We start from the raw sequence: 121,896 nt of genomic DNA, 5'->3' as shown, positions 1-121,896 counted from the left end.
ATGCCTCTGAAATAAATACTAAGTTTGAGTCTTTGAGTGTACTTGATAATAAAATACATTGCTTGTTTTCTCTATTTAGTTTATAAGCCAGCTCTTTAGGGCAGAGGCTAGCCTCTTAGTCATACTTTTTAGCATAGGATGGCTTGATATTCCCCCAGACCTCAAAATAATAAATAAAACTTTGTGCAAAGTAAATAAAAACATCAGTTGGGACAAGAATGAAATTAATTATGTTGCATTATCACAAGAAGCTCACAAATCAAAACTAAGGTCTTTGACATGCTAGGTGTTACACAAGAACAAGCAGACTCTGCCCATAAAAATGTTTTATCTATTATTGAATTGGACAAGCAAAACCACAGACAAATATGTATGTATATATACATAAACACACACACACAAATATTTGTGTGTGTATTTTATATGTCCATAATAATATGGACACTTGTGATCTTTAGTATTACTGTTCTATTTCTTAAACTAAGTCTAAATGCAGAAAGAAGTTGACACTTTAATAATATTAATGTATGAAATTTCTGTGAAAAGAATCTTTTTAAATTTTTCAGTGTGACATATTCTCCTGGAATTAAAAGTAATTATGTATGTGTTATAGATATGCAAGACCATGTATGGATGCATACATGAACACCCCAAGTTTTGTTTTAATCTTCCAGTCTTAGATAATGTTACTGTTCAAAGTCATTTCTTACAGTGTTATGTCTGTCACTTAATTTGATTACACAGTATTCGAGGATGAGAAATAGCCATGGAAAATCAACGAAGAGAAAAACCGAGATGCTGCTGATTGGCTGAAAAGGTACTGAAAGCCGGACTAATAATTTCACCGTTGCCACTGGATATATGTTGGACATTGATTGCTTAAACTTGCATTTGTCAGACTCTTGCTTCAAGAACATAGAGCGGCTATAGCAAGGGCAGTATTTTTCTTTCAGCTTTTAATTAACTCTTCTTTTGGATACTAATTTTGCAAATGGTGTTTATTGGTTTTTGCTTTGAGATTAGGCTATGACAATGAGATGCATCTTATAGCTAGTAAGAAATTTCAGATGGTCCAAAATATGCCATCCCATTTGTATCACAGAGCATTTATTTCTTAAGGAGATGAAACCTGTCCTCATGGATGTATTTGAGTGGGGTAGTCATCTGATTTCCCAATTAACTTCAGAAATCTTTAAAATATAATATAAATTTTTATACAACTTGGAATATATCCAAAGAAATTTCTCCTTATGCCCTACAATGCCACAACCACAGTGTGCAGTTGGTCTGCTCTTCTATGTGGTATTAGATCATTGGGAACTCATTATAAGCAGGACATAGAATTCTCTCCTAATTCAGTAGAATCACAGCTGTGTCACTAGCAGCAGCTGCTAAGAAAACCTAGCAATTAGCTTCCCAAACTTGCCTTCACTAATGCTTCCATGATGTCACACTGATGGATATGTACTAGAAATAGAAATGAGAAGACATCATGAAGAAAAATTATAACTGAAAGCATTACCAAAGTCTCTAAAAGCCTCTAAAAAAGATCAAATTTCTATAGTTTCTGCATTGCATAGTACTTCTTTATTGTTGCAGCATTTAGAATCGTCAAACATTATCTTATTATAGCAAGAGGCTTTGTAAACACAGAACAAAAATCCCAAGGACTGTGTATCTGAAAATTCTAGCAACAACAGCAAGGCACAAGAATGGTGGTTCTCAAGCAGTACCCCTTTGGTCATTTATTCATAAGCATTTATTAAATAAGCTATTGCTGTTGAACTAACAGAGCTTCTTCTGATGGAGCTACTATTAAGATATCATCTGGATATATTAGCAGTCTTACTCTTAAGTCAGTTAGAATTGACACTACTGATCTTAATAACACAGTAAGTAATCTTGGCAGTACTGGAAGACTCAGAAATATCAGTCTTCATTGCAGCAAGATTCTCATTTTTATACAGTATATATTCCATTAATAGAGTTACCTGGGTACATAACACTCTGCAGGTTTTATCTGATAGATTTTAAACCAATGCATAAATATGGTAGTTTAATACAGTGACTAATCAACCAAATAAAGATCAAAAATCAAGGTGACATGAACAAACTGATGTGCACATGGATAAGAGGTGAATTGCAGAAGACTATGTTAATAATCAATAATTATTACTGCAATTTTGAAATTCCATGAGAGGACAAAGAATACTACAAAGTGAAGAACAAGTAAAAAATGATTCAGAAAGGTCTTCATTTCTTTCAAAGGTCAGTTTGTCTTCAGTATTAGAAGAAGAATATGATTACATCTGTGACCAGATACAATTTTTCTGCAAGGCAAGTGTACAAGTAAGATGCAGAGTGAAAAGAACTTAGGCCAGCACGAGTGCTAAGTGTACGGCTAAGTGTAAGGAAAGTCTTACTAGTGACATCTGTATAAAGAGAAACTAATTACAAAATAACAAAAAAAACAGAAGCAGTTTTCAGTTTAAAGCCTCAGATTTTTTTTTGAATGAAAGACCGGGTGTAGTTAAAAAACCTGCAGGCTGTTCCTGAACATTTTAGTTGTTTTAATATCTCTCATTTTTTCATTAAAAAAAATCAAATTAGAATATTTGGTAAGTTTAAGTGACAAGCACATAAGTTAAATTCATAGAGGGAAAAGGAAAGACAATTCCTCTACTACTTTTTGTAATACGTAGGTCAGACTGTTACTAAGAACGGAAGGACTGGTGCTAGGCATATCATCAGGAAGCAACTATTATATTCACAAAAACACAGGAAATGCCTTACTGGGCCCAGCTGCCCATTTGGCAAATATTTGCCTATGGCAGTAGCAATAGGAGATCCTATTTAGACACATAATCCTCGTTGCTTTTTGTGGTCCATTCCCCTTGTATTCCCCTAACATCTGTACTTGTTATACTAGGAAAACTAGAAAGGTCATCCCGGACTAGTCCTTTCAATGTCCATTTATTGAGCTGTTGCATATGATTTTTTCTGTATTCCTTTTGGAATCTATTGATACCATCTGCCACCACAGTGATGATAAAATAAAATGTATATTTTATTTTAGTAGGAAAATGCATAACAGAAAAGCTTGTTTTAAATACATCCCAGTACAGAAATCTCAATCCTAGAAATACACAATATTTGCAACTCATTCTGTAATTGTATGGGTTAAATGTTACCTACAGCTCTCTGGCAGATGATAGGATCAGTTATGCCTTCTCCATGTTTTTACATCCTTAGAATTTGAACAATTACTCTCTATAATGCAGTAGGTTTAAGGCAGTAAAACCTTGCAAAATGTTTGGAACAATAAGAAGGAATAAGCCATAGAAGCAAAAAGCATTTCCCATGATCTCCTTTTTTGATCAACACTGCCGCTTTGCTTTGGGAAAGGCTAGTGGAGAATATTCAAGTTCATTTACACACTAAGAGTTTTATTTATCAAGGCAGGAAAGAAAAGTTGAAAAATGAAGCTAGGTCCACCAGTTTTGATTTGTTAAGATTTGTTCCACAGAAGCAGAACAGAGATTGAGATGAAAATTGGAGCACAGCAGCAGAGTGATTATTAAAGCTTTTGGTTGTTAGATGCTGGAGAAAGGAGAAGGAAATAGGGTCCTGATAACAGGGGCATATTCAGCAAATTTATGAGCTTTTTATTAGCAAAATACAACGCCCCTTCACAAAGGGCATCAGTTTAGTGTCCCCACTATTTTCAGTGTATATTGACTGAACTATGGAGGTTTAGGATGTACACCCAAAGGACAAATTCCCTTCATTCACAACACACATTAGAGGAAACATTCACAACACACATTAGAGGAAAGAAGTGGGCCAAATCATTAAGTCCTTACTTGGGCAAAGTTCCCCTTTGCCTCAGTGGTATTGCTGCTCAAATAACAGTTCCATGCAGAGATATTCATCTGATTAGCAAGGTATGGAAATACACACTAGAACAAGGGAGACACACTGTCATCCAGTTTCTGATTTCAGCACTGAAAATTAGATTAGGCAGGGTTTTTATCACTCTCCTGGATTCCTGGTTTTACACTTTGATACAGTTACAGGTTTAAATGGCAAGAGCTTTGGAAGAATTTAAGCATAAAAAGTTTTCCTCCTATGACAATATTTGAGCAATGTCTCAGTAACCAATTAAGACTGAATGTCTCCACTGCAGCCAGGCAGTAAGTGAATTAACCTGAACCTGTGGTCGGGTTCACATATCCTTGCCTAGACAGCAGCCAGTTTCTGTATTCCATGAATACTCATGCCTGTCACAAGCTGTCTGCATCCAGTTTCCAAAGGAAATTGGTGTGCAGACTGGCTCACTCCATATTTAACGCTAGCTTCAGCAGTAATTAAAAATTAGGAGAGATCTTCAGGAAAATCAATTAATTATGCATGCAAAATGCATCAACTAAATTTGGACGCACAATTAGATGACTAATCAGAGTTTGAAAAGGTTGAGAATTGCAGTTGCACATTTATAAGGATGCTGGTGACCTATCCAACCCTAGATGCTTGTACTTTCCTGTTTAGAAGCTTCCTAGTTTGTTTGTTAATGAGAGCTACTAGTTAATCATCCGACACACCCATAAAATGAGACACCCATAAATGCCTGACAAAATGTTTGCGTTCACAACACAAATGCAAGTGTCAAGGTCAGGAGTCCAGAAACTTTAATATCAGAATTTCTTTGCTCAGTAGTGGGAATAACCTCTTCTCAATTTGGGGGAGTTTCCTTGCAAGTCTCTCCAGAAACTTGCATTGACAGCAAATCAGAGCTACAAAAAGCAAGCCTCCACTTGGGCTGACATGCAGGGCAGTATTTACCTACGCAGATGTGCATATGAAACTGGGAGGGGATTTGTAAATGATGTCAGCCCTGAAATTCCTATCATACTTCAAAACTGATGTCATTTAAAGGGAAATACCAAAAAAATTATGGATAAAACTGTTCCTTCCAATCCTGCATGTCCAGCTGTATTTCTCAGAAAAATGTTGATTTCTAGTCATTTGACAACTTGAATAAGCTACCATCTAGCCATCTCACTAGTTTGCTCCAGATTGATTGCAAATCTATCGTTTAAGTGATCACTTTATCTTCCGATGGCAATTCCCAGTAAAGTTTAATTTGGTTTGCAGGTAGACTTCAATTTTACAGTATGGTCGGTTCTTGCTGGTGGACTCAAAGATTTTTTTAAACTTTATTTTTATAAATATGTTTATATCCAAAACGTACAACCAAGACGGAAGTATTGTACTTTGCACCGTGTAAGTGCACGTGTGAAAAAGGCCAGATATGACAGCTGCTAAAGGGTTTTCAGTCAGAGGATTAGAATCACAGAACAGGGGTTCTTCAGGTCACGGAGCAACTGAGTGATAACATGGCAAGACTAGCACTTGGTTTTCCCAGTGCGTGCTTAAGTCTCCACTGCTTCTCTATGGAAGCAGTAGCTCTCTAGGACTAAAAACTCTGACTAAAAATATATATAGTGCATGATAATAAAAAAAGAGGAACAAACTAGCTTTTCGCTTTTTTCTAGCACTTTTTTATTTCACTGCTCCTGGAAACACCTTACATAACATTTCACATAAGTGACATATAGCCCTGAAGGCAGACTATGTAGCATTTAAGAGTGTAGTAAGTAATATTATACAACAGAGTATGACAAGTAGCATCATATCCCGCTCAAATTCTGAAGAGTTTGGGTAGGAAGAATGAATTTGGGGGGGATTCAGCATTTAGACATTATTATCTGTAGAAAATATTTTCCATGGGAAAGAGGCTGATGTGGTAAGATTTTCCATTTTGATATTTTCCCCCTCCCTATCAAAAGGGAGAAATATTAAGATCACAGACCAAATTCCCATACTATAATCTCTACTGAGTAATATTTTACTCTGAAAGTATTTCTAAGTAATCATATTCCCTTGAATGAAACCATCTGGAAATAAAATACCACTCAAGACAAGTCAGTCAGAACTTTTTCTCTCTTTAGATGGAATAATATTTCTGCAAGATCAGAGTTAACAAGATCAGAAAATTCCTTGGAGTTACCCAAGTAATGTCCTCTCAGAAATTTGACAAGTTGGACTATTTTCTCCACCAAAAGAATTTCATGACCCTTCCATATGTGTAGGATGGTAGGCAATAGAAGTAAACTGAATATGAATACAAAGCTGGTATGTAAAGGAATTACAGAGCAGAAGAGTGTGAATCCAAATCCACAGTATATGTTACAATACACTTACTCAGACTAGATTGTCCCCTTGGTAAGTATTCCTATTTCTGTCATCCTGATAACCATAATGAAATAATGGCAAATCTTGTCCAACTCATCTTTCATCTAGAAACTGAGCAAAGTAACTATAGGCACAATGTTGTGTTAATGAAAGCCATTTTATACGTATCTGAGCCACGCCTGTACTGTGATGACTTGCAAATGTAACTGATGACCCATATCCATCACATGTACATGGTGTGGTGTCTTAATCTCTAAGTAATTCCATGCAAAACAGTTCTATCAAATAAGGCAGATGTACATACACTATTCATGGTATCAATACCTTTTTTTTTAAGGACTCAATCACTAAAAAGTAGGCTACAAACCTCAATATTTCATTCTCCTTCATTATATGTGACCAGAGCATTCCAGGCTACACAGTCTTGGCAATGCTACTTAAGCACTGGTTTAAGCTGCAAAACAAGAGTTTCTCCAGTGAGTGATGTGTAAACTCATCTAGCACTCTTCTGAGATGTACCTATTTTTTACTGTATTTATACAGCTCAGATGTACTACAAATGAAAGCCAGCTTACACTTCTGACAAGGTTACAGAACAAAATAGTGTCAGACCATAAGAGGTAGACATGCAGTGAAAACTACTTCTGATAGGGATTAGAGTGCTTTAAGTGTTTTGTTACGGTTGAGGTCTGAACTCTCATTCCTCAGAAAAGCATATTTTCCAACACTGTCTGGAAAACTTAACATCTGCCTTGTAAAATCATCCTTAAAGACCACTATCAGAAATATATTTATTATTTTATTGAGGAAAAACATTCAGGACATGAATGATGACAGGAATAGGATATCATGTAACACCTAAAAATACTGCAGTTGTATAATATACTTAAAACACAAATATTAGCATAATGTGCTAACAAAACCTTGGATTTTCTTAGGTGATTCTAAGCAAGAATATCTCCAACCCTTTTTCCTGAAATACTTTTATTCAAAAACATATATTGTATCTTAATCTTGTAAATAAACTCTTTGTGTACATGTTATTAGGGAACAGCACTACCATCACTGACTTTCCCTGATAGGTTATTCTTTGTAAATTAAGCTGTTGTTACAATAATAAACAAACATGAACACTCGACAGCCCCAGCTTAGCCTGCAAACCATTGTCTTAATACTGCACAAAATTCTACTTCCCAACAGAGGTATTTTTCATGTAGCTAGCTTCTTTGTATCTGTTAGTTTATGCATACTCAGTCCAATCTTTAAAACTATTCAAAGTTTGGCAACTAGAAGGTATGCAATACCTACAAGTTTGGCAAAAATAAAATAAAAACAGACAAAACTAAAAAAGCAGGGTACCAGGTGGCAACCTTGTTGTTACATTTATCTTGTAAGCAGCATGTCAATTTTTTCCATAATAAGCACATCCCATATTGTGTGTGTCCACTCAGTCATTGACGGAATTTCTGTGCTTTTCCAATTTCTCACAATGACACTTTTCGATGCCATGATCACAGCTGAGAGCAGAGGTCACAGCACTGCCTCATGATCAGCAATTTCAGCCATAGCAAAATAAAAGATGTGTCAATTTGTGTTTGTGTGCTTTGGGCAGTGTGTGTGTGGGGGGGTCCTTATTTATTTGTTTTAATCTAAGTGGCAGACTTTCTGGATGAAGCCGTTCTTAACCCATTCTTCCATCTTTCAACACAGACAGTAATTTGCATTGGTAAGATTTAGTCTTCTGACATTACATTCATATGCTCACCAGTTCCTTTTGCGTGCTTCATGTTGAGAGAACGATGACGTATCTAATGCACAATTTTAATTACTATTTGCAGTGTTAAGAAAGATACTCTTTTTTCTTTTGTCTTACCCAGGATTATGAAATGAATCTTCGAAATATAAAAAAAGGCATGAAGGTTTCCTTATGTTCAATGTCCCCTCTCCTATCAGTGTCAGTTAAGAGACAATTCACACTGCAAACATCAGTTATGTCAGTGGAGCTATTTTTCAAACACAAATAACAGAAAAGCTTCCTCTGATACATGTTCTGTTTTCCTTCCATATTCCTTCTAAGCTTATAGCAGACCGTCTTTGCTACATGCCCCGGAGTTAGCAAAATGAACTAATTTTCTCCCAACCAAGACCATGAACTTCCTCCTCATCTAAAAGTACAAAGTGGGGCTTTACAAAACCTCTTCCTCTACTAATTTCATAGTCCTGAAATGATGATAAACGTCTGGAAAATCGCTAAAGTACTACATCACTAAAAAATGTTGTTTAACTCCAGATGTTTGATAAAACCCAATGCTTGACTCTTTAAAGTTAGCAGTGTGTGAATCTCAGAGCATCCACCATCACTGTAAAGTATTTGTTTTACTTTACAGTGATATTACTTATTCACAGACAGCTACTAGAGAGCAAACCCTGAAACAAATAAATGTTACCCAGGAGGGATTTTCCAAACAGTTTCTAAAGCTGGTCCATACCATAGGGCAAAGTCAGAAAACTTTAACTGACAAATCAAACTCATTAAAGTCCTCCAACCATTTTAATATCTTAATCTCTTTAAAACTCATTATGTGGAGTTGTAAAATCTAATTTGCATTAAAACACATTTTGTTTTAAAAATATGCTAAACACTGACTACAAAAATTGCATTATTGAATTTCTTCACAAAGAACATAAAAGTACAAGGAGCCTGGCTATTTAAACAGACACACTGGATATCAACATAATACCTAGTACAGTTTTTACCACATGCTACTCCTTCCTCAGTTTCAAGTAAAGGTTGTCCCTAAATATGTGTGAAATGAATAACATAATTATTATTTACAACCAAAACATTTTATTTTCCTTTCTACTCTTGCTTAGGCTGAGAAAATTAAGTTTAAAATATGCCCATACAAGACAGCATTTTATACGTACTTGTCCTGTCTCTTTTCAAGACAAAATGTCTGTCTAAACTTTAGCAGCCACAAAACCTTTTTTTTTTTCCTAGTGGGAAGAGGGAGGATAGAATATTTTCTCCTGAGAGTTGTGTTCTGCCAGCTTATCAACAGATACACAAGTTATCATTAAACTACCTTGATAGTAACTCCTTTCATTTCTCTTATATGAGAGCTCAACAAATGCATCTAAATAACCATTCTGAGATAACTGCACTTCAAGACCTCTCATTTCAGCTTGGGCTGCTATGAAACAAAGCCTCCAGAATGGCCATTAATGCTTTGTAGATCTATTGTTCCTCATTTACTGACTGCTCAGGAGAGGTGTGAAACAGACTGCTGTTCAAGGCCAAACCTTTTTCTTTCCACAACAAATGCTTCCTCCTTTTGCTTCCCTCCCAACTCTAGGATACAAATACAAAATGGCATGAATTTAGAGATCCTGAATTTAGAGGAAGTTCTTCACATTCATGGCGGGGGGAGGGGGGAGGAAATCACATACCTGCTGCAAACTGGAAAAGACAAATTGGAAACAGCCGCAGACTTTTGTTGAAAGCAGCAAAAAACACAAGGCGAGTTCCTGACCTGTCACCAGCTGTGATAATGTGGGGACAGCAGCTTTTAGGCTATTAAAGTAGCAGCAGAGAACCATACCAATGCAATTCATTCAGCTCTCTTATGAGAATTCTCTTACAGGAATATGATAACAGATGCTGCCAGGTTACAGGGATCCCATGTTTTTGCTAAATCTCCTCAACTTGTAAAAGCTCTTAGAGCATTAGGTTCCATCCTTTGCCTGGTTCTTTTCTATTGCTACTGAATTTGCTCTTAAACATATAGGCAAAAGATTGCAAAGAACATTAGATGGCATATACCATATTAGAGCAGGGAATAATGCTTAGAAACACTGAAAAACATAGACAAATGTCTATGTTGAAGAACTATTGTAAGATTTTTTCTTTAATAATAGACCACAATTTTTCTGCTCCTGCTCAAAAACACAATAATGATTTATAATTTTAAAAAATATTAAGATATGTCTGTCCTAAACGCTATCCATTGATCTTGTCAACTGTAATATTTCTGGCCAGACACAGCAATATTGTAAGCAAAGAGCGATTACTAGTGTCTGTTCAATGAATCCAGAATATTTTCCATGCTTATACAGATCTCTTAGCTATGCTCAGTTTTAATTTTGTAAAATAAACAAACAAGCATAAAAGTAATTGTATGTCAAAGAAAAAGGGCTTTCTTGGAGAAAAAACTATTCCTTCTCATCTAAAATGCTCAGGTTTCTTGACAAAGTTATTTCTTTACAAAGTGAGAAATGTAATTTCTTCAGAAAGTGAGAAAGAATGGATTTCTAAGGACCCATCACAGAAAAGTCACAGAATATTTTTCTCCACATGACTGGGGTGTTAAAACTGTAATGACTGGCCTTGTTGTATGAAACACTGTACTCATTTAATCTTTTATCTAGATGTAGCAAATCGGGGGGAGGGGGGCACCAAAGCAACCACTTTTGCTTCCTCTCAGGGGCATGATACTATGAACTTTGGTTACATTTTCATTTCACTACATAGCAGCTCCTCTACTGTCACCTGGTGCTATCAATTTCAGTACTCCAGACGAAGTCTGCCCAAAAGCTGTTTTTGTTCATTTTTTTGATTTTTTTTCCCATAGTATTTGGAGTCAGATTGAGCAACCAAATGAAATACACAGTCAGGTAAATAGAATTGAGTGTACGTTCACAGTAGCCAACTTCACTGCCTTGCTGTGGCATGATTCATGCCATTTCACTACTTTTTTATTCTTCCAGGCTTAAAATTATATTATTTTAAATATCAGTTAGGCAAGGGACACCACAGATCCACATAAGCATTACAGTGTGTTATTAGTAGGTATGTTTTCAAAGCACTGAGCACGGTTTTAGCGTCAAAAATTACTCTCACCCCCCCCCCCCCAAACAAAAATAACTCTTCTGTTCCCTCCCCGCTTCAGCATCATGCTTTCTGAGCAACATCTGTGGACAGTCTCTTTGTGTCCTTTAAATCGTAACTTAAGCCTTTACATCCTCATGGCAGAAGAGTGAATGTAAAAGTACTCTGTATGCATGCACTTCCTTGGAGCTTATTAATGACAGCATTTTTTCTTCTTAATATTCTGTCCATGTTCCTGTTCACAGGAAGGCTGAATGATGTAGACTGTTTCTTGAAATCTTTGCCCTGATGATTTTTGCTTCCTTTACCCATGTCAGCATAAGGTACAATCAAGAAATAAAAGCCTATTTTTGAGATATTGATATGAACAGCAGAGTGCTTGCCTCCTCACTCCTCCCCTTCATTTCCCCCCACACCTTTTTTTGAGCAAATGATGCTTTTTGTCTGTAGGGCTTTCTTTGGGAATCGATTGATTTCATCTTCTTGTTCAGTGTGTGTCTGTGATGCCTACTGAAGGGAAGCATGCATACTACGAGTCACTTTCTTGTAAAAGTTCATCCCCACTTTGCTCTATAGCTTCCCCCTAATTAGGGGGTGCTTCTTTGCACCCCCTAATTTGCTCTATAGCTTTATTTTCTTTCCCCATAAATTCTGTACCTTTGTATCACTCTATAATTTAGAGCTAACAAAACATTTGCTAATAATGCCTCATACATTAAGTATCATACTATTATTCCTAATGTCTTGGGGTGGCCCAAAATTTATTTTTTCTTTTTTTCCTTGAAACATGACATAAGCAGAGAGCTGTTAAAACTAAATTCTATCTCTGTTATTATTTTGGCATTAGATTTATAGCTTCTTACAAAGCATTTGGTAAGCTACCAAACAGTCCTTAAATAATTTGCCACTTTTGTGATATGACATGTTAGTTTTCTTTTATCCTAAAGGCTATATTAAATTATATAGAATCTTTGAAGAAAGAGTAAATAAAACACTAGATTTCCTTTAGCAAAAATCGTCTGCTGGATCTGACCTGACTATATCTCAGATGAAAACTATGCTGAAAGACTGTCAAAATATTTTTTCCCCTAATTTTTGCTGGAGATAACCAGCTTCACAAGCCCAGAAATAGTATCCCTACACAAGTTCATTATTAATACTATACGGTATACAATAGGTCAGCCACACATAAAGGCGCTTTACTTTAAATGAATGCCTTATAAAGTGCCAACAGTCCTAGTTTTTAAGGCTCCCCTGAGGAGAACATGGAGACAACATTCAATCTGTGCCCTCAGGCATACCCAGGAGACTTTAAATCTGCCTGTTTTACAATACATATTCTAAAACAAAGTTATAAATACTTTCCTTTCTTTCCTATACAGTGCATGAAATAGAATAAGCCAATATCTGAGAAGATCAAACTGTTACCCATATCAAAGGTTGAAAATGCAGGAAGAACCTTTGATTCCTTATTCACATGGATACAGGAGAAGCTAACGGCCTGCAGTGTATACAGGAATTCTGGATCAGGGTCACGCATAACAGTTTAGATCAACTATAGCTTGATAATGATAATTCTTTCCACAGAGGTGCTTACTACTGCTTAAAATGACTCAGTTCCACTAGAAGCTACATATATAGAGGGATAAGGAATCAGTCTCTTATAAAAGATTACAATCTAAATGTATAAAATCTGTTATTATTATTATCACTGCTAGCACTGCAAAGTGGGAAGCAAAAAGCATCCGTTATCAGTAGTCTTTTCAGCTTACCCTCTGCATATGATCGTTCCTTTGTCCGTAACGGCTAGGCACACTTGGCATATTGCAGGATTGTTCTTAAAGGGGAAACTGATAAAATACTTTTTTTTTTTTTTAATCAAAAGCCAGCACTTCTCTCATTCCTACTTTTGAATCTGTTTCTCCAAAATACTCTGTACCCAGTCAGTTCTGCTGCAGATCTGCTCCCTGTTTGCCAACCAGCTCTGAACTTTTTTTGCAACAAGCAGACTTCACAGCCCTCAACATTTATCTTCTGATCAGGCCTTGCTGGGCAGTGCAAAGCTGTGTGTGTTAACTGCCATTATTTCTATTTATGATTATCTCCAGTTGTTTCAATACATAAAAGGAACTAAAATTACTGTTTCAATGTAGACAGAAAACAACTCATCCATTCACAATTGTCTTTGCAGCAAAGATAACTTTGAACATACAGTATAAATACGATTCTGTAAGAGAGCTTTAAAGGGTTCAGAGACATGCTTGAGGTTGCAGCACTTTCAAGAAAATAGTGTCTTTTCCAAATAGACCAATGAGTTCATTTTAGTATGCCTTGTCCTCTGGATACCTTGTGAAAATTAACTCAAAGTACTTACCCTCTTTTCTTAAGCAAAATATTCAGAATGAGCACATTGTTATATTTTTTATCTTAAAACATGCAGAGCTCGTTATGTACTTAAACAATAACTTAAATTAAAACATTATGCAAACACAAATTTGGTGTCAAGCAACTAGGGAATATTCTCTTTTAGGATGTTAAACCAATAAAGCAATTAAACCATGGCAGAAAACCAAGATAAGCAATTATAAACAACAGTGTCATAAAATGAACATATAGTCCTATATCTATAATAATAAACAAATAATCTTAAATATATAATAATAAAATATATCTTTTTTATTTAGATTTTATACCCCCCCAAAAAAAAATTACTACATGATTTAGAGGGAGGGAACTAAACCTCCACTCACCACCTACTTTTCATCTTCTTGAGAAATCCTGAGCTAGAAAAGCAAAATGTGAGTGACACTACCACAAAGCATATGTGAACAGAATTCTGTCATCATACCCAGAACTTCCAAAAACTCTTCTCAGAGGTTCCAAGTTAGGAACTTAAATTTCAGGGGAAAAAAAAAATTTAAGTGTTTCCAAATGGCACTGGTATGAACTGCAAGAACAGTGCTACAATTTGAAAAAATGGAAGAATCACTAGGAATAATACCAGAACTTTTTAGTCGTTTTCTTTTGTATTTTGGGTAGTATAGTGATGGCTTGTATAAAAAAGCAAACAAAAAACACACCTAAGCCCTTTTAAGATCTAGAACATGATTTATTGTAGTATATGAAGGGTTGCTTTTTTTTTTCTTCTCTTGGAGAATTTTGAGAGCACTTTTCTGCTCTTTTGACTGAATGGGGACACTTTATAGTGAAGATGCCAGTTTAGTAGAATTTCCTCTTTCACTGTGGACAGTTTAATTACTCTGTGAAAACAGAAATGGAGATCTGTGCTTGTCCAACATCAGACAAGCTGAGTACAAGCTGAAACAAACATTAATATCATGGAAAACTTTTAGTGGACAGAAGAGGGATAAACTAACTGCAGTGAAGAACAGATGGATTTCACGGATGTCTACAGCGAGGACATTAAATCTCAACTAGAAATCCAGGAGGGACATTTCTAAGGCAGGATTCATTTCATATCAAAATAGTTGCCCCAAATAGAAAATGAATTTGTCATCAAGAAAGAAAATGGGAAATTATGATCAATCAGAGCAGTCACAGTGGGGAATAAGCTTGGATTATGCTAGACCTGCCTATACTAGCTAGTTAATGGCTAGTAAAAAGCCAAAATAAAGGGATAACTGTACAGCACATTTCCTTCTCCACAGTCTTGATTCCATCATCCACTCTGGAAATTAAGAGAAATTAACTTCCTGCTGTGAGGAATTTGCAAGAAATCTGCATTATAGTAATTGTTCACTGTAATTTTCTGCAACAACTGATCCCACAGAAAAACTGCTTCTTTTTTTTCAGTTGCCACGATATAATTAATATCACACCCTAAGATACAGGACTCTGAGTTACCCGTATTTAATAAAACATTACAAAACTCAAATTGTGTAACTTCTTTATCATTTCATCAAATATTCCCTTCTGGTGGTTGCCAATGGAACTCGGAGTCAAGGAAGACTTCTGCTACATTTCTCCATCTTTAGTCCTTGATTAGTGTTTGATGCATGCCCAGAGTGCACACTTTATAAATTATTATACATTTATAATAACTTAAGATATTCCCTTTATTTTTTTTTCCTTTAGGTATCATCATTTCTTCTAAATTTTTAACATTCCCGAGAAAAATTCATGAGCTGAAGGCAGTGCCACACCACAAGAAACTTAATCTTGTTCTGTGTTTTCCCACTCAGCTTCCCCACACGCACACTTTACATTTCATGGTCTGTTCACATTAAGCATGTATATTAACTTCCATCCATGGCTTCCATGTAAGCAACAGAAAGTAAAATCCTGCATATATTCATGTAAGAACAACTACAGTATAAATTTAGACAATTCAGCTTTAAATTTCATTTTATGAAAAATATTTTCATGACATCTTCTTTTGTTACAGATATATTGAGAAACAAATTAATGATTGATGTGTACAGTATCAATATAAATTTATAAATGAAAATAAATTAATATAAGTTAATATAATAATCGCATCTCTTTTGGAGAAGAAAAATACAATGTATCATAGTTTTACGCTTTTGCAGCAGTTTCTTTTTTAACTTCGAAGATTATAATAAAGATTGATGAACTAAAATTTCAACATCCTACTAACAACAGCTATGATTTCCTAACAAAACTGATGCCATTCTTTCCAGGTTAGAATGCAGCTGTGTTCAAACACAAAAGCTATGTTAGAATTAAGTCTTGGAGATGAAATATATTGCAATAAGATGATTTAAAAAATAATAAAAATCAGAACAAAATTACTTACATTGCAGTCTGGCCAGGACACCACTATTACCAACCTCTGCAGAGAGGGGAAAAAAATAAAAAGACATGCGATCGTGCATTAAAAGAACCTGCCATATTTATAATGCAAAGTTATAACCAGGCTCAGGATTTAACTTACTTGTACCAGTATAAGACCCATGCCTCTTCCATCTACTTTGCTTGCTCCTAGCCCAGCTGTCATTCAAGAAGAAAGCATCTGTACATGGGGAAGAAGCAGGTTTAGGAAATTTGCCGGTGGGAAGCTCAATGATAGTATAGTTGAAGTTATCTGTGCTCAGTCTGTCCAGAATGTGAAACATGGTACAAACATATTCCAGTTTTTGACTGCCAGATCACTTACACTAGAGCTCAAATTGCACAAAAAAATATATAGATAGTAGGTACCTCTGGCCTCGACAACAAACGCACACCCGCCTGGCAGTGAAAACATGCTCAAAGCATATGAGATGCAGGAAAGAGTGCTGCTACTTGAATCAACATGGAGGCTCCAAGAAGGATCTAAGTAGGAAATCCCCAGTGCAGACTAGCTACTGAAGTATCAAATCTGGATTATTTTTTAAAGATTTCATTAAAATCACAGTACAAGGTGAGAAGTCTGCTAAACATACAGACTACATAAATCTGTGATAGTTACCAAAAGTCAAGAGAGACAAGAACAAAGAGCCATTAAAACAAACCAAAACAAACCACTTCAAAGAATACTATACCTGTAATTTCCCACTTAGGAGAATTCCCTTTTCTTCTTTTCTTCTAATCCAAAATCCGATCTAGGATTAATCAGACTATGCTCGTACATGAAAAAGAACGCATAAATATGCATATGCATAATATGTATCACACCATATGTTGCATTTATTACTATAGTAAAACTACAAGCACTGATATTAAACTCTTTGGTGAACAGAGGATTTGTAAGAACATCTGCTGATGTAGCCTTCTGAGGGAAGACAAGTCTTTTCCTCTCCTAAAAATAGTCTCTCATTGTGAAATGTCCGTGTCCTCTAAAATGAACTATATGAAGGAGTGATAGTAAAATACAATGCTTGTGCCTTCACTGTAACTGGACTCTGTTTTAGAAGGTTTCTTACCTTTTCCCCAGCAAAGAAGTCACAAGTTAACCTAAGTATTTTTGATTATCTCTCTTGTCTTTAAAGAATACATTGTGAATATGGTTCTCTCTACAGCTAACTAAAACCAATCCATGTGTGTGATTCATTTCATTTAGCTTTAATTATTCACGAGATCAATGTAAAATCTAATGGAGCTGTTTGGGCTCCTATGGAGACAAACAGCTCCAGAGGATGAAGCATTGTGTTCTATAAATGTGCTCTGAATTTCTCTCTAGAAGTGTGTGTTGTTTTCCATTGACCCCCAGAAGCCGCCTAAAGTCCCAGTTGAGCTATACACTTAACTTTTAAGTGGCGAGAATAAAAGATGAATTAGACTTTACATATATAAAACCCCAAAAGATTAATTTCCATGTCATAAGATACTATCAAGTACAAGATTAGACAATGTAGGGACAGAGCCAATAAAGATTATGAACTGAGCTCTGAGTCTTCCTGTATTCATGGGGGGAGTTTGACGCGTCAGAATAAGATCAGAAAAAGAGCACAGCAGGTGAAGAACTTCCAAGTGCTAAGGGTAGGAGTGCAACACAGTTATGTAATTGTGAGGAATATAATTTAATCACTATTTAACATGAAATGCATACACAGTCCAATAAGTACAGTCCAAAACTTAGGAATCTCTAGTTTGTGTTCTAACCACTGGCTTGCAGTGGCGCTTTGGGATCTTTTTTTCTGTTTCATGAATCATTATTGACTGTTTTTCTGTGAAAGATATGTGGCAGTGTAGTGACATTACAATGAAAAGCTTAAGAACTTGTGTTTAGCTTTCTCTCTGGGCCGCAGGTATGGAATTGAGTCACTGCAGCATAGCAGAACTACAATTCCAGTAGTCTGAGACTTTAATATGAAAAGGTGAGACATCTCTTGAGTTTACATGCCAGGGTTATGCAGATAAACAGAGCATTTTAGATCATACCCATCTCTTTTATTGGATGTAGTGTGTAAGATTGGTTTGGAGGTTAATTCTTTTTCATCCCTTTTGTATTGAGTAACTTGAGCATACAGCAACCTCGGAAAGTTTCAGGAGGAAGCACCTTTCCTATGCTAACACTCTCAAGAATTTGTTTGTGCCGGTAGGTAACTGTACTGGAACACTGGACAAATGTTTGAGTATGATTGTGATGCAATGCAAGGGTTATTGTCCTTGTATCCTAAGCACAAAGTCTCTTCACTGCTGTTTCAGGCTTAACACCAGGCATATCTTAAAACAAACATGGCTACCTAAAGGATAATATATAGCTCTTAAGCAACTATTTCATATTGAAGAATTCAGAAAAGTTAAGGAAAATAACTTCCTAGAGTTTGTACTCATTTGCAGAAAGATGATTTTGTGTCTGTATATAAATTAAGTATCCAAAAAATAACTGCCACTGTTACTGGTTAGAAAACTTTGCATTTGATTCAGCACTGCAGTACTGCAGTTTTACGCTAAGGTAACTTAACTGAAGTTACTAGGAAGTAACTATGAACTAAATATCCTAACATATCCTACAAACAGAATTTCTACCGATAAAAGCTATAAATCCAATTTACCTGGCTATGTTGAAGTTCCAAGACATCATCTTAAAGCTGGAAAATTATGGAGATTTTAGCCTAAATTGGTCAGCAAGGGATTTACACTGCTTTAAGTTTAGATTAGTCCAAACAAAAGTGTGGACTAATGCAGTGGTAAAAAGCTGTAGATCTTGTGCAAGCTTCATTAGCGGTTCCACGGACAGGCACTCAACCAAACTAAGGCTCCTAAGGTGACTCTTTGCTACAAATATACCTGTTTTCAGGAGAACAAGACAAAAAAAAAGACAGCTGAAGTTTTCCAGTATCTGAGGTTTGAAGCAGAATCTTTCCGGGATGGCAGAGTTCAGCCTGGTTACTGAGAAATTCTGACGGATGAGGACTATGAATTTGTCTCCTCTTAACCTGGGGAGGCCTAGAAACACATTTCCTGCTTTCTGCATTGCTGATCTCACTACTAGCTGGAAGAGTGATGCTCGTGACACTTAAGGAAAGGATGTAATTTTAACCTGTAATTTTTTTGTGAAAAGGCTTTTAGATGCAGCTTGATTAGAGGTGACTAGCTTATGAAGGAGAGCAAATATTAGAAGCTCTGAGTTTTCCAGTGCTCTGTCATGTAACTGTTGTCATCTCTATCAAAGGATAAGGGAAACATTACATAACCCAGAAAGCCACTCTTTCTTTCAGTGGCTTCAAGCAGATTAGCTCCAACAATTTTATGTAACTTGACCTAACTTTCTCCAGTCTGTCATAAAGTGATTTTGATAATTTATCAGTGATATTCCTGTAACTAATAAGTATTAATAATAAGTGGTTATCACAGCTTTATACCTCTATCTACAGATACCTCTTCTAATGGATCATTATTTTTTATAGACTGAACTTTCAGTGAACCCACGACAAAGATGTAGGTGTGACTTAGTTGTGCTAATAAAAAATTAGTTATGCTATCAGGAAACGACAGGGACTTCCAAAATACAAGCACAGAGCCTTGAAAGTGCAGGCATAGATGATAACAGAGGCCTCTGGGCCATAAACACAAATCAGAAACGGTCAGTGCATTTAGTGCATCTTTAGTGCATTTTTCACTGAAGAAATGCAACCTTCGAAGCTGGGTATATCATATCAGGTTTAAGGGATAAGGAAGGACAAAGAAAAGAATCCAGCTAATGTAAAAGACACCCTACTTATTAGAAATCCAATACAATTCAAGGACCACTGAAGTGAGTAAACAGACTATGTCAGTAAATGTATAAAAATAACCACAATCAGAGTTGGGTCTCCAACCCAACTTGGGTATCCAAGGAAGGGGAAAAAAAAACCCACTGTTTCTCCCAGTGAAGAATTCTGATGGCTAATGTCTTGACATAAACCTTATCCTCCTTTTTCTTCAGAAAGGCTAGCATATTTGTACTTAGAACCCAGAAGGATATAGGAAGGCTGAACAAAGCACCAGAGAAACAGATAGATACAAGACAGTTTGTATATATCATTTTTAATTGTATTATTGCTATATGAAACTAATAATAACCAAATACTTTGATCTGTAAGTGGACTAGTATAGTAGTCCACTCTAAGTGGACTATTAGTATCACTGTAACTTGATTAATAATATTTAAACACAAATGAAGATTAGAAGATACCTGAAAAGTGAGAAATAAAAGACTCAGAATAAAAGTACTACAGGATCCCAGATAAAATCCTAGGAGACTGTCTGAAAACTGAACTAATTCATGCAAATAAATGATTTAAATAAAATTAACCATAAGATTTGGACATTTAATACTATAGTACTCCAGGGTTTTTCCTAATAATATTCGTTATACTCCCACTAAAACACCATTACTTGCCTTAAAAAAAAACACACACAGAAAACAGTGCAGAGCTGATGCAGAGACTTTTTATCTTACCATACTACATCACATTACAGACATAAATGATTACTCAGGATAGCAGCCAAAAAGGAATCATATGTTTCTGCTCTGGAGAGCTTTCCAGAAAGAAAACAAGAAACAATATGACCATGAACACTCCTTTAAGCAAATGTGTAAAAAATGGAAAAGATTTGAGATCTTAATGTAATAAAATAATGAATAAAGTGAGTGCTTAATGTGCCTAAGTAATGTGTTTAATGCCATTTTAACCACAAGTTATATGTTTAAGAAAGGATATGACATGTCCATCCCCATCCTTATTTGGATAACTGCAGTTAATGTTGCCTTGGTTTTTTGTTCATTTGTTTTGTTTTTAAAGTCTTCACCAGAATCAAACACTGCATATGCAACTGGTATTGAAGTGAAAACATTTCTATTCATTTTCATGGCAGAGATGCCACATTAATTTTGCCAGGTTCTAATACTTTTCACTGAGTTGAATAGCAGAGGAAAGCCCTTTCTCTACCCTCAGAGAATAATTTTTTATAAGGTTTTTGTTCTGGTTTGGTTTGGTTTTATACACTTAGACACACCTAATTCCCAAATGAACAACCAGCGAACCTTCCTGAAACATTGCTCTTGAAATTGATGTCTGAGACAAGCACTTCTGGACAATGGTTCTAATGTTTACGATTCCAGAAAGTATTTAAATGTGTCGAACTCTAAGCATATGAGAAACCTCCACAAAACTGAGGTGATTTTTTTTCCCCCATGGTAAAGCTAGAGCTGTGCTTATGTACTTTCTGACCTGCAGTTTGTATTCACATTAATTTTTACTGTAAATGCAAGCTATCAAGAGAACAATACCAAGTTATTTTGACAGTGAAAAGTGGTGCAAAAACTGGGCAAAACTTATTGTGGAAGCTTATAACAGCAGTATGCTGCAGCCTGTATCACAACTAGCAGGGATTGAATCATAGGGCCAAAATACAAGTATCCTCTGGCATCTGCCAGAAGGTACAAGCAATTTTAATAATTGACCTAATAATCATATGACATGTGATGCCTGCAATTTAATAATACATGCTGGATCCATAAACGGGCACATAATCAGAAGGAACTACAAGGCCTTGTATTCTCTGAAATGACACATCAGGAGGTAAGGTGGAGAGCAGATGAACTGTTTTAACAGGCTGCATCTAGCCACAGGATGTGGTGTAGTCACTACCGCTGCTGTGAAAGCAGCCACCATTACTAACGCTGCCACAGACACCCCAGTTCAGTTCTCTTAATTGTACAGTCTTGCCTAGCATCAGCTACGAAGTGTCAGAGAAAACTAAAGATAGTGCGAAGCTCTCCTGAATTTCAGCATAACCCATAAGAACAAAGGAAAGGAGGGACCTCCTGATTCATCGGCATCATAGAAAGGAAAGATACTCCCTTTCAGCCTTCATTTTCTTAGGCTACAGGAGGCAAATTCATTTACTCTCACAAGACAGACTTTCTCTTCCCTCACAGTTACCTAGGTTTCATTACCTTCTGATCCTCTCCAAATTTTGTGCCATCAACAAATACTCCTAGTTACCGTGTTAGGTCAAAAATTAAACAAGATTAACTCCAAAAGGATCTTTGAGGAAACCATTTCCAGTACAAGATTAATCACAAGCCTTTATCACCTTAAACTCCCTCTTTATCACAACCTGTTTGAATATCCTCTTTGCTGAATCAATACATGCATTAAAGATTTCCTACTAATTAATTACTCTTTCGGAACTGGACTAATAAATTCTATGTAACTTCATATCAAATATCCTGAAGTCTAGATAGATTAATGCCTCTGCGTTAACTTCATCTAGATCAGCTATCTTACAGAAAGATGCCATATTACTGCAGCATAATCTGCCACTGGTCGAAGATTTCGGTGAGTGAAATATTCACATTTCTCCATTTACATCTGTATATCTTTCTGAAAAAAAATGTCCTAAAGCCATTCATGTTATCAAGGTCAAAATAACCTGAGTTTTCAAGTACCAGCTCTTCAAAACTGACAGGATATTGTCCATTTGATCTAATTCGAGTATATGGCATTCTTTTCATTTTACTTCACATATAATTATCTTTTTTTCCCCCTGCATTTGTTCACATTATCCACAGTGCTTGTATCCTCACAGGTGATAACACTGTTCAGTTTTGTTTTGGGATTATACTCGGATTATCTTTCTCATTTCACAATGCCATGCTCACTTCTCCTTTTACTTACATGACTGAAGAATTTATTACTATTTATTTTTATTTCTTTTGAAAGTCATTAGACTTTAAGCTCTCTTTCTGTCTCCTCTCTGCATTACATTCTTATGCATTAAATGAATTTCAGTATCTGTACAACAATAACTTCATGAAATATGTAGCAGAAAGACTTCAACAGGGAAAACTAAAGCATCAGAGGAAACAAATACCTACATATTTTAGCAGCTTACTGTTTCAAAATTCATATCTTCTATATACTGTAGAGGAATGACTGGTAGCAGGAGTAAACTATTATTTTCCATTGCAGCATAACTGGTGTAGTCAGTGGCTTTTAGAAATATGTGCTGAATGTCTTGTTTGAAGAGACAGAGTACCTGGTCCCTGAGAAAGCATGATCTAATCTTCACAAAAAAGAAAAATATGTAACTTAGCTTCCTTCAGAAGGACATGTTATTGTAACTTTTTAAAGAACATCATATTAGAAATCTGGAGGGAGAGGGGGGTTAATCAAATGCACTTTTGTAATCTCTCAGTTCTTCTGTTTGTAAAATGGATGAATGACACCTGCTGTTTTCCCAAATGAGACTTCTTAAATGGCTGCAAAAAGTACAGAAGGAACATCAAACATTGGAAAAATTTGCAATCTATTGTCTTTTAACCAAGATCAACTTCTGCTATATTAAAGTGTTGATCCTGCCTTCTACCCTGCACTCATCTGGAAGTTTGTCTTTCCTGATCATGCAGATAATTTTGTGAGCAAGTACAAATATTTAAACAATTTTTCTCTGCTAGATATTCACAGGCAACACCCCCCTTAAGTTTCTAAAGGGAAAAAAATCCATTGCCAAAATCCAGACCCCTGCTCCATGATTCAAGGCCCATTCAAAGAAGATAATTAACACCAGCAACAACTCATTTTTTCTACACCTCACAAACTAACTTTTAGCAGAACATTTCAAAAGAAAATTTCAGTCTGAGGCACAGGTTTGCCATGGAAATTATCCATCAAAATGGTTAAAATTCAGGAAATCAAGAAGGGGAAGAATATACGGATGAAGAGTGTTGTGGAACATCATTTCATGATCTATCATTTTCTAACACAAATAGATAAATACGTGAATCTTCTAATAGACTGTAACTAAATATACTAATATTCTACCCTTACAGTTTGTATAAAGTAAGTGAATCACTACAGCATTGGTGATTCACTGCCCACAGTGATCATGTGAGAGTTGAGATGAGCTAACTGTTGGAAGCCAAGAAAAGGTCATTCATACAAAGTCATTTTTCAACAAAATATTAGCAAATAACAGCTGTAACATATACCCAGCTTGGACAAAAACATCCACCCAGGAAATGTGTGATTTATAAGTATATTGCATGGTCTCACTATTATATCAAGATTGTCCCCACAAACCCAGAAGAACATATACAAAATAAAAACAAACAAAATAACTCTGGCTGGCTTTTCTTGTAAAAGGCTGCTATAATCACTGAATCAAACCAAGAATTATAAACAGATGATTACATTAATTTAAAATGGCTTGATGTTTATGCAGCATTTAAGCCTGTACTTATTTTATTATGAATGATTTGTTAAACAGTTGTAACTGGTCAACCATCAACAAAAGCAAATCCATTTTAAGGATTATTGCCTAATAAATAATTTACTGAGCCTTATATAAGCCATATTTAATAAAACTCCTAAACCTTAAAACAGAGCAAATTCATTTGCAGCAATTACTGGGGGTTTATAACTGTCATGTGCTCTGTGTGTTTTACCATATACTTTACTGAGGGTAATAGATACCTGCAGATAGGTGACCATTAAAATTAAGCATTTATATCGTGTTGTTAGGTTATTTCCAAAATGATGCATATACTAGCCTTAGCAAATTAAGGCTGTGAATAATGTGTTCATATTACTTCAAGGATGCCTTGGCAAGACATGCTACTTTACAGGTAGAGAAGAAATAGAGAAAATTCAACAACAGCTAAAAATATTCAGCAGCAAGAGGAGAGAGAGAGGTGGTTCCACCTGTGACCCCTAAAGCCAAAACCATCCTTAGGGTCACTGCAGTAGTCTTTTCTCTTAAAAGAATAGGTAACAAAGAGACATATTAAAAAATTTCCTCTAAGGAAATGTTGACAAAGCATTCATAAAAGATAGTAATAAGGTAATAAGTAATAAGGGAACAATATTCTTCCTTCTTAAGAGCAAAAATAGAAGACTAGATTTGCAGTTATGGAACTAAACTTGGATGCCAGGTTCTGGTATCTGATTTGATTCCTGGATATACTAGAGAATCTTTAAGTAATTTTGGGACAGGCCATTTGATCTTTCTGTGCCTCTGTTTTTTAAGCTGCAAAATAGGGTTATTATTAAAGAGAATTTTCTATTTCAGGGAAATGGATAAGTGTTCTTTTTTTTTTTTTTTTTTTTTTTTTTTTTTGAAGAGCCTGGCCATATCTTTAGCTAAAGATACCTGGACACATTCCTAGTAAATAAGCATTTTGAGATGATGGAATTTTACCTTGTTAGTTTCTTTACATACTAAGCATATGATATTTTTAATTGGGGGAAAGGATATTGGCTGAACTGCTTCAGCCATAGATAAACTTTTGGGACATGTGGAACAAACCTCTTTTTAAATTTGTGTCAGCTGAATGAAGGTCTTTTAAAGGTTTGGCAGAGATTTTCTTGTTCTTTCCCCTTCCCCTCCCCCTTCCCCTTCCCCTCCCCCTCCCCCTTCCCCTCCCCCTTCCCCTTCCCCTTCCCCTTCCCCTTCCCCTCCCCTCCCCCTTCCCCTTCCCCTTCCCCTCCCCCTCCCCCTCCCCCTCCCCCTCCCCCTCCCCCTCCCCCTCCCCCTTCCCCTTCCCCTTCCCCTCCCCCTCCCCCTCCCCCTCCCCCTTCCCCTTCCCCTCCCCCTCCCCCTCCCCCTCCCCCTTCCCCCTCCCCCTCCCCCTCCCCCTTCCCCCTCCCCCTTCCCCCTCCCCCTTCCCCCTCCCCCTTCCCCCTCCCCCTCCCCCTTCCCCCCAAAGAAAAGGGAAGCCTATGGTGTTTAAAACTGAGTTGGTATGGTTAGTAAAACAGGTTCCAGCAATAACAAGGTGAAAATTCTGTCAGCTGATACCTATTCTGCAGTCAAATCAGAGTCCTTGTTAAGGAATTATGATGAATTCTAGACGTATCTGCTTTTGCAGAATCACAGAATGGTTGAGGTTGGAAGGGACCTCTGGGGATCATCTAGTCCAACCCCCCTGCTCAAGTAGGGTCACCTAGAACAGGATCACATTGCCCAGGACCCTGTCCCGATGGCTTTTGAATATCCCCAAAGAAAGCTACTCCACAACCTCTCTGGGCAACCTGTTCCAGTGCTCTGTCACCCTCACAGTAAACAAGTTTCTCCTGTTCAGATGGAACTTCCTGTGTTTCAGTTTGTGCCCATTGCCTCTTGTCCTGTCACTGGGCACCACTGAGAAGAGTCTGGCCTCATCTTCTTTACACCCTCTCTTCAGATCCCCCCCTCCACAGTCTTCTCTTCTCCACACTGAACAAGCCCAGCTCTGCAGCCTTTCCTCATAAGAGAGATGCTCCAGTCCTTTCATCTTAGTAGCCCTTCACTGGACTCACTTCAGCAACTCCATGTCTCTCTTGTATTGGGGAGCCCAGAACTGGACACAGTACTCCAGGTGTGACCTCATCTGGGTTGAGTAGAGGGGGAGGATCACATCCCTTAACCTGCTGGCAATGCTCTGCCTAATGCAGCCCAGGATATCATAGGCCTTTTTGGCCACAAGGGCATACTGCTGGTCATAGTCAATTTGTCATCCAGGTCTTCCTCTGCAGCCCTGCTTTCCAGCAAGTCAGCCCCCAGCCTGTACTGGTGCATGGGGTTATTTCTGCTCAGGTGCAGGACCCTGCTCTTCCCTTCATTGAACTTCCTGAGGTTCCTCTCTGCCCATCTCTCCAGCCTGTTGAGGTCCCTCTGAATGGCAGCACAGCCCTTTCTTTGAAAGAAAGAATACAACTGAATTGTAACTACAGTTGAAGAAAGACGCTGAAGTGGTTCTGTGTGCATTCTTAGACTGTATTGAATATTTTATCATGATATAAATCTCAATATAGTAAAATGCAAATACAATACAAAGTTGTGAATTTTAAGGCTGTAGGTAACCAGTGATACTCTCAAATTTGTCGTTAGAGACATAAGGCTAAAATATATTTCAAAGAGAATGCTGGGATCTTGTGAGGTGTTTCTAAACTTAACATTTCAGTTCTTAGTTTGTTAGTGCTTCTGTAAAATTACCCATTGAAAGGGAAGAAAGAACTAAATCTATTTCACTAAGGTTATATATTAACCTATTACATATACTAGGCCATGTTTGGTTTCCAGAATCTAGCCATAGAAGTCTGTCAGTACACATGCTCCTTCCTCTGCTAGGTCATACCAGTAATCAGCCTCCAAGGAAGCACTTTCCAGTAGTCCTGCAGATTGGAGCAGGTTCTTCCTGGAGCTTTTTACTAAAGGAGTGTTGATAGGCCTGCAACACCACTACACTCCTACCAAGGATGGATTGAAGATGGTTTTATCACATGGTTGTTAGCCTGGAAGTTATGAAGAAGTATGCTTTTCCCGAAAGAAAGCTTCAGCGCCTCGTTATGAATAGAAGTGGCTTAATGTAACCTGATGCCATGATATCTTACCTTCCTGCAACAATTGAGTATATGAATGAGAAAAGAGACTGTGAGATTGCAAGAAAATTGGCTACAGTAACAGAAATTGGGACAATATACAGGTGATTAACTCCATATACCTTATTTTCTTCCATTCCCCATATCCCATAGTGGCTCCAAACTTTCCAGACATTTCTACTCATTTACTTTAAATCCTATGTCTATAATAATAAATATAAATTAATTGCAGTTCTCCTACCTGAAGACTGGTATTTATTAATAAGATTTTAGCACCATTAATAAAATACTATGAACTGTTTTCTTAAGAGAAATGCATATCAGTTAAAATCTGAAGTCTTTGCAACTGCTAACGTGCAAATGTTATTAATGGCTTATTTCCTACAGAGAAAATGGAAGTAATACTATTTGTTTTCTGAAAGACTAATAGTATCTTCTGCCTTAAAACCAAACCAGAGAAGTTTTCTCTGGTCATTGTTGAGAACTTAAAGGTATTAAGGCAACTTGAAATTTGATAAGCCCTTTTAGCCCTATAGTTTTATTTCAAATATCCAAAAACTTAGTGGGTAGGATTGAGTTGTGTTTTCTCCCCATAATAGTGTAACTTAACTAGAAGTGTTTGGTTTGCAGATTGATAGAAGAAAATTGTATTTTTTTTATCACCTCTGGATAGAAAAATGTATTGCAAAGGAAAACTTCAAAAGTGTACTAAAAATACCTGCAGGGAAGAGCAAGTAGTACTTTGACAATGGTATAAAATGTGCAAGAGGATCAGGACAGACTGAGTAAACAGTTGTCAAAGTAAAATAACATTGTGGCTATCAATTGGTTTACAATGTTTTGGTAACTGCCAATGCTGGCATTTGCCTATAAAATCAGAAATGTTGACACAAAACACTGCAAAATTTATGTTTATTTTCACAAATTAGAAATCATTTTTGTTATTTACTAAACAGATTGCAAAACAGATTTCTCAAACAGAGCTCATGAAGCTTTAAAAAAACTAACAGAAATCACAGCTGTAAAAAAAAAGCATCTTCTGTACAAAAAATTCAGGGTAGAAATCTGATGTTTGTTGAATTTTATCAAGGAAATGTCTCACCACACACAAGCTACATGTTTACGTCTTTCCTTTGACCATTTTAAAGAGATTAAAGAAATTCTCCTTTTTAACCTTTGCAGTGTCATCACCACATTACATCTACCATATTGGCACTCCATCTGTTGAATTATGTGGGATGTTTTATTGAATAAAAAAAGCATAAAAGAGGACAGTCTTATGGCTGTTCCTAGTCCACAAGTGGAGTCTATATTTTCTTGTCTGAATGGACTTACAGAAAAGCCTGGGAGAAGCAACAGTAAGAAGTTTAAGCACTCCAATGAAATTACTGTTTCGTGTGATTAAGCGATGTTGAACAGCTTTCAGTGGTTCAGCTCTGGAAACAAAGCTGTAGAGGCAGATCACATTTCCATAAATCTCTACATAATTTTTAAAATACACAAAAAGGGAGTACAAATCTAAGAAATAATAATTTCAAGATTAGAGGCACTTTTTTAATAATAAAGCAATCTTTAGGGATGAAAGATATTTTATATACATCTGCTGTAGACAGGACCTTTTTTTCCTTCAGTAAAGTGCATAACAGATATGTTCCCACAAAAATTGAACAGTAGAAGCTGATTACATTAATTTCTAGATGAAGAGGCTAGGAATTTTCCAAAAATCTTTTTAAAGAGGAAGTATTGATCAATCTAAATCAAAACTTTTCTCACAGAAATTTAATCAGCAGTGTTTTCTTCATCTGATGGTTTAGCTGATCACTGGAAGAAGAAGGGGGGGCGGGCAGGAGAATAAAGGCAGACAGCATTCTTGACCAGATCAGTCTGGGAGGTAGGAGGCTCAGTTCAGTTCAGTTTGGCTCAGATGCATTCCACCTTCTAGCTTAATGTAAATAATTCACTTTCTTGCTACTGGAAGTATTCTATAGATGTACATGTCTAATTTAATATATACTGGAATATGTCTAATTCAATATATATTATAATAGTTGGCTTCACCTTTAGGTAATGGAGAAACATAAAACACGGAATACTAGGGCTGACATTGGAAGGTCATCTACTTTGGTCCTCTGCTTCCTAACATGACTAACATATCTATGTGATACTTGACAGAAGTTCATGCAGGCTCTTTTTAAACGATGATAATCTTTCCACAACTTCTTCAGGCAATCCACTCTAATTCACTATTCTTATTAGAAAGATTTTCTCAAATTAAATAAATCTCCTTTGCTGTGAATTAAACCTTTCAGTCTTTGTCCTAATTACCTTTGATTATTCCCTTCCTTATTACTGCAGCCTTCTACATGTGTGCATACTGGTCCCATCTCTTCTCTCATTCTGTGTCCATCTGTAAACTAAACAGATGTAAGTCATTTAGTCTTTCTTTGCAGGCCATGATTTGTAGAACTATGATCATTCTCACTGCTGTACTCTGGGCCACCACTCAGCCCCACCCCATCTTTCTTGAAGTTTGATGTCCAGAACTGGACACTCTCTATATTGACTGTGTAAGGAACCTAGAATCAGCTGTACATTTAGTCAAACAAATTCCACTTTTATCATTTCCACTCTATTCAAAAGACTTGTTAGAGGTCCTCATAAATCCATGTCAGCTCTTAATCACTGTATTGCTATGCTTACAAATTGACTGGTTATCATTCCAGTATTCTTGCTGGAACTAAAGAAAGACTCAAGAAATTTTCTTGACTCCCCTTTCTGCCTATTCTTTTCACTGTGACATAAACCAGGCCACACATTGTCTACTATGGATATTAATGGATACTGTGTACGTATATTGAAACAGATTTCTGATTTTACTTACATCTCTGGCCATTACTACATTATATATGAGTAAATTAAAATCAATATTCTTCGCTAGCTAAATGACTAGAGTTGTCCATACTCACAGTACACTTTAATAACAAACTATCATTACTTTATTTATTTCCTTCCCTACAAAGACTTTTCTAACTCCAGAAGTGTACAAAGAAGAACAAATTCCCTCCTCATATCACATGGTCTTGGAAGGAGATTTAACATGGTCAGACAGATACTCCAGTCAGTGGAAACAGCCAGCTAAACTCCATACATTTAATGAACTTTGTGAATTCTGATTTTAGTTTCAACCCAGAGCTTCAACCTTTCTAGTATCACTTTTCTAACAATGTTTTTGTTTCAGTGGTGTAATTACTTGGCGTGTTCCTCTACCCTAGAATGTCCTTTCCTCTTTCTTTTCTATATGGCCACTCCTCTCCCAAACTAATTCCGTAGACCTCATAAATAATGAAACAAAAACTAAACAACCTAACCACAACTTTACTGCCAGAGACTACAGCCCCTACTTGGGGCTGTATGCTTCTCCCGTATTTTGGTATATTCCACCTCTTCAGTGTGTAATGTCTTTGAAACTACTGTTGTATTTATGCAGTTCCTAGCACAATTTGTACTTTCTTGATTGGTATTTAGGATCTACTGTGATAAATATAATTAGAAATTGACCATGTTTCATGTTTCCAAATTACTGTCAACTTTGCCAGTTTTTTAGGCAGTGTTTCCCAGTAGTATTTTTCAATGCTTTTTCAGAAACCATGGGTGCCTTTCTTACTTGAATTTCTCTACATTCATATTAGTGAGCAAAAGAATATATATCAGAAGGAAATACACAAGGAAAAAACAGTAGGAAAAATGATCACTGAACGCATGGAGTACTGCATGCCATTTGGCATAGCTGTTTTCTCAAGAATCAGACTCTGTTCTAGTTTACAAATAATAAGGCCAGCAACAACGTAGACCCTTACCAGGATTTACTATTTGGAATGAGTAGAAGTTAAACTTTTTAAGTTAAACTTTTACTGATGAATTCAGAAAAGTGTGTAAAGAGACAAAGCCACAGTGCAAGATAGAAAAACTTAAGAACAAACAAGTCCTGAAACAGTTGAAGACCTCTTTTGATAATGTTCCAGGTTTTGCTCTAATGCTAGATCTAATTCTACACCCAGGAAAAAACTCTTTCAATGCTGTTATTCAGACAGAATACTGAAGATAAGGACTACTGATTTGATCTGGAAATATTTAGTGATTGAAGCTATGACAGTGCAACTTGTTTTTTTTTAATAAGAGACAATATATTTTTCATACATTCATATCAATACTATTGAGATATAATGACTATAAATGATAATAGTCCTATGCAGATTTACCAAAGTAGAAAGAGCTTTAAGTAGGGCATGTCTTTGTACTGATTTTCTGTATATGTGGGAGTTTTGCTACAAGCATTTAGAAAATGTGAATTCCTAACATGTCACTCAAGTTCTTGTATAATCTTCTAAAAAAAACCCTATACATCCTTTGTTATTGGCATCAGAAATCATATAAGAAGTATAACATCCTTGTATTCCTGAATCAAGGTAAAATGAAGACTGGATTAAGACAGCCAGTTACTTCCTATCATATTAACTTCATTATTTAATTAGGATAGGAAGATATACCAGTATAAAACCAGATTTTTTAAATCTTTTTGGTTTATTTTAGTGTGTTAGACCTCTGAATAGCAAAACTGATAATCTTGAGCATGTCTTTGCAGCTTTTATAGCACTGCCTTCAAACATGCTTGATTCAGGTAGCGAAAACTTGGCTGGTGTTTTCAGAGATAATGAGTTCTCATTATTGATGTAAAAGACATTAAAAGATATGGAAAATGTTCTCAGCAACTGGCCAGATAAAGACAAAAATGGGCACCACAGAAACTTGCATTTTTTCTGTTGTTTTTTTTTGTTTGCATACCAAAAACGTGCACTTTTGAATTTCTGAATAACATATTTTCTCTAGGATTTATAAAAGCCTCTTATTAAATCCCACACAATAATATGATTTAGAAACAATTATTTTAAATATCATCTCTAGCTAAAACATAGCTTCTTAAGTCAGTAAAATGCATTTTTGACTACACATTTTTAAATCATGCCAATAAATCTTAAAACGTTTTGACTTACAAATCTTTCCTTGTGCCTGGGATAGCAATGACAGATTTATAAATCAGGACTTGAAAGCTGTTCAGTTAGGATCAGCTTTTATAAACCCTTATTCAATCTGAGTGTGACATTCCAAAAAAGTATCTCTTCAATACTATGTATGAGGAGTTACACAGCAAGACACTTTAAAACAAACTCTTAAAAAGCACCTCCAGTTGAGGTGAGCACTCCAAAAACACTCTGTATACATAAAATAAGGTAAAAAACACTTATAACACCGAATTATTTCTTTGCAAACTTGCAGTCTCTTAGAAAGATGGCAGCATGGAAAACTCTGTAATATACGATCAATTTTAAACAGCACAAACCACTCTCCTAACTCTTAATGGATAAGCAGGGGAAAAAAAGTTTCAGTGAGCACAGGGCACAATCGGGAACCTGTGACATTAGCTCAAGTGCAAGTAGCTTAAGTTGTTCAAGTACAAGAATTGCCTACTGAACAATCCAATCACTATGTACCCTACCTTGAATTATATGATATGGTATAGCACTTCCTCCATATCCTTGGCATTAAATCTAAGGTAGTAGATCAAGAATGCCAAGACTGTCACTTCAGATTCATCTGCATTGTGGGGGAAAGGCTGTGTAAGGTGCTATTCTTGTCATATCATAAACATGGAAAAGGATATAAACAGAAACTTCTGTAACTTAGCCACACAATTTGTTTCCCATCATCCTTTCTGGGTCGCTTAAAGTAATTGCACACCTGACTTTAGTTTCAGATACTAGCACTATCCAGTGACCACAGTGGGGAGAGGAAGGTAAAGGTAAGAACTGTCTTTTTCATGTAGGTCTTCATGAATGTGTGGATTTGCTATACTTGTGTCTGTGAACCTTGCAGAATCTTGCCTATGTAACATATTATGTATTTAAAATACAGTGAAATGCCTATCAGAGACAGAATTTTGTTATGACTTTAACATGAATGCTGGGGGCTCTGTAAGTAGTATTTTAAGAATAATGGGCTTTTTCTTAATCTGCTGGAAGAATTTTCTGTCAGAGGAAGTGTTAAAATGGACTGTTGAAGATTGTCATTATAGTCAGAAAAGTGGCTGTCAGTATGGAGCTTGTTATTTAAGATATAGGCTATTCTATTTGTTAGTCAACTGCTGTCCTGAGAAAAGTAAGCTTTTACCATAGCTAACAGTACAGTACTAATTCAGCTATAGAAGAGTAGGTTGCATTTTACTCCATTTCATGCAGCTGACATTTTTGTTGATATGATATTTGACTCTGATTCAGGAATCCTTATTACAGATGATGAGAGTCCAGGAAAATGAGACAGAATGGACCAATTTTCTAATCTCAGGTTGAATGCATAGGTCTGACAGGAAGGGGGAAAAAAAGAGCACTTTGAAATTGAGCAAACTTCAACAGAAAAAGCTGAGAAAGAATCCTGTATTCTCACACACACAGTTAAACCATTCACTATCTAGAACTTAGTCTTGTTCCAAGGTCAAACTAAGACTGACTTAGTTCTTACATGCTACATCTGTGTTACTAGAGGAAGTGAGCCAGGGTCACTCAATTTAATGAAATGCACTACATTCTCCTTTCTTCCATGCCTCCCCTACCAAAAACAAGAGGGTGGCCTCATCTGTACTACCTAGTGAGAACCATTGTGGCCCATAATAATCTCCAAACTATGCTCAGGCAATGTCTGGGAAGTGGCTAGTTGGCATGAGCCAAACCTGCGCCAGAAGTTACATGGGGATGAGTGGGGGGATCCCTACCTACAGCTTTAACATGTTACTATCATCATTAAATTAAACTGAACTACTTTTGTCTGCAGATTAAGTCTTAGTGACAGCAAAGAAAGAAAATTTTTTGAAGACTTTATTTAAAATTGGAGCAAAAACTCTTAATCAATAAAATAGTTTACCATATACCCCCCCAAAAATTAGGGATCAATGTTCAACAGCAAAATGAATTAGTTAGGAAGCAAGGAAAAAGACTTTCAGATGTAAGACTAAATATTTTTTCATCAAAATTTACTGTGAATGACTAAAGAAAAAGATGCTAGCTAACAAGATTAGAAATAGTAAGAAAAATTTTTAAAAAACTAACTGAAGCAAAGCTTTTCTCTATGGATAAACTTTTAAATCCAATTATGATACTAGGAATAACACTTTAATAGTCCACAAGTACAGGATCTTGTGTTTACAGTATAGAGCAAGAACTGACATTTTATGTCCAATGATTGTGTATGCAGTTAAGAGTCTGGGTGGTGAGTAAAGATGATTCAGCTTGAGGCAGTTCAGAAGGTTATCTATCTCCCCTGCCAGCTTTCTGCTCCATCCTCTGGTTCATGAACAGCTGACTTGGTTCTAGATCAGCTTCTAACAACTACAGTCCACTGCATGGAGTTTTAAGGCAAATCAAAATCAAACCAACCTTTGAAAGGTTGCAAGAGAAATTTAAACAGCTTAGCATTAGGCTCAAAGGAAGCTCAGCATGAGCATAGGGCATAAACCCGGGGTGCAGTGTTGTCAGAAGCCCCAAGATACGGTATTTCAATTAGTCGACCAGATGCACTACTAAGGAAAGCTGCTGTAACTTTCTATTTAGGTTTTTCAGTTATAACTAACAGCTGAAATAGTACTGTGAAAACCAACTTGGCCATATTAATAAAAATTGTCTTCTTTTTAATTGTAGTAAAATTTATACCACTAGTGAAGTAATTTCTCCAACTAAAAAGTTAAAAGGGATTTAAAGTGAAAGTTACTTTATGTTGCCAAAATGGTATCAAAGAACATTTATGTAAAAGGTAATTGAGTCCTGACAGTAGTCACTGTGGCAAAACACACAGAAAAGTTTAATATCCTAATAATATCTGGTATTTGTTCTCAAAAGACATTGGTTTTCTAAGCAATAAATACGAGTAGTTAATCAATGCTTAATTATGTTTGCTGCGTTTGAATACATTCAGTAAGTAATAGTAAACTGGTATCTGAAATTCCTGTGATAAAACATTGTTACAAATCATTTACAACGTGTCTTAAAAGTGCCTGGTGTGATGAACTGGTATTATACATCTATTGTTTTTCCTCTGAAATCAGTCAAGGTTCAAGCACTGTCAATAAAACAGCATTCACAGCCACTTACCCATCCTTCATGTAATAGCAGGCATCATCAATCATTTCCACTTCAGGAAAAGTTCAGATCTGCCTACATGAGTTCTATTCAAGCAAGCACCACTATCACATTTGAGTGCCTTATAAAAAAGAACTTAAATTTAAGATATGGCTGAGTAAGCAAACTATATATACACCTCCTTTCTACAATGTTCTTGAGATGCATTCCTCTCCTTGTTTTTGTGAAGTGTGTTCTGTTTTGAGCCGCCGCCACTGCTGCTGCTGCTGTATTTGGGGATTAATAAAGAAGTATACATTTGATTCTGTTCTGAAGATCATGTCATCTGGTGCTTGACCTGTTTTCGTTAAAATGTTACTATTAATTTCACCACTGTTGTAAAATGCAACCCTTGAAGGAAATCAGGGCCAGTCATCAATAGACTCTTAGGTAACTTCGTACTCATACATACAGTACAAAGAGTTGCAGTAGCTCAGCAAGGAAATTGTTAAGAAGCAGACACTCACTCATTAACAACAGAAAGTTACACGGCCTTTCCAGGAGATACCCATGAAAGAAAGTAATTTTGATATCCCAAACGGTTGAAAAGCAGAGAACTTCAGAAGCTCTCTTTGATTACCAGTTTTCCCTCAGAAAGTACTGCAGGTCAGTCATTAACGACTGACTTCAAGGTTTGTCGTACCACTAGAATCAATCCCTGCTATTCTCTTCTTTGGATTAAAACTTTCTTGCTGCTCGTCTTCCATTTGGTTTAGATTGCTAGCTGATAGTGTTCTCCAGGCAACAAAGCAACTTATTGCCCTGTTGTTTGCTTGCAGAAAGAATGGTAGAGTAGAAACTGAAGAGTCTTCACTGCAAGCAGAGAAAGTGATATTGGAGGGGAAGCAGTTCATCCCTCCAGTGATTGCAAAAGGAGTAATCAGATGAGTTATCACTCAATGCATTAATTAACCAGTAGCCCTTACCACTTCTATGAGGTCATAAATTTGTTCACAATAGTACATACTGCTTCAGAAAAACCTATATTCTCTTTCTATAGGTCATCTAAAAGAGATCATTATCCAATGTCACCCACATTCCTTACTTTTATATGAACAAAAGCTTGTTCAGGAGTTACACAGCCCGTGAGGGAAGGAAGAAAAACAAACAGCTTGAAGACAACTTTCTACCATTTCTCCTGCTGAAAAATGGTTTGATATTCACTGGTTTTAGAAGGTCAGGATAGTTTGTTAAGTATTTTCAGACCACTGATTTACTACATACTATTCTCAAAAGTGCCTTTATAGTTTCTGTTGGGAAAAGTAAGGTACATCACAGATTTCTTCTAACAGCCATTTTAGAATTGCACATATTTTTGTCCAGTTTCAGTTGCTGTTATCACTTTAATGATCTTTTATCTAGAAAAAGTTAAGGCTTATTGATCACAGAATGATATTTGGTTTATGTTTTCCAATGAGATCAACCAGGACTTGTGCAACTTCCTCCAAGATACAGGCAGATAGTTTTAACTATCAGAGAACTGATTTTAGATCGGTTCACTAATATTTGGAGCTGATGGTGTGATTTATCTATGTCAATAGCACACTTGAGTTGTAGACCAGAGTTGTACTGCTCACAGTTCAATGCCTATATTGTTTGAGGATAACCCTTTCCATGAAACAGGCTTAATTTTGGACTAGGCTGAGATGTAATTCTAGTCAGCTGTGTCTGATGGGTCTTGAATTTTCACCATCATCTCAAATTTCCTTTTCTCCTTGACCTATTACAAGCCATCAAAGACTCCTAGCAGTCTAGTGGCATTAAGGATTTGTATAAATAGCACTTTGTCTGCTTCCTATTTCCTTATTTTATTTCACTTACATCCCCAACTCTCCTACCTGTGGAATTTGGTGGGATCTGAGGTATTTTGCTTGTGAAGAACTGCCTATAAAATGTCTCTGAAAAGTTTGTCTCCTTACTGCCCATCTGCTGTTATATTGAGACAAAGATGATACAGATTCTAGTCACACGGTGGTAGAGCTAACTGCTTGATTTATTTTGTATCCTAATTAGTTCAGTATATTTTTTACAGACAGGGATCAAGTTACTATGTAAGCCAAGAAAAGAGAAATACAAAAATAGGGAAAAAAGCTAAATGATTTCCATGATGAGTGGAAAGAGTGGGAGGTAGAAACCTTCTCAGACAACAGAAAAGGAAAAAGTGTGATTATTCTGTGACAACAGATCTCAGACTATGCCTCCAAGAAAAATTTCGTTAGCAGAGTTTTTTAAGTCTGAGTTCCACGACTTTATTTACCAGGACTATCAGTACATAACAAGGTCTGGTACAAGGCTAACTGTAATATACTGAAAATTTCCCAACAACTACAACAAGCTTTAGAACAAATTCAGGGCTTATTACATATGCTCACAATGCACAGAATCCTTTCAGTAATAACATCTCATTAGACAGTTCTTGTAGCTAATTGTATGGGCCCAAAATTCACAAGCAGTATTCATGAGACTTTTGAGCCCTACATATAAAAGAAATCTCACAAAAGCTAGCTGTTTGGTGACATTTCCAAGCTACAACCAGAACCAATTCCTTCCCATAGTTTAGAATTCGATACAATCAATCACAGTGCAATAGGTCCTTACATCATTCACTACTGAGAGGTTGGATGATTAGGTCCATTAGTGCACATCTGTCTAACATGAAATGTTATCATTAGTATCAGAAATAATAAAAAAAAGGATGCATCAAAGACTTAATTGGAAAAATAGGTTGGAGGAAATTTTTCTAAGGCACAAATGGGAGCTGGCTACCTAACTGCCACAAGTGTCTTGTAAAAAACCTTCCCTATGATTTCTTAATGTACTCTTAAATTATGGCTTGGCAGCAGAACATCTGCCAATGAACTGTGACAAGTAATAGAATTTTACATAATCCTCTTTGTCAGAAGTCATTTATAAAATTAACTGTTTAAGGAGTTCTGAAAAAGGGTAAATCCCCTTGGTTACATTTAAAACAGGCAAACAAATACCTAAGTAACACAGCTCTTTGAGACAGAATTTTTTTTTTTAAGTTCAAAGAATATACCACTCTTCTGTACTGATAATTTCTTATAAGAATAACTAGCAGTTGTAAGTTTTGTTATATAAATTACGGTTATATTTTTTTAATGACAACTTGCACCTTATGACATTCCTGCAATAAAATTTATGTATGTCTGTCACAGGCAAACCAGTCTCAACTCGGGATTTGAAATAATTGAATTTATTGCCAGTTAACAAACTTTTAATTATTGATTCGGGTATGAAGAAACAAAGAAGGCAAACAGACGCTTAAGGAAACACCTTTCCTCCCCCTTGTCCAGGCTCAACTTTGCTCCATTAACTCTCCTCCCCCCTTCCTAGTCTTCCCTGTCACCTTGATTTCATCTCACGTTAGGCTGCCTCCCGTCGGTGTGAGGCTGGAGTCAGCACTCAAGGGCCTCTCTCTGCCGCTGTCTGCCTCACGTACTCATCCTCCGCTGCTCTATCCTGGGTCCCCCACTGTCACAGCCTCCTCAGAGGTGCCTCCTGTGCCCCTTTTCCTGTCTCCGCCTGTGCCTTCTCTTACACAGGTCCCCCTGCTTCCCTTGCATCCCTTTTTGTGTACCCTCACACTCACCCCCATGTGTCTCCCCTCCACAGGGCTGTTACGGTGGGTTCTTAAATACATTTGAGAGCGGCGCCAGGTGCTCTGCAACCAGTGGGCACTTTGGGGCAACCGTTGTGCAGCCGGCTGGAACCAGCTGGAACCAGCACGGGGCAGTGCGTGGCCCTTCCGGCACAGGGCAGCCCCCACAGCCCAAACCCTACGTTTGTGCCCAGCACGCACCACCCCCTGGCTCTGAACTACCCTTGGGACGCACTCCCAATATACGCCATACTGTTAACGTCCTCACAAACTTAATATAGCGGCACTGTAATATAGCAGCACTGTAATATAGCGGCACTTCCTCCCAGGCAATAGGAGCTAACAGCGTACCAGGCTGTACGCACACTCAGCCAAACTCCACGCCTCTCCCTGGGGAACCAGATTATCCAGGTTTATTTTATTACAAGCTGAGCTCCTCACAAACTCCACCCCTGGTCCCTCTGGACCAAGCTATAATGTTTAACATTGCAACGAACTCAAGACATGTTATTACAAACCGCCTCTCGTTCTTCTAAAACACAAAACCAAGAAGGTTACAACATTTTGACCCTATGGCCCTTACAAACTCCACTTCGTCCCTGTACAGGGTCATCTCCTTTGCAGGAAGAGCAGGATTGGGCCAGTGCCACACATATCCCTCTGCTGGCCAACCCCACAGCGCTCCTGCCTCGCGCAGGGCAGTGTTTACAAGTGCCGCTGTCATGCGAGTCCTCACTGTCCCCAGTGTGGCAAGGGCTCTCTCAGCTCCCCTCAGACTTTCCCTTTCTCCCCTGTTCTTTTTTTTTCTATTTATTTAATTTCTTTTTTATTTTCAAATTTTTTTTGTATTCCAGTTTTTTATTCCAAGCAGCTGTGGCTGGCACAGGGCAGGTTCATGACCTGCCTCACAGGGCACCCCTGCAGCCACCTGCAGCAAAAACCCAACATTTATGCCCACTGCAAGGTCTTGTAAAGGAATCAGCCTACTATCTTTCTGAAGACAGGGAGTAGCCAATTGGAACATAATATCTGATTACTTTGGAGCACTCTGGATACTGTATGCTTAATAGTGTAATGATGTATTGCTGTAGTCATTTTGAGAAGATTTGCACTTCGACAGAGCTGCAGTGACCACCTTTTTATCATTGGCTTTGGTTTATTTAATGCCACCTTCCACTATCACCAAATAAAATAAACTGATGCTTTTATAAAAGGTTGGAGGTAGGGAATTTTATTTTCACCAAAGAATAAGGGGTTTTGTTGTTTTTTCATTTTGGATTCACAGATCTTTTGACTCACCTAATTCAGCAAAATAATTAATTATCAAAGCCACTTTTTAAAATAATTTATATCTGTTTACTTTATATATTGGAAATAGTCTTTCACTGATTCTAGCAATGGAATATGCACTGTATTTTGAGGTATGGATTTTCTTATATGTTGACATATAGTTTACCTGTGCTTATTGTGATCATCTGATCTCTATACAGCACAGGCCAGAAGGCTTCCTTGAATTAAATCTCCATTCAGTGAGATTATGTCAGAAAAATATTTAATGATGATATTAAACTTACCATCGATAGAGGAAGCACCACAGAATTTGATAATGCATCGTTCGTAATGTGTAATTGCCTTGGTAATAACTGTCTTTTTTAAAAATCTTCATCATATTTCCAGTCTGAATCTGTCCTGTTTCAAAGCTATCAAGGATAGATAACACATTGATCTTCACTAAATTTCTCTGCCAGGATACAGTTGTTGAAGGTTGAATTTCTATTGATTTGTCCTCTCCTATACATTATATAAAAACATAGAATTTGCTACTAGGAGTCTGTAAAGAAGATGACTGCACTGTATAATGCTCTGTGCAAGAAAAAAAATAGCACACTAATAGCTTTAGGTGTCTTTAAATTGTATGAAGAGTTAGAGATCAGCAACCCTCCTAAATCTTGTTTTTTCCTTCTTCTTTGTTGGGTGGAATGGGCTTTGTCACACAAGATATGTTCAGATATGAATCAGAGTTGTGTACTAACGCTTATTTGCTGAGCATATTTATCTTTCAGTATACCATCCTTAAACACTGCTACATTTTCAAGCCAAGGCACCTTCACTAACGTGGTAATGGGAAGCTGCAGTTGGAAAGTGAAACTTACTATCGCATGGATTGGGGAAATCTCTGGGCAACATCTTAGGCCATTCCTGTTTAGCACAGGATGAATTCTTTGGCATAGGTCTTGGTATTTTACCAAATAAAACTGTCTCCTGAATTCAGGTTTTCCCATGGCAGTGATTTCCCAGCCTGAGATCAGTGTGTATCAGCCAACTTCAGTCTAGCCTGCCCAGGGCGAGCTGATTAGCTGGAAGAATGAAAACACATTCATACTATTTAAAACCATTTCCTAAATTTTTGGCTGTTCTTTTTTGATTTTAAACAAATACTCTTTATAGGACTATACAGCAGGCAAAAGAAATTAGTCTCAGGAAACTGTAATTTCAGGAGTTTCTACTAGAAGGCTTTTTTTGTCCCAATTATTATGTCTGTGAGATGGGTAGCCATTTTCTCTAGATCATCAACCTAGTCGTATGGGTATACTGATGGTGAGCTATACTATGTACAGCACTTTGTAGGCTTAAAGCCAAATGTAAGTTTATTAATAATCCTTGCAGATTCAAGGTATTGCTGACCTTAAGAGAGGCAAAAAAATTAGTCTGTATCCTGGGGGTGTGCTGGAGAGACAGTCATGACACCTCTTTCCTCAAGAAAAATAATGCAATACTTGTCATTTGAAGGCTTCCTCTCTGTCATCAGAGCAACTGAAGCATAAATCATGTGTGTGGTAAACTACAAAAAGGAGAAGCAAAATGACATCTTCCTAAGCAAGTGATTTCAAAGCCCAGTTATATAATAAATCTTTGAGTAATAACCAAGGACAAGGAAAAAATGTACAGTAAGCACAAATAGACTCAAAGGCAATTTAAACATAAAGTTTTAGATTAACATATTTCAGGCTCATTTCCCAGGCCAATAAATAATTTTTTAAACCTTGAGACAAATGAGGATGCTATCAGTGTTAGAAACATGAGGAACTACCAATTTTCAAAACAGACCATGAAATCCAGTACAGGTATAGTTCTGAGGAAAACAAACAAAACAAGAACGCTCTTACACTGTGTATATATAGAGAAACAGCTGTGTAGCTCTCCAGAGAGTTCAGCACTTTGCTATAGAGCCATCACTTCTCAAATGAACAAAAGGCAAAGGATAGATGGGTAACATATCAGATGATGTTTTAAAGAGACAAAGAAAAGGAAAGCATAACTACAGAAAAGCTCTTGGGGAAAGTACAGAGAGGCTGAACTGGAAGTGCATGTGATCCTGAAAGCTAAGATAGCTGAAAGCAAAGAGTGGAAGCAGTGGATAATGAATATTCTCCAAGGTTAGCCCTTTAGAAACTAATAATTAATTATTGGACATGCTTAATTAATCAAAACATACTCTGGCAAATAAAAATGCCTTTCAATTCCATAATTGAAAGTCCATTCACTCTCTATAAGCAGCTAAATCTTTTGCTTTTTTGCACTGAAGTGTAACCAAAAACACCATAATTTTGCTAAAAATAAACAGAGCAAGATGAGCAAATCAGAATACTTATCCTCTCATGTATTTTGGCATTCTTCATTTATTAAATTAACGGGTAAGTCTTTTGTTGTAAAAATGTGTTAATAGTGTGGAAAAATGTTTTTCAGACTCAGAACTACTGCTAAATGTAATAAGGATAGTCAGTATATGAAAATTTAATAACAAAGATGTAATTTCCTAGAACAAAGACATCCAGTATTAGAGAATAAGCACTGATGACTTTGTAAATAGTCAAAACTGTTTTCACTAAGATGTTAACATTTCCTTGTAACTGCAGATTAGAAAACGAGTCGATTTGGAGCAGCAGAGCAGATTGACATCTGGTACCAATGAACTAAATTTGTTTTCATTTTCTGTTGGCCGGATTCCAGTGAGTCCTCAAGTCATCTTGAGAGTCTAGAATGTAAAAAAAGGGTAAGCAGACCAAAATATGGATTTCCATAGGGAATATGGCACTCTTATTGATCTTCTTCCAACTGGTTCAATATATCAGTTGGTTAAGAATATTCAGTCTCCTTCTGTCAGATTAATCAAAAAGAGTTAAGGATGCCTGATTCAGCAAACAGGACACTGAAAAAAATGACAGTTATTAGCAGGCATGGATTTTTTTTTCTCCCATATAGATGTATGAGATATTTATGTATATATACAAGTTGGACTTTAATGAGACAAATAAACAGAAATGTAAGAAAAGCAGACAATTGTCAATAATTCGTCATACACTCCCTCCCCCTCTGATTATGATAATTTTTTTTTTATTATTATCTGTCTGATCAAGAAGAGGAGGTGGGTGAAGCTGTGTTCAGACAACTGGAAGAAGTGTCATGATCACAGACCATGCTACTCACCCAGAAGGTGTGCGCTCAAGGGTGTTGAGGGATCTGGGCAATGTCATTGTGAGGCTGCTGTGTATCACTTTCAAAAGGTCATGCCAATCAAGGGAGGTCCCTGGTGGCTGGTTCCTTTCTACCTATATGATTCCATGATTTAGAGTTCAGCCCTTCTTGGATTTTCAGTCTTCAGTCACTGAAAAGTAAGATAAAATGTGAAGGGTTTAGGGGCTTTTCCTCATGTGAAAAGTAAAAATTTTCCATTAGACGCGGGCTGAAAATCTAACCTTCGCTATTGTACAGAAAGAGGTACTAAATAAGGTATGAATAAAGATGGCAGGTTCTGGCAGATCACCGTAAAAAGGCTGAAAGGAAAAAGTAGAAAAGCAAATAGTAGGTAAGTCAATCCTTTTTAATGTCTTTAAGGAGAATTTGTTTTGGGAGTGGTGAGATCCCTTATAGAGCTGAAGGAGTAAGAAACACAGAGATGCTGAACCCATCATAGAAATACAGAAATTCGTAACATGCCAACAGCTTTAAAATGCCTAGCTAAAGTATCAGTTTTATTGCACCTCCTAAACTTACAGAAAAAAAAAACGTCTTGTACAGGACTCCCTTACAAATTTGAGTGGTTGCCTATGAGAAATGTATTTAATCACAAACCTATGGGAGGTTTCTGATAAAGATCATAGGTGGAAAAGTTTTTCCTTTTTATTTTTTTTTGCCACTCTCAAGGCTAAAAAAGTGTGCAGAAGGCTAGAATATATGCAGGAAGACAATGGCAATGTAGAGAATTGATTTTTTTTTTTCTCTCTCTGAAGTGCCTTCTCAGGTATACCTAGAGGGTCAGAAATAAACATGAAGCTCTTCAAATCCATGCTGTTAAAGCAGTCCACACCTCCTTGGATCTTACCACACTTCCCTGAAGAAATAAGCTAAGAATAGTAGGAGTACTGCATAACATTTACATAGAAAGGATTATGTATGCTTACAAAGACAGTATTTGGGTTTTTTTAGGTACCCAAGTTTTGCAATGAAAAATGAGTAGGCACTGAATCACAAAGTTCAACTAGAATGCAGGCTATCGGGGTCAAGTGACCATCTTTTATAAATAGTCTAAAGTAAGTTCTTTTGCCACAGTGATTAACTGCTTAAGCACCAGAATTAGCAGACAGAAATCTGCCTTGCTTTCAGGAATTAGGTTGAAAATTCACTCTTTAAAATAGGCATTTCTCTCATAAGTCCTCCAATTTTTGGTGGTTTTGCAGCTGTGGTGGGCTAAAGTTATCAGTGCACATAGGGATAAAGCTGTTAAGGAAAGATAATATTTTTGGTCAATATAGTTCCTAGAAATGTTGAATGACAATCCGAATACTGATAATATTCCCATCTCTGAACCCAAGCAACCAAAAAACTCTACACAAATTTTCACTTGGGAAAAGAAAAATATTATAGATTCCATGAACACAGCTAAGGATATTGATTTTCCTTGGAAGACACAAGTGCACAGGGAGATGGGCCACGGTATTAAAAGAAAAAAAAGAAAACTAAAACAAACAAATCAGAAAGGATGATTTGGGGAAAACTGAATACAAATTTCACAGGAAAAAGCATGTACCAGTTAAATTATTATATAACTTTTCCTTTTTTGAGAGCACTAGAGAATTTCCTGTTTGACAGAGCCTTTTGCTGGATGCTCACCGGGCTGCTTTGCTTGGCTCCAACCTCTGAATCCTAAATGCTGATTAAAAAAAACAAAACAAAACAAAACAAAACTCTATTGATTCTGAACAGTATCCAGCTACTATCTCTCTTCTGACCCCTCATAGCCACCCCAGAGTGCAGAGTCCTTATTTAGTATCACTTCTAGAGGCAAATTATCCTGAGGTTTCCAGCCCACATACTAGGCTATAATTCTACATTTTGGCATAACCTGTAGATATTCAGGATTGCAGTACGTTTTATGCAGACAATTTGATCAAGTAACAGAGGGATTTATCACCCAAACATGGTAGAGTTACCAAAACATTCTTTATTCTTAGTATGACTAGATAAAGCCTAGGAGTAGACAACTGTCTGGAAAATCTTGCCTCACTTTCTTCAAAGCTTTCAAATTTTCCTTGCTATTCTATTTTTTGATTGTATTTGTATTTCAATTTTTTAACTAGAGAATTGCTTATTTTTCATTAGGCTGGAGAGTTAATCTGCCAATTAATTTTCCTCACTTTAAAAGTGGAAACTATTCCTGTGAGAGTTACAAAGTCACTCTCAGTGTCTGTTGACATTTGCCTTTTTTCTTTTCTTCCACATTGTTGTCCTCTTTTCTGTCTGGTAAGCTTCTTATTAAAAGTAAACCATGTTCTTTTTGAACTTCCTGTGCTCTCCTATGCAGCCTTGTGGCAGCTTCAAAGCCACTAGGAGATGAAAATCCAATAACAGAAGATTGAGAGCCTGGTTACCAGTCACCTTGAATCTAGATCAGAAAACAAATAAGACAAAAAAAACCCTCTCCAACAACCAACCAACCAAGCAAAAAAAACACGAAGAGGCTGGTAAATGTTTCAGCCTATTGCATTGTTAACGGGGGAAAAAAATCAAATCATAACACTTCATACTCCGCATTTATTTTCTTAGGCATTTCTGTTATTGATAATATTGATACCAAGAATTTAGCATATTTGGCTGTACTTCAAAAATTGTATATTATAAAAAAGAAGCAAAATAAGAGGGAATACAGAAAAGCTTATTAGAATCCACATCAGAAGGTGTTTGAGGTTTTTGTGGGTGGATAAATCCAACAACATTTCAGCCTCTTAATGCATATCTTTTACTTTATTGCTAGCATGGAAGATTAGCAGCCTAGAGAGTGCTCTATGAAAATTAAATCAGTGTTTCTTTCTCTGACAGATTGTTCTGAATGGAATTTTATTAACATTTTAATTACATTAACAGAATGAAATGCAAATATATTGTGAGTTTTACATACTTTTGGGTACATGAAGAGTGAAGTAATATAGAGGTTATTTTTGAAATCAGAAAGGAGAAGAGCAATTCACTCCTTGAGACAGTGAATGAACAAAGTTACTTATAGAAGTGTACTGAAGGAAAGAGTACTATAAAGAACTTCATGTGTTTTCAAACAGTCAAAAATACATCTATTATTAGCTTAAAGTTAAGATTTTTGAATAACAGAACCATAAGAAAAATTGTAGCATTCATGGCAATAAAGAATGTGAACATTAAGGACTGTTGAAATGGTAATTTAAGAAATGATAATTGAAGATTACTAAAGACTAGAACTCCTACTGTTACCTTCCTTTCCTAGAAAATATCCAGAAAAATAAACATGGGATTCATTTTCCCTAACCTTAGAGTTTAAAAGCTAGGTATCTACATTAATCATTACAGGCTTCCTGTTTAGATAGTGGAAAGAAATGGCCGCTTCCTGCAAGGCATTCTCATCCTAAAATATGTGTGTACAATCGTACAGATTAATTCCTTTTGTAAGTGTCTGGTTCTTCACACTGATTATGAAGAGAGTCTTAGGTGACCAGCTCTTACTTAGACATCTAAGTTTTAGATGTCTAAAGATGGATAGAAGTGCAGATTTAAAAAATAAATAAAACTTGTTTTTGAAAGGTAGCAACATGAATTAAATAACTCAGCTCTCCCTGTTCTTCAGCACAACTGCAATATTTCAGGTGCTTTTGATAATTTCACTGATATGGAGATAAATCTCCCAAAACAAGTTGAATTATCTCCCCTGCTCCAGATTCAGGATATCTATATATTCATCTTGCTTTTTATCTGGTATAAATCTAGAAAACACAAATAGGTCATTGGATTTCGAATCCACCTGCAAGAGGTAAAGCTACTTGTGTCAAAAAAACTTAATCTATGCTTTTAGCAATCTTGCCTATATCGCAGATCTCATACATTGAAAAGGTAAATGCCATTTGAAAAAGTAAGATTTCATACTTAAGCATGAGATATTTATTTATTCATTTATACCTACAGATATTTGCACATATGCACTTTGCTGTGGGAATCAAGATATCTATCCATTTTTGGACAAAGAGTAGAATAAGGAGAGATAAGAAGTAGATAAAAAGTGCCCAGGTCTGTATGATCTAGTAAACAAAATAGGTCATACAGGTATATGTATGTGTTCTTGTTTCCTCTTATGTCTCTTTACAGATGCAATTGTCAGGATAGAAAATGTTAGAAGAAATTACATCTGTAGAGTATGCCTTGGAAGCTGTGCTTGGATGAAATCCAGTACAATTGTGGACATGCTTCTTAGCTGATATGATAATACTTCAGTAAAGGATAATTCATTAGACTGCTGGAAGTGCATTTTGTTATTTGAGATGGGGAGGCCCTGAAGAATCTATTAACAAATCAGCTATAATATTTATTATGACAGACTCGCTAGGTTGTTCCTCCTGTTATTTACTTCAATCCAATAATTCTGTGTTGCTATGATGCTCCCTAAACTTGACAACTAGTAGATGGAAAATGTAATAAGATTACGTCAATGATCTTCATGTTTCCCTGCTTTTCCTCATCAGTGTGCATCCGTCTATTGGATTTATATTTATATTCTAATCTCTTTGAGGCAAGGCTTATCTTCATATTACATTTGTATAGTGCTTAGCAAGAATAATTTCTCATTCAAGAGTAAGATTCCTTGATATTACAGCTGTATAAATTATTATAATTTCATAATTCCTTATGAAATAATTTAAGATTATTGGCAAACACACTACACTTCAGTGCCTATGGATACTGAACAAATTCATCTGAGGAGAGACTCAGTCAGATAATTCAAGTGATTCACTCAAACAATACAAGATTAGGAAGTAATCTCTGCCAGAACATTTGGCAACTGTGTCAAATGGCAGTTCCTGCTAGTTGTTCTAGAATAAACTTAAATGGTCTCTAGGCTTCTGTTTTGACTTTTATGGCTAGAAAATGAAGGTAATTCCTGTCTAAATGGTTAGTATATAAGAATAAAAAAAGTTACAAAAATATTCTGGCTGATAGAACTTTTGGAATAAATGGAAATGGTTACTGACTTTGAAATATCTAGCATTACCCAAGGAAATGAAAAATTAAAATTGTAACACATTCAAATATGTGAAATCAACAAGTGCTAAAAATACCTGGAACATACATAACATATAATCTAAGAAGTCTTTTAATAGATGGCTTCAATAACAGGGAAGGCTGAATGTGTTCCCCTTGAGTGGTAGAATTAAAGGATTTAATGTTAATATTTTACATGGACTCAGCTTTGTGTTTCCAGTCCCCCAAATAATCATTTTAAAGGTATATTGTGAGAATTTTTAATAATAATAAAAATATAACTATGGCCACAACTGCTGGTTTCAAACATTACATGAGTTTATGGAATATTTTGAATTCTGAGCAATAGGAAATTGAGAAATTAATAAAATGTGGGTCTTACTGTTTACTATGTGTGGTTAATAAACTATAGGAAAAGTATAACTTCTATCATCAGCCCCATCCATATATCCAAGACATCTTGGATAGCCTGGAGCTCACAAAATGTAACATAAATCCAAGGTTAGGAAACCCCTCATTATGATTTATTGCAGATTGTAAGAAAATATCCAAATACTGTGAGCAAATGAATTATACTTACTAAGATGCAGGAGAATGTATTCTTTATTTCTTGAGTTACTGGAAAAAAAGCTATTCTATTAGCAAAGTAATTTTAAATGTCTGAAAATTAAATGCTCTCCTTTGGCTTAGCAAAATCTTATTCAAATACTTTTGAATCATAGAGAAAATATTAGCAAAATTTAATTGGGACATAGCTATCTTCCTGAACTGTTTCTTACTCACTTCTCCAGAAAGAGGGAAAATACTATACACATCACAGATAAGAGCTCAAGATCTTTGGTTAAAATAGGGCAACTTTACTAATTCCCTATATTATACTTTTTGTAGTGACCAAATGATTTGGAAGAGACCTTAGCCACTAACAAAAAGCATATAAAGTATAATAATGAATATGTATTACAAAATATCACAATTGTTATAATTTTTATAAATATTTTGGTGGTTTTCTAGTGTTGCCATTCAACAATTAATGTTTTCTGTGGAATACAAGAAATTAATTTTATCTATTTGAATGGAAAGGTTTATGTAAAAGCATAATCTGTAGGAATCTCTTATGACACGTCAGAATGGAAAAATATTTCATTTCCATCCCTTATGCATACTATAATAATCATACACATATAAAAGCATGGGATAACTGTGATACTGCTGGTATATTTGTATCAGAACACAGTAATTTAAAAATACAACAAGAGATGAAAACTCCTTCTTTACGTCTAGAACTACCTATAAACAAGTAGAACATACTTTGTAATCAAAATGATTTAACTTTCTAATAATCCTCTCCTTTCCCCAAAATGTGATAAAAGCATTGTATTAGCGAGGAAAAGGTATATGGGAACTAGATCTTACACAATACAATTATGGAAAATTTTCTCTTCTGAATAATTGATAACTGAGAGATCATATTAGGCTAATATCGTAGACATCTTTTTATTTTTGAGTTGCTGCCTTCTGAGTTTAATTCTATTTGCTGGGAATGTTTTGTGTATTGGGCTACCCAGTCTTAAACATTATGTTTTGCTTAGTAAAAACAGGAAACCTTCTTTTCTCTGTGGTGCTTCAGCCATTGTGTGAATCTTCATTTGCAGCCCACAGCTCTGTAGGCTGTTTTGGATGATGTACTCTGTGGCAGGTGTTTGAATATGTATGCTGGAGTGCTGTTCGCTATCACTAGATAATTTTCTAGACTCTCTTGCATTCCACACATCTCTCTTTTTGTTATCTGTCTTTTACTATTTAGCATTTTCTTGGATAACTCTCATTTTGTTATCTCCTGCATATACTCCTCTAATCTCCATAGGTAACCATATTGTTAATATAACCAGTTACCTCTGGTTTTGAGATTTGACTAAAATAAAACTGAAACAGCATTGAAATGATTTTTAGCATTTCTTTCTCTTCCTTAAACCATATATTAAATAAAACTATGCAAGCACTTGTGATACAGCAACTCATATTTTAATGTATTTGTTTCAGTGAAGCTTTATATTATATTTTATATATAACAATTACAAAATATAATGTAATAGAGTTGCAGTCTTAGAGGTTGCCAGCTCTGGTGGATCCGGGGGCCCTGGAGGATCTTTTCTGTCTGAGGCCAATCGGCACAGCTGCTTCATTTCCTTGTCCCCAGGTCCACCCAGCAGCGAGGGTGAGCATATATTCCCAACACGTGCTCACAAGCACACACACACACACGTGCACTACATTAACACAGCCGACTACACAGGTCAACACAGACAGGGAGCAGCAACTTCACTAGCACCTGCATAAACACACACAAGCAGCAAAAGTGCAGGCGCTCTAATCCTGCTTCTCCCCTCCAGGTGGTCAGGACTGAAGTCCACTAGTGGAATATGCTCACACACACACTCACACACATGCACGCTGGCATATCGACACACTTGGGTGTCTCCAGAAGCTGGTCTTAGACATGCAGTCTATTACTTGGCCCCCAGACCCCGGTTTCCTCCAGTTGCTGGCACCCGGACCCTTGAGCCCCTCTGTTTCATGGACCCATTCAGTTGGTGCACACGCCACCTCTCTTACTTGCTGACTAGTCCAGCTCAAAGTTCGCAAACATTCACACACACTCAGAATAGGGAATGCACCCATGCAGGAGATAGGTAGAAATAGAGTTTACTAAGAAGACAGGACAGACTGCACTGGTCAGACGCAGGGCTCAGACACAAGCATAACAACCAGCAACACATTTACATGACTGGCCCCTTTTATCTCTATTTTTCTGTACTTGTTCCTCCCTGATCCACCTTGATCCCTCTCTTTTCCCTGCCTTTGGTCCTTCTTCTATATATCCCACAATACACTTTACACAATCTTTCATGCATCCCATAATGAATCTTTTACCTGTCGAGGTGACAACACACTGCAGTCTGCAGTGCATTCTGTGGAGTTTCTTTGGTTGACTCCTCTCACTGGCTTTCTCACCAAGGACAATGGGCTAATTGTTTCCTTTTGAGGGCTGCAGGAGCAGCAAGTTCAGTGTGCCATAATTTTCACTAAGTTTTAACTGATTAACTTGTTAGGGTTCCAGCACTTACCATTACTTCTCTGGTACTAGCTGGATCTCTCTGTTTCATTTGTTTAGCCTTTGGTCAGGTAATCTAACCAAGTCATTTGGTATTTTCAAAAGAGCGCTCATGATGCATATAAGTCTCTAGGATACTTTGTTAATGTTGGACATTAATCTGAAGTATTAGGTGGAATATCAAAGTTTACATAAAAGAAACCTGTTTTCCAGAGAAGCATACTATCATACTGACAGCATTAGCAGTGAAAGCAAAGTATAGTAGTATAGAAGTACATTTCTTCCTCTTTTTTTTTATGCATGTGTTTGAATGACAGATAGCACGAAGCCATTTTGCAGTATTACAACTTGAGAAGTCCTGTAATGGACGGATCCTTGTTTCAACAATAAGCCTGTCGTTAATGGAGTTTCTGGTATCCAGCAATACCAACTGCTTTGTTTATTTAAAAGGGCCTAGTAAACAAAGTTCAGAGTATGGAAAGTCAGACTTGCGATGTCTGAAAGCGTGGATAAAATAATGTATTTTCCCCTCTTTCTTTCCACAAGGAAATATCCTAACAACAGCTTAATAGCTTGGGCTCACTTTAGGCTCTTCGGAGTTTGAGGACTTAAAACATTCTCGATAATGACAGTGAGCCGGGGACAGAGCACAGAAACTTGTACACATACTTGTTTGGGCCAATAGCATGATAAATCATTTTAATTTTTCTCCATCTTTTTTTCTGTTATCCTTAAATGAGCTTTCTGTCACAGAATAAAATTGATGTTGTTATATGTCTAAAGCTTCCTTTGGTCTTTCTTAGCTGTGTTTCTCTCCTCTGGTGCTAAATGAGCCCATCCAATTGCTGCTTCCATCTCTCAGTCATGCTTCCAGGGCTGCAGAGACAGTGCAGTGGCATATTGGGACCGATGATGGTCAAGAGCTGAAAAATAAAGCAAATCCAGTTAAATTATTTGAAGGGAAAACAAAGCCAAAACAAATATGTAAAGCATGAAGGGGAGACAGGGAACAGAAAAAGAAAGAAAGCAAAATGTTTAATTTTATTACCAGCTTGACTGATCTTCCTTCTTCAAAAGTTCCTTCCTGAACTTTGAAGCAATAGCGCGATTTTCTGATCATGTTATATAAAAGTATATATGTATAAAGACATATTTTCTGCTAAACAGCTCCCTACCCTGCACTGACTACACTGATTAGGGCATCAGTATGGTTGCTTAAACATGGATGCCCAAGGCCCTTTAAGGTGCCCTAAGGTATTCTGTCTGGCTTCCTTCTGCCACTTCAGGGTGGTATAAGACTTCTTGTGAGGCTTGTCAGCCAGGCCTGTGAATATGTCTTTGATAACCTACAATGTGTGATGTTTGATAGCTCTGATTAAATAGCTGAAATGAACACCATATTTCCACTGACTTTTAAAGAAGCATGGATTTTATCAGGGTTTTACTCTGACTATGAGCATGTAGATTTAGATGCCTTAATCTGCAAACTGAATTCTTTTCCCGATTTCAGAAGTGGCTAGTGATTAAAAAATACACTAATGGCATCCCATTCTTAGAAGGAAAAAAAAAAACTGTTATCATTCTTAAACAATTGAAACCATATTCAATAAAATATAGAGAGCAAGTATTTGCAATCTGATAGGAAATATAGCCCTTGTTTTACTGTAGGTATTCTCCAGTGAACTAACCAGTACTAGTTGTTATATCCCAAATTTATACGTCATTCCTCAGGAGCTCTTGTTGCCGTAATCTGAAGGCTGAAGAATGTTTTTGGAATCAGTATAGTTGTATTTCCATGCTTATATCTGTCTCTGTATGATGTATGGGATGGAAAGGCTCAAAATACATGCAGAATTAGATAGCTTAGGTTTATGTATTTTGGTTGGTTTTTTTTTTCCTAAAGAGGTAAGAAGATATTCACCCTCACCCCACCCATGATGCCCAAAGATAAACTAACTGTATAAATTATTATGTTATAAAGTGGTGGGTAGGTGCTGGGGCTATCAGGCTTGGAATGGGCACAGATAAAGTGACACCAGGGTGCTCAATCCATCTGCACTGCTGCTGAGATGCTTTGAAAATACTACTCAAAACCTTTTCTCATTTTCTGAAGATCCATCTCTTTGCATAAATGTCATCAATAGCAAGTCATGACCCACTCCCAAATCTCAGATTATGCACTACAGAACACTCACCCAAGCCAGTGCTAGGAAGAGATTGGGAAGAAGCCGCTGCCATCGGGCCTGGTATGGGCACCAGTACAGGTGATACCAGGATGCTCGATCCATCCATCTGAGTGCTCCCTCATAGACAGTGACAGATTATAAATCAACTATTGCCATATGGGAAAGAGATCCAAGAGCCATTGCAGACAGCTGGCAACACGAGTTCAATGCTCAAGAATGGAAAAAAAAGGGGGGGTGGGGGGAAATACTATAAGAAAGGAATAGAGAACAAAAAGGAAACATAGCCATGCCACTTGTATACATTCATGATGGATTCGTGCTTTTAAGCCAGGTTACTCTGTCCCAGGAGGATATAGAGAAGGCCCCTTCAAATAATCACTGATGATCATACAAAAATAGGCTGGACGGAACTAGGAGTGTTCTGCTTGGAAATGGTGAATTGGGAAGATATCATAGTATCATATGTAGAAAAGGATTACAGGAAATACTCATTTGCCAATTATAAAAATACAAAAGCAGAGGGAAATAAATTATCAAGCAAAAGCTTTTTAAAGAAACAAAGGTACTACTTCATCTAAGGCATATCTAATTCATGAGACTTGTTGCTACCGGACACTGTGAAGAGCCACATATAAAGAGTTTCTCAAAAGGATTATGAAAATTAGCAGCCTCCAAAAGCTCCTAACATGATGATCACTGGGCATTAGGATACACTTTTTCCTCTTTTACAAATTCTGTCCTTCTTTAAGACTGACTATCAATGTTCTAATTCCTATGTGTTATCAAACACTAATTAATAAGATGCATCAATAATAACCTGCCTGGCTAATATTCAGATATTTTGAAACAAGGTGAAACAACCTGTTTTTGTTGAACCAGGAAAATGGTGATTCTAGAAAGCTTGAATTCATTTGATTATGTCAGTGACAGGAGCCAACTTTTTTTTTTTTTTTTTTTAACATCAAACCATCAAACATTTGTAATATGCCATGTATGCATGCAGTAATATTTTAGGAGATGCAATATTTTTCATTAGTATACGCATGCTCAAGAAGCATATCTATTACTACTCCCAGATTGGAATTGTGTGCTAATTGTTAAATTGGATGATATTTTATTACATTTAAAATCATTCTAACTTAATTAGCTAAGGCAAGCAACAAAAAGTACAACTGCAGTTGATGGATGGAAGACATAATCAGATATGTACGCTTGCTGCAAATTAGATATAAACACATTAAGGGGGTTGGCATCAGTAGTACACTTGCCACCTTGCTTCTGGTTCAGAGATTAAAGTCCCAGTAGAAGAAAGTTCTGAGAGCAGTCAAATGTGTGATTAGGCCATCATTTTGTTCCCATTTAACTGCATGTCTGGCAGCAGCCATCTAGGTTGCTAAAATATTGCTCCTGGCAAACAGATGGGATTTCTTCTACATTTCAAATCCAACCTTATTTGAAATGGATCTTAAACTAAAAAAAGACTTTTTTTTCACACTAGAAACCTGTAATGTTGACTTCACAGACAGGTAAAAAGAAATGTTCTCTCTCATTCATTAGTACCATCATAGAGGCACTACATAGTCTAGTAAATAAAATTTACTTAAATATTTATGTCACCTACAATTTCCTGCCTTGGCAAATCAGTCTATCCAGTCATGGGTTTATCAGGGGAAAATGAGAAAGCATGCCACTGTCATAAATGAAAAGATTCACTATCTTAAATTTATTGCAGGAGGAGAGTGCAATAGATACCTTTTTTTTGGTTTAGATGTCTAGTAACCCTCACACCAGCAAGTGCATGACATTGTCCATTTCTATATATTGAGAAATGCCATCGCTATTATACTGCTTTCTTCCTTTATTGGAAGAATAACAACCATGTTCACTGAAATCCTTTGAAAATCTTAGTGTTTCAGAGTGCCCTTAGGTCTTCACTGAACTAATTCAGAAGAACCCAACTCTGACCAGGTATCCTGAGCTTATCTAGACTATTGAACCCTTATTAGATGTAATTCCAGACAGTAATTAGTGAGGCAATGTTTGGAGGGAGAATTAATAGACCATCTTGGAAAAGTCGGCTAATTTTTTGGCCTGAGGGTCCCTTCTTACATCTTAAGTTCTCTATTTTCTCATGTTACATATGTGTGTGTGTGTGTGTGTGTGTGTGTGTGTGTGTATGTACATATATATATATAGAGAGAGTACATTACAATGTTTGTGAAGTAATTAAAACAGAATCTTTAGTCCATGCTTTATTTCTATCAATCTATCTATAAACCTTCAAACACCTTATCATTCAAAGCTTAAACTGAACAATTCTTTTAAAGAAAGGACCTTTGAAAGAATTGAAAGAATCTTTGAGATGAAATTCTTCATAGTTAAACATTAACTGAGTATCAGGAATAAAAAAGAGCATTATCTTCAAATATCTTACATCCTCTGTCAGTTAGATAAAAGGTTCTGGGATAGTCATGTTCTTTAGAACAGAAATATTAAATGTGGCAAAGATTTCCTTTCCCCTCTCTGATTAACCTAGAGAATTTACCTGTACTGTTTGGAATTGAATGATCCACTGCTTCATACCTTATCAGCCCCGTTCCCCCAAAAGGTTGCAACTTATTCCACTGGAAGCTGAAATCTTTAGTTTATGCAGGATACAGCACGCATAACCTGTAGTTAAGCAAAGATAGCTTATGGGAACATTTAACACCAATGCTTCATTCAGTTCCTGGTGCTTTACTTGGCTGTAGAACTACTTTATGTTCTTGCTACTAATCGTCAAAACCCTTGACTAGCTTCAGCACTAATTGCATGTGAGATCATTTCTCATTCCATGGCCTATGCTGCCAAGAGGTACTGTGCTAATGGAGTTCAGGTTGAAATTCAACTTAAATCTAAGTGCAAGGAAAATTTTAATGAGTTTTTTATTATCAGATTCTTACTTCAAGAGTACAGCTCAAGACTGAATACCTTCATACTATAACAGAAGTTTGATTTTTCTATATAATGAATTAAGTAGAGTAAGAATCAATAAATGCTGAATGTTGCTTACATCTCAGGACTGCATCCATGCTTTAATAACAACTCCTTTAGAAATGTATGAAGTGGAAAAAAATAAAACAAAGTGGGTTAATATTACCTAAACATAACTGGAGTTTAACAATTCTTAAATTGTAAAATGATTGTGAATTTTTTTTTAAAAAAGAGTAGACTTTCATTTTCCTCTCTATAATGTTATCATAACAATCACTGAAAGAGTAGATAAAGAACTTGGCATAATAAAGATACTTTGATGGCACAAGTGGAGGCCAGAAAGAGATAAAGATAGGTGGTAAACCTTATTCCTGGCAATGGTCCATTGCTGAGAGTTATGAACAGAGCTAAACTCTTCGTCCTCTTTCTCAGTTTGGTAGCTTATGGTAGAATTTTCTGCTAGAAGTTGCAGCTATTGTGAATTTTATCCTTAGATGCCCTAATTCTCCACTGGTATTGTATAGCTGTTTAACTGATAAACCCACCAAGCAGTAGGACACAATTATTTAAGCAGTATTGCAACACACATATCATTTTGTGGATTTAGGTCTAATGAGCTTGCTATAAGTCACCAGTGCATTGATGGTAGAGTTGGAAGTTGACTTCAGATGTCTGTAATTCAGAAGTTCAGCCAAGGTGCAAAGAGTTCCATTATGTCATTTCGTGCACAAATAAATAAGAAACTAAAGATCCATATGTTAGGTCCAATGTAAGAACACCAGGCCTTGATCGAAAGAATACCAGCAAGAATTGGACTGTGTTGCTTTAAGTTCAAAAGGACTTCATTTTGAAGTTACTGGCCTCATCGTAAACTGGAAGAAGCTTATGCCATACAGAAGGAAATAGAATTGATCAGAAAACCTCTAACAGGATTGGAATGTTAAATTAAATAAAGTAAAAGCACAATACAAGCAATTGAATCTACTGTAGTCAAATTAAATTTGCTATATCATTTTAGAATCTTTATTCAACATGAAGGAGGGAATCCTCTGTTTAATAAATGAGTTGCACACTAAATGAGAGCCAGCAATCAATTAGAGGTCTAAAAGAATCATAAACAATTTAACAAAGTTTTGGATATTCTAATTGCTTGTGCTTTTCTTTTATAATCACTTTGTAACATGGTTCCTCTTTTTTCAAGTGTCTGAGCATTGTGTACATCCTCCTGGGAAATCTGAAGCCAAATTAAATTTTCAATTATAAATACAAACATCTGTGTCAGAAATACTTAAATTATATGATAATAAACGACTTAGGATTTATTGCTCGTGACTTTTTTGTGTCTAAAAACCGGTGCAGATTTTGTTTACAAGCTTTGCCTCATCATATGCATCAAATAACTTAACATATTAATTGATTTGTGCATACTGAAAATAAAATGACAAGTAAAGGAGGTATTTTCAAAAAAAAAATGATAGCATGCAAATTTTCCAGGCACAATAAAAATGCAAACTACATAGTTTCATTTCTCTGAAGAATTTTAGTTAGCAGCTATACTTAGTATTAAGAAAATTCTGCATCATTACGAAGCTTTTGTTTAGAAACAAAGTCAAAGGGTCCAGTTTTTAAATGGAACAGACAAAATAACTTCCGTTGCATCAAGACATCTTATAGAGAAAGACAAGTAGGATTTTGTCTTTTAGAAGACAAAAAGTCAAGAGACAGAAGAAATGTGATGCAATGATAAACTTCATGGCCACAGTAATGGCAAGTTATCACTATCTTAAGGTAAAGTGTTGACAGCTTTCCAGTTTTTATCTATGATTCAGATATGATGTATTATTTTGGGGGGAATTACAGTATCATCACAGAAATAGTGGCTAGGGCATAAAAATGAGAGCTGACTGGAGCTGATAGTTATACTATACTTTTTTTTTTTTTTTTGTGGATAAGTCCATGTTGCAAAGTGGGGCCATATAGATAGGTTACTTTTGCATAGCTTGATTGTGTTATTTGAGATACAACAAAAGAAATCATAGTCTGCTACTGAGCCACTAGAATTCAATAGATAACAACACAAAAAGGGACCGATGGGAATTAATAATAGTCCCAGCTTAAAGATCCAAAATTGCCACAGACGTAGTTTTCTAACAGTGGACTTCTTGTAGCCTACTAGGCATTGCTGTATCCAAACACGTTCCTCTGCAAAGTAGATGCCATATTGCCCAGTGAACGAAGAAGCTTGAAATTGCCCTGTGATAGAAGAAACTTTGAATTGTGCTTGAGTTTAGGGAAGCACAGATATTCCACATTTGACTATGATTCATACAGTCATTTAAGTTTGTGTACCGCATTCTTGTACATACTATATCAGAACCTAACCACACTGGTTTTTAATAGTTCCTTAGATTATGACTAGAGGTGGATGAAATATTTATGGTGTGAGGTTTATACATCAAGTAGTGTAGCATTCTGTTAACCAAATGATGACTTCCTGAATTAATTCTGAATACAGTGCAAAGACTTAAGTGAGATGGGGTGAGCAGATATATCTAAAAAGGTAAAATGAAAAAATTACACATTTTACTCCTTTCAAATGTAATAGAGTAAATGACATTTTGAAATTTGCTTAAAACTAAAGAAAAACTAATCAAATCCTCAAATTTAAAGAATGAATTAAGACCCTCTGCATAAAGCAAACTATTTTGTTCAATACGAAGCAATTCCCAGATTGTTTAATTCACTCTGCCAATGGAAAATATAAACAAGTTATTCAAACAATTTGAGTTATACTGTTGTAACTCCATCGCACTCTGTCCAAGACATTTTTTTTCCTTTTTTTAATGTAAGTCTAAAAATACGTCATTTGGAGTAGGTAAATTGGATTCAAGAAATTTACATGTGAAAATGCTTTTGCAGAGATGTAACTGAAAGAATTTTTTTCAGGACTGCTCACATCCAGCATGGGCAGCACAATCAAGGCCGGAGGAATGGTTCTGGCTGGCACAGGCATTTCAGGTCACCTGAGAGCTATGAAGACAGATCTCTAGTTGTTCGTATGATAATTGCAACCAACATACACATTACATTTTGTTTGCACATCCCATTATGTGCCTGAAGTGACCCTCACTTAGCAGAAAAGCCTGCATTTTAGATATATGATTATATTTTAGGTGTATGATGCCCTTTTCATTGCCTGGCAAGGACAGAAAGTATATTTAATCACATTTCACATTCAAATATAAGACAGACATAAATCCTTTTTTTTCTTTTCTTTCTTTTTTTTTTTTTTCTAGAATGAGAGGTTCCCTTCATTTAAATATAGATGAAACGCGGTCACAACTCCTGCTAAAACTTCTTAAGATCATGCATGTAGAGATATTTAGATTCAGAGATTAGCATAGGTATAAACATAGCATGTTTCTGCTCCAGTCCTCTTCCTATGTACTAGGAAGGTCTATGTAGTTATGGATTGTGGAGCACTTGCAGATTCCTGTCTGAAAGTGCTTACTAGTTACACTCTTGAGTATGTTGGGTTATGCAAGGTCCTGTGAGTCTGAAAGAATATGCTCCAGATATTCCTGTTGCTGTGATTATGAGCTTTAAGTCTGCATAATTAACATCCTCTTAAATATAATCTTGTGCAATGTTCATGAGACAGAATGCTACAGCCATAATTGCTTTGTATTATCCCTTAGCAATATCTACATACCAAGTTCAGAGCCTTAGCCATGCCTGAATAATGGAAGATAATGCTAAAATAATTAGCCTTCCTGATCTTGAATTAAATAGTGTAACTTGAAAGCAGCTCATGACCTGTGCCTTTCCTTGCATATATTCCAGTAACTAACAAATCAGACAACATTATGGAAAAAAATTAAATATAATCTTCCTGCTTATGATACCTTTATAAAGGTGGTAGGTGAAGATGAGCAGTAAAGAAGAATGACATCTCTGAAGGGTAATTACCTTCTCCTTTGCTAAAAAGTGCTGTATTTTCAAGTCAACATAATCATTTCCTGCATTACCTACAGCAGTTGGAAGATTTTTACTCTTTCACTGCAGTCCTTTTCATTTGTCATTTGTTGCCAGATCATATCAGAATATCAATAAGAACAATAATGACAAAAATAAAAATAAAAAATAATTTGTTTATTATCATTGCTGTTCTTTTGGCACTAATACTATGTCTGCGTAATAACTACGAGTAAATAAAACAGTCCAAGGACCTCCCTATGCTGTCAAGGCCAGGTGACATGGTCCAGCGGGCTAAGCTTTCTTCCCTCTCAGAGCAGGGTGCCAAGGTTCAAACTTCTTTTAAAAGTGGTCCAAGGCCTGTGAATTTCCCTTGGCATTGTCTTGTGTCCACACTGCAAAGCACTTGAAACAGTTTGTGGCTGAATAAATACCTGGAGGCCTTTCTGGCTACTTAACAGCATGTTCCTAACATGCTATACATGACATTTTATGGCATAAGAAATGCTGAAATAAAGCATGAGGACTGAGCTAGGTAGAGGGGCTGAGACCTGGCGTAGTGTGATCATCGTTGCCTACAAGAACTATTGCTTTGTCAGAGACCAAATTGTGCCATTCCAGAAGGCATCCGGCGAGTGATTTAGCATAAAAGCAGTGTAAACAATGGAACAGGAAGACAAGACCTTGAAAGAAAAATAACGTCCAAGCTGACAGTGTAGGAAAACCCACTGACAGAAGTAGTCTAGACACAGCCTGCTAAGACTGTTGAATGCCACATACCCATAACAGTCAGACTCACTTTGATGAAGTCATATGTAGTCATGTGTAGGCTCCTTCTTTTTTTATACGTATATATATTCATATATTCCTGTTTGAAAAGCAGTAAGCAAACTGATGTGTGATTAATGGAAGCACATTCATGGGCAGCTGAATATATCCAATTCCCTTTCAAGTTTGGGATTTATTCAATATTTAAGAGTGATAAAAACAATGTGTCTTGAGCTTACAAAAGCTTGAGACAGATATGTCCACAAGTTGATACTGATGACCTCCTAATTAATGTTTTTTCTCAGCAGTATATGAAGATCGAAGATGATTTATTCACTCTGTCTTTTAATTTTTGTTACAGAACTGTAAAAAAAAGAAAATTGCTGTCCAGCTTCTGTTCCATCTTTCTGTGCATCTGCTGCTGGACATCATTGAGAATGATTTGGAGGTTGGTTAGTCACTTTTGTAAAATGTATAAATTTCTATTTAGTCATGTCGTGTCAGAGACATCCAGGCACCTCTTTTCCTTTTTGATCTAATACCACTGTTGGTCATAGAATGCAATTTGATGACCACCTTGAGAGGTCCTTACCAAGTTGCTTTATTGCTTAATTTCTTCCTCCCTCAATGTTCTAATTTTGTTACAGTTAACAGATTGACTTCAGTCTGAGTCTCATTGTGAATATGCTGTGATACAGGGACAAGTCTTTCTGTGATATATATACTCTCCTCCAGAAACTGAACTGTGATCACAAAGCACCTCTGAAGTTAGGTTGCAGCCAAACTGTTTTTGAGACAGACAGGCACTACTGTGGGTGATGACATCTGAACATTTCACAGTGATGAGACCAAAAATGACTTCTGATCTCACAAAGCTTTATCATTAAAGCTTTAGACAGGCAGTCAGTAAGGCCTGAAGAGTGTGGGTTGAGGACGGAGCTCTCTCTTTCTTTCTCTTCCTACTCTTCAGCTGACCCAGTCTTACTAGAGACTTTCCTCTCTAGTGCAAGCTGCTGCACAATATGAAAATGAAATATTATGTCCCCTTCTAATGTCCTATTGCTCTAAGCTGTGAAACCCTTTATCAGAGCTAACCTCATCACATGATCTCCTTCCAGCAATCCTGTCCAGCCCTACATTGACTTGACATCCAACAGCTCTTTTCTATTTGGCACTTTAGTGGAGAAGGTATCCAGTTCCAGGCCTTTTCTCTACTCTGTGCAGATGAGGAAAAGACATGTAGCACTGTGGTGATTCCTGGGAAGCACGAGTGCAGTGGATGCATAAAGGCTGAGTAAATTTTTTTTTCAGAAACACTTTAATATGACCAATATATGAACTAGCTAATAATTCTATTATGACTTTGTTTCTTCATTAGACACTGTGATGTGTCTTCTTCCTAACACTGCAGGAAATCATAGTCTCATTTTTATTTCACAATAATTGTTCCTGGAAAGAGTGAGTGTCTTGAAAACATGCCCTAAGCATAGCTAATGCCTTTGTAGTGTTGCAGAGAGCCTGCAATAATAACTGTGTAACTTCTCACTTACTTACTTTTCTTCTAAAACCCATTATGACTCTTAAGAGGGCCAGGATCACGAGAGATGGATTAGGCCACAGTTGGGGTAGAAGCCCGTAAGGGACCTCGAATGAGCTAGATATTTCTCCAATTTGTCCCAATTTCAACTTTGTTTTTTAAGACTTGAAAACAACATCTCTTTCTGCAGCTATCAGACCTCTTTTCACAGTTACTCTTTTTTTCTTTCTGTGCATCACTGCCATTAAGTATTGATTGCAGCATTATAATTTTAAATGGTGAATTCTAATTAACAGCTAAATGACTTCCAGGCTAGTATATGTTATTATTCAAAGATGTACTGAATTGAAAAAAAAAAAAATCAAAACCCCCAACAACACACAAATACTAAACTAACAAAATCAACCAAAACCAGCACGTAGTTTGCTAGCAGGGTTCCACATACAGGCACACCTTTTGAGACTACATGTCTGAAATCACTGAATACTCTTATCATTCTAACTGGTCAAATTGTTTTTTACAAATAATAAATCCACCAAAAATGGACTGCTGGGGAGATTAAAACAGCATGTTATTCACTTAAATTAAGGGAGTGCTTTCTGCCTTAAAGCAACTCACGAAAGAGCAAAAATTGCAATGAGAATGTTTAATAAAGGAGGTTGAATCTGGCCCATTCTAAACATTTTGTGAATGCTCTACATTCTTATTCAGCATAATAAAACATAATTATGAAGAATATTGAATTATTATTCATCTTTCCATACAATTAAATGAATTACACATCCGAGATTGCATTATGACTTAAGGATCTAATCTTTCAACAGATTACTGAAAAGTAAATGCATAATGCACCATGCAAATATCTTGTTTCAACCTCACTTAAGAAGCAAGACAAAACAAAACAAAAGTGCCCAAATGACATGTGTTGCATGATAATTCTCACTCTCAAAAGGATTATTTATAGCCTTTTCTAGCAATTAGGCTAAATCAATGAAGTAAGAAGCCCTGAAACTTAACATATTCTTTCTTCACCTGAAAGTGCTTGGACAATGAAAAATATTTAATAGACTAAAATACTCCCAATTATAGTTGAACACCACTTACAATGTAACACTTAGCGGTACAGTTTGACCTGTAGCAGAGTATGTGTGAGTATGTAAGTAGCAAAAGATGCTGAGAAACTGCATTTCACTGTGGAGCTAACTTCTCAAATAGAAAATGAAAAGAGAAAATGTACTTGGTTACATGTTATAAACCCCACAGAATCAGGGGAATTGAACTGCCATAAATGAAGAATGTACTGAACTCCAGAGCTACAATCTTATTGTATAAAGAATCTACTCAACTGTGCCTCTACTGATTTTTTAAACCATTAAACAAACTGATTCATTATACAGGACATTAAAAACAACAGCAACAACAACAACAATCAGCCCCCCAAACGAACAGGATGATAATACAAAGAAGCAACCAAAATATCAAGTGAGTTCATTTATTACAACAAAACAAAACAAAACAAAACAAAACAAAATTATTAATTCATTAATCAATTTTTAAAAATCTTGGTTTTAATCTTAGTATTTCACATAACAGTTGAATCTGGGGAGTAAAGGAGATACAGATTCTTTCTTTAAAACTGAGACTTGACAGCTCTAATTTAGAGAAGCAGTCCATTAGAGAGGTAGTCTACTGCTGCCATCATTTGTGCAACTGGAAGATAAGAATACCCTGAGCAATCCCTCTGACCCCCTAACTATGATTATGAATCCCATCTACCAGCTGGAAATTATTATGCTGTAGCAGAATTCTAACCATGGGCTTCACCAAGAAATGCTGAAGATCCCTTTTTCATAGAAGATATTTGGCATAGAGCATGGGAAAATGGGATAGGAATTATGTCAAAGGGAGATCCTTATCCATGCAAACTACCCAAAGCCTAGTAAAAGTATTAAAATTGATAAGCTACAGTGAAGCTCCAGAAAATCTCCTCACAGCTTCACTCACTTGCATATTATAATCTCAGTCAAAGAATTGTTCCCATATTACATGAAAATCTTCACTTAGTCATTAATTTCATACCTGAGGAACTAAGTGGTCAATGCCCTTCTCCAGCTGTGCAGTGTCACCTATGTAGTGTAAATTAGCACAGTGGCATCTCAGACCACAAATACCAGCTGTAAATGACTATACAAAAAAGAAAATCCAGCTAAGATACTCAGACTCCTTAGAGTTCATAAGTTGTCGTCTCTGCCACGTAAACCCCCCCCAGAAATCTATGAATATAGTGGGAGTTTCAAAAGCACTGAGCACTGAAGATAGTCTTAATAAAACTTCAAAGGAAGCAAAGATGGCTATGGTGAAATGCTTTGAAAATCCTACGCAAAACCTTTTCTCATTTTCTGAAGACCCATCTCTTTGCATAAATGTCATCAGTAGCAAGTCATGACCCACTCCCAAATCTCAGATTATGCACTGCAGAACACTCATCCAAGCCAGTGCTAGGAAGAGATTGGGAAGAAGCCGTTGCCATCAGGCCTGGTATGGGCACCAATACAGGTTATACCAGGATGCTCAGTCCATCCATCTGGGTGCTCCCTTGCCAGCCAGGGACAGCACCCGGTCCTCCTGACTGCAGAGATGACATATGTTCAGAACAACAGGTTTACTTTGTTGCCTCCGTTTACACTCTGGTGATCGAGGTGATCGAGAGCAGGGCTGCCCAGCAGGTACCCCTGTACAGCACTGATCACTTGATTTGCATCAATTCTTGTCCTTCTTCCCATTTCTTGACCCTCTACTGTGCTGCTTTTCTACCTCCCTTCCTCTGCCCCTGTCTCCTCCCATATAAACAACCAGCTTTGGTTAATTCTCCCCACTGGTCCCAGTCTTGCTGCATCCATACTCAGATTTGGAACATCTGACGTGATTAACCAGGCAATCTCAGTCTTACATGGTTTCCTGATAGGGTTACCTGGTCCTGCAAGGCTCTTTTCTCCAAAGGAGCCTCATCCTTCCCTCCAGTTATGGGGTCTGACCATCTCTCCCAGAACCAGCTGTGCTATCTGTACCCTCCTCATGGCGCTATCTGTGCCTCTTTTTAGCTTCTGGTACTGTTATTGATCATATCCCTCAACTTCTCCTGTCCTGTCCCATTGTTTTTCACATCCTGTTCAGTTACTTTAGCGTCAGGCCTAGTCAGTGGCCTAATCATTCACCTGCAGCCCTAACATTAATTTTAACCTACCACATCATTTGACATCCCCAAACTTTTCTGTAAAAGTTTTCAAATTTCAAAAATTGCTATTGTACAGTGGCTTAGCTTAGCAATGTATTTCAAATGTTTACCTGTGCATTGATCTCAGTAGTGAGACAAATTGTAATTAAATAAAAATACCAAGCCTATTTAATTCCTGGCATTGATTACAAGGAAGGCATTTCTTCTGTAGACTAGTGCAAGAGCTATATCCTAATGGTAGGTGATATAACACTGAGCTTCTAAATTGTAAGCTTTCTCTCCAGGATGAGTAGAACCAATCTAGCAAGCTTAAATTAAGGAAAAAACTCACAACGCTTATAGAATTTTGAACTCCGTGTGATTTGTGGTAAAAAAAGTGTTAAGGGGCTGAAAAATGGAGTACAAGAAATCCAGGAGGACTACAACCTTCTGGATGCATACATTTGTGTAGGAAGATTTCTTAAATGATTGACTGACAGGAGATGGGAAGTGTATACAACAGGAGAGTCGTGTTGTGCTACCTAATTCTACTTCTCTGCTTAGTTCATCTTCCCTAAGCAGTAGCTACTGACCACTTTTGGAGACAGAACCCTAGGGCAGGGAAACCATTCTTGAGTTACATTTTCAACATAACCCAAAAGCCATTTGAAGCACACTCAATCATTAAACAAAAGTGAAAAAAAGCCAAACACAGTAATCATACAATCACCCTCAGGAATGGCTACCCCCAGAGGCCTCTTTTTGCCTCTTCAGCTATCTAATTCTTTCTGAACTTACATCCAGAGATGACAACTGATTCTCCTTCCCAGCTGGACAGGTAGCTCTTAAAGGTTCGCTTCACCTCCCTTGTAATACCAGTACAATTCCATTTTAAAAAATTATCATTATCAATTTAAATACTTAGCACCATTGAAATAACAGTTATTCAGGAAAAAAATCATGTTGTATGTAATATTAGTACCTTCATGTTGTGGATATTTTGAATATAAAACATCTACTTAACTAAGTAAAGTAATTCTTTTGAATTATTTATGTCTCTTCCCAGTTTATTAATAATATTCATTCCTGCCCTTGAAATGTGCCACACATTGCCAATGAGCTTGGAAAATGTGTTGCTGTTCAGGCATGTGTAAATACAGTAGCTGATTTCCCCACATGCCTGTTCTCTCTCTTTGTTCATGTCTCGTTCACACAGACACATATATATACACATGCACCCTAAATGCTAGATCTCAAGGAAAAAAAAAAGCTAGTTATGATAGTTATTCATATAATCTTAAATAATATTACTTTAATTATATGTTTATAATGATGAATGACAAATTCAGTCCATCAAAAATGCACCATTGTAATATACAGAATTAATGTTCTTTAATATGAGGAAATAGATATAATACAACATAGGAAAAGATATAGGGTCACTGTTATTAAATCACTTCTTTGTGCAGTGATTTGCAAACAAAAGATGCAGAGTAATATTTAGAAGTGACGTAGCATGTACAAGGCATTAATTTCCCTCCCAGCCACTTGAACCACATTACATAGAAACAGACTCCTTTACACTGAGAACCCATTTGACCTAATTAAAACTTATTTGCTGTGATGAGAAGGGGGACAAGGGTGTCTAAAATATTCTGATTTCAAAGTTCGCAACTAGTGTAAAACAATTTATAGTCCTGTACCCTCTCCTATCAGCTTATTTAAATTTCTTTACTTTTCCCTTAAAGCGTAGTTATATTAATGGGTATATATTACTATATCAAATAATATAAATGCAGAACTAATATATGACAGTTGTTGAGGTGAAGGGTTACGGATAGCCAGTATTGCTAAGTGAATATGAATATGTGACAGCATAGAGGAGGGCTGATGATGTTTTTTTGCTGTTGGAAACAATGAGAGTAAGATTAGACTTCTAAATAATGGGAACCAACACACTTAAGGACCAGGCCTTTAAATAAGACATGAAGTAATAGAATATGAGAGCTTTTAAAATCAAATACTGATTTTCAAGAACCTAAAATGATGTACTTTGATATATTTTCTAGGGATAAACATTTAGAATATTTCTTTCTTTCTAGGTTATCACATCAGCGTATGAATATGCTTTGAAAGTTTAAATAAAAAGTTTGTCAGTGAAGCTGTTTTCTCCTCATTACTTTGAAGTATCTGCAAAATGATAAGGCATTTCATCAACAAAAAAATCTTAGCTGAATATTTGTTCTTAATCTTATAATGTCTAGCTATAGCAAGCATTTAAGCTTTCACTCATGCCACTAGTTTCTTGTTTTGTCAGTTCTTCATCATCACTCTGGTATCGATGGATCACAGTTTTGCCTCTCTAAAATGGATGTGATAGCTTTTGAAGAAAGGTTAAATTCATTTGAATAGCAATGAAAGTAATTTAGATTCAGACATCCAAAACAGACAGATACACACAATAGCAGCTTTTAAAGCATTAGGGATTGATATCCTGGCTGGCACAGAAAGTTACATTTGTGAGACTTACAAAAACTGTAATTTTTCCTTTGTAAACAAATGATACAAGACAAATGACTAGCAGTAAGATATATCCTAAAAAAGATGCACCCAGTTTGCCTAGATCCCTCAAGGGCTGATCTTGCAGCTTGCTGTGGGCTGACAGTAGCAGCAGAAGCAGCCTTCCTAACAGGAAGGGCGTGGGAGGGGGCATAAGGACTGCACAAGAATCCATTTGCTGGAAATTGCAATTCTATCTATTCAAGCTATTAGTGAAACAAGCCATTCTCACAGACGTCCGGAGTCCTTAAAACATATAATTTTTTCAGTATTTACCATTCTTGCTTGCCTGTTTGCTTTTGGAATGCTTTTTGTGCTTCGCTTTTGGCAGAAAGAGTGAATATCAGCTTTCATTTTGAATTTCTGGCCCCTGTAATCATCATAACACATATGAATAACCAAAATTGATCCTTGTTTCAATCAGTCTTACTGTGACTGTTCTACTTCATTTATATAAACAAAAATTCATTAGGTCAGAGAAAAAGACTAACTTTATAGTTTGCTTGTTATGGCATTCATGATGGATATGGAAGATGCAGGTTCAGAGTAATTGTTCCAAATCAGATGGAGCAGGAAGATGATTCTGGGTCTTCCACCTCCCAGGAGAGTCACATTCGTACCCTTGGGTCAGTGATGTTCTAAGTGAGCTCTCCTTGTCCACCAAAAATTTCATCTTGAACTGGAAAATATTTCAGAGAAAATTTTTCCTGAAATTTGAACATATTCTCTGTAGAGTTCCGGGTTTTGATGAGACACCCTACGTTACTGAAAAATGAAAATGAATGAAATGAAAATTCCTGACCAGTCCTTTAAATTTCATCTCTTCCTTTCTTACAAGATCCCAGGGTGTTCAAAAACATGCTGCTACCCTAGAGAATATATAATATTATAGAATATACAATATTATGGATTCTTCATGTAGCAAATTCTTTGCTGGTACTCAAGAAAAGGAAAATATCAATGACATTGATATTTTATATGACATGACATATCAATTTTTCTGCAAAAAAAATAGGACTATCTGCACAGTAGTCCAGCTCACCCCTTACTTAGCCTTTTAGAGTAGCTGTGCTTCAGTTTGGTGCTTACCTGACTACCAGACTCACCAAATACCACCCAAAAAACACACATGTAACTTCCCTTTGACATATATACCCATTATAGGGAGTGCGAAACATTGCTGAGCTATCTTTTATGGAAAGATCGTTTTATATATGTGTGGGTGAAGAGAAAGGATAAAGACCTATTTGCATGGAAAATTTCTAGATGGTTTTCTAGAAGATTCCTGAAATTAGGAAAGGAGTTTGATGTCCTCCTTCTTGCACTCCTCATCCAGATTCTCTCCACTGTCTTCTGAAGATGAACACAGCAAGGCATAAATTCATTTCTTGTAGACACAATTTTCTTTTCTCCTCTGCTGAGTAATATTCTTCATTGTATACAATTTTATTTAAGCTAAGACACTGAACTACTTTTATGTCCCTCCCATAAAGTTGTTTTAAATTAAATTTGTGTTTAGTTTTGTTTGCATATTAATCTTGGGAGTGTTTTTGTTTATTTGTTTAGTTAGAAAGACCACATAAACTGCTGAAGCAGTATTCTATCAATTACTCTGAAAATTAGAAAAAGAAAGCCAGGATTGTCTTATACAATCTGATTTGCTGGTATTCAAGACTCATGAGTAAGTCCTGCAAGGTTTAAAATACTTGATATTCTTCCCTAGTTTCTTTTGAAATAGCACTTTTGGTTTTACTGTGTGAGAGGATTTCAGTGTGTTGTGCATCAATATTAAAGCACCTGAACATGAGCATGAAAATAGCAATTCTAAAAGAAGGCAGCTGTGTAGTTCAATTGCCTTAGATGTCTACTTTTTTTTCCTCTCAGAACTGAATTGTTCAAACATTTATGAGGAGACGGAAAGATTATTTTTAAGTAAAGATGCAAATCCTACTCTTGGTTAGATAAGTATAGTTCCTATTAAAGTTTATAAAAACTTTACTAGGATAAGAGAAAGGAGAAGTCGCCATTCATAAGTATGTGTTGCTTTGCTCCCAAATACATACTCAAGTTCATTCTCGATCGGCTCAATTTCTAAAAGTGTTCAGCTCTCACAGCTGCATTTGTCTTTCAGAAAAATTCTTAACCAGATCCAGTGCATATGTATATTATGTAAACATAGACATACATCTAACCAGATTTTGAATGTGCTTGTATTACATAGATTTCTGCTCCTATACCATTTTCACAGATGTGTAAAACTATTGCTCTAATCAGTATTACTTCTTATTCAGTCAATCTGGTTGATTATACCCTTTTTACATCTGACTTGTTACACATAATGTTGTCACTGAAAATCAGTAGGTCTTGGGTAGTCTGTAGATGCGTATCCTGAATCTACAGCATGTTTTATATAATATACAACCTTCACACATAAACAATTTATCAGGTACAAAAGAATTTCATACTCTCTGTCTTTTTTTAAGGAGTTGTCTCCTTTTATTCTTTCCTTATGTTGTGTTCTAACTAACATTAAAAATCTTCCCCATGGTCTGTTTATACAAGCTGACCTACACAAAAAAATTTCTATATTTCAACAGGTACTTTAGCCGCTTAAAGCTGCTTGCAAGATCAAGGATTTTAATTCCCAGTCTTGAGACTGAGTCATTGAGAATTGCTCACTGAAGTCACCAATGGTGAGTGAAACCTTCACAACTTCATCATTTGCCCCAGCAAAAGTAAAAATAACAGAGGTGAGAAAAATCTTCTCAATAAATTATTTATATTAATTGCTTTTCACTTTGCTTTTTATTTTATTCTTCAAAGTAAATTTCTTTTTTGATATATCCATTAAAACATTGACTCAAGTATTTCAAGTTCTATGCATCCTTTTCAATAGTTTTAGTGTTCCACTTTGCTTATCAAACAATACATTGCATGCATCAACACGTGACCTCACTTAATGGCCAGAGGCAACATGCTGTCCCATGAGAAACAATTGCTTACAGTCAAGACAAGTTAAAACTGTGTAACTGAGGCTTCAACATCAGTTAAAACTGGAGCCAACATAAAGAAGCAAGTGTGGTGTTGTCTGAAGTACTTTATCCTCTCAGTACTGTGCCCATGGGTCAACAACAGTTGGATGTTTAAACACATATTTGTTTGTGTGTTTATCTTCTTCATGTTTTCATTCTATTAGAATATGCTAAATGATGCATTTCTTATTTGTAACTATTAACTTTATGCATGCTATGTATGTCAGACTGTATTTATACTGTATAGACATTGAAATTCAGTTTAGAAAATGCTGAAAAATTCCACTGAACTTGCATTCAACAAATACATTTACATCTGCAGTTGCATTTGCTAAAACTAAAACTCAAAGGAGTTTTAAATGACTGATGAATACACTGCAAGAATAACACAGATCTCTCCTGAAATAAAACTGGAGTAATTTCAAGTGCTTTTTTTTTTTTTTTTTTTTGGTAATAAGATGGGTAAAAACACTGGCATTTAGAAAACTGATTAAAATGATACTGGAGATGAGAGTCACTTCAAATTCCAATGTCTTAATTTAGATGTGTATATGGGGATGCCTATATACGAGGTATGTGTTTAGCTGTATAGACCTGAAGGAAAGTTTCATTTATTTGTCCACACCTATGCATTTAGAGCAGTTTGAGATGACTTCAGTTGTCCTATCTGGCCTCTAGGTGCTACCACAGGAAAGCAAGGTCACTGTCAGATCCTGTGTCATATCTGACAGCCCTGTGAATCCTCAGAGGTTGCTAGATGCCTGTGTGTTGACAATCTGAATTGAACCCCTGAGTTTGATTTACTTTAGTGGGAGTGTAGATACCTTGCTCAGATAAAGCCACCAACTCTGTAGACATCTAAATTTGGGAATGTCTGAGTCAGAAGCATTCAGGCCATTACAAAGGTTGAGAACAATGCTATATAAGATAAAAACAGGATGAAATCCAGTTCCAGGCTGGCCTTAAATCCACTTACAACATATATGGCAAGTTTGTTTCCCTGCTTTCCATGGTCATTAGCCAACAAAGAGAAGGAAGTGTCCAACTTGGATAGACTTTATATGTCTATGTAGGTTTTCAGGGTTGCCTACTTCTCTCCCATGCACTTTAGGAAGGCATGCCTGGTAAACTGAACTGCACTCCTTGGACTAAATAATTATATTTCAGTGTGACAGTACTCAGATTAAGCTCCTAAATTAGGAAGACAATATTCCTTTCATGGATATATATAGACATATAGTTATATATAGACAAATATATTATATATAAATCTATAAAGTCTTAAAAGTCTCTGTTAACACATAATAATTGCCCAGTCCTCAGCCTCTCCAGTATACTAGTTTTAGCAAAACCCTGACAACTTAAAATTAGACAATAACAGAGTTAATATATGTGTCAATCCAACCTTAATTCTGCCCTTTCTGACTGATCACCTGACAATGCAGAATACTCTGGAAATAGAGCAAATGGCCACTGCTAGACAGACTCATGCGTACTGGTTGTTAATGCAAAACTTTCGAGCAGTGTTAAACAGGCACGATATATGTAAGCCCAAAACTCAAACACTTAGCCTATTGTACATGGATAGTAGCATGTGTGTTATATTTTCATCCCCTTCTCCTTTGCACTGAAGATAATATTTAATAATATTTAATAATATTTAATACTATAAATTTTTGCATTCATCATTGCATCCACAGCTTACCCAGTGCTCTCCCAATTTCTATAAACATGCAGCAGAGAAAAATGTGGATCTGACATGATTCTTTTCATATTTTCCAATATTTCTCTGTGGTCCCCACAGTGTGTCTTTTCCTGCTCCCTTAAATCACACCATTTCCATGATCTTCAAAAGGCAAAACCAAAACCAAAGCTGAACTTGGGAGAGACAACTGCCTTATTGGACTTACAGATATACTCCCAAATGTTGTAAATAATAGGTTCAAACTGTTTGTAGTGGCTTGGAGGCTTTTTTTGTTTGTTCTGTTGCTTTCTTTTTTTTTTTTTTTAGTTTTTTTTTTTTTTTTGTTCTATGTGAGCCAAAGGGAACTATCTCATTAGTGATTTTCTTTTTCTGTGACCATAAATAAGGGTCACTAAGCCTATCCTGCAGTCCCAGAAGGACAGCACATTTCAAGACAATCTGAATAAATATGCTAATATCTGATTAGTTAGAAGACTTGACCTTGATACAGAAAGGTGATCTCAACCTCGACTATAGCAACGCTGATATTTTACTACAATTTTATTATAGAAATACATGATATTTTAGAGTTTGAACTCAATAATTAGAGTGCTTGGTCCTTAGAGATGTAAAACCCACATACACACCCCTAAAGGATGATTCAACATATTCAGTGTATTAGATATTTAACAGTTGCAACAAACTGTGGCAAGTTTAGGCTATCACCATAAACTCTTTTAAAATTCCAGTGTAATCTTATCCTTGCTGATTTAAAAAATTGAAAATAAAAATAAAACCAAACCTGCATATTTGTCTAAATGATGCTTTAAGTTCCTTTTTAAAAGATAGACATATGATATGCAATGATTATCTTTAGCAAGTTTTTCTGTCACTTCATGTTTTCTTTGCTCAGAAAATGAGCAGGTAGCTGGACCCAGCCATAGCCAAAGCAGGGCATTGTTCTGTCTCCTGGGTTTTTGAAAAATGCTGAAGCTGTGTTACTCTCACAGAGAATAAAAAAAACATTCTTTTTCTCCTATTTCCCAAAATATTAAAGGAAACTAACCAAAAGAGAAACAATAAAAATATATATACAATCTGTTTTCTGTTGGCTACTTAGCTATAAAAGAGATGACTTTTTTCTTCTGAAGAGTCATGTCCTAAAAAAAGTAAGTCATTTTTAATCAAGAAAATATCAAGATGCCTCAAACTTTGACAGATGGGCTGCTTTATATTTTTACCTTTCCATTTTTTTCCTAATATAAAATAATTATGTGTGTATCATATTGATTTTTGAGGCCTGCTATCGCAAAGATTTATGCACATGCTTTAAACACTCCAAGTAGTCTCAATGACTTTGCTGGATCAACTTAGGATACAGACAATTAAACATGGTAGATCAACTTCCAGGATAGTATTTTGCATTATTATTTTGATTAACCTTAAATTAAAAAAAAACTCTAGCTTTTGAGCTCTGCTTGTACCTAAGTCTTGACTCTTTTGCAGCTTTTCTCTTTTTTGCAAGATTTGCTGTACATAGATCTTTTCAATTACCTGTAAGTAAGCTGCTTTTATATTTCTTGGAGTCTTCCTTATTCCTAGTGATGCAAGCAAACAGAACACAAAGTCTAACTCAGCAAGAGTGTGAATGCATTCCAAAGAGACAACCTTTGACCTTGAAGTTGTAAACCTTTGATGCAAGGCAGATGAGTGACAGAATAAAACTAATTTATTCTATCTTATATTGAAAAGAGACATCAAATTGTGCATGGCCAGGTTTCAAATGCTCACTAATGTAATATGACAGAAAACGTATCTGCTGTTGTTGAAATTAGTTGAAAAGTTTACTTTCTTGGAATAGCAGAATATATATACTTTCCTCATTTTTCATTCAGCAGCAGAGCATTGTGGTTACTGGATTTCGGTCATGAAACTTGGAATGAACTGTTTTGGAGATGAACATTAATGAATACTAAGGTATAGTGCTATAAGTGTAATGGTGAAATAAACTACCACCAGGCCTAATTCTCCATCTGTATCAGGTTTATTATAGAAAATTTTGAACTCCTTTCTGAATATGTCACCAAACTTATGCATTTAGCCCACATGGGAAAGACTCTCAATTTTGCTTCTGAATAGGGTGAGGATGGGGAAAGATAGGAAAGTGCAGAAAAAGCTCTCTAATCACCATTATTTCAGCTGGGAAAACAAGATTAAATGTTCTAATATTTTCTGAACATCAGTCTGTGACAATGGACTTGAAGTGTTTATTTAAAGACATAGATTTTGCAAAGATGAATAAATAATATTACAAAACATCTTGACTCTTCATAGTATCTGATTGTATTCTAGGGCCTTATTTATGTGGTTGCTAACTAACTGGCCATGCCCTTAAATTTGTTTTCTAGATGCTTATTGTGACACAACAAGGAAGAAATATTAACCCCTTTTGCCACTTCAGTCAGCTTGGTCACACCAAACATTTCAGTCAGACATTTCATTCTCTTTAGTCAACCACATTAGTTACTCACCTCAGTTACAGTGAATCACAGGGCAGATTCTATGGAATTAGGGAAATGTTCTAAAAAGAGTGTAAAAAATAATATTTCAGATTCTACATTTTCCATTTTGTTAAAATTTGTAAAAAAGAAAAAAGAAATCTCCTTTATTTAGAAAAACTTTGTTAATATGTAGGCATCCAAACTAAAATTTACAGTGACTTTTTCATAGTTATAAGGCAGAGTAACATGTGATATCCTAATTGACATTTTAAAGCACTGTAGAGCAATCTTTATGAAGCTGTTTCAGAAACATGTAGTATTTCCATATAACTCCAGAATTATTGTGCTTATCCACAGATAATGCATGAGAAAAACATTCATAATGAAGAGCTAGTTTCCTAAAAGAGCAGAAAATTTCCTTTTTGTTTGCAACAAATTCCAGGCTCAGATGTTTGTTTGATTGTTCTTAAACCAGTAGAAGCTATGCACATGCTTGTAAAAGCCAGCCTGGTTCCAGATTTGAGACTAGAGGTTTGATCTTGCATCTGCTAATTCTTCTGATGGTATTGCTACAGCATCGGTTGTTGTCCATCGCCCACTGGCCCTATTAACTTATCTTCAGAAAAAAATGATAATAAGCCTAATCATGCTGCTATCAACATCAATATTAAATCATTACCGACATAATTATGGGTAAGATTAAGTCCAAAAGGAAAGGAAAGAGCTTTTCCTTTTCTTATTTTTTAAATGTGCTTGCTTTTAATTAAGAAACAAATAGTATTTCCAAAGTAACAGCTCTTGTCCTCCTAGGTCAACATTAAAGAATATCCTATAGGTAATCACATATTCATTTATAGTGAAAGAAAAATATGAATCTCCATAGAAATAGAGCCATAAGGAGAAATAAAAGATACATCTTCTCTTGGGCTATTGCCATTATTTGTAGGATCCTTCATGACTGGATTTACTGCTCCATATATAGTCAGGACAAACTAGAGCAGGGGAGCAGGCCACTTCATTAGCATAGTTTAAAATTTACGTTCTTTCACTGGTCAATTTATATTTTGGGAAGACGCACAACTCCATTAAAGTCATTAGAAATGAGTAAGAAATATGACTTACATAGTTCTACTTCCAAAGTAAAGAATTATGGAATCATATAAATAAGTTTATAAAGAATTTTAAGAAGGCATCTAGTCCACTCCTGCCTGCCCAACAAGATCCTGAAAAATCCCCAGGTGCTGCTAGCCTTAGAATTAGAAAGATATTTCTTTGTCTTTTTTTTTTCTTTCTCACAAGTAATCTAAATTTCCCTTGTTGCAAATTAATCTCATTACTTGTCTTAAAAGCAGTGGACAGTGAGAAGATGTAATTACTTTGTTTATATTTGAAGACTCTTATTCTGTTTTCCTTCAAGCTTTTCTTCTTTGGGCTAGCTAATACGATTGCCATCAATTTTTCCTCATCCGTTCGAATGCTCTACAATATTCTTGAAGTGCTCAACAGAAACTGAATACACTTCTCCAATCTACCAACTAGGGCTGGCATCCTAGATCCTACAGCCAGTATTCCTATTTATGCATCCCAATATTATGTTTTCTTTTTTTGCAGTAGCTTGACACTATAGATTCATATTAAACTTTTGATCTACCGTAATATACACTTTCTATTTTGTCAAAGTGCTCTCTAACCTGTTGTTCATCCAGCTGCATTTACAGGGGACAAAAGTGTGGAATTTTGGATTTATTCTTACTGAATTAAAGCTTAATCTTTTTTTTTTCCAGACTTTTTCTTATATCTGTCAAGATCCACTTGCATTGCAGTCCTGTCCTCCAGCATGGCTACCATCCTTCCTAGCTTGCTGTTACCTGAAAATTTAATACAATAGAATGCAAGTCAGAGATGAAAATACTGTCCTAAATGAGATGAGATCCAAGACAGAACCTTGAGCAGAATCATTCAGTGCATCCTTTCAGCTTTATAGTGAGAAATTAGTAATTATTCTGTTTCCCTCACTTGCTTATAAGTCTTCACAGAGACTAGAACTGAAATTCAAAATGTACGACAATTGTTTCTTTCCCTCAGCTTAGAAGATCTGATGCCTTGTCATGAAAGGAAATTAAATTAATTTTACATAATTTATTCTTGACAAACTATGTTGGTATTACCTCCTTGTCGTGTCTATGTACTAAAAATTATTTTCCTAACTCTCAAAAAAGTTGTTATCTGAACTTTCTAGTTTTATGGCCTATAGCAGGCCTCCCAACCCTTCTTCTTTTACACTTTTATCATTAATTTATTATTTTACATCTATCATTAAAAATGATAAATACGAAGTAAAACATAGGTAAAATCTGTGCTCAACTCATGGAGCGTTTAGCACCATCTCATGATAATCAGTATACTTTTTGTGTATTGTTTTTCTAACAATGAGCAGTGTTTCTTGGGAAAAGCTCCCAAGTTTTATGTTGTCAATATACTATGAGGATGCAGAGATTAGAAGCTCCTTGTTTAAGTGTGTGGAATGTATCACTGGTCATATATTGTATTGTCATATGAAGGATGGGAATTCAGTCACCTGCTCAGAGTTTTTTAAAAATGTGGCAGCCAGGCTCCCTCTATAGGCACAGCAGAGAGACAGGCACCTCTCAAGAGGGATTCAACACTTGCAGTTATGTCTCAGTTGCACCTCTCCACTGACCAGAGAAATAATGTTTGTATGATATTTGATAAAAAGATGGGAGAAAGGAATGCTGAGCTATAATGAGAAAGGTGAAATATCCTTTAGTGCAGTAAAAATGCAGATATTTATTCTTGAAATAAAATGATGATAACATTTTAACTGTACATTAAGGAAATGCAGTGTGGGGTCAAATTTTAAAATACTTAGGCAGAAAACTGAAACAAAAGTTCTTGCTATTGTTTATTGGAGTTGCCTGTTTATTTTCCATGCACTAGGTTGAAAATTTGCTATTAGGTTAGCCATCCAAATTTTATGTCCATTCATGAGTTTGTGTTTTACAAAATCTGTCTGTATTTATTAGAACTTTAACCTTGAAATGTCAATATTAATAAATGTCAAGGACATAAGTATACATTTTTTATACAGCACCAATAAAAGATTTGTTTATGCCTATTAGAGGACTGCAGAGTTATTTCACTGCTTTGGAATGAAGGATTAAAATACCATTCATCTTCTCCATGGCACCATTCATTTGTGTTCAGTAATAATCTAAAGCATTTTTGAGAGAATCCTACAGAACATAGTTAATCATGACTTGTAATTATCTCCAACACACTGTCATATGGCACTCCAGAAACTAAACGAGAACAGAAAAATACTGTTCATTGCATTGTTCATAAGGGACAAGAAATGGGTTTTCCTTTTAAGAGTGTTGGTAAAACACAGCTGTTTACAGTGTAATTTGATAGGGTTGCCAGCACTGGAGATACAAGCAATTCTGTTAAAATGAATACTCTAGGACCGTGTTTTAAAACAGAAGCATATCACATTTTGAATCCAATGCTACAGAAATCTCCTTCCAAGAGGGGAGTGTGGGATTCTACAAATGCCTACTAGAGTTGAATTCAAGGTCCTCTTGCAATACTGTACCAGACTTCTCTGCTCCTGTTCCTCGATGCACTTAGTTTTGTAAAACTTGCAGCATATTATTAATAAATTATACAAAGTAAGAAACAGAGAAGAGAAGCTGTTTAAACATTTATGCCACATTAAACTTGCACATTAAATAGAGAGAAGTATCACAAAGTTCTGTTTATAGTGGTTTTGTAAGGTTTTCACAGTAGAAGATGCTTGAAAGAAGTCTTCTTGGATTATCAACTAGTCATGTATTGAAATCAAACTTTTCTAGTAGATTTGATTATCTGTTATCCACTAATTGTCTGAATACTTACCAGTCTGAAGCCTTCATCACATTAATTAGAAAATACAGATGGAAATGTCACCTAAGTACAAAACTGTTGCAATGGAAAATATTTACATTATTTATATAGTATTCAAAGTATACAGTGATAGACTTTATTTGCTTTTACCAATTCTTGTCAAAAATTTGAGCCACAACTCTCAGGAGAGAAAATAATCTCTCTACTTTGTGGTGTTTAAGTTAACTACTTTGGACATTTTGGTTTACACACATTTATTAAAGACTTGATTATCTTATGTAGTCATTTCCACCTGTGCCAGGAAGATGTCAAATGCTATCATGCTGATTTAGAAGCATTCTGCACAAGGGGCTCACCAGCCAAAAAGCAGGCATACATTGCTGACATGAGGCCTGCTGAATTCAGTGAAAATAATCCTGGACTTACTATTCCTGACATGATGGGTAAAGGTATCAAAATGTGATTCAGTCTCATCATCTTACTTTCACATTAAGTTTTTTCTATGCAGGTCTACAGCTGCTTTGCATCACCAGAGCAGTGTTTGTCAGCCTGAGACTATATGCAAGTCTGCACTGCATTTTAACAAATGACATTGCTGAAGAAGACATATCCAGCATAGGAATGTAGCATCTGTTTTTCCTTCAGACACTTTCAACCAGATTTCTAGCTTTTACTGTTCACCTTAGAGCTAAAAAATCTTTGCCTTAATAAGGAACAAAGGATCAGATATAATTATTTATTTTGGTCCAATGAGAGATGAACTTTGTCTCTAAAATAGCTTTTCTTTGTTTTTTTCTGAAGAAATGGTAATTGAAGGAAATTAAAAATAAAAAAAACCCATAAATTATGAAACTTGAATTCAGGCTGATATCTTGGGGGATTTGAAATAACTTCTAACTTACAGATTCCAAGATTAGACTTGGAAAGCTGGTACCTAAAGAAAAGTATGGATTAGCTACTTGTCCAAAAAAATTTTGCTTTAGAAAAAGCACAATATAAAACAAAAAATATTGTGCTTTAGCCATATAACTATTTTATCAGAAGTGTAATTAAATCATTTACTACTGCATATTGCACGTCTATGAACTCTAAGTTATTCTAAAAAGCATCGACAATTCAGAAGTCGCTAAATCTATCTGTATTTTGTAGTAATAAAACAGAAAGTTATCCTCCGCTAAAAGCTCCTATCCCACTGTTTTTTAGAGACTATCTGAAAACAGTGCTTATCTGAATGTTTATTTCCAAGGAAGAATATTTTTTAGAGGGTGGGGGTTATCTATAATGTTGAACATACAAAAACATGGAATTCTAACATGAAGGGGAACAAAGGAATAAACATCAGATATGTCAGAATAAAACTAATGCTTACTTGTTTAAAAGCACTACCCCTTCTACATGGATAAAGCATGGAAAAGGAAGTGTGAAGTATTTCAACTGTAGGGATTTAAAGGTGTTAGAAAAGTATAAACTACTTGATAAGTAGCACTTGATTCTGGAAGTGAAGAATGTATTACAGTTCTTATACCAAAAAAGGGTTAAGACACCAAAAACTTTGAAATGTTGGACTCCAAAACTTTGCTTTTAAAAAAAAAAAAATAAAGAATTTTTCCCTCTCATATTTGAAAAGCAAGGAAATGGAAAGCATAAAATCATGATAAGGGTTGTGAGAGAAGGACAATGCATTATAATGCATCAGAAATATAAAAATTATTCAGGTTTGCAAACAGATGTTTCTATAACCAAGAACTACTTCTGCCTGAATATTCTCTCCTATGCAACCTACATGCTGTGAAGGAGAGAGATGGATTTTGCTGCTCGTCTTTTCAAGCTTTTAGGAGAAATACTGAAGCGAAGCTTATTCCAAACATTTTACAGAGTGGCTAGGAGCTCTTTCACAGCACTTTTCATTTTACAGTTCTTTCAAACCCCCAGGTGTTCCGATTACTTTTCAGCAACATTATTCTTTACAATTTTCACCATAGCCATGGGTCAGGAATCTTTACTACCTGCATGCTTTGGAAGACTAGAAGAAATAAATTCTTTGTCTGCTTTCCTTCAGCTTACAAAAATAAACTTTGAATAAATGCTTTCTAGTGGCATCTGTATCTATTGAAGATTTTGACTATCAAACCTTATCCAATTTGGCAGCTAAAATAAAAACGGAAAAAAACAAAACAAAACAGAAGTTTGATGTTATATAACAGAGGACTGTGTAACATGTATAATATGTTATGTATCACATGAGGAATGTGTAACAGAAGACTGCCTAATTTTGCAGAAGAAGAAGAAGACACCTTTTTTACAGAGGCCAATGTTACAATCCTATAAATGTTTGTGCTTGGTGTTAAGTGTGCAGTTCTACTGAAATTGGTGATACTATTTATGTGTAGGATCAAAACCTGAGTTGGGAAACTAGAGAGTTAAACAAAATTGGAAACAGGAAGTTTGAACATGATCTACTGGCCAAGAAATGTAAAAAAAATTATGAAATCTATTGCTTGACCCAGGTGGGGATTGCATATAAACAACATTTTTTTTCTTTTACTTAAGATTGGACTAAAGGCCTTTAAGATTTTATCACACTGATTCTTATAATTGAATATTTATGCTTACTAGAAAAAGGTAGGAATCAAATCAATAAGGAACCAAATGCTTCCAAACCCTCTCTCAAACTGTTATGAATTAGGGTGCCTTATTTCAAATAATTGTAGCAAGTCTTAAATCTAAATACCTGCTGACATCTGATATCCTTTCATGCATCATAGATAATGTTTCTTACAATTGTTTGTCAATGAGGGGTACATAAACATAAGAAAAACTGAGAAGATTATCGTAGTTATTTGTTCTGCCCCTCCAAAAAAAGAGAAAAAATTGAAGTGCTACCTATAATTAGTAACTGGTTATTCTAAATGTCTGTTAGAAAGCTGAAATGCTGTACAAAGTACGTGCTGATCTTCTAAATAATCTGCATATAGTATTAGTCTGCCATTAATAGACTGATTGTGAAAGGATAACCTAGTACTGTGAAATCTGGCAGTTTACACAGTAAAGCAGGACGGCCGCATTAGCAAGAAGATGCAGCAAAGCCAACCCAGTCTACTTGCAAGCAGAACTAATTAACCTACAGAAGATACCACAGCAGTGAAGCTCTCCTGCTTCTGTAGCTGGTTATTCAGACATATTTCCATATGTCACTAAACTGCATGCCATAGACATATAAGCAGATTTGCTGCAGTATCAGTGTTTGTGCTGGTGATGATCAGCTGCCAGTAAAGTGAGCAAGCAGTGCACATTATAATAAACTTCAGAATGTCTTTGTTTCTGTAGATGTCAATGCTACTTAGCATTTGTCAGGCTGCTGCTAGACAGCAGCTCTGGATGCTATATCTGTGTCCCTGACACATGAAAAATGCTGATAGTGTGGTGATGTCAGTCCAAGGCAGACATTAGTTGTGGATTTTATTTTTGGTGATCTATTTGCCCATGTCAAGTACTTCCTTCTAAATTTGCAAAAGTAGTAGCTAGCTGCACCTAAATATGATACTACCATTGGATGGAGTAACTTTCTATTCCAGTATCTTATCCTTGCACAAAGACTGGTCTATTAAATAAGCACTGTAGTGAGGACACCTGCGGCAGATCTGGCGAGGAGTCAGTGGCTGGCAGAGTATGTGGTAGCAGGCCCCGTGTGTGAAACTACACACTGACCAAATTCCCGTGAGGGCCAGGCAGGCATATTCTGTTTTGTCAACGACATTTAGCTGCTTCCCGGACAGCAGCTACTCAAGGTTAGCACAGCTGAGATAAGGAAACAGTTCTAGTAGATTTAAGGGCCCCTTAGGAACAATGAGTCGAGTCCCGCCTGGGTGTCTGAGCCACGGGTCTGACCTGTGCCTCCAGCGGCCTCCCATTGGCAACCCCTCCGCGTGGTTCCCAGGTCTCCCTGTGCAGCTTGGAGTGTAAGTAAATCCTTTATTAAATCTATCCTGTTTAGTCACTCACAAACTCTGAGTGTCTCTCTACGCTGGTATCCGACCTTCACCTTTCCTGCCTTCCAGTCACAAGCACCTAATCAAATTAAGAGGAGTTAAGGAATTCATTTGGGCTGACTTGAGTTCAATGGAGAGAATAGAAGAACAGAAGAATCAAGAATGGACACAACCTTGATCTGAATGAAGGGTGTTATGAGTGAATGGCATGCTCTGATACACACAGTATTGCTCTAGATCTTAAGAAAAGAAAAAAAGAGGAGGAAAGGGAAAGGGAAAGGAAAGGGGAGAGGGAAAGGAAAGGGGAGGGGGAAGGGAAGGGAAGGGAAGGCAAGGCAAGAGAAGGGAAGGGAAGGGAAAAGAGAAAGCAGCTTAGTCCTTTTCGTAGTGGGATATGGGGACTGCAAGACACTTATGTTAATCTTATCATAGGGGAGAACATGCAGGCATTAGGCTCCTGAAGGTGTCCAATACTCAGGTTTACCAAAGGATGAGTCATCTAAAGCTCTATGAAACATTTGACTAACACCCTATGAATTTCCTGATACTGGTAGATTTATGAGACTGAAGCCAATTATTCTGGGGTTAGGGGAGCATGCAGAAAAGCTCAAATTATTTCGGACTGTAATGTAAAAGAAGAAAGTATGAACATGTTTAGGGGACTTGAGCACATGTCTTAAGAAGAGAGGCTGGAGAACTGGATTTGTTCAGTTTTAAAAAGAGAAGGCTGGAGCAGTTCTTACTGGTGATGTGAACTACCGAATGGGCAGGCATAAAGAGAACAGAACTGGAGTCTTCTTGGAGGTGCACAGTGGAAGGACAAGAAGCAACAGACATATGATGCTGTATGAGAAGAATTTCAATCAGAAATAAGAAAAAGCTTTCACTTTGAGAGTGGTCCAATTCCAGAACTAGTTGGCCTCAGAGACTGTGGATCCTCATCCTTCAAGATACGCAAAAGGGAACTGGACAAGGTCTTGAGCTACCTGCTCTAACTGAACCTCCTTTTAACAGCAGGTTGGACTACATGACCTCCTCCAGAGGTCCCGTCTTATGTAGATGATTCTATGCTACTATGTAATCTGAACTCCTTCATAATTCAGGCATAGATTTGCATCCTGATCTTTAATCATGTCCTAACTCGGAGATAAAATTGAAGTGCTTCTTTTAAGAAGTTTTCCAATTTTTATACAAAGGTATCATTTCAGCCCACTAAATGAGCCCACTAAATGCATTTAAGTATATTAAAATGAGAACGTCTAATTGTTTCTGTTTTGTATTTCTAATCCTTCCAGAGATGTGGACTATAGCTTTATGAACTCTAGCATGATCTAAGACAAAAACTTGATCAGGATTGAAGGACAGGAATGTAATTCCAGAGATGATAGAACTATCTCAGTTTCCACATGCTGAGAGAATTAAAATTCAAGCTTGATTTTCTGCATTTATTATTTCTTTTTAAACATTGACTATTGCCTCAGCTAGCACAGCTCTTTGATGCAGAATGTTTTGCTATAGGCTAAGTATAATAATTTGCATCATACTTTCAAGCTCAAAATGCTTCCTTTTCATTATAACAAGGAATGGTTTGTATTTTTTAGAACATATACTAAACCTTTATTTTGTTGAACCTTTCACAAGATATATCTAATGAGGACAAGCAGAAATCAAGAAAGAGTCATAAAAAAGTTTCATCTTTTATTTTCTTAAGCAAATCAGTGAAAGCGCTCAAACTCTCATACTTAATTTTGTAAGACTTTCCTGTGAAATTTTATCCTGGTTTCTTCCTCTTCCTCTATCCTTGGTCCCTATTTACGTCCCATCTAACGCACCATACAAATCAGTTTGATTATAAAGATGAGATGAGGAATGAACCTCAAATAGAAATCCTTTCCTCAGTCAAAACTCCTGTCCATTATAAATTCAAGAAGTAAATATTCTTGTTCATTAATACTAAGCACTATTATTATAGGACTTATTTGTCATTTCCTCAGGAAGATAGAGAATAACCTGGTCACACAGGAGGAGATGTAGTATAAGGCATTTTTTTATTTGTTTGTTTGTTACTTATTCTTTCCTATCCACCTGTATTTTGCCTGTGGTAGGAAATCTATTTTGCCTCTATTTTCTCCAGTGTCTCTGTTTCTGGTTCACTCGCTCTCTTCTATTTTACCTTTTTCTTTCTTTCTCTACCACCTTTCCTTTTCTGCCACTGTTTAGCACGGAACTGTATGACCCCTTAAATTCAGTAATTAACAGGGGCAGGCCAAGCACTATCAACATCCTCTGTCATTGTAGAAGAAAGCAAGGAAGAGAAGAGAAACATAACTGCAGTACCGCTTTCCTTCTTTGATTAGTGTGGAAATAAAAAATGTAATAAATATAAACAACTGTAAGACTGAACACAAAATAACACATCCCTGCCTTTTATTTCCTTCTGTGGTGTCCTGGGAAGGGGAATAGCTCTGCAGTGTGAGATCTACAGCTATTTCCTCCTTTTGCTCTCTGTGAAACTCAGTATCATGTTTTGTCTCATCAGCGTGGTAGCCTAATTTTGAATGCTCAGCGCTTAGATTTACTTGTTTTAAATATTTTCTTAAGTGGATGTCTAGTACTAACATATATTTTAGATTGACATGACTACATGGAACAACATCTCTGCTTATGACTGCAGGGCCAAAGTCATGGCATGTATAAAGCCTGAGTGTTTGTGCTTTATGATTGAATGTAGGGAAGAGTTGAAAGGTGAGATCCTATCTGCAAATTAGGTTTAAAGTGCAAGTCTGTAGTACAGCAGTGCTTTCATCTGTTCTGGCCCTTTCACCCCTACAAATCCCCTGTTGTTAGCCTGGCTTGTGAACTGTGCACAAAGCCTGCCCTCCATTACATTACAGTTCCCAAATTCAGTTCACGTGACCTGAAGAGATGTGAGTCAGCTCTTTGCACCAAGCAATGAAGTTCAAGCCACCTATGTACAATCTAATTATTCAGGATGTACAGGGCAACTCATCTGAATAAGGACATCTGTTGGGAGTTGGATTTTACTGACCCGGACTGTTAGATCATTTCTCCAGACTGAAATCTTTCTAACTAATAACATGCCAAGAATATCTAAGGCCCTACATATAGTATGAGAAATCATTTGATTAGTTTAGTTAGCTTTAACTCTGTTCATTTTTGCATTCAAATTATATTTTAATCTGCTACAAACTCCATACTATCTGTTTTTCAACATAGTAAGTCCTCTTCAGCATGTGCCTAATGCTGGAAAAAAAGAACAGAAATACAAATACTAATAAATGTATGTAGGTCTGTATAGAACAACCTGTATAAAAGAAAAGGAGCATTTTTTCCCCAGTATCTCAGTGCTGATTTGGACAGCAAATGTAAATTTGTCCTGATTTTCACAGAATACTTTAAAAAGAGATGGGTATTTCTAAAAGCCAGTAGGACCAATAAGATGTGCTGTTTGCATAAACATAAATAAAATTGTTTTGTATGTATTGATAAAGCAAAATAAACTGCATAACTCGTACAATAACATTGTTCAGCAGCAGAAATGAAAAAAAACATTCTATTACAGCTTTTTTTGCATTGTTAGTGTTCTTTGCAGGCACACCAAAGATGCACACACATGAAATGACCCCAACCCCAACTTAGCTTCCCAGCTACTGAAGTCTTTGATCATGAGATCATGAGATGGGACCTCTAATCGCTGTATGCTGAAAGTATCAGCAAAGAGTGAAATAAATAAAGCTTTCTGCTTACAAAGAACAATTCAAAGTTTGCTTCTTGTGCAGGTGAAAGGGATGTAAAAGTTGCCCAAACATATGTATTTAAGGCCTAATCTAAAAGACAAATTACATAGAATGGGCTGGGCAGAAAAGTAACGTGTTAGTATATACAGTATTTTTTTTTACCATAATTTTAATTATCTTAAATGAATAAAGCATCAACTTTCTTTAAGATACCTTCAACCTAAAGAGTACGAATTGATTGAACTACAGACAAATTACAATAATGAGAGTAAGAGGAGCTGTTTGAAAATGGTTTCTAAACTCTTGCGAAACATTTAATTCCTACTATTTTTCAATTAAATGCAACTAGTAAATTTGAGTAGTCGGGCTTGCAATATTATTTCATATAAATAATCTTTAGATTGTTCACTTGAAACACTGCCTAAGTTTCCTCTGAGTAAAGAGTAGGTTAATTTAGATTATTTCAAGAATTCGTCAGCAGAATGTTTGTTGTACATATCTTAATGTCCATACATCTCTAATTTCCATTGCCATCTTACAAGATACAGAACCCTTGACAGTGAACCAACCCAATAGCCCTCTTTAAGATTTCCAAGATAAATTCTATATCCAGAAACTTTATATCAGTAATTCACATCTAGATAAATTTGCATACCACGAAAATGAACACAACTTCAGCTAAAATCAAATGTTAAATCCTCTGCAGAAGAGATGATTCCATTGTTATTCAGATTTTTATTATGATGCGCTCAATGTCAATCTTATTACTAAAGGTATATTGAGGAATTATTCATTGCATTTTCATTTATCATTTCTTATTTATGTACAGATATTTTGGTCAGAGAAAATACAATTTTTACTTTATAATAAATGTGCAAGTTTTTAAAAGATTTAAAAATAGTGATTTGGTTTTAGTTTACTCTCATAGTCTTTGAGAAGGAAAAGATACTCTGAAGAATTTGAAGAAAAGGGTCTTTAGAAATATGTATATGTGTAGAATATGCTGGCTTTCTGTTTCTCTCCTTCACTGCTACCACCACCATCACCACCCTGCCCCTGGCTGGACCAAGCAGAGAATTTTCAGAGTGTATAAAAGTCTTTAAAAAAGAGGCCTAATACTTCATCTGAAATGCAAATTTACACTTTCATAGAGAAATACTCCCTTCTATTTCCACAACTTTAAGTGACAGAACCAGAAAACATAAGCTCCTATTGTTCAGGATCTTATTCACAGAGAATATAGATCCTATATATCTTGACTAGGATACGTAAAAACATAATTGATTAATACATAAGAAAAAAAAAGTAAAACTTGTGTGTAAAATGAGATTCTTAAAACATTTGACAGTCTCTATAATGAGACCCATTGACCTGATTAGGCAGAGCCTGGAATCAAGTTTAATTTCTTTCCACTTGTTGAATGAATAGAGTTTCCCCATTATATGTCCTATATTTACTGCATTATTCAAATTCATTCACTTTTTCACTTGTTTGTTTTGTTTCTCAGTAACCACTTTCCAGAGATCACAAATGAAGAGCTTGTCACAACTATCCAAACCCAAAATTCAAATATTTAGTTGTAACTGATCATGAAACCACTGACTACTGTCTTTTTCACAATAGCTGTGTGGAGTAGTGTCATTTCTTATGAAATACATCACATTCTCTTGCATGAAATCTAAACATTTTCCAATAGCAAGAGTGCTGATTAAAATCAGCTTTCTGCAAGCACTGTTACATTTAAATGTTCACAAAGAGGATAAGAATCATGTTTGTGCATACATCAGCTTATGACAAAAGAAAATCCTAAATCTGAAGTGCCTAAATACTGTCTACTCTTCCTCGAGACCAGGTGGTTTAACAATTTCTTAAAAATAAAGAAAACCATTTTATAACAAGTTTTGTGGTTTCCAATAGGAATTTATTTCGACTGTTAACAAACGTGATCATTTCAGAAGAATCACTGGTACTCTGCACTAGTATATTTGCCTAAGAATTTCCTTTTTAGGCTTTTTTTTTGTGTGTAATTATTAAGAACAAGGTGAAAACCTCTAGCCTTAATTAAAGCCTTTAGACTTGCGATATAACCAGGTGACCAATTTCTGCTACAAAATGAAGCAAAATCACTTGGACACTGCAAAATGTTCTGTAGCAGGACTGCAGGAACCCAGTCTGAAATGTCATAAGTAGAGCAGCTACTGTTAGTTGTAAAATTTCAGAAAACGTTGTGGTTTTTTTAAATTTATTTATTGTTTGGGAATCATACTAAGTAACAGCTTTGCTGGCATTACTTTTAACTCTAAAACAGTTTGGGACTCTTTAGCTGGGAAGGTGTAATGACAGTTTTCATTTAGACAGCTAACAGAAACTGAATAATTATTTATTTGCTGTTTTTTGGGGTTTTTTTGTTTTTTTCTGGTGACCATCTCAAATTGAATGCAGTGAAACTCTCGGGACAAGAATATAGTTCAAATCATTGGATCTTCGGTGTGTCTCTGTCCGTCCTCCAGGCAAATTTGTGCACATACACACACACATGATGATGAACGTTGTGCCATGTCCATGCTCCAAGTGCAAGAATGGTCCATCACAGGAGAGAAGACAAGCAGACAGCTTGGCTGTGCTGGGAACTCATGGCAGAGCTAAAATGCAAAAAAAGCAGTGCATGGAGTGGAAGCTAGGCTGCATAAGAGGGATTTAGAAACATTATGCCCTACATGCCTGAGCTCACAGGGATGGCCAGGAAAGTCAAAGCTCAGCTGAGACTTGCAAAGGACATTGGGGGAAACAAAAGTAGCTTCTACTGCTACATTAATAATAAAACAGTGAACATGGCAAATATGGGCCTGCTGTTGAATGGAGTGGGTGATTTAGCAATGCTGGACACAGGCAAGGCTGAACTACTTAATGCCCTCTTTGCCTCAGTCTTCCCCAACAAGGTCTCCCAGGCCCGTGTGCTTCCTGAAAGGGGTCAGGCAGGAGCTGATAGTTACCTACCAGTGAAGAGTAGGTGACTCAGTGAGGGTCAAATCAGGGATGATGTGTGAGAATTCGACCCCTCCAAGCCAATGAGACCTGACAGGCTGCACCAAAGGGTGCTGAGAGATCTGGATGACGCCCTTGCAAGGCTGCTTTCTATAGTCTTGGAAATTAGAGATCGAGAGAGGTTTCTGGTGACTGGAGAATGGCAAATGTCACAGCCACCTTCAGAAGAGGCCAAAAGGTATACCTGGGGTACTACAGACAGCCTTACTTTGGTTCCTGGGAAAATCAGGGAGTGGGACCTCTTGGAGCACATTTCTGGGCACATGAAGGAGAAAGAAGAGATTGATAGCCACCAGCATCATTTACCTTTACATGCCTGACCAGCCTGATTGCCTTCTATGATAAACTGATTAGATTTGTAGAGGAGGGGAGAGCAGTGGATGTTTTCTTCTTTGACTTTAGCAAGGCTTTTGATACTATCTAACACAACATTCTTGTGTCCAAGTTGGGATGTTACAACCTGGATGGCTGGAAAACCAGATGGATAAAAACCTGTTTGGATAATGGGGCTCACTGTTAATGGTTCATGCTCTACCTACATTCCTGTGAAAAGTGGAGTACCACAGGAATCCGCACTGGGACCTGTTCAGTTCAACATCTCTGTCAATGACCCAGAGAAGGTGACAAAGCATGCTTTCATCAGGTTTTCAGATGACATTAAATTACAGGTACCAGTGAATATACTTGAGGCAGGGCCTCCCTCTGGACAACCCAGACAGGCTGGAAAAATGGACCAATAGAAACATCATGAAATTCAGGAGGGACAAATGCCAAGTCCTGCAGCATCCAATTGCTGAGGATCTTTCCCCATTACAAAGCAAGGAAAAGCTCCATATTTTAATGTCCAAACATCTCTAATTTCCTTTGATACTGGCTTCCAATACAGGCTGGGACAGAGGGGCCAGGGAGCAGCCCTGTGGGAAAGGCCCTGGGCGCTGTGGCTGGCAGTGGGCTGAACAAGAGCCAGCAGCATGCCCTGGCAGCAAAAGAGCCAACAGCACCTGGGCTAGATGGACAGGAGCATGGCTAGTAGATTGTGCGAAGGGATCATCCCCTCTACCCAGCACTCATCAGATCACTTTTAGAGTGCTGTGCACAGTTCTGGGCCTCCCAGTGCAGGAAAGACATTGAAAACAGGAATGAGCTCAGCAGAGGGCCCCCAAGGCAGCTGGGGCTGGAACACTTGCCCCATGAGGAGAGGTTGGAGGAGCTGGGCTTGCTCAGCCTGGGGAAGAGACAGCTTTGGAGGCACCAAACAGCCCCCTGACAAGGGGTTATCGAGGAGACAGAGTTGGGCTCCTCACAGCAGGTCATGGTGGGACAGAGAGAAACAGCAGGTACAAGTTACAGCAGGAGACGTTCAGGCTGGATATAGGGAGAAACTTTCTCCCCATGAGGACAGTCAGGCAATGGAGCAGGTTGTCCTGAAAGGTTGTCTCATCTCCATCCTTGGAGGTCTTCAAAGACCCACCCGGACATAGCCCTGAACAGCTTGGTCTGACCTCAGAGCTGGCCGTGCTTTGGACAGGGGCATAGACTAGAGACCTCCTGAGGTCACTTACTATCTGAATTACCCTTTATGACTATACAAAGAATAGGAATATGTAGGAATTATCCAATGGTCCTATATTGCAAGACAAATGAAAAATTACACTGGGAACCACAGAGTCACTGGAGCATAAAGACAAAGTAAATAAGACTGGAAATAGGGTAAATGACATGCATAAATGGTTATTTTATTAGCATTAGAGAGAGAGGGGAATGAATACAGATAATTGCATTTAGAATTTTGCAATATATATGAAATACTCAGCACTTGCCCAAAGAAATACTGCATATTTTCTGATATAAAATGTGCTCACTGATTGCAGAAAATTATCCCCCTTTCAATTTCAGTTCAAAGTTATGCATTGTACTCCCACATGGAGACATGCCCAATGTAGAAGGAATTGTAAGAGCATATATGACTTCTAAAAAGATATTATTCTGCTTTATCTGGCACACATACTGAACTTTTATGGGCTTTCCTCTGTCCTTTTTAGTTATCTATTTTTTGGAGTTGAAAATTGAGCTACAGGACTGACTGAAAACAAATGGACAAGACAAATTTTTAAAAAACAGTAGTTTATTGCTTAAGAACCTGTGTCATTTTAATATGGAGGGGAAAATAGCTTAGCATGATATTGAGATTGATTGATCCTGGAAAGATATTGGCTTTTTCTGTGAACAGTTGGATTGGTAATACAGACAGATGGATTGCTACTGCAAAGAGTTGGTGTGTTGCTAGGGAATGTTGGAATGGTATGCCAGACAGGTGTCAAGTCTGTGAATTGATGTTCAGAATAGATGTTGCATTATCTACATCATATATGTTCATTACTAACTTAATGCTCAGCAGTGTAATCATGCCCACATCATTACTACATCAAGAATGTAAATGCTGTAGCATTTTATTAAGCACATTATTAAGTGACCTTTTGACAAAAAGCAGGTCAGGCAACATTCAGAAGACAGAATTGTATATGCAGATCAGAAACTGCACAAGTTCCAGTATGTGCTGAAATCCCACTCAACTCTTATTATGATGGCTTAATTATCATTTAAGGTAGTACAGCTCTCGTGTTGCATATGAACTTAATTCACTATGATAGAAATAGAACTTCATGAACAAGGCACAAAGGCTAGCTATTGCACTTTGTGTAGCACTATCAAAGTCAAATTTTGGCTGAGAGTGGTGATTGCTCCAGACCTTTCTTCTATTTTCTATCAAAATATAGTTTGTTGAGTATAAATAGTTCTGATGTGGGAGTATTTTTTTTTAATCAGTGTATTCAGTCTTCATAGAGGACCTCAGCACTTCAGACCCTTTGACACACCTGCTTCCTTATGTACACAGGTTGGCTTCTGTTTCCTTGAAGCTTGCCTGTACCTCATATGGATAATACCTAAACTGTGATCAACAGGGTGTAAACTCAGTATCCCATGGGCTTTTACTGGAAATGATGGGAAGCCCTTCCAGAGTTGCTCTGCAGACTGAGACTTCAGAAGATGGAGAATAGTGTAACTCATTTAATCCTATCCTGTGCTAACTAAACTAAATTGTAGGATGCATTGAACTAAGTTAACTTGTTGCAAGACCATTGCAAAGCTGCTAACCAGGAATAAGACATAAAATGTGCCTAAAACTCTTCTCTAAGCAAGCCTCAGATTTGTGGGACTAGTGCCTCTCTTTGCATAGATTTGATCATTATCAGTGTGGCTTGAGAGGTGCCCCTTTTTTGGACTGAGACTTATAACTGATAATGTAAATTTAATCCTGGAAACTAGTTAGCAGAAAGAGAAGGGTGGTTAAAACAGCTACCATGTGGTAATTAATTCAGAAAATAATTGAGAAATGCAATAAAGGGTTTTACAATTGAATTTTCTATTTCCAGTTCATAGTAATTTGCCCCATTCTTGGATGTGTGCTTCACAGAAACACTTATGGTTATTCTAGCCATACAAGAACATTTTTCTGAACAAAGAATAATTCAGTAAGTCTGTGAACCTCCCACAAACCTACAGATAGGTGATGTCTTTATAATTCTGTTGTTCAATGACTCATAATTTAAAGACTCATAAAATTACAGAGGTAGATGCCTATATATTAAAGAACATTGTACTTTTAAATATTCATATAATAAGAGTGTGTAATGACCCACATAGCTATACACTATGCCAGGTGAAGTACTGATAGAGAAAAAAATGAAACATATCTCTTGCCCTTCTAACAGTCTAAAGAATAACTGAATAGAAACTTTTCTTACCTTTTATTTAAAAGCTCTTCTTCTTCTTCTTCTTATTTGAGTTTTTTTTTTCTTTGAGTTCTTCTTTGAGTTCTCTCAGTTCTCTGAGTTCTCTGAGTCCTTAATCTTATATTTTAGTACTAGATATTATGTTAAGCCACAAGCAGAGGTCAATCTAGGATATTTATTAGGTTATTATATTGTATTACCTTCACTGCCCCTGGACTGACTTTACAGTAAACCTATAAATTCACACACTTCACCAAGTAACACATTCTAAGCTATTGGTTAGGATATCCTGTGTATCTAATCTTAAGTACAGCAGAAAATGCAGCAGTTGCATTAAAAAAAATAAAGTAATTGCTTGCCGTGTTTAACTGATATAAAACATTTTTGTTATGCAGCAACCAGTCATAAGAAAAAAATATCTTCTGTTCATTCTAGAAAAAGATTTTAGATCTTTATGACATCGTATGTATACACCATGAAGTCATAGTAATAAAAAATTGACAAGTTCTCCATTTTTTCTCTATTAATATTAGATCATTTCATACAGATATCTGAGCTACTTAATCCATGAAAGTAATCTATACTAAAAGGTACTTTTCAGAAGCAACCAAAAGATCTGGAGAACAAATTGTCAGTTGGCTTCATGGGATTTTTTTTGTTTCACTTGTGAAATTCCCATCAAATACAAGAGAAACCTAGTTTTAAGTCATTTAAACAGTTGTTGTCTTTATTACTTTTGGAAAAGTATTGAGTCTGCATATGCAAGCTACAATCTACTGCTGCACTTTCATGCATTTTAGACTGAAGTGGTGAGTTCTCTAGCCATTTAACGTGTCAATTAATATGGAAAGTATGTTCAGTATTCAGATAGGCCATATCTACACAGAAACAAAATAAAAGTTCAAGAAAAAAGTTCATATGATAAATGTGATCAAAGTGCTGCCTATTAGTACGGTATGTTGCAGCACCATGATTAATATTTTTCTTAATATGTATTTTATCAGTGTAGGAAAGATGTAATGAAAAAGATTTCATAAAAGATTTTTTGTTTTAAAAAATGAAAATATTATGCCAAAACCATATCATTTTTTACAGCTGTTGAGAAAGGAATCTGCAGATTTTGGATTTGGTCCAAAGAAAAAAATTCTCCTTCTAAGAACAGATCCAAGAATTTGTTCCTTCCTCTTTGGCTACCCTTTAAATTAGAGAGTGAACAAAGTCACTGTATAGAAGAAGATAGAAACAGATGGAAGAATGCTCTCAAAAACCATTTATCCAATTTTAGTGGGTCTTCATATGCCCTAAGTTCTTTAACTTCTTTATCACAAACAAAGAACAAAGAACAGAAAATTAAAACCCAAAAGCCCTCACAAAGCTGAGTTCAAAAATTGCCACTAAATGAGTCAGTTATTTCCAGTCATATAATCAAAAGAAAATTTGTTATTGTGAATGCTTCCTGATTCATTTTACACAGACTGCAGTTCTTGAGATTTCAGTTCCTGGCAACATTTTCATGGCCACAGCTTTTAGTTCCACCTTTTCCCTTTTTGCCAGATCTTTCCAAAATTATGCCTATCTACTTCAATTTTCCCAGTGACTGAGAAAAGCCAAAGCCTTAATTGTATACAAGAAGAAAAAATGTGTGTTGGTATGAACATATTAGAGTACCACAGCAATAATCACATTTAATTTTGCTGCTCATGTACGATGTGATTATGAGAAGCTGGCACTTAGAACTAAGTTGCAGTATGAGCGAGTTAACAGATCTGAATCTTCTGTTACCAAAATAAGAGCTGCTGCTGAAAGTAGGTTATACATGGAAATATGTTATTGTTGAACAAAAGGAAAACAGTGATACATCAGTCATGTCAGGGCTGTTCTGACCTTACTGAGATACTGCTTCACTGACTGCCTCTTTCTTGCTTGTATCCAAGTGTTTATGTTGATACTATACAGAAATACAGTAAGAAACAGCCTCAGCTTTAGTGAGTTCACAGTCCAGGATGGAGAAGGGAAATTCATCCTAGCTGTAAGCCGAACAGACTTTTCAACCCTCTTTTGCAGGATAGACTTAAACAATCACTTTAATAGCATCTAGTAACTGTGCAAAAATCAAAAAAAAAAAAAAAAAAACAAACCACTATTAGCTGAATTGTAGTCTTAATTCCCAATGAATAGGTTAAAAGTAAACGTGGTGTTCCTGCCAGGTTTTTCATAATTTCAGAAGCACCCTTAGAAGTAAAAATTACATTTCTCTTTGCTTTTTAATGGAAAATGGCTATTTAACTCTATTAGGCAATTAAAAGAAAAGTTTCATTTACAAGCCTTAATGTGTTGAACACAGGAATGTTCTGCATGCCCTTTTCCTTAAAAACTTTGGCTAAAAAAACCATAGTATTTTATGTCAGTGAGTGGAAGAGATTAGTGCTCAGCATGGCATACAGTATCTGAAGGACTTTAATCAAGAAAAAGACTAGAACTTGCAATGCAGGTGGTGTATTTTCCAGGAGTCGTGGAATTTCATGACAAAAGTTTGGAGAGAATAGTAAGGAAATAGGGTATGGAAAGAGATAAACAACCCACATTCAAGAGGAGAACACAAGAAAAACAATGTCTGTAGAGAAGAAAGTATAATCGATGACTGAACCATTGTCATTTGTGGCGGATATTACTATGCTAATGTGATAAAAGTCTTGTACTAGCCATTGCGCTACTATATGCTATTACTCCCTGGAGCATTAGACCAATAGCCTGTCCCATTTAGAATCATTCAAGATACCACATCATTTTGAGAATAGCATTATTAGCAGCCTGATAACATAATGGTCTCCTGCTACAATATCTCTTCAAGAATGGAGGTATTGTTACCCTTTCAAGCGTGTTCCTGTTGCATTTTAAAATCTCTGCCTGATGTACTGTATTTAAGGACTATTTCTGACAGGAGAAAACTTAACTTGTCTGTTGCTCATATAGTATTGGCATTGTGTAAAAATAGCTATTTATAACTTCAACTGTGTTTCTAATGGCAGAGCTATGTAGAGTTGGCTGCCAGTGACATTACATTTTTCATCTATCCTGACAGTATTTTAAAGGCTGCATTTGACACGAATCATCTGATTTTTTATATGAGAAATTTCATTTTCATCATAGCTTTTTACAGGAATAGATGACAATGTCACCAGTGTTAGTTGCTTCCTGGAAACAGTGTTATTTAGCATTTCTGGTTTGACAGCCTTGTTTTTCACTTCAGTCAAATTTGTTATCACATTTAACAGTTATCCCTATTAAAAGTTATATTCTGGTCAGAGACACATGTTGAAATTGGAGAATGTCACCTGTAAAGAAATACATTCTTATTGGAGTGCAAAATTTACATAGAGTACAGTATAGAAAAATGCATATCATCCAAAAGAGCAATTTACATTGCTTAGAAGTACCAAACAGCTGCTTAGCTAAAAGCCTGATTCAAAGTCTTCTGAAACAAATGGAAAGATTTTCACTGATTTCACTTCTTTTTGGATCAGGCCCAAACATGCAGATTTTCAGCTGGGAGAGACCAAACGTTCCTTAAACTGGATATTATTTTATGAGGGAAAAGAAGATGCCCAATGGAACAGAGCTTGTCAATAAGGAAAAAGAAAACACCACTGAAACAAACACTTGCCATTTTGCTCAATATAAAGCTCTATCTTTGTTCTTTTTAATCAAACTTTACAACAGATTTGGCGGAGAAAATAAGCTAATGTAAATTATTTAATGCTGTAGGTAAAGCAACATATATGAAATATATCAGCAAACACTAATTTCACTTACAACATTCTATCAGCAACCAGGAGTTTTACAACATTACAAAAAAGTTACCATTAAAATTACACCATTTTATAAAAGAAAAATGTCTCTTTTATGTTCTTTTTCATAAACAGATTCTGATATCATTAAATAAAATCTGTGCTGTAGTAACTGAAACTGAGTAATTTGCAATTATAAACCTAATGAGGTGAAAGCAAAGAATATGTGGGTTATAGATGCAATATTAGCATTTTAAGTTCATCCCTTTCAACACACACTCATATACACACCTATTTTGTCAAAGACAAACTGCATCCTGAAAAGAAACTATGAAAAATTCTACTCTTGTTTATACTTACACTTTTGGTTTAGTAAATATTTAGAAAATTACTGTTAGCAAAAATAAATAAACAAATGAAAAAGTGTGTTTTAAAAAAATGTTTTAAAGTAAGAAAAAAAATCTGTACCCATTATATTGATAATTATCATTCAGAAGATTCTTTCACAGCTCTCCAAATTCTCAGCTCTGCTTGATCTTTGACTTGGGTGTTCTGTAAATTTGTCCAGCTTCATTGTCCTGTTATGGGCATGTCTGGGGTGTAGGCTTCTCTATGGGGATGTCTGAAGTTTTAATGAACTCAGTTCTAGCTTAGTTGGAAAAACATTCAACTCACGACATTCAACTCCTGCTATGAAACAAAGACAATCTGTATGTGGAGCTTCGGGCTGCCATATAGCTATACTGTTTTTTGTCATAGCAGAAGTCATTTAAAGTGAACATGTTTCACACTGAGCAGCAGCTAACTACAAGCATATTCTTTTGTTAAAATCTTAATTGGGTCGCTATGGCAGACAGCAGCCACCAGAGCACAGTAAGGCACAGAAAAGGGGAGCGCTCTTTCCTGCCCTTGAGCATTGCTTTAAAACAAAAGGAAAATGAAGGCTGTAACATACAGAAGGTAATGACACCATGGATATGACTGGATTCGCCATCCTGGGCTAGCACAAGGCATAAGACACTCCATGAATTTACAAGTCAATTTACAAGTACAGCTGTTACAGAAAATCGCTGGCACACTCTCTGTTGGTCACCAGCAAAACCCTATAGCTTTAAACTTGATATTTTTAAGTTTAAGTCTGTCCAATTTTTTTCTTTTTTTTTCTACCACTCTGCACCATCTGTACTTCTCTTGAGAGATATATGGATTAAAATAGTGGTAAAAGATTAGGCTTCTCAAAGCCAATTTTTTTTTTCTTCAGAAATAGCCCTGTTCCAGGAAAACTTGGATTTGTGAAAGTTAGAATTTCTATTTAAAGCCAAAGAGATGCATTTCATTATAACTTGATGGTCAGCAGAGTAATTTGTGACAGTTTCTGAATCTGACTGAGCTAATTTCCAGATATGTTTTTCTTTGATGAAAGATTTTGAAATATGTTGTTTTTTTCCACAAAGGAAGCTATCTGAAATAAATGATCCTGTATGTGGCAAGAAAGCTCTCTCACACACAACATTCATTAGCATTCAAAAATTGCTTTCAGTAAAAATAACACGCCATGATACAGCATTTTCAAAACGAGGTTGTTCTTACTTCTTCATGTTAAACATGCTTACCAAATGTTTATATGTGTCTTTTAAATAGGTCTAAATAATATCTGCAGGTCATTGGTAAAAAACAGTATAAAAATGTAGCTGTTTGAGGAAGACATGGTAGCAACTCATATCTTTTCCATGCACTCCTGCACTGGGCTTTCTTTTGCTGAAAATGAAGAGTAGGATGCTTCCCTCTCCTTTACTGTACACAGCTTGCAATACACAGACAAAATGCTTTTTGCTTTTGAAAAGTGACTGTAATCAAGCCATTGTATCTACAATAGAAAACATGGCTGACAACAACGTTGGGATACATTATTAAAACCACTTGCAACTGAGCCATTGAATCTGTCATAGGAAACATGGCCAGTAACTAATTTGGAATGCACTATTAAATGTTTTACCAGTTTTAATATTGTTCCAAGCTTACTGACAATCTACACAAGCAAGTTTGAAGTGGCAAGTTAGGAAGGGGGTTTGCAGCACATCAATTATTCTGTGTGCTATTGCCCGTATGCGGAGTCTTCTTCCAAGCCTTAGGGGTGGAACTGGAACAAGCCATATCCCTTTTGGCATAGAATAAAAGATGTGCTCTGGGACAAGACCTAGGTCAATTTAAGGTTATTGCTTATCTTGTTCGTACGGCCATGCCATTGAAAAAAAGAATAGCAAAACACATTAAAAATACAGTCACACAAAACAAGGAAGCAACACTGGCAAAATTCTTAACATACTGTCCATTGGCTGGCTCTGTGGGACTGGGTAAGTGTATTTACTAGACAGCTTTGGAGCAGGTTTACATGGCCTGGACCACCTGGATTACGAAACATAACTTCTCTTGTGGTCTTCTGTGACACGGGACACATTCAGCCTTTATTCTTCAAAACCAGTATAACCATCCTTCTGCAGGTGAGATTACTTGTCATTAAAAAAAAGACAAAAACAAAAACAAAATAAAACCTTCCCCCTAAACCAAGTTTTTCATCTTGACACTGTTCTAAACAGTTTTCAAGGAAAATAGTATCTATATGCTTGAGATATTGAACTAGTTCTGGTGTATTATGAGGATTTATGTGATTGTCAGTCTTACCATCCAGTCACACTTAAATAGATGGTATCAGCCTGCAGATGGTTCAATAACTTATTTAACTTCCAACTTAATGCCCCTAATGACGTATCAATCACATTGCATTTAACTTCAGGTGTTACAAGGTTTTCTCACAGTCTTGGTATGCATGCAATGCATTTAGAAATCATTCTATTTTACTACAGATATGCTAACAAAGCTTGGCTTTGTTAAGAAAAAGCATCATGATCTACAAAGTTCAGATGCAAACTTCTCCAACATCTGGAGATGATTGGCGTGAAGGTTTTTGCCTCTCTCATTAGCTTGCTTTTCTATGCCATCATTATGATCAGAGCCAGAATGCCTGAGCACATTGATTACTTCTTATTTATTGATAATGCTACACATTGCTCAAAAGCACGATTTAAATTAAAAAAGTAATTTATTCATAATAGTCTGATAAGCACCACACAGGCAAGTGTAGGACTCAGGATGGTGCAGCCCACAGAAGAGGGGTTTGCTCTGGGGTGCTCCCCAAGAGTTTAGGAGCCCCAGGTGCACCATGGCCAGAGTCACCAAACTGTGGGGTTGCTGTAGCCCTCCAATGACCCCATGAGTGCTGAGAAAACCTAGTCAACAAAGGATAAGTGACACTGCAGACTCACACTGTAAGCATCTAGGTACCATGAAATTTTGCACTGGGTTATCTGTTGAACATCCCTACTATTATCTGTTGACGGTGCTATTGAGCATCCTGTTGAGCATCCTGTTGGTATCCATGCTGTTATCAACTGAAGCCATCTGTTCTTTTGTGTAACTGTGGTCTGGCATTGATTGATTGGATAATGAACTAAGCCCAGGAAGGATAAAAGAGAGCAAGCCACATACCTCTAGGTGGACTTGGACTAACCATCAGCTTGCTTCTGGACCTGACAACCCACCCATCAGTGGGGTTGTCCCTGGTGCGAACTGCCAGCAAGAACTGGAATCATCCTGGTGCAGCTCGAGCGTGGTGAGAACAATCCGGGGAAAACTATACTGGGGGGGGTGGCCCATAAGGACAAGAAAAGGGCAAGAACAGTCATTGTACCATGCATCTGAGAATGGTCACTGTACCGTGCATCTGTGGCTTAACCACAGAGCTCTGATGTGTATTCTATTTTTAGTTCTTTGCTATACTTTTTAGCTTTGTTATGCTTGTAGATTGTCTGATGTTAATTGCAAAGTGTTGTCCAGTGTCTGTCATACGTATAGAACCACTCAGCTCTAATAAATTCTTATACTTGACAAATGATGATCTCCTGAGTTCAGTGTGACTAACTTCAGAATCTGAAAGGATCCCGGACACCCCTCTAGTGGTGCGTCACATAGTCTTAAACTATTAAGCAGCCCAAGTGAAAAAAAATTGTCTTTTTTAATTGAAAATTCTGTCTCTTCCTGTTGAAATTTCCAATGGAAGGAAACTGAAAAATTAGTCAAAGGTATCAGCAATCTTACTATACAGATTTTTTTTTTCTCCCAGAATGGTTAAACTCTTCAAAATGCAGGAGTTGATTCAATCCGTTTCTGTTAATCAGCAGTCTGTTTGAAACATATGAGTGCTATCTAAAGGCAAACACCTATACCTTTGTAATAAAGTTAGATTTTGTCCTTAAATTCTTACATAATATATTTAACAAAGATAGGAGAGTCATATGTGTGCAAATTAAGATGGAAAAACACACTGTAAAGCAAGCACATAGATTTTTTTTTTCTTTTAAACAAAACTCATGAAATAAGACAGAAAGATGATGCTGCTCATTTCTCCCTCACGTGGAACGTACCACCTACTTTATGAACAACGTGATGGCGTATCTTTTCACTTCCTGCATTTACACTGCCCCCCTGTTCTGAAGGGCACTATGTTTAGCCTACAATATACAATATTTTCTTATTTAATATATCTTTTATTGGACAGATTCCTAGAAGCAGACTGGGGAGACAAGACTGTCAGATTCAAAATGCCACATATAATTTAACAAGTGGGTAGTTGTTTGGGATACTGGCAAGTAGCCAGCGAACACTGTGCATGTTTGCATTTGGCACAGGGGCAGGAGGTAATGAACAGCAGATTTCAAAAATACAAGAATGCTTTTTAATATTTTATGCTCTGTAAATATATATAATTTATTTATTATTGGAGGACTTTTTATTTTGATTGGCTAGTGGGGTTTATGTATTTTTATAGTCTATAGTATTAGTAAAATCTTTATATCACAGTAGATAGAATTAACTTCAGCAGAGCTATGCAGTTTTTCCCAGAGTGTTCATATACATGCATTTATATTATCTTTTCTCCCTCAAGTTCAAGGCAGAATTCCCAAAGCTAGGAGGAAATACTATCCTGGAAGATTCCTTAAGGAAGAGAATATTTTTTTCTCACACATTAGTGTCTTCTCCCAGACATTGATAGAGTCTATAACAGACTAAAGAGTCTAAAATAAATTGTACTTTTAAAAACTCTTACAGTTCCTTGCATGCCACTTTTACTTATCTAAGGTCTATTTTAGGCTCTGAATTAAGGTAATTTTTCATTTAGTTTTACTTCGTCTCAAAGATTTGTATGGGTGATTAACAGCAGGTAAGCCACCTGGGTTTACAGACTTTTTTTTCTTTTTATTTAGGGAAGCTATTTGTACAGTACGGATTTTTTTGAGTCATGATATTCGTATACTAAAATAAATACAGATGTGATATGATGTGGTATGAAAATACTTTACAAAAGCACATACCAGAGAAAAACTGTAGAAATCACTTGCCCCTCTTGTGAATTACAACCATCCTAATTCTTGTCAGCATTACTTTATATTCTATCACACAACTATATATATTTTGAATATACACACTCAAGAGACAATGTAGAAAGTTAATTTGTTTTTTTTCTCAGCATTTTTCAGCCTCGATGGTAAAAAACAATATTTTAAGCTCAAAAAGGGAGATTTATGAAAAAAAAAGAGAGCGCTTTTCAGGTGATTTTACCCAGTTAAACCATTTTAAATGATTTGCAGAAAGGACAAAAGGACATTTTCCATCACGCCGTGCAGTTAGAGAAGGGATTCTCAGACTGCCTATACTTCTGTGTACTGTGTAGTGAGAAGATACCAATGCTAGCTGCAGAAAAGCCAGCTCCTGTAGTTGTAGCTAGGAACATTGTGCATAGCATTTAATCTACCTCTTTGGCACACCCCTTCGCAGAGAACTTTACACAGAACAGCTAAGTGCATTGTGGAAAGAATTATGATTTGTATATGCATATTTATCACATCACTGGCTTTTTATCTTGTTACACTACATATGCCAAGTAAAACTGCAGTAATTCCGGAGTCATTCTAGAGAGTTCAATACAGCTAATCTAGATTTACAATGCAATGAATGATTGGGATCTATGTAATGATTTCTTTTCTAAAAAGCTCTTAGTTTGAGGCAAGATCCAGTATTAACTTTTATTTAAATGGAAACTAAGAATATGTGACAATGTTTACCTTTTTCTCCTCCTGTACTTAAAACAACCATAAAATAATTGCACCCCCAATTAAATTTTTATGAACAAAATTATTAAACTGTCTTACTGCTCTATCATTTCTTACTATTTTCACGACCGTCATATCACTGCTAGACAGAAAGGAAGGGTACCATTTTATTTTACTATTTCTGTCTTGTATCCTCAAACACACAAAATACTGGGTTTCTGGAGGGAATATGTTCTGGCAGCTCTCCCATATAAGTAGCATTATATATACACACGTGATATAAATACAACAGAACTATTCCATCTTCAGGAACTTAGATGAAATTTCAAGGAATTAAAACCATGCTTGTTTTTTTTCTAGAATGAGTAGCTAGTTACAAATTCAGATTGATTTGTGCTACTTAACATTAATTTAAAATCTTTTAATGTTTTCTATTAGTAAATTAAGACCTTTATTGATCTTTACCAAAGACAACATGAATGCAATTAAATTTACATAGCTCTGTTTTGGAATGAAAATAAAGATATTTTAACTGGATAAGTATTCATATCAAACCAGATTTTATGATAACAACAATGTAAATAATACATAAGATTTGCAGATATGCTTAGCTTAATAAATTTAGTCCTCTTGGCACAGCAAGTCCAACTGAAATTAAAGGGAACATTTTTAACTGTGAAAAGAGAGACTATGTCATCTGCATGAATTCACAATGTGTTTTAATAAGCCAGTATCATCTCTGCCTTTAGTTAATGTAGTATTGTGGCAAATATATTTTTTTTAACTGAAGAAAAGTGGAAGATTTATCTCACTGCCTTGAACTTACTTGTAGTATTCACTTATTCTTAATGGATATGTAGGCAACGTCTTTTACAAAACCATTGACTCAGGTCTGAGCAAACCCATTCCATTGGTCATCCTCTAAACCAAAGCAGTTCATTAATAATAACAGTGCATAGAGAGTTTTTGCAATATAGTTTTTACATGCAAATGAGAGACTGCATTGTATGAGCAATCCAAATAGCAAAACAAGTTATCATTATGGACCTTTGAAGGCTCTTTCAAGATTCTTCTGCATACATGTTATGGGCCTGTTAACTGGTAAATGTTTAACAGAACAAAAGAAAGAACAAGTTTGGTAGAGGAAAGACAGATATGGAAAAGTTAAAAGTAGGAATTATTTAAAAAAAAAGACTTACAGAAAAATTGACTACCAGACCAGGAATTTTACGAAGGGTTTAGGGATCTGCAGGTGGAAGTCTTGGTGAAAATATAAATACAGAGGAATACAGAGGAACACAGCATGTTGGTAACTCCATTTTTAATCCTAATAATATATCTTAATCTGTATAAAGTAATGAAATACAATTATCTTATTTCAATCTAAGCAAAGCAAATGTTAAACTGATTTGCTACTTAGCACTCAAGCTGTTCCTGCTAAATTTTTGCCTCTGGGAAGCCCAAGTTAATATCTGTCTCATACCTTCGATATTTGCTAATCTTATAACTGGTTTAGCCTAACTAAAGCTAAATTGGTCTAAGATAACTGATACAAGTTATACAAAATTCATATTTCATAAATGCATATTAAAACAATTAATATTAAATGAACAGTCTACATATGTGTACATGTGCATCGCCAGTTACTGACTACCATGTTCTATTTACACAAAGCATATGGATCAAGATCCTAATCAGTTCAACTTGAGCAATTGCTAAATTGAGATCAGAGCTTAACTTTTCTTTGTCTTCCAAAATGTAGTTCAGTGTAGAGTTAAGCTTTCTTGGATGCAAGACTTTGTGTTTAGAAATTATCATCCATTTTAGACCTCTAAGGAAATACTATTCCATGGACAAGAAATATCCTCAGTAAGTCATTGAGGATAGTACAGTCTTTCTTTGGACAGGTTTTTAAAAAGCACTTTGCCTCTGATATTAGTGTGTTTCAGCAGACCTGCCACTAAGTGTTTTAAAAGTTATACATCTGTTTTTTAAGCTTTCATGCTCCTAAACATGCATAAAGTAACAGCATCTTTATTGTAAATATTATGCTATTCCCCCTTTTCTTATTATATCCAGCTAGAATGTTGGTTTTAGCTGGTAAGCCTACCAGTCGTAAGAAAAATACTACCACATTTTAGTTATATCAAACATTACATATTTCTTTAAACTCACAGACACCTCCAACTCTTGTTCTTTATAACTGGCATAAGGAAGTTACAACTTTTCTGCATATCTCTTTTGTGTGTGGAATTTTTTATGAGCGTGACAACAGGAAGCTTTTTGCATATGAAAGTTATTGAACCATAACTGCCCAGGCCTCAAATCTCCCTCTTTCTGATTAATTAAAGCCTTCTAATTTCTTTACTAATCTATCAATTGGAAGATTGCTCTAGAAGCCACTAGAACCATCAAATCTTCTGTAGCAGCTAATTTTTCACAAATTCAGGTTCTTATCCCTCTATCACTTGATTAAGTGCTCTGCTTTTTGCTTTTTATCTTTATTTCTGAGAACATCAAGGGAGTATTGACAACCTTCACCTCCCTCCCCAGGTTCCTGAATTCTTCTGTGAACTATGCAACAAACTCAGAACTTCATTTGTGTCTACAAAGGGGTCCTTCTCCTTGCTGATATTTTGCTGTACCTTCATGAAAGGGAGATAAGGTTGTTTTTTTTCTTTAAAATATAACTACAAGTGGCTTTACACAAGTGTTCTTCATTTTGAAATCCTAGTGGGTAGGTTAATCACAGACTTGTGTTTTACTTATATTCGCTTTCTGCCAGAGTATTCAAGCGCACACCTTAAGAACACAGGCTTTGAACACTGATTAGAAGCAGGGAATGAGAGGACAGTCTAAACACGTTTGAAGCTTGCCTACATGCTATTACTTGTGCAAAGACCGTCTGTCTTCTTTGGCCAAATGGTCTTCTGGAGTTCTGAGATTTACCTGATTTAATTGTTGATTCAAAATTATTTCCTATGGTAAGGAAGTCCTTCCTCCCACAGGCTCTTATACACTATTTTCTGCAAATATATTTCTTAGCATTAGATAATGATTCAATATTTCTAGCTATTTAGTTATGTACAGCTTGAAGAAGCACCCTCTTCATTGTGCACGGAGCCTATGCTGTTAATTTTCATTTGCTGAAACTGTCCGTTATCTTACCCAAGCAGATTAAACAGGGTAGTTGTTTCAGACATGACTCTGCAATTGTACTAAAATATAACACAAAAATTAATGTCCTGGTGATTGCTAATGGCAAAATACCACCTAATATTTCTTCCGGTGAAATGTTAAAAAAACAGTGTTTCAGCAAATAAACTACTATTTCTATTGTGATGTTATAATTCACAGAATGTAAGTAATATGCATTTCTGAAACCTTAAAACAGTGAGGAGCAACAGTTCAGGTTTCATACCTTTTAAAGGAGCAAAAACAATATTTATCATTATTTTAATTTAGGAATGCCAAACAAAACATATTGTATATTTCTGTTTATGGTAAGACATCATGTAATTGTTTGGAGAGAAATTTTTTTTGTTTCTTTATTTTGTTTCACTGAAAGGGGTCAGCATTAAAACCCTGATTCTGGTTAGTCATCACTATGTCTATGGGCAGTGATGGGCTCTAAACTGGATATTACCATTTATAGAAAAGAAGTCAGAGCCACACTTACTTATTCACTTAAAATGTCAGCTCAGTTTTCCCCAGCAGTCAAAAAGGCAATAGAGTGAGAAAAGTCGTTAGGAAAGGAACTGAAAGCAAAACAGAAAACAACTTTGTGCTGCTAACTATAGTTGGTAAGCCCATGTTGTGAATACTATGTGCAGGTCTGGCCACTCCATCTCAAAAAGCAAATCTTGTAACTGGAAGGGTACTCAGAAATCATCAAGGATGAGGTATTCTCTGCAAGCGAATACTTTTAAAATCAGGAGGTAGACTAAATACTCTGGGAACCAGACTTCCTAACTGAAGAGCCCAAGAGCCACAGAAGTCTACAGATCACAAGAATATACAGAAACTGAACAAGAAATAATTATTCTCAGAACAGAGCAACAGGAAAAACATCGTAAAGGGTAGCAAATTCCAAGGCAGCAAAAAAAGAAAGTAATTTTTTATACAGAGGATAATGAATTGAGAGAGGTGTATACAGAGAATCTGTTCATTATGTATTGCACTGATACAATATACCAAAGGCAATAAAAGATATTAGAAAAATTGATTGAAAATACCTATTGCTGGACATCATGTTTAAACACAATAGTCTAGATGTAGCCTCCTGCTTGGAAGGCTTCAAACTGCTGATTTCCAGAAGTCGAGTAGTATAATAGGATTACTCTTATCAGTTCTGTTTCTTATACACAAGCATCTTACTAGTCACTCTCAGAAACATAATGCCAGGCTGATTAGTCCTATGATCAGATCTACTCAGTTACTCTTAAATATTCACAGCATAATGGATCATTACCTTAACCTGGCCTGAATTTCTATTTATTCCAATAGTCATGAACTTGGGTAGTACAGGTTAGTTGGACTGCATGAAAGTCCTTTTCCTAGAAAAGAAACTCAAAATGAGATTATCCTGAATTGATGAGAAAAGTGATCTAAAGCTCTTCCCTTTTTCCCTTAAAAAATTGAAATGTAGTTAAATCAGAGAAGAAAAATAAAATAAGAAGCAACAATTTCTTCCTGGAGTAGGTGGGTCTATATTTCTTAGGGGGATATATTCTGTATACTCAGTAGTAGACAACTCATTTTCCAATAAGTATCTCTAAGCTTTGAGCCCTCATGCCGGCAGAGAAGTATAAGGGGATTTTGATAGGCAATGCATTCAATCATTGCAAACAGCAGTTAATACTGCATATGGAGGAATACAACATATTTAGACCACAGAAATGCTTATGATATCCAGTGGACAGCAACATTCATATTGCATTCACACTGAGATGTTAAACTTCAAATGGAGCAAGAGACAGATTTCATATTCCGACCTATTGGAAAAAATCAGATAACTATCTGGCAAGGCTCCTTAAAATACAGTAGATGCATTATTTTCTGTAAAATCATGTATTATTCATACATTTGATCACAACCATAATTTTAAGTGGATTTATTCTGTTTACTTTCATGTTGCAAGCAAGAAAACAAAAACACTTAGAAAAGGCTATTTTCTTTCAACCAAATGTGCGATCTTGGTGGATTTAGTTACTTAATTTGGTAGCAGCTGTACAAGATATAGCAGATACTAGTAACAATGACAAGGCTTGCGCTAACCTGTTATAGCCTGCCATTGCATCAGCAACATCATGAACAACAGCAGTCTGAGAAAGTGTCTTATATTTTTACAGAACATAGATGCTCGTTCCCAAGAGAATACTTTGCTGACTTAACTTTCAGAGAGTCTTAAGTAAATCTGCCCTTACGAACTGAAGAGTGTAGGTGTCTAACCTGTCTTCTCGAAATCTGTGTGTTATGATCAAATAGCATGTTTGCTCATGTCTCAGTGAAGAGTCTAAATAAACCTTTAAAAGTTGTGCTTTTGAAAGGGTCACATAATCACCTTTTTGTATCCAGACATAAGGTCTATGACTAATCTATCAGAGGAAGAAAAAGGTAAGACTAGCCACTAAAATATTTATAGAAAAAAAAAGAGACCAAATTTTGTATCACTTGCTCTTAAATGTCCATGAGAAAGAAGTGTATAAAGCAGAAATAATTAGTGCCCAATCAATTTCAAAGAAAAGCTTCATATTCCACCCTATGATATCACCAACAGCATCACGAGGTTTGGACAGTTTTTAAGGACTAAATGACAAGGAACATCCTGTGCATGTTTGTATACACAGCTCCCCTGATACATCCATAACATGTAGAAGTATTCATAAATCATACTCTTAATTCTAGTGGTACAGCTCATGAGGACACCTTTCCATGGGCTGGTCTGACCTGTTGTGATGATTACAGTCCAGAAACTGTCATAACATATAACAGATAAATCTTCTTTCCTTTTTTACAAGGATATATTAGCCATGCTGCATGGCCGGGTCAAATTCATCCAAGTGATTTACTCTTTCGATCAGCCTCAAAGGTTTGTCTCTTTAGTAAAGAAAGAAAAATATCATCTGAGAGCTCACTTGTGGGGAGAATGTACTATGTTCCCCTGTGCTCTGCTGCACTGCAAAGTTTGAGCTAGATTTGTAGGAACCTGTGGAAAGAAGCCTGTGGTTAAGAAGGAATAGAGCCTGACAGCTTCCTCAAGAAATCATCATTAGGGCTCAAAAGCAACATCAGGTGCTTGAAACTTGAAATAAATGTACTTGGTAGTTAATATTCATCTGAAAAAAAATTAATGTTGCCATTGAAGACCATACCTTAACATACTTTTTGGAGATGGGGAATGTCTATACCACTTTTAGAGCAGGACCTTCCTTAGATATTTTACTATAGCAACCATTGATTTAATGAAAGAAGTGGAAGGAATTACTTCTTTGTATTGGAGGAGAAGCTGTTCTGAAACAAGATTAAATTACAGTTCATCAAACCACCATAGCCAAATGAAATTGGATAACAGGCTTTGTTTGGGTTTTTCATTTTAAAAACAGTAATATCTTATACAGTTTGCATTCATTATATCTATATATTTTCAAATGACTAAATGCTAGGGATAGAACATTTTTACATGGAAGGAAATTGATATGAAGGAGAGGCAGAAGGTGAAACCTTTTAAAAGAAGAATTGCTCTGCATCTGTTATTTGCATTTCCTATTAACCTTCACTTACACAAACAGAAAGCCTGCTTCAAAATGGTGAAAGGCTCAGTTCAATTTGCCTCTTTATAAAATTTGATTAAACCAAAAACCTGCAAGTGAGCAGAAGTTGAACCGAAGTCTATTGCTGATTGGTTAATGTGGGGAACCTGAAATTGATGTTGACATTTTTCCAGCCTGGAGCAATCACTACACTGCATCTCTTAATTGGCTACCCAGGCCTTTTTCCTCTCTCTCACACAGCAGTAAGCTCATGCTTGCAGCTGCAGGACTCTCTTATTATAAAACTTACATGGACGAACCAATGGAACAGACAAAGGACTCCCTGTCCTGCATAATGCAGTTAGTCTTTTAGATTGCTGTGAGACTTTGCAAAAATTCTTGGTAACCTTCTCCATTGTGTGAGAGTGTGAAGAATGACATAATTTGCTTAATATATCAGCTTGGAAAATGTATAAGGCATTACTGTACAGCCACAATAGTACCTACTAGATTGAGCCAGCTTTATTACCAGTGACAGCCATAACAACAGTAAAAAGCATGCAGAACCAAATTCAGTTACCAGCACTTTATGGGAGGCTTGCAATCATACCATTTTTTCCCTAAAAGGTTTGCATTTATAATTTTTCATAAATATAACTTGATTCTTGTGATATTTTCACACAGTCTCTGTTAGAACCTACATATTTTTATGTGCAGTGCCTTTGGCTGATGACAGTTTCTACAGTCACTGTGAGATGAGATTGGGAGCTGCAATAGATATTGTTAGTAGATTTTTTCCTTAATCTTGTAAATAAATCCATTCCTATCTGAAAATTCAAATAAAAATCATAGTCACCTGCTGTAGAGACTGTCAATAGAGTCATTAACAATGTATAGAAATGATGTACTTGGGTTACACATTTGGAAACTGTCCCTAGATAGAAATCTAACTGGAGAGTTTTTCCTCTTATTGTTTCTCAATATAGTTATGTGCTTCCCTTCCAACAACAGCAACAAATATCAGCAAAACAAAAAAACCCACTAATTCCTTCCAACACAAGCCTCTCTTTTTGGAAATGAAAATCTAGATAGCTTTGCAATAGGTGTAGTAACTGAAGTACACAGGTGCCTAACTGAATCATTACTTTTGTAAATGTCCACTTACACTGTGTAACTCATCTGGAGAAACATTTTAAGTTCAATCCCAAACTGTGCTTTTTTTGCAAAAGCACATAGATTGATTTTGGAAAATTACTACTTCCTAAATTTTAATCTGCAAAAGTGGCAAACTTTAGAAAACTGTATCAGGTAGCAGACTCCTAGTGAATTTTAACTTGTCAGCATAAACAGTTTTATTACAGTAGGAATTTTTGTCACAAAATTTGAGATTTAGTGCTTCAAAATTCATTTACTTAATAAAATAAGAAGTGGACTTATTGCTTTAAGACTTCAAGAGTCAAACTATATTTTTTATTTGTGTCTGAATTTTTTTAACTTTCTTTGGCAGCACTTTTCTGTTCAGAGCTCTTCAGAAATTTACATTGTTTTGCAACCTCTTAGAATTAGGATTTGGGAATTTTTAGCAGTTTACAAATTAAGATGCATAATCTTCCAAGTCTGCAGAAAGCCCTAGCACCTCTCTAGATGTTCAGCAATTCTATCACCTCAGTTATCCCTTCTCTCCCTTTGGTTTCCTTTGCCTACTCCCACTTCGTATTTTTGAAAGAACTTTATGACTGCAGAGTCACTCAGCTGAGGGAAATGCAATCAACAGGAAAGACGCAGTGATATTGATAAGTGAGGTGAGGAGGCTAGTGGCCATAATAAAACAGCCTGGTTTAGTCTGTCTTGAAATGACCAAAAAGTTTGTGCCTGGCATTAGCAAAGTGATGCAGACCACTTAGAAAATGAAGAGAGGGCATTCAGAGCCCTTGTGCAGAAAGCTTAGCTGGGTTTAGGCAATTCACTGTTTGCTAAACATAGACCCAGCTGTTGAGATTGAGCCATGAGGAAATTCTAGCATTCCCAAGGAAGAGCACAGTAGCAGTAAATCATTATAACTGTCCTGAATATCCCACACCCCTCTTTTGGGATGAAGATACTAAATCAAGGAGGTGTATATTTCTAAAAACTTGTCATAAACAAAGTCATCAGCTTGAAACAGGAATCTTGGTAAGAGAGTGCTATTATGCAAAAGGTCAAGCTAGAGGAAAATAAGTCACCCTTATGATTTTTAATCTAATATTCCAGGCAAGAAGGGTATGAAGCTAATGTTACAAATTCTGTTCTTTAGCTGGTAAAGAAGAACACAAGATAAACATCATTTCTTTATGACAACTATTTGAATTGTTCTCTCACATTCTGTCTTTTTTGTCAGCAAACTCAATCTCTTCCACAATCTTACAGGAAAATCTTAGGAAGGTCCTACAAAAATGGTAAGGAAGCCTCCAGTGTTTTTAGTATATTTGATATCTGTTTCACATACTTTCATTAAGTAATCATCTGAGAAAAGTGAGCTATATACACTTGACTTGGACTATGTTAACAAGGCACAGCTCAGTGACTTTGTCAAGAATATTTTTATTCTTCTTACCATAAACAGTCACTTCAGCTAAAGCCCTCCATTTAGAATTGTTCTATATACACGCATATATATATGCGTATATGAAATAAATACATTTGTATATATATTAAAAAATAAAACGTACAGTCTCTTGTTGCATTCTGGAATTTTTGCACAATTCAAACTAGACTAGAGGAACAATAAAATTACAATATTTATGAGCTGTTCTGACTTCCATAGCTTGCACTTTCTTGGAGCCCAACTTCTGCATTGTTAGATACAAAGGTTTCTTTCTGTATGAGTTAATAAAGATCACTTTTGGTTTGCTAGATGATCTTTGACTTAATTTACAACTTAATGTAGTTGGTCCTTTTCATCCAAATAATTGTGACCATTTTATGTGGGTGATGTGGAAGGGGAGATAAAAGAGGAGTCCTTCAGAGTTTAAAACTGGAACAGGAGGGAGATGTTAGACACAAACGCAATTTGAAAGGATGCAATTATTATTGCAGTTTCTCATTCTGGGAGATATACATATGTCAGATGGGGATTAATACTTCATGAACCTTTAGGAGCTAAATGCAATTGGAATGGGATGCTGTTCTTAAAATAAAAGCCTGGAAAAAAACCCTGAAACTAAACACTTCAAATGGCTTGTTCCTCCTCAACTTCAAGGTTTAAACTGTAAGTTTGCATTTATGCCATTGGGCTAAGCAGAGCAGGTCTCATGAGAGACCTTCAAAGATGCTCACGTTTTACTATGTTCTTACTTTCAAAATCAGCCCAAATCTTCTCAGGCCAAAGGTATCTAGGATAAATTTTCCAAACATATTTGAGAGAGATATTAATGAAAATCAAAGAAACCATTGCTTTTTGTTGAAAGTAAATCCAGAAATGAAAAATGATAATCCTTACGCATAGTGTTTGTTACAAATAGTCTATGCTAATTTAAATTACTCTTCTTTACTTGTGAGGATTTAGGTATTTTAGACTATACATTCATCAGCAGGCTTCTCATAGCCCATATTCAGAGGCAAAACTCTTCAGCTTCTAACACTTACAACTACCTCATCTACTGAGTGTATCATGGCAGGGACTATGCCATGATTATTCTGATGAATCAGTATAAAAGTGCCTCTGTGGACTGAAACTCTTAATTGCAGACAGTGGGAAAAAAAATGACCTTCTTCTGATACCAGACACCAAGTGGATTTTATTATGATTTTTCGTGGCGAGATAACATAATAAGACCTTTGATGTTTCATTAATTCAATAAAAAGTGTTTCATTTTTTTTGATCATTTAGCATTGCTTAGCTTCAGATCTGGTGCATTGACAGCAAAATATTTCTTCCTGCTGAATTTTTAAAATAATAACAAAATATAATAATAAGTGTAATAGTAACAAAACAAAGAACAGACCTCTGCAGAGCTTTAAAGCGAAAGGCAAGAAACTTGCCTTTCATTTTACAGCTCTTTATTCACCAGTGCAATTGAGAAAGTTATCAAAATTTTAATGAGTTTGATGTGGGAAAGAAGATCAATATCAATACCAAAGGTTGAGGTTCAGTTCTACTACACTTTCAATTCCTCGGTTCAATATATCCAACCTTATGAATTTACAAATCTGGCCTGGAATTATTGTAAACGAAAGAGTTCTTTGAGACACAGCCTTTTCAGAGTTTTTCTGAAGTCAGAAAAGCATCTCTTGTTGTTATTTGGTGTCATCTGTCAAATGCCTCTGTGCTTCTTAAATTGATTATCCTCACTTTCCTGAACATTGCAAAAGGGTCACTTCAATTTGAAATGTAATTCAAAGTTTGAATTATGTTCCTTTTAATTCAAATTGGTTTAGAAGTTGTTCTAAACCAGTGGAATCACAGAGAAAATATGAGATAGAGATGTCAATACACAGCTTATCAAGTTGACAGCTTTCTGTACATATGTTTTTGCAGTTCTTGATTGTTTTGAAAGAATACAATTTTTGTGTTAAATTTTGTGTCAGATATACATCTGACTTTCTGTAATTTAAGTCCATGGTAGACAAGCACAAGTTCCTTGAACGTGGATTGCCAATACATTCAGTAATTCCCAATATGAAAGTGACAAAACATGTAGCAAATTGCATAATTTAAGTGAAACTTTTATTTGAATTACATGGCACAATAATTTTTCTATGTCAGCACACTACCACTTTTTAATGAAAATGACAAGAGTTCACAGTTCTAGCTTCATTTAAAAGTAAGGAGCCATTCTCTAGTCTTTGTAGTTGCAAAAGACATTTTGAAAAAACACAAATTAAGAATAACCAGTGAATGATGTCTGTCAGTATTTACCAGAGACATTAAACCCTAGCTATTAAAACCTTATCTCTTCCCACACCTCAGTACTTCAACTACTTTGATGTGCAATATTAATTTATCTTGGGTTCTGTAGGTTCAAATGTAAATATTTCAAACCTCAAACTTTCCTGGTATAAACAAACACTTTGTCCCTGCTTCATCCTCTTCACCTTTTACGATTTAGCTAAGGATAAGGTTTTATGAAAAGGCTGCGTTTGTCCACCAATGAGTTAGTGCCAGAAGAGGCCATCAGTGCTCATCTCACTGTGAACTGAAGCAGCTCGAGAACATAAGGCAGCATAAGCTGGCATTAAGTAAAGAGTCAATAGTTTTCTGAATGTTTAGTTCCCTGAATCACTTCAGAATCAGACAGATGCCAGTGCTGGCACAAGGAAAAGGGTAAGAAAGATCAGGGTAAGGAGTGCAGAGAAGAAGAGTCAGAGGGATTGTCTAATTCAGCAATTACATGTGATTAGATCAGCACAGCTCTGTGGCAAATCACAATAGGTTGATAAGTCCCACTTGGAAAATTAGTATCCCTCCAAGGTTAATTAAAGAGAGGTAGATTTCTACAGAATGATTCAGATCTTAGGCAATCACCTCCGAATGTGCCTGTCTCCTTCTCTACAGAGCAAGACTAGAACATGAGGCTCCTCAATTTAGTGCCTAAGATTGGGTAGAAGGGTACAAGACCTTCCCTCTAAGCTCAGCTTCTGACTTTCTAAATGTTTTACTGTCTACATTCTTTCTTTCCTGCCACATTTCTTTAGTTTCAGAAACTAGGGTTAGTCTGACACAGATTCACTGCTAAATGAATGTAACTCTCCCTGGCTTATCTGGAGAGAAAAATAAGAAATGTTCAGTGTTTCTTCAAAATTGCCATTAAAGTCAAAATAATGTTCACGACTACAGGAAATCTCACATTCACTAGAATGTTATGATCTCTTCCTTTTAACAAACAGTACAATCTAAATAAAGGTCTTAAAGTTCAAGATTTAATTGTTGCCTTTTGTTCACCAATTAAAAGAGAATTGCAAAAGAGATACTGTGGCATATGTCAAAATTAAACATGCATTTTACAATAGTATTTTTGCTCCTGATTTTTTCTTATGATGATTCTGATCAAAGCAAAAGCAGGAGTGAAAATTGTCTTTAAATAGAGGTGCCTAACCTTTAGCACAGACAACTTGCAACTTCTTAAATCAAATCAAATCTTTATGCGACTAGAAAATTAATTATAGCATTATGTTTTTATGGATATGAAACCTAGTGGCAGTGCTGTGTTGCATAATAAGGCAATCTTAAGACTCTAACTTATACGCAGGCATCTTTTTCATCACAGATGTTTTATGCCTGTGGAGATAAGTGCATTGACAACCATATTCTGCTCTAAAAGCTTTGAAATTAGAGCCACTAGGAGACAACTAATAGCTCTGGGATAGTTTCATGATCACCCCAGATAACAAAAAGTAAATGCATAGTGCCAAAATTACATCTGTTTTTCCTATTGGAAAGTAATTCTATTCTGGTATATATGCATGCTACATTTATTTGTTGGAACATATTCTTTGTAAGCTCTGTTTCAAGAAGAGAGCAGCTATATTTAGTCATCGCTATGATTCCAATTCCTCCTCCCTGTCTCACCTTGTGATTTTTATTCTAAAATCACTAAGTGCTTCCACTGAGACCTGCAGTCTCCTGTCAATGCTTGATAGGTAGGTAATCAAGACAGGAGACAGTCTTGCAAACTGGACTTTGGAAGTAAAACATAGTGAGGTGAAACACTGTGAGGTGAAACTGCCAAACACAGCAACAATATGGATCTGAGTCACAAACAGCATGTCACTGGAAGTCAGGGTGAGGGTAGACCAAGCTGCTCTTTACTTCTTTGCATATCACAGATGTTAGCTCACATGAATTCATTTGAAACAATTGAGAGAACTGATTCCCTCCCCAGCCCCAAAAGCACACAATTAGCTTGTTAGAACTCTTGCACATAATATTGTCAAAGCCAAGGACTTAGGAGGATTCAGAACAGTTTGAAAAAGAATAATCAGACTTGTTATAGTAAGTCTTAAGCAAAGTAGAAGTCTTTCTACTTTAGCACATATAGAAGTCACTGCTTTAGAACATATGGAAATAACTAGTTACAGTCAAGTCAAAAGAAACACTGTCTATCATTACCCTAGGGGTAATATCTCCTGTGGTCCACCTCCTGCAGGGCTTTGTGAACACAGTTCTGAAGTTTAAAGTCATTGTTGACCATTATGATCCGTATCTACTGCTGGGCTTATTCTATAGATGTTACTGTAAACTCATTTTTGAGAAAGTAAGAAGAAAATAAAGCTCTAAGATTTTTGACTTAACAAGTGCAAACCTCAGATCTTTCTCCTCTTCTTCTTTGCAATTACTTTGTCATTCACTCTTTCGTATTTCCCAATGAATATGTGCTTAGTCCTGCTGCTTCTTGTGCAACCCAGGAACTATTTCCCATTCAGCAACCAAAAATCAGTTTCCCAAGAACAAATTGTTTCACGTAAAAATACTATGCAAGTCACATGTGTTTCAGATATTCTACTGTAAGTTTTACCAGGTTTTCTTGTGGGTAAACTTCATGCTTGTTTGCATGTCATACTAGGATATAACAAAAACTAAAGATTTTTGTTTTTGATGTATGTAACACGTGAGCACTGGGTATAAACTGAGAGTTAGTACACACTGAAATCTGTCAGAGTTTCGATCATATCCAGAACCAAGGTCCACTGAAATACCAACTAGCTACATCTGTACACTCATATAGACAATTTAATCTAAATCTTGTTTCATTTCCTTTCTCTAAAGATATTTAGTGTTCTTTAATAAAATGTCTTAGCTTTAGTTCCTTGTTGCTATACAATTTAAAGAGCTTTTAAGGGTGTAAACGACTCTCAGCAAGGCACCTATTGATCATATGCCAAAACTACATGCTTTCATGTTTTATCAATGTCTGAATTACCCTTTACTTTCTTGTGTACTCTGAAGCAATACAAGAGAATTCATGTGCCTACAGGCTTCATATGCCTGCAGCAACATTTTCCAAATAGCTCATCTCAGCTGAAGTTGAAAAGTATGTCTTTTTTGCATGATGATGATGAAGAAGAGGAAGAATGTGAAGCATTTCTTCTATTGTATAACTTCAAAAAAGTATGAGAGATTTGGGACCTGAGGGAACTTTTCTTCATGCAACAGAGAGAAGACTATTAATGCTTTATTGCATGTGAACTTTTCCTATGTGCCACTGTTTGTTTCTCCCAGTGCCCAGAAGTATCACAAACTACAAGGTGTATTTTTTTCTTTAATGTAGCAGATTACTAGAGCCACTGAACCACAATATCATGAACTAAGCACTCCGTAGTAGGCTTTACATGTTACCAGATCCATCGACTCCTTCCAATTACTGAACAATCCCTTCTTAAATTTCTTTTTTAAAAAATTAGTTAATTCAAAGAAATTGTTATTTTGAGCAACTTTTAAATTACTGTATAATTTTCCAGCTACAGTCCTTCATAGTCCTTTGACCAAACTGCTGTGACAAGAATCACTTCTCTCCACCTCATCACCATACCTCCAACTAACTGCAAATGCAATAGTAAATATCTCTCTCCCAGGAATAAATTAAAATTTGTAACTTTCAAGGTCTGATTTACCTCTTTAGAAATCTTATTCAGTTGCAACAGTGAAAAGAATTGAAGTAGAGATTCAGACAAAAATAAGTTTTCTTTCTTTTTGGATGAGTTGAGAGAAACAAATAATCACATATCTTTCCTTTTTTGTTACCTTCAGAACAAAAGAAATAAAAATTGTAGAAGGCAATTCGCACTGGTTGTATAGATCATATGAGAGTAAGGACGCAATACAGTCTAATGGAGTAATCCACTGACTCAAGACTCAAGGTAACTTTATTTGTGATTTTGTTATGACATCTTAGGTAAACAGTTTAACCTCTGTATCATGCTTTCCCTACTCAAAAATGGGGATAGTAGTTTTTATAGAATCATTATGCTTTCATATTGGAAATGGAGACCTAAATATTAGCTCTAGTTAAGTATAGCCTTCCCATCAGCATGCAAACTCGCAATGATCCAGTCCACTACAAGGTACACCACATGTGATTCAGAGGCAGTAGCACAGGTAGTACAAGCCAGTCTAAACCTGTAGCATCCATTTTGTGCAGATTTATGTTGATACATGTTCTGCATAAGCATAAATACACTCAAAAAACAGTACTGAAATGCAGCTGCTGTTGGAAAGGAGTGTGGGTAGTATCGCTAAAGCAGGCTACATCCAGTTTATGCATGTGCACAGCAACACTGAATGCAGAGCATTCAGGGCAGCAAGTGAAGAATACCCTGCCTCACTTCAAACCACCATTAATATTCATAACAGAATATAACAATGCTTACAACTAAACTTTAATCAACACCACACACCTCTTTAGTGGCAAATGACTCTGCACAGAAAAAGTGAACCATCCCCTGAATTGAAAACAAAGCTTCTTTTTATCTTGTCCATTTTCAGACCCACTAATGATCACTAAAACCTAGGCAACTAATAGTGCGAAACAATTTAAGTGCTAATCAGACATCAGTAAAAGGAAAGGCTCACTGACAACCTGCAGTGGTGATGTCTAATCTGTGTTCATTTATGATCAGATTCTACTGTGACATTCTGGTATTGTCACCGAAAACTTATAAAAGTCTCTTGCGTGCAACTTTAAAGCATCATTTACATTGTTTTGAGGGCTTTGTGCTAGATCTAGTATGGGGGTAGGGAGGGAAAGAAAAAAGAAAAGAAACACAGAAACCTGAGAAGATATAAGAGGAAGTTAGGAGCTAAAACGTGTCTCTGTAGATTTTAAAATAAGGCTATGAAAGTTATTTAACTGGAATGTAGATCTGCATCTGGATAATGTCAACCTGTCTGAGTTGTGGATGTTAGATTTCCATTTACTGATTAATCACAATAATATGTTTCCTGGAAACTTATCTATTTAACAAAATTTTGATCGAATCCTGCTTACAGGGCATGTAACAGATACCTGTGAAATTCCTGCTAACTTGCCTGATGGGCTTAATGGGAAGATTGCACTCTTAAAGCTCACAGAAGCAGAGTGGGCACACCAAACAGGCACATAGTGCTTCCGTCTCAGTGCAGACTGTAGTGAACAGAATAGCTTTCAAAGTTTGTACAACATGTTAGACACCTTTGCAACTCCAAATGGGAAAAAATCCAATGGAAATATTTCTGCTAAAGAAACAATCATGAAACATTTAAATATTCAATTTTTTTTCATTCCAGATCAGAAAAATTTGTAAAACTTTCTTGAAGTATCAGAATTTTCTATAGAATTTTGAGGGTTTTTTCAGCTCTGCATTAGAAGCTCTGCAATTTACAATGACAATGGAATTTGCAGTCA

The 121,896-nt window shown here is 36.1% G+C and overlaps 1 long non-coding RNA gene across 2 annotated transcripts; it reads left to right on the top strand.

The window, feature by feature from the left end:
* Positions 1-750: 750 nt before the first annotated feature.
* Positions 751-78,691, top strand: LOC112987786 (uncharacterized). Of its 2 annotated transcripts, none has more exons than XR_010385866.1 (4): positions 751-817; positions 62,177-62,263; positions 71,723-71,875; positions 78,127-78,691. It is a non-coding gene; the product is annotated as an uncharacterized LOC112987786 (long non-coding RNA). The 2 variants fall into 2 exon arrangements; XR_003260375.2 differs by lacking the exon at positions 751-817 and adding an exon at positions 43,189-43,297.
* Positions 78,692-121,896: the final 43,205 nt, after the last annotated feature.

Source organism: Dromaius novaehollandiae, chromosome 1, assembly GCF_036370855.1.
Source record: "Dromaius novaehollandiae isolate bDroNov1 chromosome 1, bDroNov1.hap1, whole genome shotgun sequence".
NCBI classification, from domain to species: Eukaryota; Metazoa; Chordata; class Aves; order Casuariiformes; family Dromaiidae; genus Dromaius; species Dromaius novaehollandiae.
The sequence above is the reverse complement of the archived record's forward strand: the minus strand, read 5'-3'. Positions and strand labels throughout refer to the sequence as shown.